Source organism: Schistocerca serialis, chromosome 6 (genome assembly GCF_023864345.2).
Source record: "Schistocerca serialis cubense isolate TAMUIC-IGC-003099 chromosome 6, iqSchSeri2.2, whole genome shotgun sequence".
In the NCBI taxonomy this organism is placed as follows: Eukaryota; Metazoa; Arthropoda; class Insecta; order Orthoptera; family Acrididae; genus Schistocerca; species Schistocerca serialis.
In genome coordinates this window covers 182,361,274-182,505,452 of record NC_064643.1, presented here as the reverse complement: position 1 = coordinate 182,505,452, position 144,179 = coordinate 182,361,274, and the positions used below count along the sequence as shown (strand labels likewise).

The following is a 144,179-nucleotide window of genomic DNA, read 5'->3' as shown; positions in this document are numbered from 1 at the left end:
ACTTTACTTATGTGTGACAACCATAAAACAAATGTATCTACAAAGCCAAGAGAAATGGTAAGGCACGGAAACATCACAGTTTTGATTGTGGCTCGTCATAGATCTTTCATTCTCCAGCCATTGGACTTAACTGTGGTGGAATCTGTAAAAAAGTCATGAGACATAAATCTCATTAAAAAATGTCAAAAACATCATAATGGCCAGAAAAGCATTTATTAAGATCTTACGTCTTGTGGTGAGTTTAGACCCATCTCTTATCCAGGTAGAATTTTATAAAGGAGGAATTTTCCCACTTGAGAAAGATGCGATTTCAGAGGAATTGTTCATTCCTATAGCTCTTCAATGTTGGAAAGCAGAGCACCCACAGACCGTTTCACAAGTATCATTCTCTTATTCTGTTGATGATCCAACATCCTGTGGGAATCCCTCAACATCTACCCAATCTGTTTTTTCTTTTAGCAATTGACTTAACATAAGCCAATCTTTAAGCGAAGGGCAAAGAAAAACATTTGAAGACTTACTTTTCGAAACGGTTCACTGTTGTAAATGCCTAATAGAGCAAAGAGGAAGAGAGTAGCTAAAGGATCAGAGATAATAACTTCAGATGAAATGCATAAGAGCTTATAGCCCGGCAAAAGGAAAATGAAGAAATTGAAAAGTTGAAACAAGATTGAAAAATTCTGAAATTAGTAAAAAGTTAGACTAATAGCATGACAAGTAATAAGATGGCTGGTTCTCACAGATGAACCTCTAAAAAGAGACAGGTTGTGGAAAGTCATCGAAATCAGACAACGATGAGTACAGCATCAGAAATTATGATGAAGGGTACTGCAATGATCGTTTGGATGAAAGTGTGGTACAAGAGGAAACAGTAACACAGGAAGCTGTGAAGAAAGAAGTAGAATGACAAATGTAGAGGTGTTCAGTACTGGTGACTGGGGTACTGAAGTATGCTGGTGAAACCCAGGTAAGATGCTATATGGGGGTGATGTTGGGAGTTTGATGCAGATAATCTTGTTTGTATTTTTTGAGAAAATATTCAGTGCTCAGCGGTCAAGCCACATTCAAGATTCTTCCTAAAGAAGGCATTTGCATAGAAAAGAGTGATAAATATTCTTCCACACTCCAGAGAAGGAAAATGGAGGTATGTGACCTTTAATGCAGAATTCTTTAATTATAATTTGTAGTAATGTGTGTTTTGGTATATTTGGTTGTCATTTATTATTTTGTAAAACTACTGCTAGTTTGTTCATCATTGTAGAGTGAAGAGATTTGCTATCACTTGTAATTTCCCCCTTTATTGTAAGCTGTATTATGTGTAAAGATGTGCGTCTCTGCCCTTTTTCAACCCTTTATGCTGACGAAGAAAGAATTTTCTCTGTGAAAAATCATTAAAAAATTCTTTAGTATTATTTAGTATTTTAATATTGATGTGCATTTTCTTGGGGCTCACAAACATCTTGACACATTAGGGCACAAAGTTGAGAACTCAGAAAGTTTTAATCAAACTTTGGAGTTTCAGCCATGAAAATAAATGTCAGAATACGTACTATTGGACACTTGCACCCATATTACTGTCAACTAGAAAGAGAATTCTCACAGGCTATTTATGTACTTCCCCACTTTAGAAGGGTAAGTGCACAACTAGGCTTTTTAAACAACTTTTCTATAATCAACAGTAAGTGCTTAGTGAAACCACTATTGAATATCTGGTACTGAGTTTTGAATCTGCACCAGATGGCACGGAACTCGATGACCACTAGAGGTCTCTGCAGCAGTCGCTCTGTACACTGTGGGTGCGTGCGCTCCTGGCCCCGAGTCTAATGTGTGCCTACAGATAATGGTGTGCTATTTGTTGAAACACCAATTTCTAAATTTAAGGTTTAGGTTAATTTGTAATTTGCATTAGTACTGTAATACAGAAAGATAATGTCATTTCATTTAAACATGTATGTTTACGTCCTTCCACATTCCAGAGACCACTCTCTGTAGGATCTGTTTAATATGACTAATGTAATGAAGTCTCTTCCTATACCCTCCAGGAGGTCAACATAATCAGAGTAGTCTGTGCAGGAAACAGCTTCAGAACATCCCTGGAATTTTATACTGTTGCAGGAGAGGACATTGCCCGTAATAAGACGGGAAATAGTGTCCACAGTAGTGGCAATTTGTGCCTGTCCCACTAACTGTACTAGGCCTCCTGTGTGCCTACAGATAATGGTGTGCTATTTGTTGAAACACCAATTTCAGAGATAGAGCAGCTTCATAAACAGCAAAGACACAGTATATAAATATATGGTCCTCCACTGACAATGGAAAAGGCTCACCTTGACTGATGCAGGGACACAATATGCTGCTGCAGTTGGTCACTGCTGGTTGTTTTGGGTCAACCTGCAGATGCAACTAGCAATATTAATTGCTGACCAGCAGTGCCACAGGTTTCCACTTTCAAATGGTTGTGGATTGAGGTAATCTGCTGCAGTGTGCCTGTTTAGCAAATAGTGATGCTTGTTAGTTTCTTGGAATTATTATTGGAACTGCTTATTGTTTTGAAGATAGATAAACTTAGAATTCTGTGATTTTCTAGGTGAGAAAAGATGTTTGGAGCTGAATTTGCAACTATGTAAAAAAAATATGGATGGCAGGCAAATTTAAACCTACATATGTGAGCTGCGTTAGTTTGGGAATGAAACCCAAGTTGTACTAGTTTTCTCAGTGCATTATTAGCTTTTCTAAATTTCCACTGCTTTATCCATAAACATGTCAGTAGTATGTCAGTATGGGTGTGATCTTGTTACAGTGTGCACCTAAGGTGCCCATTCTCCGTTATATCACCAACGCATTTAATTTTTGACGATGTGAGTCTGTTGATCTAATTGTTTTACTACTTGAATGTGTAACGAACTGTAGGCTTATCTGTCTCCTTCCCCATTATATAGATCATATTCATTAAAGTTATCGGAAGCTGCATAAAAATGAATTTTAATGAGCTAAAGTTAACAAACTGGCTACAGACTTGTGTACTGCACATTAGACTTTTTGCAGGTCATATACAAAATTAGAGTAGAGCATCAAGTATGAAATTTCACTTTACTTGGGATTCACAGAGTCTGAGAAAGCCTTTGCCTCAATTTCAACAAAAGCTGTGCCAGTAGCCCATGATAAACAGACCACGTATTCCATCTGTGTTAGTGTAACTCAGGAATATTTTCATCACAGTAATAAAATCTGTTACATTTCATGAGGATTCAGAACTGAAAGTGAGTACAGACATAGCAATCCACTTTTACCAAAGCTATTTCATACTCCTGTGGAGGAAGTTTTCATATACCTAAACACAGAAAAGAGATAATACAGAACTTAACTGCTTTCAGTTACATGATGTTATTTGTTTTCCTCTAATGCAAAAAACTTCAGCAAGTGGAAGAAGTTTGTAAAACAGAGTCGAAAATAAGCTCAAATATTGTGATTCTTCAGTTTCTCCTGGCATGTTTGTTGATTGAACAATCCATGGGTGTACTGCCAATTCATAGTGTCCAATAGGCACAATATTTTGGTGATCAGGCATGTCCCCATTATCAGGTATGCTTATGAAGTGAGCTCCAGAGTACGCACAAATAACTTACATCCCCTCCCTGTATGAGCCACCCCCTTCGCTGTCCGCACCCCATGCATCGGTGGTTGCGGAGATGCTAGCATTGGTTTCTGTGTTAACTTTGATGTAGGTGCTCATCTGCCTTGGTCACTCGTTTGCTGAGAGTCTTCTTAATTAAACTTAGTGCTGGTTCCCAACACATGCTGAGATTATAGCCACAGTCTCAGTTGATGAGATTGTCCCTGGTGCAAATTTCTACGGCCTCTCGAACTGTCGCTGTCCCAGTATTTGGAAGTCTGTACCAAAATCCTGATACGTTCGTATTCTGTTGCATGATTCTCAGACAAATGATACTCTGCGGCCCCTGACTTTGTGAGATATATCAGTTGAGTGTGCCACTGGTGTTGTTGGCAACAATCTTCAACAGTGTGTACTGTTTGTTCAATATATGTCTTTCCACATTGACACGGAGTCTGGTATACACCAGCCTTCCACAAACTGAGATCATCTTTGATGCTTCCCAGTAATTATTGGGCAAGCAAAAGACAGTGTTTACTCTGTGCTTCTTAAATATGCATCTGATTTTTCCTGGTAGTGTGCCAGTGTTTGGTATAAAGGCAGTGTTGTCTCTTCCTTTGTGACTTCTTCTGTCTCCTCAGATTGTACTGTTGTGGTGGGGCAGAGACTGCACCTACTCTGCCATTCCAGGGAATATAGTTCTGAGGTGTTTTAGCTCCTGGGTCAGACACTCTGCATTTGAGATGGTGTGTGCCCTGTGTACTAGTGTTTTTAGTACACATTCATTTGCAAAGGAGGTAGCAATTGTCTGCATGCAAATACAGTCAGTGTGTCTATTCTTCCAAAACACACTGTGGTCCAGGGTGCCATCAGCTCTTCTTTGGACTGTGATGTCCAGGAATGGTAATTGTCTTTAACCTGTGGAGACGGAAGAAGTCATGGAGGAAGAGGCAGTCATGCCCTTTATACCGTACATTGGTGCAAGTTCACGAAAAATCGGATACATATTGAAGAAGATAATCTTAGCAAGCACTGAGTTTAATTAAGAAGATTCTCAGCAAACAAAAAAATCTGATGACCTGGACAGACAAAGCACCTACATCAGCATTACTACAGATGTCAACACTAGCACCTCTGTGACCACCAACGTGTGGGTATGGACCGGGAAGGGTATAAGTCCGCCGCACACCCTCAGGAGCTCAGATTCTCAGTGCACCTGACGATGGCGACCTGTCTGATCACCGAAATATTTTGCCTATTGGACACTTTGAAACAGCAGTAGACCAGTGGACTGTTCAATCAACAAATACGCTGAGAGAAACTGAAGAATTCACATTATATAACTTTATGAGGAGTAAGTGTATCTCAGTATGAAGAAATTTGACAAGCTGCACTACCAAAGACACCATTTGTTGAGTGCTCTTTCATTTTTGAAGAGATGTCAAGCCCAGCATGTTGTGCCGAACTTTTCTAAGGTCATGCATCACATCAATTCAGGAGTATTAAAAAGCAGGGCCAGCCTTGCCTTGCCTTGGCTTGCCTTGCCTTGATACTTGGGAGGATGTGCTTCACCTGCCAGAGCCTTGAGTACACCTCCAAAGAACTATTTAGACTTCATTTACACCTGTCCAATCATTTTAATTCCTGCACATGGGATTTACCTGGGTGGCAGCTGATTCCACCTATAGGAAGGCTACAGGACATCAAATATAAAAATTCTCACGCCTCTCTCTCGGAAAATCCAACACTGGATGCCCCATGCAAGATGGTCATTGACATGATGATGAGTTGATGCGGTTTCAGTTCTGGAGAAGGCACGTAACTTTGCTGCCATCTCTAAGTTCACACTGATCATGGACATCGTCAATGCAGTTGAAGTGGTTGTGGCATGACTACTGCGTGAACCTGCTGTAGAAGTACGCCGTGAAACCTGCTGTGCTCTGATGAGAACAAAGCCCATGAAGTAGAACATTACCAGCAGAGAGAGGGCTGCTATTCGGGACCTGAGAGAGTGCCCTGACATGTTGCCTCATGCGCTGACAAAGTGATTGCTACTGTTGCTTTTTCCCACAAGGTCTACATTAAGGAGATGCAGAGCCTCCTAGATGATGACTCCTGCCGGAAAATCAATGCTGACCTCACAAAGAAGGTGGAGAACGAGAACAGGGCTTATCTTAAGGAAGCAGATTTCCCAGAGGAGTTACCAAGAAACTATTACCTCAAGGACCTGTTCCAACAAGACTCTATGAACTTCCTAAAGTCCACAAAGAAGGGGTGCCGTTGTGCCCCATTACTAGCAACATTAGGGCACCTACCAGTTTGCTGGCAAAATAGCTGATAGAACTACTAAACCCTTATGTGGGTGTATCCCCACATAATATCCACAATTCTGTAGATTTTGTAAAACCCCTTGACAACTTCAGTGTGTATGACTCGGATATCCTGGTGAGTTTCCATGTTATTTTGTTATTCACCAGTGTGCCTCTGTGAAAGACAGAAATTTGATGAGAAGGCCACCAATGTTTTCTGGCATGCCCTGACCTCCACTGATTTTCTGTTTAGTGGAGAATACTGTGGACAAACGGAAGGAGTTGCAATGGTCAGCCCTCTCTGACCTGTGGTCGTGAATTTGTACATGAAGTAGTTTGTGGAGCAAACTCTGGCATCATCCAAATGGAGACCCACATATTTTTTCCATTATGTGGATGACACATTTGTCATCTGCAAACTCCTTGACTTACTTACACATTTAAACTCTATACATGCCAACATCAAATTCACGATGGAGACCAAAGCAGAAAGAAAATTTTAAATGCGAAAAATTTTAGGTTAGGCTTTACCGTGACTGTTACTGACATTAAATGAAACAACAAGTTTACTGTTACCAGTCACCGTTTTATTTTTTCCATGACACGTTTCGAAGGTTTAAACCTCCATCATCGGGTGGATTTACATTAGTTAATATTACATATGTGTGTATGTTGTGTTACGACATTTGGAGGAACTTGTGGCACTGCCTAGTGGAGAAACAAGACACTATTTCAGAATATGGTTTTGGATAACTTTTGACAAAAAATTAAACTGATATTTAATGGTAAACTTTAATAAGTAAACTAGAGTACCTCCAGTGGTCACAGGTTCCTTTTTCTGTCGTAACACTTCACATGTATACTGCCACATTTGTAAACAAATATGGTGTCTGGAATCAGCTGGGTGCAAGGTTCGTACAGCAGAAGAGAAGACATAATCGCAAAGTGCAAAGAATATACATTGTAACAACATGATTACAGAATAATCGATTAAACCATTTGGAGGTGTTTGTTTTGAGGTGTCAAATATATGTGTGTGTACTTCAGGTGGTATATAAATCCAATTTCAAAAGGTTAAAACAGCTAAACATTAGTACTCGTTTATGCAATCAGGTGAAATGTTAAAATGGCTTAAACTTCATACTTGCTAATAACAATTAGGTAAAATGTTACAGGCTTGAATTACAATGATCATATTGGCTACAGCAGTAAAATCATACATAGATGACACTCTTTGAAGAGAGAGAGAGAGAGAGAGAGAGAGAGAGAGAGAGAGAGAGGAAGGAGTGATTATATGAGAGCAAACATTTACATGGCAAGGAGTCTTAAGATTACATGTTGCATATATTAGCTGCCTAAAGGTTGGGGTAATACACTGGTTAATGTTATAAAATATGCAGACAGATATACATTTGTGCCAGTAGTTGATGTACATACTGTTTTAAGCTGACAGGGGGGGGGGGGTGTTTTTTTTTGTTTTGTTTTAAGAGTGTAGGCAGTTGCTGAAAACAGAGATGATACTATTGTAAATATTGTCATTTTTGTCATTTAAGATGGATTCTGGTTGTTTCATTTGGTGTTTGTATATTTGGAGTGTTTCAAGGATGTCTAGTTTTCTGCCTTTTGGTTGGATGTGTAGGATGCTAATACTTGTGTTGTTAACATGGTGTTTTGTTTCATGTAGGTGGGTAGCTATTGCTGATGTGTGGTATTTTTTGTTTTTTAGTGCTGCCATGTGTTCCTTGAACCTAATCTCAAATGATCTGCCTGTCTGGCCTATGTAGAAGCAGTCACAGTCCAAACATTCAATTTTGTACACACCTGTGTGATGAAGTGGGTTTCGTGTGCTGATGTTGTGGGGTAACTTCTGTCCAATCTTGTTGTCTGTTGTAAAGGATATGCTTATGCCTTTCCGTTTGAAGACATTAGCAATCTGGTATGAAATGTTACCCAGAAAGGGGATTGTATGCAAGACAATTACAACAAGAAAATTACCATTCCTGGATGTCATGGTCAAGAGAAGATCTGATGGCAACCTGGGCCACTGTGTGTATTGGAAGAAAACACGCACTGACCTATATTTTCATGTAGACAGCTGATGCCACCCTTTGCGGAGGAAAGGAGTACTAAAGACACTAGTAAACACAGTGCACACCATCTCAGATGCAGAGAGTCTGCCCCAGGAGCTGGAACATTTCAGAACAAAAGTATTCCGAAAAAATGGGTGCCCAGGATGGCAGATTAGACACACTCTACACCCCAACACAACAGTACAATCTATGGAGATGGAAAAAGTCATGGAGGAAGAGGCAGCACTATCATTATACTATAACTGCCACACTTTTGGGAGAAATCAGATACATATTTAAGACGTACCAAGTAAAAGCTGTCTTTTGCCCACCCAATAAAACATAAGCATTACTGGGAAGCATCAAAGATGATCTCGGTTTGTGGAATACCACCATATACCAGATTCCGTGTCATTGTGGAAAGACAATTGGGCAAACAAGTTACAGTGTTGAAGATTGTTACCAAGAACACCAAAGTCACACTCGACTGACATATGCCAACAAGTAAGTGGTCGCAGAACACTGTTTGTCTGAGAATCACATGATGGAGTATGAACATACCAGGATTTTGGCACACACTTCCAAACACTAGTACAGAATCCTTAGAGAAGTCATAGAAATTCATGCCAGGGACCATCTCATCAACCAATATTATGGCTATAATCTCAGAAAGGCTTAGAAACCACCACATGGCCACAGGTGCTGACCGGCAGAGGGAACTGGTTGTGTGTGTGTGTGTGGGGGGGGGGGGGCAGTGCACTTGATGATGATGACATGTCTTTTTGCCAAAATATTGTGCCTGTTGGACACACTGAACCAGTAGTACACCTGCGGACTGTTTGATCAGGCGTAAATATCATTTAAATCGAGACTGAAGGTAGTGTATAATCAATGCATAAAAAATAAAACTGTACAGATTATGTTTTATATTTAGAGCAGTTGGAGATAGTTATTGGATAGACAACCAAGGAGTTGAAAGGGGCTGGTGTGTTGTTAGTGAACCAAATGAAGTTTTCAAAATGAAGAATGTATCTGAAATCGAAATTCCATGATCAGTGTATATAACTAGTATTAACTTAATAGAAGTAGCCAGACTTATCATACCCATATCATATGAAACCTGAAGGTGATCAATGAAGAAATGCATGTTGAGAATTATTAGGAGAGAGAGCAAAATAAATGTTGGATCTGGGGGTAGACTGGATTGTACAGTGCACATTTGACTAATTAAACTGGAGCATTAATTTGTTACTCACTCCTATTGTAGAACTGAGCCAAAATGGTTTGTAATTTATTTTTAGTTTTACTTCATCTCATATTGTAATATCTCTGTGGTCACTTATTTCATAAAGTTAACTGTCATCCAGACCAGCTAGTAAAAATCTGGATAACCATGCTTCTTTTCTTGTTAATGGACTTCTCCTTGCAGTGAGGCTAAAGGAAGGCTGGAATCCTTTATTTTGCATATCTACCAACAATATTTCTTCTTTGTACCTTGCATTACCTGCAAATAATAATAAATCATTTTTCCAACAATATACTGCCCAAAATTTAACTACTAATAAAAATGTTCATTGAATGTCATGATCATCATTCATTGTTTAGAAGGACTAAGATGCAACCCATCATGTTTCCTAAAATGATGTGTTATAAGTAAGGGTGTTGTAGGGTAGATTGTTATGAGAAATAATTGTTAAGAAAAAAATTCACTACATTGTGCTGTTTCTGAGTTACTTAGCATTGAAGTTAGGCAATCAAGTTGCACATGCAAATTCAAGTGGCTTTCCAGATACTATTAGTGTCAGCTGTTCTTATAGTGTAGATGATAACACATGAGACTGCTCAACCTTCGGCTTGGGTTTCATCCTTCCTACCGTCCCACGTCCAATTTTTGTATTGGTATTTTGTTCGGTTTTAGGAAACCAAACAAAGAAAACGTTTGGCAGCACTGTCTCTGGCAGACTATTTGAATCTGCATTCACAGCTGCCCGATTGGATAACTTCAATGCTAATTAACTCAGAAACAGTGTAACATACTGAATTTTTCCTTAACAATTATATATCATCACAATCTACCCTCAAACACTCTTGCAAGCTAAGTGTAGGTATGTGTTTGAAAGTTTTATTATTCTTTGACTAATACACCTGAAAGTATTATCACCTGCTTGAACAGTTGATATGAAAGACAATGTAAGTTCGCTCACTTGATATTCTGCACTTGGTAGCTGCTCTCACCCTCAGTGTTGAAAGTCTTGCTATCATGTCTTATTAACATATCGAAAATAATGCATATGACAGTGCAATAATTAATTTTCAATTGTCGTTTTTATTTATTACCAATGTCATCGGTGATCAGCTTTGCCACAAGCAATAGTTCCAAAATGTAAGCCAGCTATTTAATTAAATTAGTAGGCACTATATGACAAAGTTTACTAGTGGTAGCTTAATACACAGATACACACTATTTAGATAAGAAATGTACATTTTTTTGTGCTAAATCACACAGCAGGTACTATTTTTATAGTTAATCATGAACCATATGACTGATGATGCATATAAATGAACTGTCTGATTGCGTGATATTGCTGGGCCACAAATAACTGTACATTTTGAGCGATGGCAACTGAGATACGTATAAAGTTACTGTCTTATCTCAGACTAAATTTGATGTTGGATTTTGGATTGGATTGTTTGAGGGAAGAGACCAAACAGCGAGGTCATCAGTCTCATCGTATTAGGGAAGGACACGGAGGGAAGTCGGCCGTGCCCTTTCAAAGGAACCAACCCGGCATTTGCCTGGAGCGATTTAGGGAAATCGCGGAAAGCCTAGATCAGGATGGCCGGATGCAGGATTGAACCGTCATCCTCCCGAATGCGAGTCCAGTGTGCTAACCACTGTGCTGCCTCGCTCGGTTTGATGTTGGCAACATGATTTTAATGACTTAGCTATTGCTCACTGCCCCACTAAAGCAGTGACCTGCACACCTACTTACAGGTGTGTGTAAGGTTAAAAATCAGACTTGGTTATCACATTAAATATTAACTCAAAATTTAGCAAAATCAGAAGACACAAAATCACAATAAGCAGAAAAGCAAGTCTGTTTAACTTAGCTATATAGCTAGAAAAAATACAAAATTGTAATCACTCTTTTATGGAAATGATTTCTACTTCTGCGTGGATTCCCAAAGTGTGACAGAAGTTGCTAAAAATGAAATTTTCCAAATTGAACAATTAACAAACTAATAGGTTATTTGAGAGAAAAGAAGAATGTGGACTACAAAATTACGCTACTGAATTTTGAAATTAATCTCTGTTTAAGAGTCAAACTTTCTGAAATGTGTAATTTTTAAATATTAATAACTATTTAAATAGGATTTTTTTACAAAAGGTAAAATGTTGGTTAAAAATAGGAGTTGAGGGCTTTTAAATGAGATATAAATTTAGAAATGAGCAGCTGTCTGCTCACTAAGTATTCTTACTACAATTTTTTTTGTTTAATTTAAATTATGTACTTTCCATTAGAAAAAATATATCCAGGTGAACTAACTACAATATTGAGAACTATTCAGTGAATAATGAAGTTTACTGAAATAAGGCACAAATAAGAAGTTAGCCATTTTGTGTAACTGTTAGAGCTTCACAAAAGGAGATGAAATAAAGAAAAAATATTTTGATGACAGAAGTAGTATAGGAAGAAGCAGGGTGGTTTCACCTTCCTGCATTACAAGATATATTCAGTGAATAATGAAGTTTACTGAAATAAGGCACAAATAAGAAGTTAGCCATTTTGTGTAACTGTTAGAGCTTCACAAAAGGAGATGAAATAAAGAAAAAATATTTTGATGACAGAAGTAGTATAGGAAGAAGCAGGGTGGTTTCACCTTCCTGCATTACAAGAGATATGGAGCAATACATTCCTGTAATCATGCCAAATTAATGACATGGTGGTGACACAAATGCACAAGCTTTCATTATTGGGTTAGTGCCTGCTAATGACACCAACAACTCACATACAAGAGAATGACAAGTTTTTTAAAGTGCATGGCTAGTTATGAAATTGAAATCCCCACAAACCCACAGTTTTAACCTTCCAACTATGTTTGCTTTGGTGCAAGATGGCTGGCGGCTCAGGGTTGTTGCAGGTCAGTGGTGGCCCATAGAAACATGGCTGTACACTTTATTTCTCTCAGACATTCACACTTTGCCCATACAGGGTAATAACCAAGGTCCTCTGAGCATCTGGTGATGGCGGCTTGGCCAGCGAGGTGATAGCCAGCATTCAGCTGTCTAGCTGTGACATGTACATCCAAAATTGATGACACCTCTGCCCGACTTGAAAGTGGTCAGAAATCTTGCAGTGCTACCCAGCCCCACGGTGAATAGTTGAGTCCTGGCGAACAAGGGCATTTGGTGCAGCTGCGCGTGCATCAGTGATAATGGAAGGCGACTGCTGTCCCTCGGACTTGACTCGCAATGTATGTTAGAAGCAGTAGAATCATTCTACAGTCAGCTTCAAATTCGTATTCTTTAAATTTTCTCAGTAGTGTTCCTCAAAAAGAATGTCACTAAGACATGCATGTTGTTTGAACCCACCAGTAACAAACCTAGCATCCCACATCTGAATTGAATTGCTGCAATGTGTTTCTTCAATCCAACCTGTTACGGGTCCCAAACACTCAAGCAGTTCTCAAGAATAGGTTGTACTAGTGTCCTATATGCTGTCTCCTTTACAGATGAACCACTCTTTCGTAGAATTCTCCCAACAAACCGAAGTCGACCATTCGTCTTCCCTATCACATTCCTCACATACTCATTCTGTTTTCTATTGCTTTGCAATGTTATGCCCAGATATTTAAACAACGTGACTTAGTCAAGCAGGACACTACTGATGCTGTGTAGAAACATTACAGATTTATTTTTCCTACTCAAATGCATTAACTTTCATTTTTCTACATTTAGAGCTAGCTGCCATTCATCATACCAACCAGAAATTTTCTTGTATCCTCCTACAGTTACTCAACTTTGACATCTTACCATACACCACATCATCATCAGCAAACAACTGCAGACTGCTGACCATCCAGTCTGCCAAATCATTTATGTATATAGAGAATAATAGCAGTCGTATCACACTTCCCTGAGGCACTTCTGACAATACCCTTGTCTCTGATAAACTCTCACCATTGAGGACAACATGTTGGGTTCTATAACTGAAGAAGTTTTTGAGCCACTGACATATCTGTGAAATTATTCCATATGCTCATACCTCCTTTAACAGTCTGCAATGGGGAACCATGTCAAATGCTCTCCAGAAATCAAGAAATATGGAATTTGCCTGTTGGCCTTCATCCATAGTTCACTGCATATCATATGAGAAAGGGGCAACCTGAGTTTCACATGAGCAATGCTTTCTAAAACCATGCTGATTTGTGGATATAAGATTCTCAGTTTCAAGAAAATTTATTATATTGAAACCAAGAATGTGTTCAAGGATTCTGCAGCAATATTGGTCTATAATTTTACCAGTCCATTCTTTTGTTCTTCTTATGCACAGAAGTCACCTGCACTTTTTTCCAGTCACTTGGGACTTTGCACTGAGCAAGAGATTCATAATAAATGCAAGATAGGTAAGTGGTCAAAGCTGTAGAATACTCTTTGAAAAACTGAATTGTGATTCCACCCAGACCTGAGTGTTATAGATACTGGATGTGTCAAGTACACTGAAATTGTACACAACTTTTGCAGAAGTAATTCCTTAAATTGCTATGTGAATTAAAAAGTTGTATAGTGCCAAAAATACTATTAGCTTTTAAAACTGTACACATTTCTCTTGCAGGCCTCTGGTCCTGCATTGGTACATTTAAGTTTGAAGTGTGTAGTACGAGAGGACCCACTACCCTTCCCTTATTTCCACTCCGTAACAGTGAGATGGAATACAACTTATTACATAAAAATACTTTATTGGGCAATATGATAAAAGGTGCCCCTGAGCTGCAGCCCTTGACTAGTTGAGTTAATACATCTATTCACTGCTGGGTCTCCATGCTACCTGAGGCATCCACTCTCAGTGGCTGCTCATCAGTACCTGTATGCACAAAAGACAAGGAAAGTCCAGTCCTGCACACATAGAGTTACAATGTTTCCCAACAGGCAACAAATTATACTGGACAGACTGACCTGTCCAGTTTGCAAAAAGCCACTAGTTATGGAACTCCACATACTCCCACTCTAAAACGAGTCTTTTGATTTTGTCCGCAGCTCATGGCCTCACGGTTGCTTTCTCTTTTCCCAAGCACAGGGTCCCGTGTTCGATTCCTGGCGGGGTCAGGGATTTTCACCTGCATTGAGATGACTGGGTGTTTGTGTTGTCCTCATCATTTCATCATCATTCATGAAAGTAGCGAGATTGGACTGCGGAAAGGTTGGGAATTTTTACGGACACTGATAACCACACAGTTGAGTGCCTCACAAATCAAACATCATCATCATCATCATCATCATCTTTTGATTTTGCAAAATAAAGATAAATTCAACAAGCAACAAAATGAGAACATAAATTACAAACAAGGAAAACAATAAAAATATAACTAAATACAATATTAGAATAAGTAAAAATGAAATACATTAACATTTAGGATATACAAAACCAACAAAATGTTACTGTCACATTGCTTGTGAAACAAATGGTACCACAGTTAGTACATAAAAAATAAGTATTACTGTCATACTGTGTAAGAGACATGAAAGATGCTAACATTTAAGACACAATAGCAACAAAAATATTACTGTCACACTGTGTATGAAACAGGAAATCAATACTGACAACAGTCAGCCCACAAGAAAACATTCACAGCTTCTTAAGCTTATATTACATTAAAATTGTGTTTCTGTAAACAGCAATTTGCCAATGGGCTTTCATCATGTACCACCACACATAATATGCGGAACATATTGCTGTGTCACTGGTTAGGGAGGGAACACAATTTTACTACAGGCCTTTTTTAATCTGGCCATTGGCAATTTTCACAATCATCTGTAAGTACACACTTATCAGAATGAAGAAACAGCTGCTCAACGACCCCGGCCTCCACATTAAGAGAGGTAAGTTGCCTCCCTTGACCAGCACATGATTGCTGATCTGGGGGTGCCATGCTGCTTCCTGTGTCCAAAACCACATTTCCACAGCTGATGCAAGTACTCAGTGGACCACATCTTCCAAAAGTACTAATACAGCTGTTGTACAAGTCTCCACCAGTGCAACTTGTTGTTGGGAACCTCAAGGATGGAGGGTTCAGAATGTATTGGTAAATGCTGTTTAGGCAAATGACATTTCTACTCCCTATTTATGACAGAGAGAGATGGTCATGACAAAATAGTGAAGTAGTATTAGGTAGGGAATAAGTTTCAAAACACGTACTGTGCACGGTCGTTTTGTTTCTCGTTTGTGCAGAACTGAATGGAATGGTGTACAGTTCAAGGAATTCGCAAGGTGTGATGGCAAGTACATGTTTCTACCTGCAATGGGTGGGGCCTTTTATGTTTCGACATTACAGCTTGGCGGTGCGTTAACTGTCAAGGAGCAGACACCCTCTCCAAGAACGTAAGCAGCAATGAACAAAGGAAGCTCTAAAATAAGTCACTTATATATGAGCTGCTTCTTGTCAAGCCTTCGAGGCAGATGTTATATTTTAAATAAATTGTACCTGCCCCAAGTTACAAAGTAATTGTGATCTGTGCACCCATTGAAATAAATACAAGACAGTCAATCACGAAATGTTGACATAATTTTGTAAATAGTAGATATTGTTTTCCCTTCCACCAATAACAGCTGCAAAGGAGAAGAGTTCGTCTTCCCAGGGCTATGCACATTTTTATGAAGGTACTGCTGTGCAGGACCTCCACCTAAAGGAGGTAATTAATGATGACCAGGTTACATTAAAGGTAAATTAACACGTGATACATCACGTGACAGATCAAGTATGAGTGTTCTGACTCAGCCCCAAACACATAAGAATAGGGTCATAAATGCTTCATTTTATTGACTGTGACAGGACACAGAGCATTGGTGAGAAGGGAGAAGGTAAAAAAGATGTGAAGTGCAACTTTTCAAGACTTTGAAGATTAATAAGTGATAGTTTACAGTGTTGGCAAGAGCAACAGTAAATAAATAAAGAAGATATAAGGGAATATAACTATATTGCCAGAAGCTATTTACAAAATAGTATAAAGAAAGTCAACCTATATATTCTAGACGAGTAATGAAATTTGAAGACAATACAATTCTACAGTTGTTGAATACAAATACATCATCTGATATGAGATTCATGTGTTCTGAAAATTATGTTAACACATGTATAAAAAAAAATTGTTTTTATTGTATTTTATTTTTTATTTATTTTTTCACATACAATGTAAACTATCCTGGGTGGGTTCAGAGATGAAGATTTCAAATCCTGACAATGGCAGTGATGCATTAGTGACTGAGCAACACTGCAGGGGTGTCACATTATGCCACATTTGAGTCTTCAAATAACTTCTTTTGAGACAACTGCTCCACCGGGCGGTACAACACATCCTGGTGCACTCCATTGTACACTCTGTTGCATCTATTTACAGCACATGGAAAGCATCTGAATAAAAGGGGCAAATCATTACTAAGTCAGAGAATTAAAGTGTTCCTGGAAAGTGTTCATTGTCGAAATGAGAACTGTGACAGTTTCACTGCCATCAGAAGAAAAGGCATGCAAAGTATCGTACACAGCCAAGGCCATCATAGACCTGCAGAATCCTTCTTTACCAGCTGATCCAGAGGATGACGAAGCTGTCACTGCATATCCATCTGTGTTCAAAGCAGCAGCAGCAACAACAACAACAATGACAGTAGCAGCAGTAGTGCACACTGAAGCACCACCAGCAGAAGAAGAGCAAACAACTGCAAGTGAAAGGTGTAGTATAACAAGCAGGTGAAAAATAGTGCCACTACCCCATCTGAAGGGTTTTTTAATGTCAGGCATGAAAAGGAGGAAACCACTATGATAAGTAGAACTAAATGTTTAACAGTATTTCATCAAAATATATAATCTATAAAGTTCAGCAACTAGAATTAGAATTGCAAACACTGTACAGTAACATTGTATGTACCACTGAACATTGGTGTAAAGAAAATGAAATTGTATGTTTTGCTTTCACATCATATGACCTGGCCTCTTGCTGTAGTAGAAATTTCATGAAAGATTGGGGTTATTGTACTTATGTGGAGAAGGTATTACATTTAAAACCAGAAAGGGTCTTTTAGCATTAAGTGAAGACAAAAATTTTGAATTATCAGGAGTTGAAGTAACAGAAAGAAGCATGTCAAAAAGATTAATTGTATTTTGTTTGTATAGATCTCCTAGTGATAATATGGATATTTTTTTCTTAAAACTCAATCAGAGCTTGTACAAGGCATCTAGTCAAAAAATTTACATTCTCATATTTGGAAATTTATGTAGCAGCACAGTGACATCAGATGATAGTAGTACACACCTGAATATCCTCAGTTGCTACAGATTAATGTCGCTCATAAACTGTCCAATTAGAGTAGCTAAACAGTTTTCTCTCAATTATAGACCATGTGGCAACACATGTAGAAAGAAAGCATTGCAGATTACTGTTCAAAATCTAAGCTTATCTGATCATCTCTGTCACATATTAAATGAATTATTTATGCAGAAAAATGTGCTAAATTGAATCCATACAAAAGGGCCTACTCAGAATCAAACCTATGTCAGTTCTCATTCCAGCTACAACATGAAAGGTGAGAGGAAGTATATGCAGAAAAAATGTAAAGAAAATGTTTAATAAGTTCATGACAATATTTAAAGTAAAATTTGAGGAAGCATTTCTCAAAACACTACATTCCATTGGAGTTAAAAGAAAAAAAAAAAAAAAAAAAAAGGTAAGTATATGGGTGGCCAAAGATATCAAAAAAATTCATCTGATACTTGAAAGCATCTCACTTCCATCAGAAACAACCACTCACTTCCATAAAAAATAACCACACTGACCCAGCTTTTTCAGAATTTTACAAAAATTACAAGAGAATTTATAGAAATTTATTGGTAACTGCAAAAAATCTGCAAATAGTAAAACATTACCAAAGGCAGATTACAAAAGTAAAGCTATCTGGAACATAATCAAACAAGAGGCAGCAAATGTTGAACGGAGACACCTGATAACACAGATTAAAAGCAGAGATGTTCAAATCAGCAACCCAAAGGAACTAGGAAACTTTGTGAATAAATACTTCAGTGACATTGCTAAAAAAACTGCAAGAGAAATTTCCAGATACATATGTTCTACACCATTATGACCTCGGTGGTACTCTTTCCGACAACAGAGAGAGAGGTGGCGCAGGTAATACACTGATTAAACATTAAAAAATCCACAGGGTTAGATGCGATCCCAGTTAGTGTCCTTAAGAAATGTATAAATGAGATAAAAACCCTCAAAAATGATAATTAATGAATCTTTCAGATCTGGCTGCTTTCCTAAATACCTGAAACTAGCAATACCAATACTAAAAATTGGTGGTCCATAAAATGCAGTTAACCATAGACCAATTTCTTTATTAGCTTGCATTTCCAAAAGAATAGAAACCATAATGAAAAACAGACTAATAAAGTACTTAAATAAATACAACATTTTATGCAATGAACAATTTGGTTTCACTCCCACAAGAAGTAGACAGTCAGCTAGAGAACAGTTAACTAAAGTTTAACTCGAAGCACTGGACAAGGCCAAGAATCCAATAGGCATTTTTTGGATCTATCAAAGGCATCCAACACAGTTGACCACTGAATTTTACAACACAAATCAGAAATATTAGGAAAAAGGGGTACGGCACAGAATTGGTTTAAGTCATACTTCGAAAACCAGGTGCAAAGAGTTGAAATCTCACATATTTCTAAGAGACTAGTAGTAAAATATTTATCGGATCCAAAATATACTCATATAGGTGACCCCCATGGAAGCGTCTTGGTTCCAATCCTCTACCTGACCTATATAAATGATTTCCAACAGAGTGTCAGGTATGCAGAAAAAATGCTATTTGCTGATGACAGCACCATAGTGAATACAGACAAAAATTCAACTCAGTTAGCAGAAAAATCCAATGAAGCTCTCAAAGACGTGCACAACTGGTCATAAAGAATAGAGTAACTCAGGGGAAAAAAAACCTATGTAAATTTCTGACTAAATAAAAAACCCAATGATATTATTTTGAAAGTAGATAATGATGTACTAGATTGTGTAAGCAAATTCTTGAGGACGAATATAGATTGTCACCTACTTTGGATATGTGCATACAATCCTCACTTATGGTATGTTTCAAGGAATAAGTGCTGGGAACTAACAGACTATTTTCGAGATACTTTGGATATGTGCATACAATCCTCACTTATGGTATGTTTCAAGGAATAAGTGCTGGGAACTAACAGACTATTTTCAAGATACAGAAAATAACAAATAGTTGTATCAATGTACACTGTAAAGAATTATTCAAAATGCTAGAAATTCTGACAGTTCTATGTGAATAAATCTATCACAACATAATGGATATAAGAAGAAAATCTCAATCTGTACACCACAAACAGCAAAATACATGACCATGGAACCAAATCCAGACTGTTTACTTCTAAATGGAAGAAACAAATCAAAAACTCAAAATAGTGTATGATACTATGGAATAAAATTGTACCACTGACTTCCACAAGAGATAAAAGTTAAAGTTCCAAATGACCCCACTGTCAGCCAAAGCCTAAAAAAATATTTGCTAAATAACAGCTACTATCCTGTAAATGAATATTTACAATAATTATAGATTTTAACTTAATGTTCAGTAAGATTGTACGATCTAACAATTTCGTGATATGATTTGAAAAGTAGAACTAAGTATAGGAGCTATAAAAACTGTAGGAGGAATGTTTATTTTAATAAGAAATATTGTACATACATTTGATGACATCCGTACAATGTATATTGTTCTACAGATGAATCAATCAATCAATCAGCTATGCAATTCCAGGGTGTATTTCGACAGAAAGGGTGACTTGTTAAAATTCAAATCTGTGAAAGATTTTGTGTGGATAGCGTGATAGTTTTTTTGTGTTATTGGGTTAGTGTAAACTGAGTGAGGTGGTAATTTACGTATCTGAGTAGAAGATTAACTAAAGAAAAGGGAATATTTGCGTTATATGCCAGTACTCACCTGCAACAAGGCTGCAGACTCTCCTGACTGGCTGCAAGCCCTGATGCAGAAAATTAAGGATGTACACACAAAGTTAGAGTCCACTAAGGTAGGATTCCCTAATACAGTAGAAGCTAAATTAACGAGTTTAGAAAGTACTTTGGTAAAGTACCTAAGAAGCTGAAGGATGAAATGAACAACCAGTGCAATTTAGCTTGAGAGGATGTCAAAGAGCAGTTTCAAGAATTAGATGGCAAGATTAACAATGTAGGTCAGTTTGCTGTTAAAAAATTCAGGCGGGTTAAGGATTAAATCTCAGAGACAAAAGAATGTGTTATGATATTAGAAAAATGCAAAGAATTCAGGAAAATAACTTGAATGCCCAAGGCTTTGTGTAATTTGGAGGAATGATTACAGGAATTTGTAGGTAAGAGAAAGTATAATTAACTCATTCCAAGGAAGATGTTGCAGAACAACAAAAGGAACTAATAAAACTATGGGAGGCTTTAGAGAGTACCAAGCAGGAAATTATGAAGAAGGCAGCTGTAAACAGCAGTGGTTTATTGGATAATTTACTAAAGCAGTCCCTATTAGGAAATAATATGAATTTATTGAAGCAATTCACAAAATTCAAACGAGATGGAGAAGTTCACCTGACCTATTTCTTGAGAGTATTTTCTTGGTCATTGCCAAAAAACTGGGAAGATAGTAAAAAGATAGATTTTGCCTTAAGTTACTTAATGAGAGATACAGGAGAATGGGGAACTCCTCATTCTAAAGAGTTTACATTTTAGGAGGAATTTAAGGAAAAACTTAAGAGAAAGTACTGGTCTGCTAGCACGGAGCAGAAATTGACACTGGAGTTACTAGAGATACAGGAGAATAGGGAACTCCTCATTCTAAAGAGTTTACATTTTAGGAGGAATTTAAGGAAAAACTTAAGAGAAAGTACTGGTCTGCTAGCACGGAGCAGAAATTGACACTGGAGTTACTAGACCCGGCTCTTTGGGAAGTTATAAGAAGTACATAGAATGGCACTTGAGCTGTTCTAAATATTTAAATAATCCAATAAAAGAATTGCATTCAGTAAAGATATTGGTACAAAGATTACCACATTAAACAACAGAAAATGCAGGATGGAATATTGACAATACTATGATAGTATAGTTGCTACTCACCATATAGCAGAGATCCTGAGTCGCAGATGGTCAATAAAGACTGTCAAACAAGTAAACTTTCAGCCAAAAAGGCCTTCATCAGAATTAGACAAAGGGCACACACTCACGTAAATGCAACTTGGGCCTCGGCAGCCAGAGACAGTGGTCATGTGTCCAGCTAAATTATGCACTTGGCAGTTGACAGCCAGACAGCGGTCATGTGTGTGAGAGTTGCATTTGCATGAGTGATTGTATCCCTGTTTTCTAATTCTGATGTAGGTCTTTTTGGCTGAAAGTTTACTTGTTTGACAGTCTTTTTGTTGTGCCTATATGTGACTCAGTACGACTATATGGTGAGTAGCAACTACCTTTTCATAATATTGTTACATTTTAACCTGGATTTTTCATTGTTTCATAAAGAAGTATTTTCTGACAACCAAGGAATTATCAGTGATTGCATATGTAAATTTAAGAAAAAGTATTCAAACCCTTTCTTTTGTAAAACATACCCAGTGCCTATAAGTTTAAGAACAGCAGTCTAAGAAGAAATTAACAAAATGATATACACAAATCAAAAAAAGTTTTGCATCACCTCGGTTCTGAGAGTTCTGGAACGTGTACAGAAAATAGGAATAGAGATCAACATAAACATCATTTCGGCCCTTTTCATTGCTCGTGCATACCATACGTTGCATGTTGTAGCACCATATATGAAACCCTCAGAGGTGGTGGTCCAGATTGCTGTACACACCAGTATCTCTAATAGCCAGTAGTACGTCATCTTGCGTTGATGCATGCCTGTATTCGGTGTGGAATACTATCCACAAGTTCACCAAGGTACTGACCACCAGCGGCATACGTCGGCCCCACATAATGTCACCCCAAAACAGCAGGGAACCTCCACCTTGCTGCAGTCGCTGGACAGTGTGTCTAAGGCATTCAGCCTGATCGGTTTTCCTCCAGACACGTCTCCACAGATTGACTGGTTGAGACCATATACAACACTCATCAGTGAATAGAATGTGATGCCAATCCTGAGTGGTCCATTTGGCATGTTGTTGGGCTCATCTGTACAACACTGCATGTTGTCTTGGTTGCAAAGATGGACCTCACCATGGATGTCGGGTGTCAAGTTGCACATCATGCAGCCTATTGTGCACAGTGTGAGTCGTAACACGACATCTTGTGGCTGCATGAAAAGCAGTATTCAACATGGTGGCATTGCTGTCAGTGTTCCTCCGAGCCATAATCTGTAGGTAGCGGACATCCACTGCAGTAGTAGCCCTCAGGTGGCCTGAGCTTGGCGTGTCATCAACAGTTTCTGTCTCTCTGTTTCTCCTCCAAGTCCGAGCAACATCACTTTGGTTCACTCTGAGACACCTGGACATTTCCTTTGTTGAGAGCAGTTCCTGACACAATGCAGATGGGATTGAACCGTGATATTGACCGTCTAGGTATGGTTGAACTACAGAGAACAAGAGCCATGTACCTCCTTCCTGGTGGTGGAATGAATGGAACTGATCAGCTGTTGGGCCCCCTCCCTGTAATAGGAGCTGCTCATGCATGGTTGTTTACACCTTTGGGTGGGTTTAGTGACATCTCTGAACAGTCAAAGGGACTGTGTCTGTGATACAATACCCACAATCAACATCTATCTTCAGGAGTTCTGGGAACTGAGGTGATGCAAAACTTTTTTTTTTTTTATGTGGGTATAAGCAAGCTATTGAGCGAAGCCCAAGAGTATGTAACAACCCACTACTTTTTGTGAAAAAAGCTACAGTAGGGGTACACTTGGTGTTAGATGCTTGTACATTAAATAAAAATACTGAAACAGAAAGAGACTGACCCATATGTACTGAAGAACTACTAGCCAGACTCAAATAGGCCAAATACTTTGCCTCAGTGGATCTGACAGTTGGTTACTGTCAAGTAAAGTTACATGAAGACTCCAAAAAATATACTGTGTTTCTATTTGATGCAAAATCATACCAATATTGAATGTTGCATTTTGGGTTTAACATTTTTTTGTCAGTTTTGATACAAGTGATTAATGAAATGTTAGTTAATGAACTGTTACAAGAACTGTCTATGCAGATGGGATACTTGTACAACTGAAAACTTGGGAAGAAAGTTGTAATTTACTAATGAAAACTTTAAAAAAAAAAAGATTCTATGTAAAGAGGATAACAATCAAACTCTTAAAATTGCATTTTGCAAGGGAAGAACTAAAAGTATTAGGACATTTAGTTGAGTTGAATGGTGTGAAATCAGACCCAGAGAGAATAATAGCTCCCAAAAAGTGTGTGGAACCTCAGAATGTAAAACAGTAGCATTTGTTATTAATATTAGCATGATTCTACTGTCAGTATGGTCAAGGGCAATCCTTGAATGATCCACAGTTACTAAATCTTTTAAAATGATGGTCTGTGTGGTCATGGGATGAAGGTACAGCTGAGGTATTTTCAAATATTAAACGGGTGCGAGTAGATTCACCCATTTTAAAGCATCCTGTATTGAATGAGCGCCTGGTAACAGATGCATTGGAATGCAGAGTGACTGCAGAATTGTTCCAAGAGGAATGGAATCCCAAAGTAGGGGAACATAGGATAATAGCTTTCACTACTAGAAGCTTAATGAAGCACAGAATGAATTACATGACCACAAAAAAAGAACTGTTCGCAATTGTATTGTATTGTATGGGGTTCACAGATTATTATCTATACAGACCATCAAGCATTGCCATTTTTGATAGAAAGTCAGTATCATTGGCTCATGCATTGGACTGTATTCTTACAGGAATACAACACAGAAATTAATTATATAAAGAGATCACAGAATGTAGAGCCCAATGCATTATCATAATTACCTCTAAGTATGAGTAAAGCAAAATGAACTGAAGGATTGGGAGTGAGGTTTGCAATAAAGTTTTTGGGTTTCAACTACACCAAAAATGATTTAAAGAATTTAGCTTTAGCTTGTTTTTACAATATGTGAGGGCGGATCATTATTTTAGTGATAAGTGTAACAGATGTAAGCAACTATTATTACCTCAGACAGAGCAATCTCAGTGGCTGATAATCAAGGATATATTATTTGGAGAGCACACTCACATCATATGAGATGTTATTGTTGTTGTGGTCTTCAGTCCTGAGACTGGTTTGATGCAGCTCTCCATGCTACTCTATCCTGTGCAAGCTTCTTCATCTCCCAGTACCTACTGCAGCCTACATCCTTCTGAATCTGCTTAGTGTATTCATCTCTTGGTCTTCCTCTACAATTTTTACCCTCCACACTGCCCTCCAATACTAAATTGGTGATCCTTTGATGTCTCAGAACATATCCTATCAACCAATCCCTTCTTCTAGTCAAGTTGTGCCACAAGCTCCTCTTCTCCCCAATTCTGTTCAATACCTCCTCATTAGTTATGTGATCTACCCATCTAATCTTCAGCATTCTTCTGTAGCACCACATTTCGAAAGCTTCTATTCTCTTCTTGTCTAAACTATTTATTGTCCACGTTTCCATTCCATACATGGCTACACTCCATACAAATACTTTCAGAAACGACTTCCTAACACTTAAATCTATACTCGATGTTAACAAATTTCTCTTCTTCAGAAATGCTTTCCTTGCCATTGCCAGTCTACATTTAATATCCTCTCTACTTCAACCATCATCAGTTATTTTTCTCCCCAAATAGCAAAACTCCTTTACTACTTTAAGTCTCTCATTTCCTAATCTAATTCCCTCAGCATCACCCGACTTAATTCAACTATGTTAATGTTCATCTTATACCCTCCCTTCAAGACACTGTCCATTCTGTTCAACTGCTCTTCCATGTCCTTTTTCTGTCTCTGACAGAATTACAATGTCATCGATGAACCTCAAAGTTTTTATTTCTTCTCCATGGACTTTAATACCTACTCCAAACTTTTCTCTTGTTTCCTTTATTGCTTGCTCAATATACAGATTGAATAACATCGGGAATAGGCTACAACCCTGTCTCACTCCCTTCCCAACCACTGCTTCCCTTTCATACCCCTTGACTCATAACTGCCATCTGGTTTCTGTACAAATTGTAAATAGCCTTTTGCTCCCTGTATTTTACCCCTGCCACGTTCAGAATTTGAAAGAGAGTATTCCAATCAACATTGTCAAAAGCTTTCTCCGAGTCTACAAATGCTAGAAATGTAGGTTTGCCTTTCCTTAATCTTTCTTCTAAGATAAGTCGTAGGGTCAGTATTGCCTCACATGTTCCAACATTTCTGCGGAATCCAAACTGATCTTCCCCGAGGTCAGCTTCTATCAGTTTTTCCATTCGTCTGCAAAGAATTCATGTTAGTATTTTGCAGCTGTGACTTATTAAACTGATAGATCAGTAATTTTCACATCTGTCAACACCTGCTTTCTTTGGGATTGGAATTATTATATTCTTCTTGAAGTCAGAGGGTATTTTGCCTGTCTCATACATCTTGCTCAGCAGATGGTAGAGTTTTGTCAGGACTGGCTCTCCCAAGTCTGTCAGTAGTTCTAATGGAATGTTGTCTACTCCGGGGGCCTTGTTTTGACTCAGGTCTTTCAGTGCTCTGTCAAACTCTTCATGCATTATCGTATCCCCCATTTCATCTTCATCCACATCCTCTTCCATTTCCATAATATTGTCCTCTAGGACATCGCCCTTGTATAGACCCTCTATATACTCCTTCCACCTTTCTGCTTTCCCTTCTTTGCTTAGAACTGGGTTTCCATCAAAGCTCTTCATATTCATGCAAGTGGTTCTCCTTTCTCCAAAGGTCTCTTTAATTTTCCTGTAGGCAGTATCTATCCTACTCCTAGTGAGATAAGCCTCTACATCCTTACATTTGTCCTCTAGCCATCCCTGCTTAGCAATTTTGCACTGCCTGTCGATATTATTTTTGAGACGTTTGTATTCCTTTTTGCCTGCTTCATTTACTGCATTTATATATTTTCTCCTTTCATCAATTAAATTCAATATATCTTCTGTTACCCAAGGGTTTCTACTAGCCCTTGTCGTTTTACCTATTTGATCCTCTGCTGCCTTCACTATTTCATCCCTCAAAGCTACCCATTCTTCTTCTACTGTATTTCCTTCCCCCATTCCTGTCAATTGTTCCCTTATGCTCTCCCTGAAACTCTGTACAACCTCTGGTTTAGTCAGTTTATCCAGGTCCCATCTCCTTAAATTCCAACCTTTTTGCAGTTTCTTCAGTTTTAATCTACAGTTCATAACCAATAGATTGTGATCAGAGTCCACCTCTGCCCCTGGAAATGTCTTACAATTTAAATGCTGGTTCCTAAATCTCTGTCTTACCATTATATAATCTATCTGATACCTTTTAGTATCTCCTGGGTTCTTCCATGTATACAACCTTCTTTTATGATTCTTAAACCAAGTGTAAGCTATGATAAAGTTATGCTCTGCGCAAAATTCTACCAGGCGGCTTCCTCTTTCATTTCCTAGCCCCAATCCATATTCACCTACTATGTTTCCTTCTCTCCCTTTTCATACTCTTGAATTCCAGTCACCCATGACTATTAAATTTTCGTCTCCCTTCACTACCTGAATAATTTCTTTTATCTCATCATACGTTTCATCAATTTCTTCATCATCTGCAGAGCGAGTTGGCATATAAACTTGTAATACTGTAGTAGGCATGGGCTTCATGTCCATCTTGGCCACAATAATGCATTCACTATTCTCTTTGTAGTAGCTTACCCATACTCCTATTTTTTTATTCATTATTAAACCTACTCCTGCATTACCCCTATTTGATTTTGTTTTTATAACCCTGTATTCACCTGACCAAAAGTCTCGTTCCTCCTCCCACCAAACTTCACTAATTCCCACTATATCTAACTTTAACCTATCCATTTCCCTTTTTAAATTTTCTAACCTACCTGTCCGATTAAGGGATCTGACATTCCACACTCCGTTCCGTAGAACGCCAGTTTTCTTTCTCCTGATAACAACGTCCTCTTGAGTAGTTCCTGCCCGGACATCTGAATGGGGGACTATTTTACCTCAGGAATATTTTACTCAAGAGGACGCCATCATCATTTAATCATACAGTAAAGCTGCATGCCCTTGGGAAAAATTAGGCTGTAGTTTCCCCTTGCTTTCAGCCATTCGCAGTGCCAGAACAGCAAGGCCATTTTGGTTAGTGTTACAAGGCCAGATCAATCAATCATCCAGACTGTTGCCCCTGCAACTACTTAAAAGGCTGCTGCCCCTCTTCAGCAATCACACGTTTGTCTGGCCTCTCAACAGATACCCCTCTGTTGTGGTTGCACCTACGGTACGGCTATCTGTATCGTTGATGCACATAAGCCTCCCTCCCCACCAATGGCAAGGTCCATGGTTCATGGGAGGATCATGTGAGGTGGAAACTATGTATTCCACATAGTGTAGAAACCAATATGGTTCATACACAAAGGATATGGACACTTTTGAATTAGAAAGTGTAAATTTTACAATTTTAAAAATATGAGTTGGAAAATAGTTATTGTGTTGAGGTCATGTACAATGTGTCAACTCATCAAAGAGGATAACAGTCATATGTACTGATTGATTGATTTCTTTATTAATCCATGTAACAATTTACATTGTGTAGATTTTGCCAGCAAAATCATATACAATACAATATACTTAAAAGTTATACACAAAAATTAATATTTACACACATTTTTAAGGTATCTTACCTTAGTTTTATATCCTTATGTAATTTTTTTTATAGTACTGAACAATTCTGGATTTCATATTATAATTTTTTCCTTGTGTATTACAATGCAGGCCACTTTAATTACACTACGTGTTTTAACTCAGATAGTCCATTAATGTGTAATGACTTTTATTTAATAAAAATTTTAGTTTTGTTTTGAACTTTCCAATTGTGTCAATATCTTTTATATTTTGGGGTAACTTATTATATAATTTAACGGCAATGTGCAACAAGCTCTGCTGAGTTTTAACTTTATTTTTCCTCTCTAGGTGCAGATTGTATTGGTTTCTAGTTTCATAGCTGTGTACTAAAGAATATTTAACATAGCAGTCAATGTTTTTTTTACATACATAATACTTTGAAAAATGTATTCACAGAGGACAGTTAGGATTTCCAGCTTTTGGAAATGTTCAAAGCAGTGAGCCCTACTGCCACTCTTGGTTATTATACGAATTGCTCTTTTCTGTAATTTGAAAACTACTTGAATATTTTTACAGTTGACTCCCCAAAATATTATTCCATAGGTAATAACAGAGTGGATATAAGAAAAATATACAGCTCTGACACATGTAGTATCACACACTGCAGTCAGAATTCTAAGAACATAGCATGCAGTAGCCATTCTGTTACTAAGTATTTTAATATGTTCTTCCCACTTTAACTGACTGTCAAATGCATACCAAGAAATTTTGTGTAGTCTACACATTCTATAGTTTCATATCCCATAATACCTAAAGGATTGCATGATGTAACTGCTGCATGTTTCTTTGGCCGTTTTCCCACAGTTAGGTGAAGAGTTATTTACGTATTACTGTTAGTCAAACATCGATCAAAATATGTTTAACTTGATACCATTCAACAAGTGAAATCTAATACAGTAATGCATTGTTTACAACACTATTATCAAGATGTACCACAGTACCTACTAATTGATAATGGCGCACAATTTACCAGTCATAATTTTAAGGAATTCTTGGAATGGGAAGAGATAAGACACGTAAAATATCTGGGAGTATGCGTACAGAACGATTTGAAGTGGAATGATCATATAAAATTAATTGTTGGTAAGGCGGGTGCCAGGTTGAGATTCATTGAGAGAGTCCCTAGAAAATGTAGTCCATCAACAAAGGAGGTGGCTTACAAAACACTCATTCGACCTATACTTGAGTATTGCTCATCAGTGTGGGATCTGTACCAGGTCGTGTTGACAGAGGAGATAGAGAAGATCCAAAGAAGAGCAGCGCGTTTCATCACAGGGTTATTTGGTAACCGTGATAGCGTTATGGAGAGGTTTATCAAACTCAAATGGCAGTCTCTGCAAGAGAGGCGCTCTGCATCACGGTGTAGCTTGCTGTCCAGGTTTTGAGAGGGTGCATTTCTGGATGAGGTATTGAATATATTGCTTCCCCCTACTTATACCTCCTGAGGAGATCATGAATGTAAAATTAGAGAGATTCAAGCATGCACTGAGGCTTTCCGGCAGTCGTTCTTCCCGCGAACCATACGCAACTGGAACAGGAAAGGGAGGCAATGACAGTGGCACATAAAGTGCCCTCCGCCACACACCGTTGGGTGGCTTGCGGAGTATGAATGTAGATGTAGATGTAATTAAATCAAAATATAATCCACAAACCAACCCATACAAATGCGTTATGAAGGAATTAGGACAACTGTGTAGGACTTGCTGTTCTACAAAACAAACTACATGGGCACAACAAGCGCTGGAATTTCAGGTAATCCTAAATGAAATAGTGCATATGTCAACAGGATTAACCCCAGTAGAGATTATGAAGAAAACATTTATAGGACAATCATTGTTGAAAATAGTTAGCTTGCCATTATCGCCAGAGACTGATTTAGAAAAATTGCAAGGGTAGGTGCAGGGGAATCTGCATACACAGGCAGAGAAAAGTATCAAGTCTTTTAATGATAAAGCTATTACATCTAGCTTTGAAACAGATGACTGAGCTATGATTGTCATCATAGCTCAAATGTAAAGAAGGTAAAGAAGGAGACAAAAAATTTTTCCTCATCACAGGGACCATTCAAAGTGCAAGACATACCACATCCAAAAGCCATATAGATGGTAGACCCTGACACGGGACAAAATAAAAGACTGTACAATATAGATATGCTTAAAAGATTCAAGGCTTCAGTAGAGTTCATGTCGTTTGTGAATTCATTGGACTGACAATCACCAGCTCTCACAGTTAAATTATATCATTATTTGTCTTTTTAGTTTTCTGGAAGACAGTTTCGTTTTTCTTTGACTATCCCGCTATCTTTTAATAAAGTAATATCTTCCAGAAGCACTTCTTCAATAAACAGATCTCTAAGAAAACAAAAGGGGACTGAGCTTGTAGTGAAAATGGACAGGTATGTCCCTACGTCTATAGCAGCTGGATGTGTAGCATCTAGTGTTTGTTTTGTAACTGTTGAACTGCTACATTAAGATAACAGACAATCAGTTTGTCCATAACTTAACTTTACTATAGATTTTAGAATATATGACCATTAATATTTCCATGTCATTTATTTAATTCCATGTTACCACGAACATTTGGTATATGAGAAACTAAGAATAAGAATGATTTTAATTTTATTCTCATATGGTAGTACTAGGAGTTGGAGGATATATAGTACTATAAAATGCATACTAAAGTGAAATAACAATGACAATAAAACATGAATGTAGTAAAATGAGTAGGATTTATGTGTAAAATGTTATGAGTTTTATAAAGTTTATAAAACTGAATAAAGAAGAATACTATATTTGGGTTTTTTATATATATATATATATATATATATATATATATATATATATATATATATATATATTTTTTTTTTTTTTTTTTGTGGGGGGTGAGATCAATCATGTCCCTGTGTGGGGCAGGGAGGTGGGGGGAAAAAAGGAACAAACAATGAAAGGAATGGGGAAAGACAGATGGATGTGTTGGCAGAGGGCTGCAAATAAACAGGGTGGAAGGCAAGAATGGGGAGGAGTGATAGGACATAGTAGGTGGAAACTGTTGGGTGAAGGGTTTGGGGACAGTATGTTACAATAGGTTGAGGTCAGTGACAGATGTTTAGTGCATTTTGACCCTGACAAGACAGTAGTTTTGCAAGTTGACTCTTCTTACAGAATCTATGCTGTACTTACCCACAGAACTGGTGCACAAGAGAGACCTGTTATTTTTGCCTCAAAGTTGCTAACTCAGCCTCAGTCCAATTACACTCAAATTCAAAAAGAAGCTCTTGATATTGTGTATGGTGTGACAAAATTCCATCACTATTTGTATGATTGCAAGTTCTATTTAGTGACAGATCACAAGGGTTTGAGAGTCCTTGTTTCATCTGTCAAAGCCAGTTCCTACATGCACTGCTCAAAAACTGCAATGCTGGGCTTTGTTGCTTTGGCAGTATCAGTACGAAATTGTGTACATACTTATGGCAAAGCATGGCACTGCAGATGCCTTATTTCGCCTTCCAATTGGCCCAGACTCTGATTTTGATGCACCTGCCGTGTCTTGTTGCCAAATCGATGTGCAGGGCTCTGAATTAATGGAATCTTTTCCCTTGCACTACAGAAAAATACCACAGGCCATGGAAGCAGAACCAGACCTCAAGATTTTGTTGCATTATATTCACACATCTTGGCCTTGTTCATTGAATAGTATCCAGAACTCAGATGTGGACCAATATTTTGCACATGGGCATAGCCTTTCAGTTCAACAAGGTGTGGTTCTAGTTCAGCATGACAGTGGACAATCACGTGTGCTTATTGCCAAAGTTTTGCAAAAGGATATGTTATGATTACTCCATCAAGGACATTGGGGAATTGTTCTCACTAAACAGTTAGTGCACTGGCACTGTACTTGGCAGGGCATGGACGCCCACATTGAACAGATGATGTCGCAGTGTCATGCATGCACAGAGAACCAATCTGCTCCACCACAGACATTCTCAGCTTGGCCTAAGACTCCATCATCATGGCAATGACTGCACATAGACTTTGCAGGACTATTTTGGAACACTCGTTGGCTGATAGTGGTAGACTCTTTTAGCAACTTCTCATTTCTGGTGCCTGTGAACTCTACCACATCACATAGTACCATTCAAGTATTGTCCTCAATATTTTGTATAGAAGGTTTTGCTAGAAGTACTTGTGTTGGACAACAGGCCACAGTTCTCTTCACATGACTTTGAACAGTTTTGTGAACGCAACAGCATTCGTCATCTAACAAGTGCTTCCGCAGTCCAACAGAGAATCAGAATGTTCTGTATGCACTTTCAAGCAGCAGATGGCCAGGCTTCACATCACCCACACATGGGAACAAGTGCTGCAACTCTTTCTCACCTATCACTCCCACTCACGAGACAGATCACCACCGGTAGAACTTCTGCATGGCCTCGATCATCAGACACCACTCCACTTGCTACACCCAACACAGCATCTGGCACATAGGATACTGTTCTTTTCAGGGTTTACAGCAACTGTGGGTGCTGGGGAAGAGGCTTTATCCAGGAGCACATTGGCTCATATATGTACTTAATTGCAGATCCTGACTGTGTGCAGCACTCCCACCAGAACCCAATTCACGCACATCATTTGCCCTGTGATTCTGCTGCTTTTCTTCCCCAAGATTCATGGCATCATAGGAGTGTGGGGCCTTTGCAGCTGCCCACAGGTGCCACCAGGGCACCCCAGAAGGAGCAGATGGACAATGCGACCTCGCCCCCACCATCCCCACTCGTCAAGGACCTGGACCTGCCATAACTGTCATTGTCACCTTCATCGCCCCAGCAAACGCCCTCAGGCCTGGACGTGTGCCCTGGCAGCAGTTTTCTGGAGGACATTCTGGTTGCCTCACAAGGCAGATGGCAGGGTAAAGTTAGGAGTGTGCCGTCCTCCACAGTAACGCCTCCAGGCCCATCATGACATCCAGCGTCCTGCCTTCTTCCCCGTTGTCTTTCACAGCCTCACTACACGACAATGGTGTAGCATTTGAGAATCGATAGAGATGAATGACAAGACTTGCTGGAAATGTAATGCCAATGCCGTCTCAGCCACCGATATTTAAGATTGCCGCTGCAGACCAGAGGGCCAATTAGTTCAGGCCCGTTACACCGAGCTAGTCAGTCAGTTAGTTCATTCCAGTTAATTTGAGTTCATATGCTATGGAGTTCCATCGTGTCACCGACACAGACAGGCAGCACATAGCAATGTTATAGTAAACATAGCGGACACCTACTTCAACAGCATTGAGGCTATGTGGACAATACAGAAAAGAGCTTGTACCACAGCACATGGACACTTAAGTAGCTCTTTGCTTATGAATAAAGAACCCAGTTATTAACTGCATGCAGTTTGTGTTATAGAATGAGGATACTGGCCACCAACCAACATCCTCCCCGTGCTTCCTATGGTACAGCTCTACAGAGACAACAATATGACATAAAAGCAGCTACCGAGGATGCAACACTTGGTTAGTAGGATCCTTACTGATTTTGCAATACATTGAGTCACACAATAAGACATTGATCTTATTAATGTAGTTACCTTGTGGCATAAGCACAGGAGCATTACAGCTTATTCATATATTATGGAGGGTTGGCTTCTCCACAGGCAAAATGTTGCCTTTCGGTGCTGCAACCATCAGCTCATGGCAAGATTCCCAACAATTTCTTCTGCTGCATCTGTTGTAAGATGGCATATGGCCTTTTTGATAGAAGTTACAAAGTCCATTAGTGGTGGTGAAACAGATGTAAAAGCAAAAATAAGACCTCTTACCAACACAGACATAGTTACATCATCTATTGATTTCCTCAAAAGTCAATAATGGGTCATTGAGCGGTCACTTCCTGCCACAACTGAGTCAAAAGTTTATCAATAATTCCAGTCTGCCTCATCATAGTCTTATTGTGGAGCCAGTTCACCTTAGCCCATGTCACACCATCCACCTGGTTTCATGGCAATGAAGACAGTCTTGCTGCCAATTCTAAATGCAGATAATACATGTTCTTGGACACAGAATCCAAATCTATAAATGATGCAGTCTCCCAAAGGAACTCATTAATAGACTGAGACCAAATAATTCAGTTCCATCTAGGCTATGTGGACTATTCAAGATCCACAAAGAAGGACCTTTCTGTTCTGTTGTGAGCAATACTGGAGCAGCCACCTGCCACCTATGATTTGTCCAAGTAACTGGTATCTTTACTCAAACCCACTGTAGGTAAGTGTCCATATCATATAAGAAATTCTACTGATTTTACTAGCACACTTCAGCCACTTAAGTTGAAACCAGTGACTTGTTTTGATGCTGTTTCACTTTTTACAAATGTGCCTCTGGTAAACTCACTAAATCTGATTGCTAATAGGTTTGAGGCTGACCTTGCAGCATTGGGTGAGCTATTCTGCCCTTGGCACAGAGAGAGAGAGAGAGAGAGAGAGAGAGAGAGAGAGAGAGAGAGAGAGAGATATGAATTCAGGTCCAAGTATTTCTGCAAAAAGTCTCACATACTTCCACCACCTCTATATTAGTGTTACTGAGTGGAAACAATTTTTCTTTGATAATTTACTGTCTTTCATGTGATCAGTACTTCTGGTAAAATGCCCCCTCAAACTCGGTGTGTTATGTACTGATTAGCCACATGGTGGGCTGAAATGTGTGTGCCAAAACTCATCTGACAAAGGCAACAGTCAAGTTTTTCATCTTTCGATTGTGCACAAGTTAAATCAACTTTGAATTCTTCCATAAGATCTATGGGAATGAGATGCTAGGTAGGATCAGATACTTTTAATTGACCCTTCCTATTTATATTAGCAGGAACAACTAAAACAGTGTTTACTACCTTTTGAGCTCTGGCTCTTTTTATAGCAGAAAGTACACGTTCTCTCTCTTTCTCTCTCTCTTTGTGAAAAAATTGAACTGGCTTGATCACAAACCAAATTTTTATCTATTGGCAGATTAAGACTATACTTCCCCTTTATAGCTTCATCCATTTAATTGACTTTAGTTTCATGATGTTTTTAAACACCTGAAAGTAACTTCACTGCGGAATTCATATTTTCTTCCCATGTGGTCTCCTTATTAATAATATCACCTTTAATTTGATTTGTTTGATATTGTAGGTTGTGAATATCCTGTTCTTTTATACTCAAATTGAGTTTTTTCTCAGTTACATCAATATGAATTTGTTGGAACTGTTCCTCAATCTCCTGGATCTCGGCACTTAATATTTGATTATCAGTCTTCGTCTCTTTATTTATTTTTTAAGTTAAATTCTGATTCTTTGTCCTTATACTTTTCAGCAATTTAATTAATAGATCTTCATGACTTTCTACATGATTCGATGTCTGATTATTCCATACTACGTCTTACATTTACAGGGTGGAATATACACTGAAATTTCCAATTTTCCTAGAATTAGAAAGTTGTTATTCTCAGTCCCTATTTCAAGGTTTCACGCAGCTCTGAGAATGTCCTGAACTAGACTGTCCCCCTCAACAGTTGCATTCTGATTACCAGTATCAGTGTTAATTTAAAATGTGCTCATGCAATCAAAAATTAAATATAATTTGCAATAACGAACGTTCACTGTTCATTTCCTATTCAGCATTAAACAATTTGGACCTTTTAAATTTGTATTTTTGAGATGCTTTACAATAATATTTCATTAACTTTCCCAGCAAGTCAACAGTGGTAACCTACGTTAAGCGCACTCTTTTTGCAAGTAAACAGTTCCCATCGACATATTTTTAAGAATAAAATTTTGGAGAGAATTTGTCATTTTAAAAGTATGTTGTTCCTCTAGAAATATTTGAAAACAATGACTTACCTGAACTTAAGAAAAATCATAATGGATGTACTTGAAATATCTTATGAGATTTTAGTGAAACTTTCTTGCACAATTTTTCAAAACAACCAACTTTTCCTTTACCATTGTCTACAGCCAAGGTCTTTACATATAAAAAGTGGTCATACTAGCCTAGGTTTTGATATTATTTGTTCCTCCCTAGGGGAGGAGAGAGCAATACATTAGGGAAGGTTAAAAAGAAAGGGAAGGTCACTCAGACCCTAGGATGAGAAGGACCCACACTCTCATTCTTGGGTCTGAGTCACCTCAACTGGATTTTCCTTTGACATTATTTATTTTGAACCACACCTGGCCACTAGTTTGTTATATCTCGAGGCAGTTCAAGCTCAAATACTTGTCTCCGATAATACTCAATGTGATACAAATTTGATACTGCACAGCATTTAGAAAATTAAGAACTAAGAAACATTCACAGAAATGCACATAGCATTATTTCAGTACTTAAATACTACTTTGGGGGAGGAAACAGGGTGGCTACTCCAACTTGGAAAAAAAATTCCCCGAGAATTCCAGATGTGACAAGGAAAATGGTGTCTAGAGTCAAGAAGCTTAACAGTGAGCACGGGTTGCGTTGTGGTGGTGGTGGGAGGATCAGCATATCACAATAATGACTTCTTTCCTCTCAACTGTGCAATATACCAGCCATAATCACTAGCTTAACTGAAGTTTGTAAACATCAATAATTTATATGAAACAATATTGATATAATTAACACACTTTAAGACATTAAGTATTTTAAAATTTGTGATTTATAAAACTCAATAAAATTCAGTTTCAATGCTATGTTAAAAATGCAGAATTCCTTGAGATTTTACTAAATTCCTGAAATTCCCTGAGAATTCCAGGTTTTCTGGAAGAATTGCCACTCTGGGAATTTCTTTATAAAAATTATTTCTCATCACTTTGTTATTTGTCTTCACACTGACAGTCCACCTTGTTGTCTATTATACACTGTTGTAATGTTTGTAGAAACTACAGACAGCATTTTGTAACAACAGATATTAGCCAATTAAACACAATAACCTGGTCCATTTGGGGGTTGTGCATTTATACCACGTCTTCGCAGTCGACAGTAGTGTTCTTCAATTCGTGTAGCTGCTTCATCTATATCTGTAACATTCATTGGTGACCACAACCTTTCAGCCACTGCTGAAGCACGAGGCCATACTCTTGATTCCACATTGCTTTCATCTACAAACTGTGAAGAGGAAAAAATAAGTAAGATCATGATAGTGAGTACATACACAACTTTCTCTTTCACTACTTGCTCCTTACTCAGAAACTACTAGTATATAACAGAACTGTAATACAATAAGATATTGCTGTTTTTTAATAAATGTATTTTTCGCTGTAATACATATTTCTCTGTAAATGTGTAGCATGTCACCACGTATAAAAATTTTAGAACATATTTGCTATTACTTGTTATAACTTATTATTCATTATGTACTACTGCTAGTTATTTTAAAAATTTATTTATTTTAGAAATGTTAAATAACCTTTAGCATATTTCATTACACAGCAGCGTCGGACACTTCCAGCTGTTTGAAAAGTTTTATACTTCCTAAATTTCCTTCTTGAGAATACAAAACAGTGGGAAGTCCAGGATGGAATAACAACAATATTAAAAGGATAGATAGCTACTCATCACACAGAAAAGCCATTCAGTCGCAGACAGGCATAATGAAAAAGGCTGCTAAATATTTTAAGCTTCCAGACACTGTCTCTGAGAGATGGGGAGCTGGAAACAGTGACCACGTGTCTGTGTGAATTCTGCTTGTGTGAACATGTGTGCATTTTCTATTTCGGAAGCAGGACTTTTTTGTTAGAAATCTTACAATGTTTAGCAGTCTATTTCACTGTGCCTGTCGGCACCTCAACATCCCTGCTTGTGGAGATAGTTTTCCTTAGTTCTGATACTGTGTACATTGTAGCTCTGAGAACAGAGTAGTGTGTAGGGCATAATTGTTCATATTTTCACTTGCTTGTACAGTTATTATTGTTAAGTATAAATATCATGAAAGTGCATCTAGCTTTGCTTTGTATTCTGTGTTGAGCTATGTATTTCATCAGAGAAGTTATTGTTATTACTTTTAAAGCATAACCTTCTTCCAAGCATAAACTAACAATTATCTATGCATAAAAATCCATATGCTTACAGGAGAATGAACAACACAGTATTTTATTAACTGTGTCTCTGAATGTCAGAATTAGAGAAAATATTAACTTTGTTCATGTAGTCATAAGGCCACAGACCAAGTTAAGAAAATACTAAACTTCTCATTATTTGTGTAACTGTTGACTACAGCACATGCAAAAATTCAACTAATATCAGCTGTAGAACTATTTTACTTAAAAAGTGGCCACAGTTAGTAAAATTTTTATCAATTCATTTGTATTTATACCGAAAATATCATGAAAAATGGTTCAGAATTGAAACAATCTGTCACTATGGGTAGTTATTTATGAAGTAATCCAGAAAATTGTAGGGATGTTCTAACAAAACAGACGGCTAATTGTTGATGAATTTAATGCCCGTAACTGTTATGAACAGTTGTTGATAAACAGTTACTGATACAAAGGGTTGTCAGAAACACTGTTCAAACATTGCAGTTGGTGAAAGTAATGAATGATCAAAAACAAAATCAACTGACTACTGCACAGATATTTTTATAGTCATGAAGAATAAGGAAACAATTGCCTGGACTGTACTTTTACAGGTGATAGAGTTCTGCAACTTACCACACACTTAGTAATAAATGACATCAGTGGAAAAATGTCCCACAAACTCACCAACAAAGAAGACAATGAGAAATATCACCTAGAACAAATTTATTTACTGTGTAGCAATGGCCATGTACACAGTGTGCATGACACATGCAGATGGTTGCAGTTGTTACCGTAGGAAGTTTTGGATAATCCATAACTTGGTCTACATTTCACACCAAGTGAATCATTTATTTCCATAGATGGAGGAACACCTCTATTAAGATGGAATAAAACAGCTCTTGCCTACATACAGTTTCAAGTACTGCCAGTAGACACAAATGAAAGTACAAAAAACAATCGTAACTTTTAGAACTTTTAGTTCCTGCCTCAGGAAGGAAAGAGGAACAGGTTGCAGAAGGCTAGAAAGAAGTGAGATCCTGCCAAACACTGGATAAGAGATTGGATTGGACTGATTTGGGGGAAGAGAACAAACAGCGAGATCATCGGTCTCCTTAGATTAGGGAAGGATGGGGAAGGAAGTCAGCTGCGCCCTGTCAAAGGAACCATCCCAGCATTTGCCTGAAGTGATTTAGGGGAATCACGGAAAACCTAAACCAAGATGGTCAGACACAGGATTGATCCGTTGGCCTCCCTGATGAGAGACCTCCACCTGTTGTGAGCAAAAGGGATTTTGTCTTCTTTCCTTTGGTTCAAACAACTGTTCATGATAAAATACGTACAAAATTGCATAAGCACTCATCACTGTCATTCACATGATACTGCTGTAAAACAGCTGAAATAATTAAAATTGAACAAAGCTCCAGGCCCTGATGCAATCCCTGTCAGATTCTATACTGAATTTGTGGCTGAGTTAGCCCCTCTCCTAATCATAAATTATCGTAGAGTGTTCAAGCCAAAAACTGTGCTCAGTTCTTGTAAAAAGGCACAGGATACACCTGATACCAGAAGGTTAGTAGAAGTGACCCATAAAACTACCACCCAGTATCCATGACACTGATTTGTTGTAGAATCTTAGAACATATTCTGACCTCAAACATAATGAAGTACCTCGAACAGAATGACCTCCTCCAATGCCAGCTAGCACAGATTTTGAAAATATTAATCATATGAAACACAACTCGCACTTTTCTCACATGACTTACTGAAAGCTTTGGATGAAGGCAACCAGGTAGATGCAGTGTTTCTTCATTTGACTCAGTATCACACCTATGCTTATTGTCAAAAATATGATCATATGGGATATCAAGTGAAATTTGTGATTGGATTGAGGACTTTTTGGTAGGGAGGACATAGCATGTTATCTTGAATAGTGTGTCACTGTCAGATGAAGGAACATCAGGTGTGCCCCAGGGATGTGTGTTGGCATCCTTGCTGTTCATGTTGCATATTAATGACCTTGTAGACAATATTGATAGTAAAATCAGGCATTTTGCAGATGATGAAATTATCTATACTGAAGTACAATCTGAGAGATGCTGCATAAATATTGAGTCAGATCTTGATAAGATTTCAATGTGGTGCAGAGAATGTGCAACTTCCTCTAAATGTTCAGAAATGTAAAATTTTGCACTTGACAAAATGAAAAAACATAGTATCTTATGACTATAATATCAATGAGACACTGTTGGACCCTGCCAACTCATACAAATACCTGGGTGTAACACTTTGTTAGGATATGAAATCGAATGATCACAAAGGTTCAGTTGTGGATAAAGCAGTTGGTAGACTTCAGTTTGGAAGGTAGGAGATGAGATACTGGCAGAAGTAAAGCTGTGAGTACCAGGTGTGAGCCATGCTTCAGTAGCTCAAATGGTAGAGCACTTGCCCACAAAAGGCAAAGGTCCTGAGGTCGAGTCTCGGTCGGGCACACAGTTTTAATCTGCTAGGAAGTTTCATATCAGCACACACTCCGCTGCAGAGTGAAAATCTCATTCTGGAAACATCCCCCAGGCTGTGGCTAAGCCATGTCTCCGCAATATCCTTTCTTTCAGGAGTGCTAGTTCTGCAAGGTTCGCAGGAGAGCTTCTGTAAAGTTTGGTAGGTAGCAGATGAGATACTGGCAGAAGTAAAGCTGTGAGTACCGGGTGTGAGTCATGCTTTGGTAGCTCAGATGGTAGAGCACTTGCCCGCGAAAGGCAAAGGTCCCGAGTTCGAGTCTCGGTCGGACACACAGTTTTAATCTGCTAGGAAGTTTCATATCAGCACACACTCCGCTGCAGAGTGAAAATCTCATTCTGGAAACATCCCCCAGGCTGTGGCTAAGCCTTGTCTCCGCAAAATCCCTTCTTTCAGGAGTGCTAGATCTGCAAGGTTCGGCTCAAATGGCTCTGAGCACTAAGGGATGCAAGGTTCGCAGGAGAGCTTCTGTAAAGTTTGGAAGGTAGGAGACGAGATACTGGCAGAAGTAAAGCCATGAGTACCGGGCGTGAGTCGTGCTTCGGTAGCTCAGATGGTAGAGCACTTGCCCGCAAAAGGCAAAGGTCCTGAGTTCGAGTCTCGGTCGGGCACACAGTTTTTATCTGCCAGGAAGTTTCATATCAGCTCACACTCCGCTGCAGAGTGAAAATCTCATTCTGGAAGTTAAGGTTGTTTCCACGGCTGTTCCCTTTCAGGTCTCGGACGATCTGTACTCCACATTTGCATCGTTGTTTGCACCGGATCTCAGATGTGCTTCTGGCTTTCAGGTGCACATCACCCTCCGACCGGATGAAGAGCCTCACTTTTTCCAGGCCCGGCCCCTTCCGGTGGCCTTATGGCCAGCGGTCAAGCAGGAACTTGATCGGCTCCCAGCCCCTGGTATGCTGGAACCTGTAACTTACAGTGCATGGGCAACACCACTGGTGGTTATATGGAAACCCAATGGGTCCCTCTGGCTGTATGGGGACTTCAGCACTACAGTCAATGCTCAGTCCCTCATTGACACTTACCCCACTCCCCAACAGGAAGATCTGCCAAGCTTGCCGGGGGAGAGTATTTTTCGAAGATCAACCTGGCTGAGGCATACCACCAGTTGCCCTTGGATGCCGAATCTCAGAACATCATGGTTACCAACACGCCTTTCGGATTGTATAAGTACAAGTGCCTTCCCTTTGGTGTCTCTTCAGCACTGGCCATTTTCCAGTGATTCCTGGAGCAGCTTACCCAGCCTATCCCTGCATGTGTAAATTATCTGGATGACATCTTGGTCACCAGGCATTTGCAAAACCTCAGTGCCTTATTTCACGCTCTGCAGTCTGATGGTCTACGCTGTCGGCTGGACAAGTGTTGTTTTTTTTCAACCAGAAGTGGAATACTTGGGCCACTGGCTTAGCAAAGATGGCATTGGCCCTTCAGGTCATAATGTCACAGCCATTGAGGCCCTTCCTCGTCCCAAGGACTTATCGGAACTGTAGGTGTTTCTGGGCAAGGTTACTTATTACTTAAAGTTCTTGCTCAGGCTGCCTCCGTTGCTCAACCCCTCAATCACTTACGTTGCAAAGGGGTACCTTTTGTTTGGACTCCTGCCTTTGACCAGGCTTTTCTCTATTTAAAGGCGATGCTGAAGTCCGCCCCTTGCCTTACTCCCTTCTCTCCGGACCGCCCCTTGGTTGTGGCAGCTGATGCGTCAGCATACGGCATTGGGACCATCCTCGCGCACCAGGATGCCGATGGCTCTGAACAGCCCATCACTTATGCCTCTAAGACGTTGACCCCAGCACAACGGAACTACTCCCAAATTGAGAAGGAGGCCCTAGCGATCATGTTTGCCGTCCAAAACTTTCATTCCTATCTCTTTGGGGCAAAGTTCACCCTCCTGACGGACCATAAACCCTTGGTTACACTTTTCGGACCCCACTCTTACCTTCCTGAGCAGGCGGCTCAATGTCTCCAGCGCTGGGCATTATTTTTATGTAATTACGCTTACACCATCCGGTATAAGCCCACCACCCACTATGCTAATGCGGACACTTTGTCATGTCTCCCAGCGGGCCCCGATCCTGCCTGACCAACAGGAGGTCCTCTGCTTTCACACTGATTCTGCCTGCCGGGATGCGCTGGGCGGTCTTCCTCTTATGGCTGCTGACGTTGCTGCGGCTACCCGCCGCGACCCTGTCTTGCGGCAGGTTCTCAACTACATGGTCCATTGGTGGCCATCCTATGTTACTCATCGGATGCAGTCCGATTTCAGCCCCTGGCATCACCTGTCCCACAGGCTCTCTGTGCTCGATGATGTCCTTCTGTTGGCCACGGAGTCAGATGCCCACCGGGTGGTCATCCCTCTGGAATTGCGGCTTTGGGTGCTCAGTTTGTTACACCGCAGGCACTGGTATATGTTCCGTATGAAAGTTTTGGCTGACCAGCATCTGTATTGGCCTGGCATTGATGGCTATATTGAGCACCTGGGCCGTGGCTGTACTGTCTGTATGCATCACTAGGTAAGCCCCCCTCAGTTGTTTGCACCCTGGCCTGTGCCTCGCCGGCCCTGGGATCACATCCATGTCAATTTTGCGGGCCCGTTTTTGGGGTCCATGTGGTTACTCATCATTGATGCCTACTCCAAACACCCATATGTTGTCCGAATGGCATCCACCACCATGGAGGCTACACTCATGGCCCTGGCCCAGGTTCTAGCCATTGAGGGCCTGCCCCACACATTGGTCTCTGATAATGGTCCCCAATTCACAGCATCCTGCTTCCACGACTTCTGTCAGGTTAACGGTATCAAGCATATCCGTAGCCCCCAATTCCACCCTTCGTCCAATGGTGCAGTGGAGAGGCTTGTCTGCACTTTTAAACAACAGTTGACGAAGGCGGTCAACACATCTCCCACCACATTGGCCCTCACCCTGTTTTTGAGCACCTATCGCACTACGCCAATTGACGGTCACAGTCTGGCAGAGCTACTTCATGGGTGACAGCCTTGGACCCTGCTCCATTTGCTGATGCCGTCCTCCTCCTGCCCCCACTCCCAGCCCTCACAGCAGTATGCCCCTGGCACGGCCATGTGGGCCTGCGAGTACGGCCGAAGGTGGGTTGGACACCCGCCACAGTTGTCGTGGCCCATGGGCGGCGTGTTACATCAGTGCAGACGTCTAAAGGGTTGGAGCGCCGCCATCATAACCAGCTCCGCCCTCGTGCTGCCACAGGACTCGCGCCGCCGCCTCTTTCCCTACCTCCTTCGAGTACGGACGTGGTGCTCTAGTCACCGCCTCAGCCCCCGGTTGCCATCTCCCTGTGGGCCTGCCGCTGGCCCTCTCCACCTCCGGGTGGATCGGCGGCTCCCTCCCCTGCCCTGGACTCTGGATGGACTCTGGATCGGCTGTCATGAATACCTGGGGCGTCCCTTCCTCCCCGCCACTAGCGGTTGATATGTCCAGTTCCTCTTCCCACTGCCACCCACCTTGGCACCGTCCGGGGCATTTCCGCTCCTATGTGCAAGTTTCAGGGGGGAGGGATCTGGTACCGCGTGCCGCGGAATTTGAAACCGCGCCAGACGTCATGGACGTCGGAGACCCATAGAGGTCTCTGCAACATCGCGCCTTCAGCTGTGGCGGCAAGTGCCTCCTGGCCCGCTTTTAGTGTGGGGGTGCCACAGTGGAACACGTGGTCCCAGCGGCCAATAGCGGTGCCCCTGATAGCGTACTTAAATGCCGGCCACTCACTCAGCTAGTCAGTCTAATCTCGCTTATGTCGGTTTACACCTCGCCTTGCACTAGACTGCTTACTTCCTGGTTCGTGTACAAGTTTGTTTCCTTGTGACTCTGTTATTCGGGTTTGTTGTATTCATTCCGTCCTACGTTGGTCGTGTCCATCCTCTTCCGTTGTGTTGTTGTTCACGGGCCTCTCCGCAGGTCCCACCACACCTTCTGTCGTTGCTGTCCTGCAACTGTCCTGGTTGCAGTTACCACAGGTTCCATAACTCTCGGAACCTAGGTGATTCAAAACTTATTTTGATGTGTGTATATGTACAGGTCAATGCTTCCTTCAGTCTGTGGCAGTTATTCATAATGTAAACATCATGTAATCAGCTGCATGTCAAAACCAGTGAGTTTGGGTTAAGTAATCAACTGGTTCACATTTTATAGCCACTCCCAACTGAAAAATGTATTGTAGGTCAGCTAAATGATTCCAGCTAAATGTATTATTACGTTGTGTTCACACTGTTATGAATTACCAATTTGCAAATGTGATACAAATTGTTCATATGAACATTTACTATATAACCTAATTTCATAATGAAATTGTTCAGTAATTGTGTAATGTAGGTGCTGATCTGTGATATGTGGACTATATAAATTCGTAAGTAAAAGCTTATCATTCTAATAAATGTGGAAATATTTCAAGTGTTATGGTGCTGTGTTCATCATTTAACAATCATGTTACTAAACAAGAATAATTACATGAAAATTGACATTAAGAAGAGGAACTACCAAGTGCAGTAAAAAACACATTAGTAAGCAGCTAGGAAACCATGTCACTATCGCCCCACAATCACACACAAGAATGATCACAACAAATACTGTAAAATTGAAATTTTTAGTTCCGTCAAGAAATCTTCTTCAATGGCTCAGACAGAAAATTGAGTATATGCAAAGATAAGGGTGGAAGTCCTGGTTCAAGCACATGCTTAATGTGCCAGGAAGTTTCAATGGACATCATACTTTTGAAAAATTTGCTGCACTTCATGCAATGGTTTCATTCAACATCATTCATCATCAATTATTTACCAAAATGTGAAAAAACAATGTATGGATGATATGTTTTACATTGTGGGTGTGAAACTGGCAGAACAATAATAGTAGTAGTAGCAGTAGTAGTAGTAGTAGTAGTAATAGTAGTAACAATAATAATATGCTTTAGTGAAGACAGTTGTGTGTTCACTCAAGTGCACAATAGAAACACTTTAATATTTTCCTTAGATAAATAGGAAGACAATTAGAAAATAACGGGTCTGACTAAATGTGAAAGAGTTTTCCTGAAGTCAGAGTTATGGCTTACTTACTTCTGACCACATTGCAGCCTCCCCACCAATCACCAAATCATACTGGGATACATTGTCTGCTGAGAAATCCAGTGGCTCACAGTTGTAAAATTTATGCCAGTCTCCTCCAAAATATCTGAAGCGGTCCAGATAGTAGCACTGCGACAGCAATGTGTAGTGACCAGCAGCAGTTACCTAAAAAAAGTTTTTAACAGTTACATAAAAAGACTATATAATGTGAGTCATCAGAATAACTCAATTTTATGTCATCCCCTGCTTTAAATTCATATACAAGTTTTTTAAAAAAGGAGAGAGAGAGAGAGAGAGAGAGAGAGAGAGAGAGAGAGAGAGAGAGAGAGAGAGAGAGAGAGAGTAAATTTGCCATGATAAATGTTTTATGGATAAAGTGTTTTCAAGATGACCTAAGTAAATTGGTATGACTGGAAGATGAGGCAGAGAAAGATATAAGATACTGTTAAGATAAATTTGTGTGTAAATGTATGTGAATTTTGTATAAGCACGAAGCTACTGAAATACATGAAGTGAGGAAAATAATGCACCTACAGTGAATGAAATAGTCCTGATATTGATCTCAGAAGACAAGTAACACAGCTAGGAGTCATAGAAGCAATACCTACATGTTCAAATTCTTTTAGGTAAATAATATTTAAGTTCCTTTGCAACTAAAAAACTGTTAGCATAGTCACTCTTACACATGCACTGAGGTGACAAAAGTCATGGGATAGCAATATGCACATATACAGATGGCAGTTGAATCACGTATGCAAGGTAGAAAAGGGCAGTGGATTGGCAGAGCTGTCATTTGTAGTCAGTTGATTCAAGCAAAAAGGTTTCCAAGGTGATTATGGCCATATGATGGGAATTCACAGACTTTGAACACGGAATGGTAGTTAGAGTTAGATGCAAGGGGCATTCCATTTCAGAAATTGTTAGGAAATTCAACATTCCAATATCCACAGCATGAAGAGTGTCCTGAGAACATTAAATTTCAGGCATTGTTGTGCACCACAGACAACACAGTTACCAACGGCCTTCAATTAGTGACCAAGAGCAGCAGCATTTGCATAGAGTTGTCAGTGCTAACAGAAAAGCAATACTGCATGAAATAACCACAGAATTCAATGTGGGCATGCGACTAACATATCCGTTATGACAGTGTGGCTAAATTTGGCATTAATGGGCTTTGTCAGCAGTTAACCGATGCAAATGCCTTTGCTAACAGCATGACATTGCCCTCAGTGCCTCTCCTGGACTTGTGACCATACTGATTCATCCCTAGAAGACTGGAAACACATAGCCTAGTCAGATGAGTTCCAATTTCATTTGGCAAGGGCTGATGATACAGTTTGAGTGTGGCACACACCCCACAAAGCCATGGACAGAAGTTGTCAACAAAGCACTGTGCAACCTGGTGGTGGCTTCATAATGGTGTGGGTTGTGTTTGCATGCAATGGACTGGGTCCTCCGGATTAACTGAACTGATCATTGGCTGTAAATGGTTATGTTGAGCTACCTGGAGACCACTTGCAGTGATTCATGGACTACATGTCCCCAAACAATGATGGAATTTTTATGGACGATAATCCACTATGTCACTGGGCCACAATAGTTTTGATTGGTTTGTAGAACATTCTGGACGATTTGAACGATGATTAGACCTCTGAAATCGCCCAACATGAATCTCATCAAACATTTATGGAACATAATGAACATGTCAGTTTGTGCACAAAAGCCTGCACCAGCAGCAGTTTCACAAGTACGGACAGCTACAGAGGCAATGTGACTCAGTATTTCTGCAGGTGACTTCCAACAACTTGTTTAGTCCATGCCGTATTGAGTTGTTGCACTATTCTGGGCAAAAGGAGGTCAAATGTGAAATTAGGAGGTGCCCCATGGCTTTTGTGACCTCAGTGTAAGTATAATTCACTAAAAATGCTACCTAACAACCAATCCATTCTTCTTGTCAGGACATGCCACAAATTTATTTTCTCCTGTATTCTGTTCAGTACCTCCTCATTAGTTACTTGATCTACCTATTCTTCATTAGCACCACATTTCAAATCTTCTGTTTTCTTCTCTAAACTGTTTATCATCAATGTTTCCCTTCCATACATGGCTACACTCCATGAAAATACTTTGAGAAAAGTCTTCCAGACACTTAAATCTATACTCTGTGTTAACAAATTTGTCTTCTTTAGAAATGCTTTTCTCACTATTGCCAGACTACATTTTATATCCTCTCTACTTCAACCATCATCAGTTATTTTGTTCCCCAAATAGCAAACCTCATCTACTACTTCAAGTGTCTCATTTCCTAATCTAATTCCCTCACCATCACCTGATTTAATTTGACTACATTCCATTATCCTCATTTTGCTTTTGTTGATGTCCATCTTACATCTCCTTTCAAGATACTGTCCATTCCATTCCACTGCTCTTCGAAGTCCTTTGCTGTGTCTGACTGAATTACAACGTCATTGGCAAAGCTCAAAAGTTTTATTTTTCTGCCAGAACTTTAATTCCTACTCAAAATGTTTCTTATTTTTGCTTTACTGCTTGCCCAATATACGGATTGAATAACATCAGGGATAGGATACAGCCCTGTCTCACTCCCTTCTCAACCACGGCTTTCCGTTCACACCCCTTGACTTTTATAATTACCATCTGGTTTCTGTACATATTCTAAACAGCCATTCGCTTCCTATATTTTACCCCTGCCACCTTTAGGATTTGACAGAGTGTTCCATTCAACATTGTCAAAATCTTTCTGTAAGTCTACAAAAGCTATAAATGTAAGTTTGCCTTTTTGTATCTTATCTTCTATAAGAAGTCATAGTGTGCCTCACGTCGTAGTTGCCTCACGTGTTCCTACATTTCTCCAGAATACAAACTGATCTCCAAGGTTGGCTTCTACAAATTTTTCCATTCTTCTTTAAAGAATTCACGTTAGTATTTTCAAGCCTGAGGATATTTCACCTGTCTGATACATCTTGCTCACCAGATGCGAGAGTTTTTTGCGGCTGGCTCTCCCAAGGCTATTAGTATTTCTATCAGAATGGTGTCTACTCCCAGGCCCTAGTTTCAACATAGGTCTTTCAGTGCTCTGTCAGATTCTTCACACAGTATCGTAACTCCCATCTCATCTTCATCTATGTCTTCTTCCATTTCAGTAATACTGCCCTCAAGTGCATGTCCCTTGCGTAGACCCTATATATACTCCTTCCACCTTTCTGCTTTCCCTTCTTTGCTTAGGACTGGTGTTGCATCTGAGCTCTTAAAATTCATACAGATGGTTCTCTTTTCTCCAAAGGTCTCTCTAATTTTCCTGGAGGCAGCATCTACCATTCCCCTAGTAATATATGCTTCTAAATTCTCAAATTTTCCCTCTAGCCATTACTGCTTAGCCATTTTGCACTTCCTGTCAATCTCATTTTTTATACTTTTGTATTCCCTTTTGCCTGTTTCGTTTACTGCATTTTTATATTTCCTCCTTTCAACAATAAAATCCAATATCTCTTGTGTTACCCAATGATTTCTACCAGCCCTTGTTTTTTTACCTACTTGATCCTCAACTGCTTCACTCCTTAATTTATCCATGTATTCCATGAACTATTCCAAGGAAGTGAAATGAGTTAAGGTGTAAGTTATGAAAAATCATATTTTCATTATTTTATTATGGTTTGTGGATCCTTCAGTGAAGTGAAATAAGTGAAACTATACATTGCCTCAAAATGTGCAAAGTATAGACAGTAAACTGTGTGAACTGGAGGTCATTTTAAATGGTAATCACAGGGAAGTTTCTGTGTTGTGTATTAATGAGTACTGAGTATGGAACACACAGGTTCCTGCAGCTGCTTCACTACCTGAGCCATCTGGATCCTTCCCTCCACCACCAGCTTTTCCGAAGTGCACAGAGGGGAGTTATCCTTACAACTCTTTCTTCATTCCCATAATTATTCTGGCCTCAACCTACAGTAACATACTGTCCCCATACCCTACAGCCACCAGTTTCCACCCCCTCAGTCGTATAATCTCCTACCCATTCTCATCTCCAACCACATTTATTGGTAGCCCTCTGCCAATGCATCTGGCTGTCTTTACCCATTCCTCCCCTTTTTTGTTCCTTTTTCCCCCACCTCCCTGCACCACAGCCTCCTGATGCTGTGCAAGTTGGCAGTCTAGTCCCTGCACACTTCACCACTTCACCAGACAGCGTTCATCTCTCTCCCCGCCTGTACAATACTACCCCTTCCTCTTCCCCATACCCTCCAAACTGCTGCTTGCATCCCACATGATGTTGCATTCCGGCCCAAGATGCTGGAGTTCATAGTCGTGTGCATGTGTGAGGGGTGCTTGCTTTGTGTGTGTGTGGTGTGTGTGTGTGTGTGTGGGGGGGGGGGCGGGGGAGGTCCTCTCTCTCTCTCTCTCTCTCTCTCTCTCTCTCTCTTACAAATACTGTGCTATGCTACATGTGAGTCTCTTCTAACCATGCCTGTCTGCAATTTGTCATATCTTGTTTACAGTAAGTAGCATTCTATCCTTTCCTACATTGTTGATCAACCTACATAAATTCATAGAAAATTTAGTAAATAATTTTAAGAAGTAATTATATGTTAAATTATAATTTCATAATTCCAAATTATTAAAAATATTGTTACTGCACTTTCAAAGTTAAAATGTTATTCTCCTGAATAGCCAATGTGCTTTTCTTATGTATTGTGTACACCATGGCATGACATTTGATCTGTAATCAATTTCAGTAATTGTAACTTTACTAAAATTGTAATATCAAAAACATGTACTGGCTTTGATTGTTAAAAATGTAATTATAGATTGGCATCTCTTAATCTAGAGCAAACAGGCAATTCATTTGACATAGCACAATGTGGTTTTAGTTCAGATTATTTGGAAAAGTTGATAGTTTTTATTTAAAAGTTTCTATCAAAACTAAAAGACATGTGTCCACGAATTTATTTAGAATGTCACCATTATGACCCATATATTTAATAACCAGGTAAATGGAGACTGCTGCTAAGAGATCATAGCCCCCATTGTGAATTTTTACTGTGGTACTGTTTATTGAAAATGTAATAACAGATGTTTATCAACAAACAGGACTATGAGTACAATATTGAATTAACAAATACTAGTTTTCTGACCATATGGCATAAAGAATGGTAATAAAGATTGACAACAATGAGAAAAGTGCAATTGTTGAAAAATATGTATAGATAAGATTTGTTAATGACAACAACACAAGTATTTTTAATACTATACTAGAATGGATGCATTGGCACAGAGACCAAAATGATGATGTAGAATGTGGCATTCCCATTAAAAATAATTAAAATCACTGAAAAATCAAACACATGGGATAAAAACTCAGCAGTTATCCTTAGAAACCATAGCAGACAAGTCAAAATGAACGCTATAAAAACACATCTTAGAAAATACTGAGGTGTCTATCGAAAAGCTTTGCTGATAGCACAAAGTCTGAAAAATGATTCATACAACAGCAGGGGAAGCAACAAAACAGAATCAATGTGGAAGGTTATAGGTAATAACATGAAAATTGTAAAACTAAGACCCATTATCTCACAATTAAAAGTAAAGGGAAAGAAATAGATGATACTCAACAGATTGCCAGTATATTAAATGAGAATTACACAAATATAGCACAAACCCAATTAAAAATGTGTGCAATTCAAATGATAAAAGGTAGAAGTAGCACTCAGTGAAAAGACAATGTTTCTGTACCCAGTAAAAGAGTGTGGAGTAAGAAATGCTATCCTGACATCACTAATAACAATTTCAGTATAGTGGTGTTTCCGTCACAGCTTAAACTATCTGTAATAAATCCATTCCATAAAAAGAATAGTTCATCAGACATAAATAATCATAAACCACTGGCACTATTGAAAAGTATTTTTGGAGGCAACCATAACAGTAATGTATGAAAGATTAGCTGATTTACTGAATAAAAATAAAATACTGACTAAAGCTCAGAGTGGATTACAAAAAATGATCAACAGCAACATTCATGAGAATGGTCCTAACTGCCTCTGATAGGAATCAATTAAGCTGTGGGATATTCTTAGATTAATCCAAGGTATGTGATGTCATCAGCAATGCTTACTGATTATGAAACTAGGTTTTTATGAGGTCTGGGGATTGGCCTAGGATTGATTGAAGCCCTATCTCTCTGACTGACTTCATAGAGTACAAATGTGTCATAAAGGTAAGGAACAACTTTCAGGTTACACAAAAAAAAGAAAAAAAGTTATGGAGTTCCTCAGCATTTCATGTTAGAATATCTGTTATTCCTGGTATAAATAAATGATTTGCCACACCATTTGATGACAGCAGATGCAGTTATGTTTGCTGACGATATGAGCATTTCAATAAAAGGATGCACCGAGGATGATCTACAGCAGAAAGTATCTTGAGACAATAAATGAGGCAAGTAAACAGTTTACAGATAATACTTTGGTCACAAATAAGGAAAAATGGTATGACAACAATATGGAAAGTACAGATTGCTAAGCACAATATAGAGGAGGAACTGAGTCAAATCCAGGCACACTGAAAAACACTGCAAGAATATTAAAGCTTTCTGATGAACTCCATATTCTACAGAAGAAAACAAACATGCACGTGGCCACTGTCTCAGGGCACTAGACTGTGACAGTTGTGTTTTCTATGGCAAAATGACTTAGCCCAAAAGCTTTAATATTTAGCAGTCTTTGTGTGTGTGTGTGTGTGGGGGGGGGGGGGGGGGGGGGGAGTGACTCAGCATCTCCACTATAAGGTAAATAGCAATATATCCTTTCCTTTCCATATTGCTGTTATTTCATCCTGGACAAGTCTATACACTTTGCTTTACTTCCTTTTGTCTCTCTTCTTTTCTTTGTTTTATTGTTGCCTTCACTGCACATGTTCTGACTTCTGGGCCAATCAGTATTCAAGCACTGACCTCACCTACTGTCCCCACTCTTCTGAACAGAAAACTAAGTAAATGTTACGTGCTAAGAATGATGCAGCAGTGAATCACTGTTATGCAACTGCTATGCATATATTAACAGCTTTCTCAGATATGGTGTAACCTTCTGGGGAAACAAGTATGGCAAAACATACTTGAACAAAAGAGCTATTAGAATTATGATAGTCTCCCTCATAGAATTCCATGCAGGAAAATCTTTAAAGAATTTGAAATAATGACACTTTTCACTTACAAATTTGTGAACGTGTGTGCTTTCTAAAATCCCACCAAGAATTTTCAACATTGAGCAATCAGGTTCATAACTATGAAAGGAGGAGTGGAGACTACTTTCACAGAGACATGATATGTTTTATTTACTTTAACTCAATTAAAAAACTGACACAATCATGTAAATCATCAGGACATTGCCATATTTTTCAATGAGAAACTGTAATGTAAGTGTAATAATGACTCCTTTGATATCATAGCAAGAGACTGCAATTTTGACCCATGGAATATAAAAATAACTAAACTAAATTATATCAGACCATATTTCCATAGGAAAACACGGAGTGAAAGTATGCAAAATACGATCTTTGTGCCTTGGATTACTGATGCTCTACAGAAGCTTGAAGTGATTTTTATCAAGGCAGCCCAACATATCATTTACTAAATACTCTACCATGGCTAAAATAATTATAAATGTTTAGTTGTTTGATAAATTTGTGGTCTGTGCACGCATTGTATGTTTCAAACTAGTGTCTAATAGAGCGAATAGAATGTGGAATATTGTTAATCAATAGTTGCTGTGTTTTCTCCCACACTTAAGAAAATCACTTACATTGACAACCAACAATTTCAACATCAGGAACTTCAGAGTGTTTAAAAAGTCAAAATTGGCTGTGTAGTAAGATTTATTTGAAATTAATTATGATGAACTGTTATCATGCTTCATTTCGAAAACATGTATGAACCTAAATAACACTCTGGAATTATTAATTTTTAAATAAATTGCTAATATGTAACCAGTGTCAACATTTTAGTCATCATAAACTTCCTAAAATTCATGGGAGCTATGGAGAACTATTTGTATACAACATTTATACCAATTTCAGTGTGTTATCATTCCTGCTACAGTTACTCTTTGGAACCTAAATGTTTTTCATGTTGCTGTTTTTATGTGTTTATTGTTTACTAATTATCCTATTTTATCAGTAAAATTAATGCATTTTAATTTTTGTTGCACACACACACACACACACACACACACACACACACACACACACACACACAGATCCACGATCTGACCACCAAGGGCAGACTGTGAGCAAATGTTCATGATGGGAGAAGCAACCTGTGTAGTGGTGGTAGTGGTGGTGGTGGTGGTGGTGGTGGGGTGGGGGGTGGGGGGGGGGGCTACTAAGCAGGCCAGGGTGGGGAGGAAGAGGGTTAGCACAGTAGGTGTGGGGGACAGAAGACTGCTGCTTGCGGAAGCATACAGGGACCACACAGGCACATGGTGGGGAAGCGGTAGGACAGCTTCGTGCATTCAGGAGGGGGAAAGGTGGGGGGAAATGGAGCAGGAAAGAAGAGAAGTAAAATGTCTGTGGGAGTGTTGGTGGAATAGAAGGCTGTGTAATGCTGGAGTGGGAGCAGATAAGGAGGTGGTGAGTGAAGGACAGTGACTAATAAAGGTTGTGGCCAGGTGGGTTACGAGAATGTAGGATATGTTGTAGGGAGAGTTTTCTCCTACACAGTTCAGAAAAGGTGGTCTTGGAAGGAAGCATCCAGATGGCATAGGCTGTGAAGTAGTCATTGAAGTTAAGAATAATGTGTGGGGCAGAGTGGTCAGCAACTGGATGGTCCAGCTGTCTGTTGGCCCTAGCTTTTCAGTGGCCATTCATGTGGACAGACAGCATGTTGGTTGTAATACCCAAATAGTACTCAGCACTGTGGCTGGAGCTTATTTCTAGATCACATAAAAACTGTCACATGTAACCCGACCTTTGATGGGTAGGTGATGCTTGTGTCTGGACTGGAATACATGGTGGAGGGAGAATGTGTAGGTCAAGTCTTGTATCTGGGTCTATTACGTGGATAAGAACCATGAGGCAAGGGGTTGGGAGCTGGGAGCAGGGGTGGAGTAATGACAGACAAGGATATTGTGTAAGTTCAGTGGGGAATGGAATACCACTGTTGGAGGGGTGGGAAGTATAACAGGTTGAACAGTCCTCATTTTGGAGTACAACAAGAGGTAGTAAAAATGTTGGTGGAAAATATGATTTGCCTGCTCCTGTCCTGAGTGATACTGCATCATGACAGAAATGCTCCTTTGTGGTCAGACAGTGGACTTTGGGAAGTAGTGGTTGACTGGAGGGATAAGGCATGGGAGCTCTGTTTCTGTACAATTGGGAGGGTAATTTCAGGCTGTGAATGCCCCAGTGAGACCCTTGTTATATTTGGAGAGGAACTGCTCATCATTACAGATGCAGTGGCCACAGTTGGCTAGGCTGTATGGAAGGGACTTCTTGGTATGGAATGAGTGGCAGCTTTTGAAGTGGAGGTATTACTGGTGATGGTGGCATTGTTCATAATGTGGTTAAATATGTTACATCCTGACCTCTGCATCAGACAAATCTCTCCTTTCTTGGCACTAGGCACTTGAATCTAGGACCTATTCATCTTTTCTCCATATTTGTGTTTCATTTAACTCTAATCTGTTTATAAGGGAAAAACAATTAAAATGGTGTTTGTACTATCTATTATTATACACATCAAGTTAGCAGATGAGAGTTTTATCAATGTTCTCACATACCATGCAGTAAGTATTGATATAAAATTGTGAATATCAAAACTAAAACAATTTAAAATCCAGGATTGAGTGACAACAGAATAATGAAAAAACACACACACACACACACACACACACACACACGCATGTGCGCGCACTCACACACACTTGTGATCACAGTCTCTGACAGCCAGGGACTGTCGCCATGTGTGTATGAGTTCTGTTTGCTTGATGGTGTTTGTGTATGTTGTCTAATTCTGATGAAGACCCGTCAGGCCGAAAGCTTTGTTTGGCACTCTTTTTATTGTGCGTATCTGTGACTCAGCATCTCCGCCATATGGTGAATAGCAACTGTCCTTTTCATAATATTGTCAAATATCAAAACTAACAAAGACTGAAATACAAAGACCATTTTTAGAGCTATAGCAAAGAATTCACAGCTGAGAACAGTGACAAAATAATGGGCTCCAGTGTATGATATAACACATTCAGTTCTGAGTCTTAATTTGTCCCCCCTTACCCCACTTCTTGTCCCTCCCCCCCCCCCCCCCCCCCCCCCCCTCCCCCTGCACCCCTCCTGCCTTTCCACAATTTATGTTTTCCTACTGTTACAGGTGTGGATGCCAATGGATACATTAGTGAAATGATAGTTTATAATGAATTCCATTTGTAACAGCCCCATACCTTTTTTATGAATGTCATTGTTCATACCACATTCCTGAGGTTTGTCCTTGTTGAGACCTATAGAACAGACTTGGTGACTGAATAAATCAATGAGGGAGAACTGCTTGTTCCTGCCAATCATATGTTCAGTTGTAGTTTATATGAAGATTCATGTACAAATAATTATAGGCATCATTCCTCTTTCTTGTCTATTTCACTTTTCTTTGACAGCAATACAAAACTGAGGATTCAAAATCAAATCACTCCTCAGTTGTTTTTCTTATTTTATTTTGACAATAACATGCATGTCAATTGTGTTTTATTCACTATAAGTAGTTCTTTACACATACACACTTGTATGTTACTAGCTTCATGCAAACTGAAATGTTGCTTGGTGTTAAAAATGAGACCATTCTCTTATTTTTGTCTGTTTGAAAAAAAAAAAAAAAAAAAGTTGAACAGAAATACACAGCTTACTCCTTAATTTACTGCAGGTAGCTCTTCTGGAGACAATGAATAGGGAGCTTAATAGTGTCTAATTGATCTGTTTTAAATTGCAATGTAAAACAGTTCACATTTGTATTTAATGTTTAAATAAATTCTAGCTGCTATTGAAAATCACATGTAAGATGAAAAATTTCTTACAGCATTCAGTTCTTTTCTTCGGCCAAATTTCCAAATTTGGACAATAGTGTCAGCACTAAGTTCAACTCCATTGTCAAAGACCTCCTGCCACACTATGGACTTAGCATTGAGATCTGATGCAATGCCAAGAATCCTTTGTATATAATAACTTTCAAGATATTTGCTTTCTGTAATATTATGCTGATCCATAAAGTCTAAAACATCTTGGTTGCTTTCCCTGAAACATTTTACAGAAATGATGAATTTTGACTAGCATTATTGTACAAAATGTCAATGGAACATATTGAAAATATTAATAATAGACAATAATAATCTTGTACATTCTCCAATATTTATATAAATAAAGTGTAAATATTGATGACTACGAGTTTTCATCACTATATACATTTAGCATATTTGATTCATATTTCAATTCATATTTAAATATACTAATACTACAGTTTAAAGGAAACACATTAAATGAAAATTACCAACTATGAAAAATGTTGTATCTGTCAACAACAACATCAAAATAAATTCTTAGACTACAATGTTTATCAGATCATGCCACCACAATGTGCTGCTACTGCAGTGGCTTACAGCAAGAGTGGCAGTACAGTCAGTGACACACTCCTGGTTCTAAGTAAAGTTATTTGGTACTAAATAGTGGTTTCCACAGTGGTGTAAATAGGCCCATACTGCAAAGCACAACCAGATTCATGTGCTTGCTAGCTAGATAATACATCACTATGCTGCGGCTGCTTCATTGATGACAACTTTTGCATATTCCACAGACTCACCACAGATTATTGTGTTGGCTAGACTCTTGCTTGCTGTTTACCAAGGACTACATCTGAACTTGGTCCTGTGCAGCTGGACTTACATTTTGTGTAATCCATTATTGTGCTTGGTATTCAATAAACATGACATGCACCATATCACAACAGCGGTAACAATACTGTACATTCATTCATTCACTCATTGTGTTTGAATCCACAGTGCTACAAGATGAACCCCACAACTCTAGAACTGCTGAAGTTCCTCGAGGAGCAACACCATCAACATATAATCATGCAATACCAACAAATCCCCCCCCCCCTCCATGAATCATGGACCTTGCTGTTGGTGGGGAGGCTTGCGTGCCTTTGCGTGCCTCAATGATACAGATAGCCGTACTGTAGGTACAACCGCAACAGAGGGGTATCTGTTGAGAGGCCAGACAAACGTGTGGTTCCTGAAGAGGGGCAGCGGCCTTTTCAGTAGTTGCAGGGGCAACAGTCTGGATGATTGGCTGATCTGGCCCTGTAACACTAACCAAAATGGTCTTGCTGTTTTGGTACTGCGAACGGCTGAAAGCAAGGGGAAACTACAGCCGTAATTTTTCCCGAGGGCATACAGCTTTACCGTATGATTAAATGATGATGGTATCCTCTTGGGTAAAATATTCCAGAGGTAAAATAGTCCCCCATTCGGATCTCCGGGCGGGGACTACGCCAGAGGACATCGTTATCAGGAGAAATAAAACTGGCATTCTAGGGATCGGAGCATGGAATGTCCGATCCCTTAATCGGGCAGGTAGGTTAGAAAATTTAAAAAGGGAAATGGATAGGCTAAAGTTAGATATAGTGGGAATTAGTGAAGTTCGGTAGCAGGAGGAACAAGACTTTTGGTCAGCTGAATACAGGGTTACAAATACAAAATCAAATAGGGGTAATGCAGGAGTAGGTTTAATAATGAATAAAAAAGTAGGAGTGTGGGTAAGCTACTACAGATGATGAAGAAGTTGACGAAATGTATGATGAAATAAAAGAAATTATTCAGGTAGTGAAGGGAGATGAAAATTTAATAGTCATGGGTGACTGGAATTCGACAGTAGGAAAAGGAAGAGAAGGAAATGTAGTAGGTGAATATGGATTGGGGCTAAGAAATGAGAGAGGAAGCCGCCTGGTAGAATTTTGCACAGAGCATAACTTAATTATAGCTAACACTTGGTTCAAGAATCACGAAAGAAGGTTATATACATGGAGGAAGCCTGGAGATACTAAAAGGTTTAAGATAGATTATATAATGGTAAGACAGAGATTTAGGAACCATATTTTAAATTGTAAGACATTTCCAGGGGCAGATGTGGACTCTGACCACAATCTATTGGTTGTGAACTGTAGATTAAAACTGAAGAAACTGCAAAAAGGTGGGAATTTAAGGAGATGGGGCCTGGATAAACTGACTAAACTAGAGGTTGTACTGAGTTTCAGGGAGAGCAGAAGGGAACAATTGACAGGAATGGGGAAAAGAAATACAGTAGAAGAAGAATGGGTAGCTTTGAGGAATGAAATAGTGAAGGCAGCAGAGGATCAAGTAGGTAAAAAGACGAAGGCTAGTAGAAATCCTTGGGTAACAGAAGAGATATTGAATTTAATTGATGAAAGGAGAAAATACAAAAATGCAGCAAGTGAAGCAGGCAAAAAGGAATACAAACGTCTCAAAAATGAGATCAACAGGAAGTGCAAAATGGCTAAGCAGGGATGGCTAGAGGACAAATGTAAGGATGTAGAGGCTTATCTCACTAGGGGTAAGATAGATACTGCCTACAGGAAAATTAAAGAGACCTTTGGAGAAAAGAGAACCACATGCATGAATATCAAGAGCTCAGATGGAAACCAAGTTCTAAGCAAAGAAGGCAAAGCAGAAAGGTGGAAGGAGTATATAGAGGGTCTATACAGGGGCGAAGTTATGAAGACAATATTATGGAAATGGAAAAGGAGGTAGATGAAGATTAAAAGGGAGATATGATACTGCGTGAAGAGTTTGACAAAGCACTGAAAGATCTAAGTCGAAACAAGGCCCCGGGAGTAAACAACATTCCATTAGCACTACTGACAGCCTTGGGAGAGCCAGTCCTGCAAAACTCTACCGTCTGGTGAGCAAGATGTATAAGACAGGCGAAATTCCCTCAGACTTCAAGAAGAGTATAATATTCCAATCCCAAAGAAAGCAGGTGTTGACAGATGTGAAAATTACTGAACTATCAGTTTAATAAGTCATAGCTGCAAAATACTAATGTGAATTCTTTACAGGCGAATGGAAAAACTGGTAGAAGCCGACCTCGGGGAAGATCAGTTTGGATTCCGTAGAAATGTTGGAACACGTGAGGCAATACTGACCCTACGACTTATCTTAGAAGCTAGATTAAGGAAAGGCAAACCTATGTTTCTAGCATTTGTAGACTTAGAGAAAGCTTTTGACAATGTTGACTGGAATACTCTCAAATTCTGAAGGTAGCAGGGGTAAAATACAGGGAGCGATGAGCTATTTACAATTTGTACAGAAAGCAGATGGCAGTTATAAGAGTTTAGGGACATTAAAGGGAAGCAGTGGTTGGGAAGGGAGTGAGACAGGGTTGTAGCCTCTCCCCGATGCTATGCAATCTGTATATTGAGCAAGCAGTGAAGGAAACAAAAGAAAAGTTTGGAGTAGGTATTAAGGTCCATGGAGAAGAAATAAAAACTTTGAGGTTTGCCAAAGACAGCAAAGGACTTGGAAGAGCAGTTGAACGGAATGGACAGTGTCTTGAAAGGAGGATATAATATGAACACCAACAAAAGCAAACGAGAATAATGGAATGTAGTCGAATTAAGTCAGGTGATGCTGCGGGAATCAGATCAGGAAATGAGACACTTAAAGTAGTAAAGGAGTTTTGCTATTTGGGGAGCAAAATAACTGATGATGGTTGAAGGATATAAAATGTAGACTGGCAATGGCAAGGAAAGAGTTTCTGAAGAAGAGAAATTTGTTAACATCGAGTATTGATTTAAGTGTCAGGAAGTCGTTTTTGAAAGTATTTGTATGGAGTGTAGCCATGTATGGAAGTGAAACATGGACGATAAATAGTTTGGACAAGAAGAGAATAGAAGCTTTCGAATGCTGAAGATTAGATGGGTAGATCACATAAGTAATGAGGAGGTATTGAATAGAATTGGGGAGAAGCGGAGTTTGTGGCACAACTTGACTAGAAGAAGGGATCGGTTGGTAGGACACATTCTGAGGCATCAAGGGATTACCAATTTAGTACTGGAGGGCAGCATGGAGGGTAAAAATCGTAGAGGGAGACCAACAGATGAATACACTAAGCAGATTCAGAAGGATGTAGGCTGCACTAGGTACTGGGAGATGAAGAGGCTTGCACAGGATAGAGTAGCATGGAGAGCTGCATCAAACCAGTCTCAGGACTGAAGACCACTACGAACGAACCAACAAATGGCATCACTTCTGCAACAGATAGCAGCCATGGCTGCTACATCCTCAGCAATATCATTTGGCTATTTTCAAAGTAAATATTCCTAATCATCACATGATGCACCATGTCATATCAGAAAATTAGATACTCATGATGATCCCATCATGGTGTCATTCTCCAGGATTTGTGAAATGCTTACAGAGTGTTATAGTTGCAAATGAGATATATTGTTTTACAGATTAGGATTATCATTGTCAGAAGTTGCCATCCGAATTATATCATGACTGGGTATCAGATGTTAAAGGTTTGATTCATCTTTTTTGTGTGTGCAAATGAACAATACAAATCCTGATTCCATAAAATCATGGAGCAGGTTATTTGCTAGACATTTGACAATGGAGTGCCTACCTCAAACTTTCAAGTTTTTGCTCCATCTTGGGATGAAATTCTCAGAAATGCAATAAAGTTTCAGCACTGCACATGGCTACATGAGATGACCAACTGGCTCAGCCAGCAAGGAAGCAGGCTACAGTTACAGACAGCAGCTGTAAACAACAGATGTCGTGGAAGTACTCCACTGTGGAACAAAATAGATAAATGAGTTCTCCATATTGTAGTTCGATTTCAGAAATCAACCTCTGCCAATTCTAATCACTGTACAGCATCACATACTCACTGCACTGAGTATTATTACCATCTCATACAAAACATATTGTACCACAGCCACACCATGATTAAAAATCTGTTTCTATTGTGCAAAATGTGGTCACATTAGCAGTGCTCATAATTCCCGTGCTTCTCTTAAGGGTAAGAAGCTGGACAATGGTGATTCAGTACATAAAATTCTACCTTTAGTCAATCCAGAAATGGGTGATCCACAAAACTTGCTAGACAAAGCAATAGTATTTTAAGTGGGCATAGGAGCTTCTACATCAGTTAACAATTGGAATAAGCATTTAGCTCTTGGATCATCTTTCTTTTTCAAGAAAATTGTGATATACAGTGGATATAATTTACAGGTATGATGAACCTTTCAGGTTGAAGTTTCATATAAGAGTGTTAATGGATTTTCCTTTTTGGTCATTAGTTGGTGGAATACCAACAACATTTTTGGCCTGGATGCTTTCAGTTTATTTCATTCACTTACACATCATGTTGCATAAATTTTGCCATGAAAAAAAAAAAAAAACACACACCTATAATTAAGGGAATTACTTCTATCTTGTATGGATCTCATTGTGCTATCTGAATGCTTGTGTAGATTTTTCTACATAGTGCTTCACAGTTATACATGAGCAATCCCAAAAGAAAGGTCTCAAACACATTTGGGATGCAGAGAAACTGTTTGTACAGCTGTTGGCTACTCTTTTGTGATTGGTCTTTCCATTATTCCCAAATAAGAACACACATGTCTTGGTTGGATGCTCAGTCTTGGCTTGGCATCCATTCAAAATGGAGTTTCTGTTCAAAGCTACCACCAAGTATGAAGTTCATGCAGTTATTTAGTTTTTGAAAGCAAAAGGCATTAAGCCAGTTGAAATTAATTGCCAATTGATGGAAGTGTGTGGGCAGTCATGCATGGGTGTAAAAAATGTTCGCAAATGGTGTAGAGAGTTTACAGCCACTTGCACTGAAATTTACAACAAAGAAAGGAGCAGCATGCTCTCAATTTCCAAAGAGAGAGTTACAAATGTTGAGGGCTCATGCATGAAGTTCAGAGGATTAATCTGGATGGTCTCTGCATTTTGGTTCCTGAGGTTTCCAAAGGCATCATTTTAATGTGAAAGTTGCAACATCAGAAAGTGTGCACAAGATGGCTACCTCATGTGCTGACAGATGACTGCAAACGGCAATGTCCGATTCTTCCCATGTATTTCTTCACCACTACACAGACAGACAGGACAACTTATTGGACTCAATTGTTGTTGGTGGTGAAATCTGGGCATAGCACTTTACACCTGAGAAAAAATAGCAGTCATGTGAGTGGTGGCATCTCTTTTTGCTGAACCCATGAGAATTCAACTCAGACACAGCCTGCCAGTAAAGTCACAGTAACTGTGTTTTGGTACCAAAAAGATGTACATTTGGTTGACTTTCTCCCTGATGAGACAACAGTAAATGCTGACAGACACTGTAAAACACTGAAAAAACTCAGAATGGCAATTCAGAACCAGAGAGAGGACCATTGAGTTAGGGCACTAGGGTTCTCTATGACAATGTCCACCCACACATCACCCGTCAAACTGTCTATCTCTGGCAAAAGTTTGGTTGGAATGTCATCATCCACCATACAATCTGGATTTGGCACCAAGGGACTACTACCTGTTCCCTAAGTCAAAGGGATATTTGGCTGGATGGTGGTTCTGCTCCAACAATGAGATGAAAGATGAGGTTCAGTGCTTCCTGAAGGTGATGCTGATGAACTGGTATGATATGGACATTGTTAAACTGCCACAGAATATACAAAAAAATGTGTCAACTGAATATTTATGGCATGAATATTTATTTTAATATGCAAATGTTTTTGTAAATTACTTCAAAAGCCTAGTGTTAACCACATAAATTAAAAGCATCTTAGTTTGTATCTACTGAGGTGTAACTTTCCTTTCACCTTAATTTTAAAGTGATGTTTATATTTACAGGTATTGTTCAGAGGTATTTCTTACTTTATGCTTTGTCTATTAATGTTGCCACTCATTCTATTCATGGGTAGAACATGTGAAGAATGACTTCTTGCAGAGCTCTGTACAAAATGTTCCTTGAACAATATCTAAAAAAATGTGATTGACAAGAAGTGCAAGGTGACTAAGCAGGAATGGCTACAGAACAAATGTATGGATTCAGATAGATACTGCCAACAGGAAAATTAAAGATGACTTTGGAGAAAAGAGAAGACTCTGTATGAATATCAAGGGCTCAGATGGAAAACCTCTCCTATGCAAAGAAGGGAAAACTGAAAGGTGAAAGAAGTATATAAAAGGAATGAAATGGGAGGTATGATACTATGAGAAGAATTGGAGAGAGCACGAAAGAGCTCAGTCAAAACAAGGATAGCCGACATTCTGTCAGAATTACTGACAGCCTTGGGACAGCCAGCCATGACAAAACTCTTCCATATGGTGTGCAACATGTATGAGACAGCTGAAATGCCCTCAGACTTAAAAAATAATGTACTGGCCCCAATTCCAAAGAAAGCAGGTGCTGACAGGTGTGAATATTACTGAACTATCAGTTTAATAAGTCATTGTTGTGAAATGCTAACAAGAATTGGAAAAACATAGAAGCCAACCTCAGGAAACATCATTTTGAATTCCCAAGAAAAGAATGCGTGAGGCAATACTGACCCTATGACTTTTCTTAGAAGACAGATTAAGGAAAGGCAAACCTATGTTTATAGCATTTGTAAACTTAGAGAAGGCATTTGATGATGTTGAATGGAATATTCTCCTTGAAATTCTGAAGGCAGCATGGGTAAAACACAGGGAGCAAAAGGTTATTTACAACTTGTACAGAAACCAGATGACAGTTATAAGAGACCAGGGACATGAAAGGGATGCAATGATTGAGAATGGAGTGAGATAGGGTTGTAGCCTGTCACTGATATTATTCAATCTGTACATTGAGCAAGCAGTAAAGGAACAACAAGAAAAATTTAGAGTAGGAATTAAAATCATTGGGGGTTGCTAATGATATTGTAATGCTGTCAGAAACTGCAAAAGACTTGGAAGAGCAGTTGAACAGAGTGAACAGTGTCTCAGAAGCATAGTACGAGATGAATATCAACAAAATCAAAACCAGGATAATGGTATGTAGTCGAATTAAATCAGGTGATGCTGAGGGAATTAGATTAGGAAATGAGACATTTAAAGTAGTAAATGAGCTTTGCTATTTGGCCAGCAAAATAACAGATGATTGCCAAGGTAGAGAGGATATAAAATGTAGACTGACAATGACAAGAAAAGTGTTTCTAAAGAAGACAAATTTTTTAACATCGATTATACATTTAAATGTCAGGAAGTGTTTTCTGAAAGTATTTGTTGGAGTGTAGCTGCCATGTACAGAAGTGAAACATTGCTGATAAACAATTTAGACAAGAAGAGAATAGAAGCTTTAGAAATGTGGTGTTCCAGAAGAATGCTGAAAATTAGATGGGTGGATCATGTAACTAATGAGGAGAACTGGGAAGAAAAGAAATTTGTGGGACAACCTGGCTAGAGAAAGGGATTTTTTGGTAGGACACATTCTGAGACATCAACAGATCACCAATTTAGTACTGGAGGGAAGCATGGCAGATAAAAATCAGAGAAGAAGACCAAAAGATGAACACAGTAAGCACATTCAGTTAAACCTGAGAAACTGTGAGGACAGACCTACATTGAAACTGGAGGATAAAACTGAGCTATCCTAAGATGAGAGATATGCTATATTGGAATTCAAAATTTAAAGCCGAACATGTATATACAGAGATTTAAATAAAGGACCAACGTGCATGAGCTCATTTTCATACGATGTCACAGTCGAGAGCACAGCAGATTATTCAGTGTCTAGCACATAATGGTACTTCTCAAAGTCATCCTCATTAATGACCTTATCTTTAATATAGCTAGGTATTCTTAATTTCAACAACCTGATTATGTCTCAGCTTGTAATTGTTTCATCCCAATACCTTGTTTTGTTGCTATACTTTTCAAAGTACTTTCATAGGCTTCCTTCCTTGGAATTATATACTTCTGGGCTGTAAACCTCAGAATACAGGCATTCCTGAATGCAGGGCAACCAGTGTTGAGCAAAAATGCCCTTTTCAACTATTTGATAGTATGATATCTGCCTATCATGTTGTTGGGCCACATTCTGGCATCTCCTTGGGCATGAGAAACAATAAATTGCACTTTTTGCTTTTGTGTCCAGGTACTGGGTGGAGTATTGTGAAAGCTTTTAACAAAAATGACCAGGAAAACGTATCATTTTTCAGTGCTAAATGCCTGAAACTGTTTATGTTTGATAGGACTTTCTACTACCATAACACTCAACACAGACAGAGCTGCCCCCATAACATTAGCTGGTGTGGGTAGTTCTCTTTGTGGGCTGTAGTTCCCAGTACAGTAATCATACAGGTGTCCATAAGTACCCAAAATGCTTGGTGCATTACTATGTGTTAATTCGATGTACTGTGTTGCCTCCTACTGTCTTATTACTTGACATTTCTCATTCCAAATCAGAAATGCACATTGCTATGTATGTTTTCAGTGTGATAGCTCAACTTTTAGTTTTTCATCTATCTGGTCTGGTTTGTTTTAATCACTTCAGCATCCTGATTGTTACTCAAATCTGTGCTGTTGCTCACTTGCTGGATTGCATCTTTTACCTTCGTATTAATGTGATCCTCAGTCACATTGTCCTTCACCTCTAGCCAGTCACTGAACTCTTTCTTGACTTTCGTAGCCTGGTCAGCTAATTGTTGATCACTGTTTTCTTTAGACACTATTGCAAGGTTCTCTATTCACCTATTCAGTTTTTGCACATCATCTTTCAACACTGTATATGAAGACTGTAAAGTTTTTATTTGAGTAGCAGGATTGCTAACTCAATCTGGAAGATTCTGATAAGTCTGTTTCATTTTGGATATTTCGAACTGTACCTTTTTGTACTGATCGTATATTTGTAACATTAGTTCATGTCACACTTGCCTAGCTTCTGTTCAGATGGTCTTTTGCATTCCTCATCGCATTTGAAATTTCTATTCTAGTTGTCTGTACCTTTCTCTGTCATGTTCAGCTAATTTCTGTTCTAATTGCCTGTCCCTTTCTTTACCATGTTTGGCTAATTTCTGGTTTAATTGCCTGTTTATTTCTTTATCTCATTCTTCAAGTATTTGTAATTGTCCAGCAAAAGGATAAGGCAGCAGTGAACATATCATTTCCATTACTGTTCTGTCTGCTTGCAGCCAACTATCCACTAGAGTATGTGCTGTCTGAACCACTACTTCTATACTCTTACTAGCAGTAGGTTAAATGGGTTCTGTTTGCCTATTGTGACCTGCCCTCAGCCTAGTACATGCTGTAGCAGTGACTAACTATCACTTTAGGCACTACTTTGACTCAGGTATATTTTCATGTGTCACTAAATCTGAAATGAGCCCTGAAAATATTCTACATCCAAATTTTATGATATCTGATCACAGTATACATCTTCACTATAAATAGAATAGCACAAAGTGACATACACAGTTAATAGTTTAAAATATGTCACAGTATCTGAACTTGAATGGTTTACAAAGATAAAATATTCCTTTCTTTCACTTAATGGTTCTCTGTTTCATTAATAACAGGTACAGGATGATATGAAAACAAGTAAAGATCATGGAAACAACCAAGCATCTCTGGGCAAGCATGAAAGAAAAAAACTTTAATCCTAACCATAACAATGGCAATGGAAAAAGATTTGAGCATCAGCAAGGTAATGGGCGGCCACTGAATGGAAATGTCACCCATGATTTAACTGTAAATGATATTATGATAGATTTAATGCCACGAATAACAACACCCTACAGTGGTGCAGTAGTCGAAACCAATGGCACAATAGCTATGCACCACAGTAGAACACAAATGTAAAGTCATCATGTGACAATAACAATGCATAGCAAAATGATGAAAGGAATTCAGGGCAGAATGTGCATAAAAATCAACCACAATTGCCTGAATCAAACCAGAATGTGCAAATAGTGGAGGTGATGGATAAAAACCATCTGGGCCCCTCATGGCTAACAAACTAAATTCAACCGCAATATTCTACCCACTGTTGGTCGATGGATGGAGAGGGGCACACCTCCTTGCAGGCATGAAAACATAGACATGCTGTTCTACAACAATGGCATTGCTACGCAGAAACAACTGCTAACAGAACAACGCAAGCACAAAAGCACTGAAGCTGAGTTGTTACAAACAATTATAAAAGTAAAAATAGGTAGCATTCCTGTGGATGAGTACATAGATACAGGAGAGACAGCCAGTGTCCTAAGTTATAATGTGTTCAAAGCAATAAGTTGGGCACAGAAACTGTCTACATATTCAGTACAAAACTGTAAGGTGCCTGGAGCCACTGGCTCACAGTCTCAAATTATTAAGCAGCTGATGCAGGTGGAGATGAGAATGAGAGGAGAAGCCACAAAATGCTCTTTTCTCATGGTAAAAGAATTGTCAGTGGCCTGCATTCTGGCATGTGATTTCCTTCATGAGAAAAAGGCTTGATTTGATCTTCTGAATGAGGAATTTGCTATAGAATACAGAGGGAGGAGAATTGCACTGGATATGGTATGAAATGGAGCAATATGTGGCAAATAATGTGAGAGTATCCAGATAAAGTGCAAGGGGCTGCAAACACTACAGATCAGTACCAACTTATCAGACAAAGATTATTATTATTCAGAAACTGAAGAAAAGGATAAGCTTGGTAGACTGAAATTAATTAGCTCCAAGGTGAAGGAATCTGATTACTCAAATAGCACACAAACAGTATTATCTAACTCAGCTATTAATGGAATACCTAGAAATCTTTTCTGAAAGGCCAGGTTCAATTAAAGTATGTACCTTGAGGTTTTGCTCCATGAAACATTTTCTCACACCACATACTCCATCCCGAGGACTGAGAAAGAAGTTGTTAGTAAGGAAATGTGGAAAATGGTATAATGGGGAATCAAAGAGAAACGTGCATAAACTGTAAATTGCCAATTATGGACCCAGTGTTGCTAAAAAGCATCCTAAGTCATCAATGCTTAAATAAAAGGAACAAGAAGTGGCAAATGATTTATTCAGATCCTTATAAGATAGTTGACATACCACACAATTGTAGCTATTTTTTGGCAGATTTGGAAGCTAATAAGATAAATAGACTGTACCATTACATAGATTTTAAGATGTGTATTCATTAATACATACAGGTCATCATCACCATCATCATCAGTGTTCTGCCAAAAGGCAGGTTTTCACATGGTAGTTCTCCAGGCTGTCTGGTCTTCTGCCATCCTCTCCAGGTCCGCTTAATTTCCTCTTCCCTTTATGTTGTCTATCATCTTGTATCTCCTTCTACCTCTCAGTCTTCTCCCACAAACCAATCCTTCCAAAGCATCTGCTAGCAAGCACTGCCTTCTCAATGAATGTCCCAACCAGTTCTTTCTCCTTTCTCTTACAACCTTCAGCAGACATCTTCTCTCACCAACCCTTTCTAATACTCTTTCATTACTCACTCTTTCCATCCACCTTATTCTCTCCATTCTCCTCCACATCCACATCTCAAATGCTTCTAACCTTTTTTTATCCTCTCGTCTCAGCGTCCATGTTTCTGCCCCACACAGTGCCACACTCCAGATAAAACATTTGCCAAGCCTTTTCCTTAGACCTTCATCTAATTTGCCATATAAGAGTCTCCCCTTTCTGTGGAATTCCTCCTTCACTATGGCAATTTGAGTTTTCACCTCCTGATGACATCTCAAATTTTCAATTATTGTGCTTCCAAGATATTTAAATGCACTTCCTTGGCTAATGGTAGATTGTCCTATTTTAATATTCTCTTTGCTTTTGCTGTGTTTATTTGCATCCCATATTCCACGTCCACTCACTTTCTGCCAGTAATACCATGTCATCAGCAAATCTTATACATTCTATTCTCTTTCCACCAATACACATTCCTCTTTTCCCATCTAAGCCTTTCGCAATAATCTCTACAAGGTATGCGTTAAACAACAGTGAGGAAAGGCAACAGCCTTGCCTAACACCTCGTTCAATGCTGCTTCCTTCTGATATTTCATTTCCAATACTTATACTTACTTTCTGGTGTAAATATAGATTCTGTATCAGTTGTCTCTCTTTCCAATCTACTCCTTTCCTCTTCAAAATATCCATCAGCTTGTTCCACTGAACTCTGTCAAAAGCCTTTTCTAAATCTATAAAAACAGCAAAGATTTCTCTACCTTTTTCCATATATCTTTCCCCTATAGTTCTTAACAGGCTAACAGCATCTCTTGTTCCTTTTCCTCTTCTAAATCCAAACTGCTCCTCTGCGATCCCTCTATCCAGCCTGCCATATAGCCATCTATTCAACACACCCAGCAAGACTTAGCTGAATGAGAAATTAGGCTGATGGTCCGATGCTCTTCACAGATACAGTAGACACAGAATTTTCCTTGCTTTGTTATGTCATGTTTGTGTTTAGTATGTAAGTGTTTGAAGAATTTTCATTTTTATAGTAGTTGCAAATGACTAGTAGTAACTTCATTGCTCATGAATTACCTAGCAAGAACGCAAAATGCATCTCTGCAAATAAGTTTGTACTTGACAGAGGATTAAATGCTTCAAGAATATCAACAGAAAGTAACTTCATATTTCTGTTGTGAGATAATGGACTGAAGTAAAAGGAAAGAAGTTAAACAATGAAGGAGACCGTAAATAGAATTTTTCATTTATCTTTCATTTTTGGTTTAGCAGTCATCACTTAAAAGAATAGGTGTACAAGCATTTTAGAACACTTTATATGTTATGTGTTATCCAGTTATGCTAACTGTACAAGAATAAAGGCTCAGAGAGAATTATGGAGAAGGAAGATCATGTGTGTGGCATATTAGTACCTTAAAAGCACCATGAGTCATCTCTGATGATATTGGGATTTCAAGTGTAAAAGAGATATCAGATTTAGATGAAGTCATGCCATTTGAGTGCATGCTTTTGCATAATTGTGGAACTATCTCAATTTAACTTTGTTGTAGGAACTGTGGCTCACTTTTTATTTTTTATTTTTTTATAAATGAAGAACATGTGCAGTGGTGCTATAGGTTAATGACAGCAGTAAATTAGAGCATGATATTTTAATTAACAAATATTAGAGAGAATTATTGTAAAGTTAGATCAGAGTCTGGATACCAGTCCTGTGGATCAACTGATCAGAAAAACTTGACATGTGGTGCTAAGAAGTCAAAGGAAATATAAATAAATGCATACACTGATATTCACACTGTATCAAAATATGAACTATTTCATGTGAATGAAACTGACATTGAAAAAAATGGTGAAAATGATTAATTTGTGTGAACATGGATTTTACTTGCAAAATGTGTTAGTGACAGCAATCAGAATGAATGGTTTTGAGCTAACTGTAACTGTAAATTAACAGTAGTTAGTGGTAGAACAAAGTGTAGTTTTGAACATTAGCCAGTACAATGTGCAAACTGTGGTGAGATGTCGGTATACAAGCAGAAAGTGTTCAGGAAAAGACAATGGAGATTGGAAATAATGTGTCCATTGATGCTTCAATCTATCCTGATAATGCAAAGTGTAATTGTGTAAACTGTAGTGAGAGTGCTACACAAAAACAGTGTTACTTTATTACAGTCAAAATCTAAGAGCCAATGTGTTTGGAATGGATGGAACTTATTCAGTAACAACAATGTGCAGTCCTGCCTTACACTGGATGCTGAATGAATGAATGATGCACATCTGCAGCATAAATGTTTCTGAGAGAGTGTTAATGCTCATACAGTCACTGTAGCCGGATGCTTATGTACTGCCTACTCTGTGACAAATGCTGTGTTTTACAAAGGCTAATGAGGGCATCAATCCTTAACAAACTATTTGTGGATTTGTTATTGAATGAAACAAGCAAAGCAACCGTGTTACAGACTGTAAGATGAACTGTAGTGCTGAACACTGGAGTGGAGGACAGTGCCTACATGACCTGGCTGACAGAGCTCCACCCTTGCAGCTGTGAGACTGTGGGTCCGGGTTTCGAGACCTGACAGTGTGTTCATGCTGGGCATTACATCAACATACAGCAACAGGTTCAAGCTGCTACACTTCCACCCTACAGTAACTTCCAACAGTGTTTGATGAAATCTTATGACACTTCGAGATGACAGTAGTTGGTTAAAATTAATAATTTGAACACGATTTTATAACTCTATGTGGAAATTTTTTGAAACCTAAATGATCAAAAGACTGAAATATAAAGCCTTTAAATTGATGAAATTCTGTTGTTTTCAAAGTTGTCCACCGTAAGGAATGTTTGTACTAATATTAATTGTAAAAGCTTCATTTTTTTAACCTTATTCAAATTTTGTTCTAGAATCTAAAATAGGTGGAGAATGAGGACCATATGTCTGCTCTGCTGGGTTTTCTTGTCCAAAGGGAGGAGCATAAAACTCAAATAGTTCCCAGAATACCATAATATGCAGGCTGCCCCAGCACTGTAAGGAATTGTACAGAACCTGTGAACAACTGTAAAATTTTGTACTGATACAGTGTTAATGAACTGTATTATAAAACTGGAGATGACGAAAGTGTTATGAAAAGGTGGTCAAGTATATCTATGTATAAACACTGTTCTAAGTGAAAGAGACACTTAGGTGGAATGCTAGGCACAGACATTTGACTAGTAAACTGCATTCGAGGGGTCATTATAGCATCCCCAAATGAAAGGAAAGGATATGTGAATATGAATCCCAGTGGGATAATTTATTTACAGTTTTTCATGATTTTTTTTTTTTTTCGCCTTTTAAGAAACATTTCATGGCAAAGTGAAATCTGAAAAAAAACTGAATCACAGTCAAATGCAGGTAAACGATATGTGCACTGAACACTATAACTATGAAGAATTATACTTGGGAAGGGTATTATGTAACATTATCTTTTTTCTTTTTGCTATAAAGAAGTGAGATCAGTAGCCACCATCTCTCTCTCATGTTTTGTTTCATGCCCAATGCAATCACTGTATCTGATGAAGTGAGCCTGAAGTGTAAATTTGTATACTTAAGGGTTAATATATGTATCAGACATTAATTCAGTTACCATTTATAGAAACCTTGCATCCTCCATGTCATGATTTTAACTATTACAACATTTCTAGCATTTTCTAACTGCAGCACCACCAGTTAACAGAGTGGTGGTGACAATACTCCGCCGTTATGCAGCAAATTCAAGTTTATTGAAATCTTACTTTTAGACTTTTTTGATAACAGCAGAAAACTATCTAAAATTATTTCACTTAAGTGTGTCTATCAGAGCTTCAAGATATTTTTCAGGTTTTCCATGTCCTTACAGTTTTTCATATCCAAGTTACAAACAGCATCTTTGGCCTACACTGTTGATAGTGATTTAAATACCTGTAATATAAATTATGTTCAGCCATTAATGGTGGAAATGATTTTAACTAATGTTTGAAAATAATATTCAGAATTATATTCACTTTTAAAATTCTTATTACGCTCTTGTGTAATGGAAGCCAGACCACAGTAGAAAGTTATTTTTCTCAAACATTAGGTAGGCTTGTAGTCAGATTAATATTAAACAAACCCATATGATGAAAGAGGAAATAGAGGGCAGGTTGTGTGCTGTGCCCAAAGAGCCCAGTGGGTACAGGCAATATTTTCAGATTCAAGTCTTGTTGTGTCATACAATTTTGATCTACCAGGAAGTTTTAAATCAGCAAACACTCTGCTCAAGAGTGAAAAATCATTATAGGTACATGAAGTTTATTTTTAGAATTTACAGTTTGTTTGTATTGGGTCACTCAAAATCTTCAGATATGTCTTAGCTGGGCTGTTCCATACTATCTCATAAGAGAACAAGAAATGAAATAATACATTATATCCAACCATTGTCTTTGCAATAAAAAAGAAGTCCAAAAAACCATTTGATAATTCTCCAAAAAATATTATTTATGATAACCTTTCTCTGCAGACTATAAATGTATAGTTTTACTTGTTGAATATTACATAGAATATCTGCATTTATGAATTCTGCACTACATAACATTTTCCCTATTTACAGCAAGTGTAGCTACTGTTGACAGCACACTGCTCATAACTCTAATCCAATAGTCCATGCGGGTGTAGCAACTGTTGATATAGTGATCTCTTTATAAGATATTTGTCACAGAATGCAGCAATCACATCACTATCAACTCTGATTCTCAATTAGCAAGAAAATCCACATAGCGTGCATGGATATTTTGTTTTAAGTAGTTGATGAATTATGCAAAAAAATTCTCAGACCCTTCATTTTCTGTGTTAGGTTGTGCAAAAAACATATGGGCCAGATTCACATTAAGCTGAATGCTTTTCCCAGCTATGCCCAATCTCGACCCATACCCCAAATTCTGCATAACAGAGTTAAGATGGAATCTGACTGCTTACAGGAATGAAACATCATTATGTAAATCTCACCCAGCTCCTGCATGGAGGACTTCAGGGCAGTAAACTCTTTAAGCTGTTGAGGAACCCAACATGGTTTCTTTTCGAAATATAATGAGTTGAATGCTACACCAAGATCAATCCATTTGACACATAGTTACAATCCCCATTCCATCCACAGTCTCAACAGGTTTTAAACACAACATTATGTTTACATCAATTACAAAGGTTCCCATTTGGGATTTACAGGACACCTACCACCTTTCAGCACTATGTAGAACATCTTATCAGCAGTATTCCTGTATGTTTCAATTATCCTGACTAAATAATTGTCATGTGTGCTAACACATGCACACATCTGCAGAATGCATGCATGCTGTTCACTACATTGCAAAATGTAGGTCTGAAATGCAATGTACCGTAAATAAAATTCACTTTTTCTAACACTCTGTGGGATATCTAAGTTGCATAATTGGCAACAAGATTATTCTTGCTAACTGACAGCATATACAAGCCAATGAAAGCATGCCTTCACCTTGTAATCTGAAGGAACTAAATCATCCATGGGATAAGTAAACTATTCCAGTACATTAATTGCCAATGCAGCACAGATCTCACACCCAACCAACGTATTTTGGAAGAAAGTTGCAATGTTTGTGTGGTCACTGGAATTTGACAAAACATTTCAGTCCAGCAAACAAGCATGAAAACCTGCAGATTGTCAAGTCCCATACTCTGCAGGCTCTGGGCAGTTTTGTCACACAGTGAACAAGACAGCTATGAGCACACCAATGTGTACGCATTCAAGATTTTGAACTTAGCTTGGCAGAATTATGAGCAAATAGGAAAAAAAGGGCCTGGTGATTATTTATTTACCTCTGTGGTATCAAGTTTCACCTAGAGGTAGACCAGAAGGCTCTGTTGGCACTGTTTGCTCCTAGATCTTCATTTTCAGATAATACAGCTCAGCACTTACACTGATTGGCTCTGATCTTATAAATCTATGGCTCTTACTTTGAGTACAAGCCTACCAGCCACCATGCCAATCTGCAAGAAGATCCTTGCTCATTATTTTGTCTATTGTACAGACTGTATGACCCATAGTAAGCTATTCCCCTGGATATTTTACCTCCATGGCCCCGAACATCCCACACTTGGAAACTGGTTGACATTGACTTCAAAGACCCCATTTTTAACACATTGTGGCTTTCAGTCATGGACTAATTTTCAAAATTCCCACATATTCTACAACAACAGAGGCCACTATTAAGCACTGACTTAAGTCATAACCATCGAGGGTCAGGTCAGTAGTAATGGGTAGTGCTTCCCACTTCATGCCTGCCTCCTTCAAAATGTTTTGTGAACAACATATCATCCACTACATCTTTGCTGTCCTTTCCCATCCACAACCCATGGGAATACAGAGTGGCTGGTGGCATTTTTAAGGACAGAATGAAGACAACAATCCAGTTGATATCAACTGAGGGTATCCTAATAATATTTTTAAGCACATTGAACCACATACAGGGTGAAATGAAGGTGCTGTCAAAACCATCTTCCACATAAAAAGCACTTGTCGGGGCTTCCTGGTTCTTACAGCCCTCAACCCAGACCTCAAGTGTGTCATCTTCTAGCACCACCAGATCGCCCCTCAGCAGCAGCAGTGTGGCAGCAACAACCTCATAATTACAGGATTTCATGGTCTGTATTTGAATTTTTGGAGATATTTGTTTTATGGTCATTAGACCATGGTCCAAGGCATATTTCTCTGCCTAATATTTCATCTGCCAATTCTGGAGACATTACCATAGGCCACAAAGATTCAGCAAGTAGTTAAAGCGGCTATATAAAAAAAAAAAAAAAGTTACAATCTGAAATAAGCTCAGTAAGCCAAACTGTTTATACGTATCCAGGTAATGGTGTGTTATGTCATCAGATCATTGCTTAAGATCATGGAGTCATGCTGGTCCCAGTTATGGCTCTTTATTTAGTACTGACACCCAGAAGTTGTCTAATTTCAATCCTCCTCCTTTTGTGTTAAAATTGCGTTTGTGATTATCAACTTTTATGGCTTCTCTGGTACATCTTACTACAGTAATGATACCTCTCGGTGAAACCATGGTATCAGAGAAATGAATTTTATAGTCCCCTGGTGTGGATGCATGTTCAGTTACTTCTGATTTCTCCATGTTGCCCAGGTAAAAATTATTCTTGGTGTTGCTTAAGACAGGTGTTAATGTTTCTTTTGTACCTCCTATGCATATGGCATGTGCAAATCCCTTGCAGATTCCACAGTTCTGTCCACTGGTCACAGGGATCATGGCTCCAACATTCAATCACTCCTGGCAGTGCCATCACTGTGCTGGGAGGCTGAATCACCTCAGTGACCTACCTCTCCTGTGAGGGGTGTTGAGATGGAGAAATCCCAACTCACAGAATCCAAGATAGTAATCCTTCCTCCATGTCAGAGACAGCACAAGTTGGCCCAAATCCACCACATGTGCTATCTCAGGAAAGTAGGGATGCTGTATCCATCAATGACAACGGCAGCAACTCAGACGTTGATGGCTTTCACATCTCACTACTGGTCATGTCCCTATTGTGCCGGACGAAAATACAGTCACAGGTACAATGGTTGATTCTTTGGTTTGGTCTGGGAGGAGATTGCATGGAAGTACAACATAAAAATATTAGTTCACTTTAATAAGTACAGGGTTATTACAAATGATTGAAGCGATTTCACAGCTCTACAATAACTTTATTATTTGAGATATTTTCACAATGCTTTGCACACACATACAAAAACTCAAAAAGTTTTTTTAGGCATTCACAAATGTTCAATATGTGCCCCTTTAGTGATTCGGCAGACATCAAGCCGATAATCAAGTTCCTCCCACACTCGGCGCAGCATGTCCCCATCAATGAGTTCGAAAGCATCGTTGATGCGAGCTCGCAGTTCTGGCACGTTTCTTGGTAGAGGAGGTTTAAACACTGAATCTTTCACATAACCCCACAGAAAGAAATCGCATGGGGTTAAGTCGGGAGAGCGTGGATGCCATGACATGAATTGCTGATCACGATCTCCACCACGACCAATCCATCGGTTTTCCAATCTCCTGTTTAAGAAATGCCGAACATCATGATTGAAGTGGGGTGGAGCACCATCCTGTTGAAAGATGAAAATAGCTCCCTGCTTGCTTTATTCATTGACTTCTGCGGGCTACGCGTGAAACTTGCCCACACGCGTTCAACCGTTTCTTCGCTCACTGCAGGCCAACCTGTTGATTTCCCCTTACAGAGGCATCCAGAAGCTTTAAACTGCGCATACCATCGCCGAATGGAGTTAGCAGTTGGTGGATCTTTGTGAACTTCATCCTGAAGTGTCGTTGCACTGTTATGACTGACTGATGTGAGTGCATTTCAAGCACGACATACGCTTTCTCGGCTCCTGTCGCCACTTTGTCTCACTGCGCTCTTGAGCGCTCTGGCGGCAGAAACCTGAAGTGCGGCTTCAGCCGAACAAAACTTTATGAGTTTTTCTACGTATCTGTAGTGTGTCGTGACCATATGTCAATGAATGGAGCTACAGTGAATTTATGAAATCGCTTCAATCATTTGTAATAGCCCTGTATAGGTATGACAGTTTACTTAAGTTGGTACAACGCATTTCCACAGGAATGTTCTGAATATTTATGACTGTCCCTGAATATTAAAGTATTAGACAAATTACAGTATCAGACAAATTTGCAAGACTCTTCACTTGAAGTATAACTGACATAATGTTCAAATTAGGTCCTGCCTAAGAATTTAGTACACTGGTGGCCTACCTAAGACAATCCTGTCACCTTGATCATTGACTGCGAACTGGGCTGAGTGTTCCTCTGCTCAGCTGCAGGTAGACCATCAATTGCAGTGGTATAGTGAAGCTCTATGAAGTTTGACTACACCAGAATTCTCATTCATCATTGTGGCATGCAGTGACTAATCCCTCTGTGGTTTCATTGCGAGGTGCCAACCTTGGTTTGCCATCCCATTCTTCGGATGACATTACTGCTCCACTCTGCCAGCTTACACAGAGATTGGTAATCCAAGCAGCAGATGTACCGACTGGTCGCTAGTGTGGTGATGAGATGGCAGCCAGTGGTTTATGGGTTGACATAAGAAGGGTTGCACAGCAAGGGACAAACAGTTTTGTGTGCTTTCTCACTAGATATTATTTTGTCACGCCCTTTACACATCACCAACAGGTATTCTTGCACATTCCACTGACTTGCTACAGCTTGCACATTCCACTGACTTGCTGCAGATGTTCATGTTGGTCAGATTCTTGCTTGCTGTTAAACCTGATTACTAAGTGTCAATTAATGACACAATGAAGAATAATGAAGATGTAGAGAGACAGGAATTTGGGAGTGAGGGTTCAGCTACTCTGCTGATTCCCTTTCACTGTAAGCAAGGGAACATGAAAATCACTTGGAGATTGGTAGGACACCCTTAGGTGTTACAAACAATATCATGAAAAGGAAAGTTGCTACTCACCATACAGTGGAGATGCTGAGTCACAGATAGCCACAACAAAAGCCTGTCACAAATAAAGCTTTCGGCCATAAAGGCCTTCATCAACAATTGACACACACACACACACACATACACAAACTCTCTCTCTCTCTCTCTCTCTCTCTCTCTCTCTCTCTATCTATCTATCTATCTATCTATCTATCCCCCCCTCTCACGCAAATACAATTCCAATGAGTGCAGTCTCAGGCAGAGTTGCATTTGCATGAATGTGTGTGTGTGTGTGTGTGTGTGTGTGTGTGTGTGTGTGTGTGTGTGTGTGTGTGTGTGTGTGTGTCTTGTTGATGACAAAGGCCTTTATGGCTGAAAGCTTTATTTGTGGCAGTCTTTTTGCTCTGGCTATCTGTGACTTAGCATCTCCACTATCTGATGAGTAGCAACTTTCCTTTTCATAATATTATTACATTCCATCCTGGATTTTCCATTGCTTGGTTCTACAAACTAAACCTTGTGAAAGCCCATAAGAGCTGTACTTTGCAGAAGCCATGTTTGCAAACCTTGCCACATGAAACTCACCAGCATTTCAAGACACAACATTAAGAATAGACTGTTCAAAGAAACAACTTGATATTGACTTTCCAAAGAAGCCAAATGCCATGATTTAAATCCACATGGGATACATTCCAAATGTTTCCTCATAATTTAAATTCTGTAACATATTACTGAAAAATATTTTTATGATATAGTTTGCAGTGCCTTAGAGCCTTTAACAATGAGCAGTACCTGGCACTTGGCCAATGGCACTGTTTCCTGGTAATATCTGATGCTCTCAAACCATTCAGCAATCTTTCACTTGATCCAACAATTATCCCTCATTATCAGATTTCACACCCTATTAGCAACAGCTACACTATATTTGGTTTATGGCCTCTCAGAATGCTTACTTTCTGCTCTGACATCCACCATATTTGAATCTGGTTGAACCATGCCTTTATTTTTCTTTCTCATGGCTTCATCTCTTAATAACTATCAAATCAAATTGATTTTCTTTGAGAATCATGAAAATTTTGATAAAACTTGATGTAGCACCTTTTCTGAACATGATCAGTCATCTGATGTGGACTCGAAATCCAATTAATGCATTCACAACTTCTGCCAACCAATGAATGTTGCAGCCAAGATGGAAAAAAAATCATGTTTCACCTCCTCCAATGAGGAAGGCCATTTCTAAAGCATGAGAAAATTTCAGATCATATACTTCTTAAAAATGTACATATTTTGTCTTTGACCTGAAGATCATTACCCTGATTCCTGTCTAATTTTATACAATTTTAAACATGGCTGTAAGACAGCAACTGTCCAAGAATTTGACAGGCATAAAACATCCAACCACTTGGAAAAGTATTTTACTTTTACCAGATTTAGACACTAGCTATATTTATTTGTGTTCATCAGAAAATTCATGATTGTTTATAGTAATTGTTGAATAAATCTGAGAGAAGAAATGCTCTCATCATATAAAATACTTCTTAATAGTTCACATTAAAACCATATAACATTAAAAACACTGTAACTCTGATAAAGCTGACGGCTGCCATGAATTATAGCTGCATGGAATAGCATGGTACATGCCATTTTGGACTGCAAAAGATAACAGTCACTGAAGGTGGCATCATATTCATGTGCACCTGCATGCAACTGGCAGTTACCACCTTTATGTCAGGTTCACTGTCTTTCATTTTGTGTAGTTTTAATACTAACTTCTTAATGAAGTACTTTATGTGATGAGAGCATTATTGCTCTTAAATTCATTCATCAGTTACTACATGTAACTGTGAATTTTTTGATGAAGACACACTTGGTCAGTATCGACACCTAGTAAAAGTAAAATTTTGATGCAACCAGTAGACTGTTTTAAACCTACCATTTTTTATTTTATACTTACCAACAGTCAAATCCTACTTCATCACCACCAATATGGAAATACTCGTCAGGGAATACATCCACAATTTCTTGAAACAATGTCTGAAGAAATTCATATGTGAAGTTCTTTGTGGGGTCAATTGGTCCATATGTTCCATCTGGAGACCCAGTTTCATTATTGTAACATGTTGTCAGCAGGTCAGGATAACTTTTTCCCCAGGATGTTGTGTGCCCTGAAGAATTATACATAAATAACATATATTTTATAATTAAATCTAGCCTGCACCTATACGATCAGCAACACAATAAAAGCTGGTTTCTTAAATGAAAAAAATCTGGTATAAGAACATTTTTTTAATATTAAAGGTAATGCAGTAAAACTCTGTCGAAAATCACAATAAGCTTATCCAGAAAACAAAACTTAATCAGTCTTTATATTAATCAGAACAAATTTACAAAGATATATTGGTACCCTAAGAGCCTGATGTGTGTTAAACCTGTTTAATGTAGATTAGATTCTAGGTATTTAAAATGTCACTGAGTGAGACTGTATCATGTGTTACTAGGCAGCCTTGTGGAGCAAACACTAAAGTCAAATGCTGCATTTCCACCCATTTTTCTAAGCAAAAGAGCCCAATTTTTAAGCTCTGTTGGGGAAAGAGGAAACAGACCCAAATATGGAACTTTAAAGAGCATGTGCTAGTTTACTTTTGAAGTGCATGAAATAAGATAATGTAGGATTCAGTATATATAGTGTGAAGTGTATTAATAATTGCATACAAGCAAATGGAGCATTTGCACTTTATGCTATGACTGAGTGCAAGAAGTTGAGCATTTTAGAATAATTATGCTAGTATAATACATTGTATACTAGTAGCATGTGATAAACATCATTTACACTCTCACAAAGAAATTTTACCTTGATAAAATATGTCCAACAGTGAAAATTTAATAACCAGTGCACAACAAAAGCAACAAGACGAAAATCCCCAATAATGTACAAGTACAAAATAAACACCCAGTCTTTGGAAGCAGTAACATCTGTCAAGACTATTCAAACTGATCTCAAATGTAATGATCAGATTACACAAGTAATGGGTAAGATCACCTCTAAATTGCAGTTTATTGGTAGAATCCTGAAGTGATGCAGTCCTTCAACAAAGGAAATAGTTTACAATACGTTAGTTCATCCAGTCTTAGAGTATTGTTCGTCTGTATGGGACCCTTACCGGTTGGGTCTGATTCAAGAGATTGAGAAAGTCCAAAGAAGAGTGGCAAGATTCATGACTGGTACATTTAGCCATTGTGAGAGCATTACAAATCTCATAGAAAGTTTGAAGTGGGACACACTTGCAGATAGACAGCGCGCTAAATAGAAGGGGCTGCTCACTAAATTGCAAAATCCAATCTTCACCAAGGATGTAGAGCATGTATTATTACCACCAACTTTTAAATCACGCAATGATCACCTTTCAGAGATAAGGGAAATTAGAGCTCATACTGAGATGTTCAGACAGTCGTTTTTCCCCTGCACAATCCGCAAGTTGCACAGAGGGGGGGAAATATGAGTTTGGCACGAACTGTGCCCTAGGCCACACACTGCTTGGTGGCTAGTGGAGTATATATGTAGATGTAGATGTAGATACTGCCACAAATTCTTTACAGACAAATGAACAAGCTGGTAGAAGCCAATATTGGGGAAGATCAGTTTGGATTCCGTAGAGATGTTGGAACATGTGAGGCAATACTGACCCTATGACTTATGTTAGAAGATAGATTAAGGAAAGGCAAACATATGTTTCTAGCATTTGTAGACTTAGAGAAAGCTTTTGACAATGTTGACTGGAATATTCTCTTTCAAATTCTGAAAGTGGCAGGGGTAAAATACAGGGAGCGAAGAGCTATTTACAATTTGTACAGAAACCAGATGGCAGTTATAAGAGTCAAGGGGCATGAAATGGAAGCAGTGGTTGGGAAGGGAGTGAGACAGGGTTGTAGCTTATCCCCGCTGTTATTCAATCTGTATATTGAGCAAGCAGTAAAGGAAACAAAAGAAAAGTTTGGAGTAGGAATTAAAATCCATGGAGAAGAAATAGAAACTCTGAGGTTTGCCAGTGACATTGTAATTCTGTCAGAGACAGCAAAGGATCTGGAAGAGCAGTTGAATGGAATGGACAGTGTCTTGAAAGGAGGACATAAGATGAACATCAACAAAAGCAAAACAAGGATAATGGAATGCAGTCTAATTACATCGAGTAATGCTGAGGGAACTACATTAGGAAATGAGATGCTTAAAGTAGTAGATGAGTTTTGTTATTTGGGGAGCAAAATAACTGACGATGGTTGAAGTAGATAGGATATAAAATGTAGTCTGGCAATGGTGAGAAAAGCATTTCTAAAGAAGAGAAATTTGTTAACATTGAGTATAGATTTAAGTGTCAGGAAGTCTTCTCTAAAAGTATTTGTATGGAGTACAGTCATGTATGGATGTGAAACTTTGATGATAAACAGTTTAGACAAGAAGAGAATAGAACCATTTGAAATGTGATGCAACAGAACAATGCCGAAGAATAGATGGGTAGATCATGTAACTAATGAGGAGGTACTGAATAGAATTGGGGAGAAGAGGAATTTGTGGCACAACTTGTCTAGAAGAAGTGACCGGTTGGTAGGACATGTTCAGAGGCATCAAGGGATCACCAATTTAGTATTGGAAGGCAGTGTGGAGGGTAAAAATTGTAGAGGGAGACCAAGAGATGAATACACTAAGCAGATTCAGAAGGATGTAGGTTGCAGTAGCTACTCGGAGATGAAGAGGCTTGTACAGGATAGAGTAGCCTGGAGAGGTGCATCAAACCAGTCTCAGGACTGAAGACCACAACAACTACAACAAAATAAAACATTAAAATATAAGCTCAGAGACTGCATAATTAAACTCAGAAGAGATACAGAAGATGTTATGGTATTATAAATATTATTTTAGTAAATGATTTATGAAAGAGGAAAATGAGTTGTTTATTACATACCAGGAGAATCAAATTCTGGAACAACTCTTATTCCTCTTTGATGAGCATACTCAATTACTTCAGCAACGTCACCAGGACTATATACATATTTCCTTTTGTCATAAGAACCCTTTTCACTGAAAGAGACAAAGTGATTACATTTGTAATTGAAATCATTTAAAGAATAATTAGCAGTGAGTTGAAACTCAAACAGAAGGAAATGATAAGATGAACTCCAGTCACTTGAGCAAAAGTATAAATGGGACACTGAATCACATTAGATTATTATACTTATTATTGCTTGTAATTCTTTCTTCTTAGCAATGTACTTACTGCAATATTTAACTATGACAGCACAAATTTTTATCTAGATCAAAGTGACAAATGCTCTCCATGCATATGCCCATACCTGGAAGGTTGCCTTTCTTGTCACAGTTCATGCCTTATATTAATCACTGGTATAATCTGAATTAGATTTTTTCAGTGTGAGCTTTTACCATTGAGGCATCACATTCAAGAAAATGTGCTACTGCTCCATAAGAACTATGTGTTTGACATAAACCAATGCTTTGCTCCTGGCAGGTGTGGAAATACTTATCCTTGTTTGGTACCAGTTTCTGTCATGTAAAATTAATTATCAGAATACTGAAACTCTGGCACCATCGATTTCTCAGTAACCAGCAGACCTAAATGAGCTATTTTAGACCAGTCATCATTTCTCTCTTGGAGCAAAAGGTGCACTGCTAAATATCATCCACTACCTAAAATAAACCCAGTTCACAATATGAATTATTATTTAAAAATTCCTTTCTTCTAACTACTCATTTTGTGCAATATCCACCTCCTTCTCAACTACAAACTATCAATCTTTAATAACATGCTGCAACGAGGCAAACTGGGATAATTTTACTTCCCCTCTTGTTTTGCCATCTGCCTCCTTAAATTCATTTAGTTGCTTTTAAATATTTACCATTAGCACACACGAATTTAATGTGCATTTTCATATAAGAGAAAGGTTGGCCCTTAGTTTTAAAGAATTTAACACCAGATCTAATTTTGTTCTTAGTTTTACATATTTAATTGATTTTCTAATTTTCTTTTGACTATTCCTAGTGAGTATCTTTCATTATAGGGTGAAATCAGTAATTGTTCCATAACATAAATTCTATTGTCGACATACAAACAAATATAAATTCTGTAATAATTGTAAACATTTGGAAGACGAAATACTAGTAATCTCAAAGTGTCTATTTGGTTCTCTTCAGAAACATGTTACCAAAGCCAGCCCTTAATTAATTCCAATATAACTAACAGTTTTGTCAAAAGTATTGTTTACATAACTGTGTATGTTAATTTCATGATTTAAACAAATTATTCGGCCTTACTCTTGTAGTAGAAGAAACTGTTAAAAAGACATAATTTTTTGATGTATTCATTTAATTTAATGAGTTAAGTTTTAATTGTAATTTCTGTAAATTTAACTTCAAACAATGTGTAGTTTCAGTAACCACTATTGTGATGATATATAAGGGCCCGATTTTTGGTCACAAGACAGTCAGTCCACGGCAGAGTTTCAGACGAGGAACCTGTATTGGTTAGAATGACAACAATGCATCACCTTAACAGTGACATAAGTGTTACACCAACAGGCCATGTGTTGAAGCAATGACAGTGTCTGTTCAGTTTATCTGAAAGACTGTGAACGGTGTGGTTAGGCTTTTACTGCTCATAGATGTTCAACAGTAAACTATTGTAGCAGTATGTGGATGTTCGCCTGCTAACTATTAGTGGGGCTTATGGGAAGTTAGAACACTAGTGCACAAGCCATATTAAATGTGTATATAGGGGCAACTTCCCCCCATGAACCATGAACCTTGATGTTGGAGGGGGCGTCTTGCGTGTCTCAGCGATACGGATAGCCGTACCGTAGGTGCAACCACAACAGAGGGGTATCTGTCTAGAGGCCAGACAAATGTGTGGTTCCTGAAGAGGGGCAGCAGCCTTTTCAGTAGTTGCAGGGGGACCAGTCTGGATGATTGACTGACTGATCTGGCCTTGTAACACTAGCCAAAATGGCCTTGCTGTGTTGGTAATACGAACGGCTGAAAGCAAGGGTAAACTACAGCCATAATTTTTATTGAGGGCATGCACCTTTACTGTATGGTTAAATGATGATGGTGTCCTCTTGGGTAAAATATTCCGGGGGTAAAATAGTCTCCCATTCAGATCTCCGGGAGGGGACTACTCAGGAGGACGTCGTTATCTGGGGAAAGAAAACTGGCTTTCTATGGATCGGGGCATGGAATGTCAGATCCCTTAATCAGGCAGGTAGGTTAGAAAATTTAAAATGGGAAATGGGTGGGTTAAAGTTGGATATGGTGGTAATTAGTGAAGTTCAGTGGCAAGAGGAACAAGACTTCTGGTCAGGTGAATACAGGGTTATAAATACAAAATCAAATAGGGGTAATGCAGGAGTAGGCTTAATAATGAATAAAAAAAATAGGAATGCGGGTTAGCTACTATAAACAGCATAGTGAACACATTATTGTAGCAAAGTTAGATATGAAGCCCACACCTACCACAGTGGTACAAGTTTATATGCCAACTAGCTCTGCAGATGATGAAGAAATTGATGAAATATATGATGAGATAAAAGAAATTATTCAGGTAGTGAAGGGAGATGAAAATTTAATACTCATGGGTGACTGGAACTCAATAGTAGGAAAAGGGAGAGAAGGAAACATAGTAGGTGAATATGGATTGGGGCTAAGAAATGAGAGAGGAAGCTGCCTGGTAGAATTTTACACACATCACAACTTAATCATAGTTAACACTTGGTTTAAGAATCATGAAAGAACGTTGCATACATTGAAGAAGCCTGGAGATACTAGAAGTTATCAGATAGATTATATAATGGTAAGACAGAGATTTAGGAACCAGGTTTTAAATTGTAAGACATTTCCAGGGGCAGAGGTGGACTCTGATAACAATCTATTGGTTACGAACTGTAGATTAAAACTGAAGAAACTGCAAAAAGGTGGGAATTTAAGGAGATGGGACCTGGATAAACTGACTAAACCAGAGGTTGTACAGAGTTTCAGGGAGAGCATTAGGGAACGATTGACAGGATTGGGGGCAAGAAATACAGTAGAAGAAGAATAGGTAGCTTTGAGAGATGAAATAGTGAAGGCAACAGAGGATCAAGTAGGTTAAAAGATAAGGGCTAATAAAAATCCTTGGGTAACAGAAGATATATTGAATTTAATTGATGAAAGGAGAAAAATGCAGTAAATGCAGCAGGCAAAAAGGAATACAAATGTTTCAAAAATGAGATTGACAGGAAGTGCAAAATGGCTAAGCAGGGACGGCTAGAGGACAAATGTAAGGATGTAGAGGCATATATCACTAGGGGTAAGATGAAGATTAAGGGGTAAGATGAAGATGAAATGGGAGATATGATACTGTGTGAAGAGTTTGACAAAGCACTGAAAGACCTAAGTCGAAACAAAGCCCCTGTAGTAGACAACATTCCATTAAAACTACTGATAGCCTTGGGAGAGCCAGCCCTGACAAAACTCTACCATCTGGTAAGCAAGACATATGAGACAGGCAAAATACCCTCAGACTTCAAGAAGAATATAATAATTCCAATCCCAAAGAAAGCAGGTTTTGACAGATGTTAAAATTACCAAACTATCAGTTTAATAAGTCACAGCTGCAAAATACTAAATGAATTCTTTACAGATGAATGGAAAAACTGGTAGAAGCTGACCTCGGGGAAGATCAGTTTGGATTCTGTAGAAATGTTGGAACACGGGAGGCAATACTGACCCTACGACTTATCTTAGAAGCAACATTAAGGAAAGGCAAACCTACATTTCTAGCATTTGTAGACTTAGAGAAAGCTTTTGACAATGTTGACTGGAATACTCTCTTTCAAACTCTAAAGGTGGCAGGGGCAAAATACAGAGAGCGGCAGGCTATTTACAATTTGTACAGAAACCAGATGGCAGTTATAAGAGTCGAGGGACATGAAAGGGAAGCTGTGGTTGGGAAGGGAGTAAGACAGGGTTGTAGTCTCTCCCCGATGTTATTCAATCTGTATATTGAGCAAGCAGTAAAGGAAACAAAAGAAAAATTCAGAGTAGGTATTAAAATCCATGGAGAAGAAATAAAAACTTTGAGGTTCGCCGATGACATCGTAATTCTGTCAGAGACAGCAAAGGACTTGGAAGAGCAGTTGAACGGAATGACAGTGTCTTGAAAGGAGGGTATAAGATGAACATCAACAAAAGCAAAACGAGGATAATGGGATATAGTCGAATTAAGTCGGGTGATGCTGAGGGAATTAGATTAGGAAATGAGACACTTAAAGTAGTAAAGGAGTTTTGCTATTTGGGGAGCAAATAACTGATGATGGTTGAAGTAGAGAGGATATAAAATGTAGACTGGCAATGGTGAGAAAAGCATTTCTAAAGAAGAGAAATTTGTTAACATAGAGTATAGATTTAAGTGTCAGGAAGTCTTCTCTAAAAGTATTTGTATGGAGTATAGTCATGTGTGGATGTGAAACTTTGATGATTAACAGTTTAGACAAGAAGAGAATAGAACCATTTGAAATGTGATGCAACAGAAGAATGCTGAAGAATAGATGGGTGGATCATGTAACTAATGAGGAGGTACTGAATAGAATTGGGGAGAAGAAGAATTTGTGGCACAACTTATCTAGAAGAAGTGACCGGTTGGTATGGCATGTTCAGAGGGATCAAGGGATCACCAATTTAGTATTGGAAGGCAGTGTGGAAGGTAAAAATTGTAGAGGGAGACCAAGAGATGAATACACTAAGCAGATTCAGAAGGATGTAGGTTGCAGTAGCTACTCGGAGATGAAGAAGCTTGCACAGATAGAGTAGCATGGAGAGCTGCATCAAACCAGTCTCAGGACTGAAGACCATAACAACAACAACAATAATTATATTCTGAGAAAAAAATGTGGGGCTTTACTTATTGAATGACACTCATACATTCAGAGTACAATGCAATGTCTGAAGTGGAATTTAAATTTATGTCTTATATGTAAGGAGAACCATTTGAAGGTACATGTGTTTTGGAGCACATTGTTCACAAGACATTGTGAACATGAGGCTCTGTAGCAGGTGAGTCCTACATGCTCCCATGTTGACTCAGTGACATCATCCATTATGACTGCAGTGGGTGTGGGATAATCAAGATTGGATCAACAGATATGGGTTGTCTGTTCAGATGAACTACTAGGTTGATGATTGTGTCTGTATATTCCAGCATACAGGGGCTGTTAGAAACAGGCACTGCACCACGGATGCACATCACTGGAGGTGGTATTATTCTATGGGTTAACTTACCAATTTTTTTTTTGTTTTGTTTGTTTGTTGCCACCCAGGCTATACGCTACTACCACTCCTTTCTGGTCCAACCCATGACATATTTTTGAAATTATCTAAAAGTCTTAACAGTTTACTGAAACTTTATTTATTCAGTTGTACTTTGCACCAGAGACGACTTTTTTCAGAAATTACTTTTTTGTTTTAATTACACCATAAAACTCACAAAAACAGACTTCTGACTTAATTTTAACATTTAGCAGATGTTTAATGGCAGGTAATGAAAGTCTACCCCTTTCTGCAGACCAAATGTTCCCTGCAATTCAAAAAACTCTCTCAACTGGAGCAGATATCCCAGGCAAAGATATTGTGAACTCAAGTTTTTTAGAAATATTGCAGTATGAAATATCAGTCTTTTGAAACACCTTATAAATTTTCCCCTAAAATTTCAACCAAACTGCCAGATATCTATAACCTTAAAAATTGCTTTCCACTTATCTCCAATACTACCTTGTACTTTTTCAGAATTTAAATCACAACCTACTTTTTGGCATTGAATTACCTGCTTCAACAATGTATGTTCATCAAATATGCTATCAATATTTATGAACTCTTTTATAATTTAACTATCAACTTGTACACTCTCTTCTAAATCAGACCAGGCAATTTCAGTTCCTAAAATTTTACTGAAATTGGTTCTCTATAACTTTAAGTTTTAAGTACTAGAATTGTAAAAACTGTCCACAGCTGAAAAGAATTTCTGTTCCTGTATGTCTTTCAGAGTGCACAGCAATTCCTTGGCAAAAGATGGTATAAATTTTTCTGTCCTTCTTTGCTGAAATTGACAAATTAATTCTGAATATGTCTGATATACTTCTACAACATTATGAAAAGCACAGATTGCTACTACAATATAGATGACATGTTTAGTTGCAGACAGACACAATGAAAAGACTGCTACACATTGAGTTTTTGACCACGGCTTTCTCCAAAAAATATAAGAAAACATACACATGTTCACACATGCAAGCATACCTTGTGCACACGACTGCTGTCTCGTAACTCTGGACAGGACGCAATGGTGTTTCGTCAAACACAATCAGCAATCCAGAGTGGAGCAGGAAAGAGGTAGGAATAGCAGGGTACTGGTAGGGGGAAAGGAGTCAGTGTTACTTGGAGGAGCATGCAGGGCTAATGGTAGCCAGACAAGGTTGCCATGCACAGAGCTGTCTGGGAGGGGGAAGAGGGAATGGTGAGTGGTAAAGGAGAGGAGCAAAGGAGCAGGGATAATTTCTGGAGCAGAGAATGTGTTGTAAGGATAATGTCCACACATGCACTCCAGAAAAGCTGGTGGTGAAAGTCCAGGTTGTGAAGCAACCATTGAAATCAACCTTGTTTTGTTTAGCTGCATGTCATGCCATAGGGTGGTCCATTTTGCTCTTGGCCACAGTTTGGCAGTGGCCATTCATCCCGGTGGACAGCTGGCTGGTAGTCAGACCACTATAAAAAGCCATGCAATGATTGGAGCAGGGTCGGTATATGACGTGTCTGCTTTCACAGGTGGCCTGGCCTTTGATAGTGTAGGATAAGACTGTGACAGGCCTGGAATAGAAAGTGCTGGGTGGGTGGATTGGACAGGTCTTGCACCTGGGTCTTCCACAGGGATATGATCACTGTGGCAAAGTGTTGGGATTGGAATTGGCATAAGGACGGACTAGGATGTTGTGAAGGTTGAGTGATCAGTGGAACACTACTTTAGGAAGGATATTTGGAAAGATGTTGCTCATTTCAGAGCATTGTGACAGACAATAATCAAAGCCCTGAAGAAGGATTTGGTTCAGTCATTCCAGTCCAGTGTGGTGATGGGTGACAAATGGGGTAATCCTCTGTAGTTGCCTCTCCCAGTTCATGCCACCATAATCCTCCCCATCTCCCACCTAATCACCTCCTGGTTACCTTCCAGGTCTTCCTTACCTCCAACATGGCTTCACTAAACAAAACAGGTATAAACAGTCTCAAAATGGATCATATCCTAACCAACGTACCTTCAGACAAAGATTCCCCCACTGTTGTTATGAATTGCAGGCAGCTAACAATTGTCTGTCTCCTCCACCTATAAACTCTGCCATAGTAATCCCATCCCAGGTGTCTGATATAACCTCTAGTGCTTGCTCGAAGCCTTAGGCCCTTCCCAGAACCTCTCACCCGAATACATTTCCCTCCTCTCCCCTATGATAGACCTGCACACCCATCTTCTACATGCTCTCCAAACACACAGACCCAACAATCTTGGATGCCTCATTCTACCTGATTATTGTGTTCCCACTGAAAGAATCTCAACCCTCATTATCGGACTTCTGTGATGGGGTCATTATGGCAGAGTTTGTACCAGGAGGAGTCAGACAAATGGCAGAGGCCTTCCACTAGGTAGTCACTGTGATTCATAATGACAATGGTGAAATGTTTGTCTGCAGATAGAATTATCCACTCAGATTTTCTTTTGAGGCTGTGTGTGGCTGTTTTTTATTTTTCTGAAAATCTGGTGTTCTTAGGAAGGGGCCTGGGGAAGGATGGTGAGACCATTTTGAGGTAAGTAATTCCAAAAAGGTGAAAGGGGGTAATTAGTTGGGGTGGGGGGGGGGGGGGGACACTATTGGATAGTTGTATGAACTGGGAAAGACAGCTACAAGGGAGTTTCTCCTTCGTCAACCAAAACCATGCCGGGCTGGAACAACTAAACCACATCCTTCATTAGGGCTTTAATTATCTCTTATCATGCCCTGAAATATGAGACATCCTACCCAAGATCCTTCCCAGTCCTGCTAAAGTGGTGCTCCATTGCCCACCCAATCTCCACATCATTCTAGTCCATCCCCATGCCACTCCCAACTCCAATTCTTTGCCACAAGAATCACATCCTTTGTCAGGACTTTGATTATTTAGTTTCATATCCTGAAATGAGGGGCATTCTACCTAAGATTCTTCCCACATTTCCTTAGATGGTGTGTCATTGTCCACCCAACCTCCACAGCATCCTAGTCCATCCTTATGCCACTCCCAATCCCAACCCCTTGCCACAGGTATCATATCCCTGTGGAAGACCCAGGTGCAAGACCTGTCCAGTCTACCTACCCAGCACTTCCTATTCCAGGCCTGTCACAGGCTTATCCTACACTATCAGAGGCCAGGCCACCTGTGGAAGCAGACATGCCTTATACCAGCTCTGCTCCAATCAACACACGCCTTTTTGGTGGTATGACTACCAATCAGCCGTAATCCAGGATGAAGGGCCACCATCAATCTGTGACAAAGAGCAAAATGGACCACCCTGTGGCACAACATTCAGCTGAACATAACATAGTTGATTTCAATAGCTGCTTCACAACCTGGATCCTCTGGATCCAACCCCTTCACCACCAGCTGAACTGCACATTTGGAAGTTATCCAAACAACAGCCTCTCTGCTCCCAAAATTATCCCTGCCTCAACCTACAATAACTTTCCAAACTACATTATTAAATATCTGTAGAGCATCAAATATGTCTGATATACTTCTCTTGCTGTGATAGAATTAGCTTCCAGTTTCAGATCTGTATTATTAAATAACTGTAGAGTAACATATAGCAATTTTGTAAACAGTTCATATTCCAGTCTTTTTTCTTTTAATAAAAAACCTCAAATAATAATTTTAGATATTTGTCACAAACAAAGAAGTACGATTTTAGGCCATCAAAAATATTATGTGCAACAGAAAATTCTGTGCAATAAACACATTCATTGTTAATGTCATTATGTAGTTTCGAAAATTGTATTCCTGTTGCAGGTTAACATTAAACACACACTTTGTTCTGTCCACTGATAAACGATGAGACAAAAAAATGAATAGAGATAAAATGATCAAAAATGTGTGGATGAGTTACTTCACAAACACATATACAACATAAACAAATAGCCCCTGCTGTGTTGCCAAATGAGTAAGCGAGAAGTTGTGATGGAACTCATAGCCACGCCTACCCACCAACATTGGTGCTTGCTCCAAGGTTAGCTGAGAGAGTCCTGCCTGTCAGATCTCCAGTCAGTAAATTCTCAAACCCCAGACATTTTTGCAAGTCCTGACAGCACTAAAAAACTGGGACTGTCTAGGCTAATCCCAGATATATGAAATGCCTAACTAGTGGTGAAATTCACTGTGATTTCCATGGGACCTATAGTAGTAATCAAAGGTACCATGCCAGCTGTTGACTAAGTCAACACTGTTGTGACTGCCTGCATCCCTCCATGCTTAATGACTTTCCTTATGGTGATGACATCATCCAGCAGGATGATTATCCATGTCACAATGCCAGCCAATTCATTCAGCTAGTCATCAGGTTGAGATGTTAGTTGTTTGTGCTGCCACTTGTAAAATTTTTTAAGAACATTTGTAGACTATGTGAGTTGCTAACCTGTGCAGTATTAGTTGTTAAGATTACTACTGAAAAGCTGACATCACATTTTTAAAGCAATAAATTTAAATGAACTAAAATATTAACCCTACAGTGTTGTGATGAACAACTATTAACCATTTAAGGTATGCCAATAAACACTTAAAAATATTGATACATATAAACATCTGAGAGACTCTAGAGCCATCTAAAACAGGTCGGTAACTTTATACAATCATAGGTGTAACAAAAAAGATTATTTTCATCGAGGGGAGCTTTACTCAAAAAAATTTTAAAAGCTGACTATTAAAAGATACTCAAGAAACAACTATTTCCTCAAACATACACCTCACACTATGACCACAATACTAAAATCTAAAAATTTATTCCTCATACTGAAGGTTACCAGCAGTATCTCTCCCTATATAACCATCTGTGAAAAATAGCGCGGGAAAAGGACAATGGTGCACTGTGTACCCTCTGCCACACACCATATGACAGCTTATGAAATACAGAGGTAGATGTATAGATATCTAACACTCAGCCATAGAGCCACATATCAGTGTAATTATGATCATCTCAAAGCTGACATTACTGAGCGCTCACCGATAATGTGGTAGAAGTGAGCCTATTTCTATGCACATCTTGGAAGTTTCCTTTTCTCAGCACTATTCCACCATAATAAAATGTATGACGTTCTTGCCATCCTAGTCAGTGTTTTCCAAAATTTTCTTCAATCACATTAGACAAATGACTGTTCTTCCTTAATCAACTCTCAAGTGGGTGTAACGATTTCCTAATATAAGCGGACGCATGGCACACTTCATAGAAGTGTGAAGGATGGTTGTTTTTATGTTACCAGGGTAAATATGTATGAGCAAAATCACAGTTTAATCTCAGTTTAATGAAAAAAAAAAGAAGGATAAAATGAACTTACATAACATGACTTAAACCACTGTCTAATTACACAATAATAAAATAAATTCATTATATCACTCAGTTGCCATGGACAATTGTTCCCACAGTAATGACCCATTTGAAGCACTAAACATCACAGCACAGTTGCATCAGATCCCAACCAATCGCTTATTCAATTACTAATTATCCTATAGACACTGGTCTCATTGTAGGATTGTGCAACTAGCTCATAATTTGAGTCATTTTCTTGCATGGATTGTAAATTTTTTCTCACCTAGCTTCCTGTTTATTTTATTTTGCTGCTGGTCATTTGAACATATGACAGCACAATATATAAATGTATTAGCTGAAGCAATAATGAAGGAATAGGTATGGGCTTGCAACAGTGAAACAAGAATTGAACACTGCAAAACAATTTTATTTGTGGTTGGTGCAGTTTATACACAGGTGTGTCTGCTTGACAGTTAAGTCAATGGCCAATTCCCCCTTCCATCTTTTACAAACTGAATTAGAGTTATATCCAAGATCCTCTCTCTTTATGTGTTCATTGCATTAAAAAATAACGAAACATGGACAATATTCAGCTTTTTCTTTAGCATGAAGACTATGACCATGTCCATTTATTCTTGTAAACAAAGACAGGTGACATACCGGGTGATCAAAAAGTCAGTATACATTTGAAAACTGAATAAATCACAGAATAATGCAGATAGAGAGGTACAAATTGCCACACATGCTTGGAATGACATGGGGTTTTATTAGAACAGAAAAAAATGGTCTAGAAATGTCCGACAGATGGCGCTTCATCTGACCAGAATAGCAATAATTAGCATAACAAAGTAAGACAAAGCAAAGATGATGCTCAATATTATCTGTCTCAACAATAGCTGTAGCTGGGGAATAATGTTGTGAACAGCACTGTAAAGCATGTCTGGAGTTATGGTGAGGCATTGGTGTCGAATGTTGTCTTTCCGCATCCCTAGAGATGGTGGTCAATCATGATACACTTGCGACTTCAGGTAACCCCAAAGCCAATAATCGCATGGACTAAGGTCTGGGGACCTGGGAGGCCAAGCATGACGAAAGTGGTGGCTGAGCACACGATCATCACCAAACAAAGCGTGCAAGAGATCTTTCACACATCTAGCAATATGGGGTGTGTGTGTGTGTGTGTGTGTGTGTGTGTGTGTGTGTGGGTTTTTTTTTTTTTTTTTTTTTTTTGTTCTAATAAAACCCCATGTCATTCCAAGCATGTGTGTCAATTTTTACCTCTCTATCTACATTATTCCGTGGTTTATTAACTTTTCAAATTTATACTGACTTTTTGATCACACGGTATATTAGTGTTACACAGTATTTTGCAATAGGTGTCTCACGAATTGCAGTACCTAGAACACAAATCTTGTTATCTAAATTGTAGACCTGTCTGTCTTCTTTCTGTCACAAACTTAACCTCTCTTCCCCTCCCAGTTTACTTCTGCCATTCTATCACATCTTATGCTTGTCTAAACATTATTTCCTTTCTATCATTCATTGACTTTTTTTTGCTTCAGTTCTCATCCAACTTCAATAGTTTGCACATTTCAACTTGTGCACTTACAGTTAAATTTGATTTTGTGCTGTCCCACTGTACCTTCCTTATTTAAAAACTTTACCTCCTACCAACAAGCTGCCCTTTTACCTTCCTTTTGTCCTTCCATCTTCAGACAGAAGAGCCCAGGTTTTGATAGCTTAAAAATCATTTTTCTTTGATGTGTAACTGGAGGCCTGCCAGGTACTTCAACTGTCACTAATTGTTTACATGTTTTACAGTAGCTCCTCATTCTGACACCACATAATACTCATTGCAAATGTGTAAGGGTAAATATACCTGACTCATTAATTTTAGCTACAATGCCTATGAGACACCACCAAATTTGGATTTATTGCAAATAAATTGCCTTTGAACTAGTCTGCCACAAATCCACTTGGCCAGTGCAGTGCTTTCAGTACTCCATATGCATTTCGAATAGATACATGATTTTTATTGCACTTCTTCAGCAGCATTTTAAGAAACAAAAAGTATATAAATCTAAATAATAAACCTTCAAATGGTGATTTTAAACAACATATTCATAGTAATCTACCCTCCTACATAAATACACTGACCATTTCTTCTACCAACTCTCCACAATTCCTGTTCACCACTCTCGATGTCACCTTCCTCTACACTAGCCTCTCCAGCGCCCATGGTCTTGCTGCCACTGATCCCTACCTTTCCTGACACCTGACTGCCTTCAAACTCATAATTGCCTTCCTGATCACCATTATCAAGGAAATACTCCCCCACAATTACATGTTCTCTGGAGATATCACCTACAAACAAATCCTTAGTACAGCCACATGCTCCTGCATGGCACCAACCTAAGCCAACCTACTCATGGGCCATCTACAGGACTCTTTGTGGCCACTCAAACTCACAAACCTCCTCACCTGATTCATATTCATTGATAACATCTTCATGGTATGGACCAAAGTGAGGATATCATATCCACATTCCTCCAGAAGTCCAACAACTTCTTCCCAATTCACTTCACCTGTTCATGCCCAAACCAAAAGTCCACCTTCCTCAACACTGACCTCCATCTTAAGGATTCTTACATGAGTACCTCTCTTCACATCAAACCTACCATGGATATCTCTTTTCAGCAACAGTCACCCATTCCACACCAAGAAGTCCCTACCAAACAGCCCAGCCACCTGTGGTTGTCATATCTGTAATTTCAATCAGTCCATCTCCAAATATGCCAAAAGTCTCACTGAGGGATTCACAGACCAAAACTGCCCTCCCCATCCTGTCCAGAAACATATTGTCTTCCCAGTCACCTACCATCCCCCATCTACCCACTGACTAGTCACAAAGAAGCATCCCTTCATGACTCAGTACCCACTCAGAACTGGAGAAACTGAGTCACATTTCCACAACAGTTTGAACTCCTTTGACCATGCCCTGAACCGAGAAATAATCTCTCCACCATCCTCCATCCTCCCCCCCCCCCCTCCCCACCCCCCCAAATAAATCCTTCAGTGACATTCTGTCACACATCCAATGTACACAGTGTCCTTGTTTGTCTGTATTCCAACCCTCCTCTCAACTCCTCACCTTATGGCTCATTTACCTGTAATAGATCTAGATGCAAGACATTCCCTATACATTCTTCCATTGCCATATACTGCAGTCCTGTCACAGGCAGCTCCTACTTATTGAAAACAGAGCCACATGTGAGAGCAATCTTGTAGCTTGCCAACTTGGCTGCAAGGACTTTGCAGCATTCTATGAGACATATTCAGAAAGTAAGTGTACTGTGACTCTAACAGGCTGTGTTTTTTTTTTGTTTTTGAGGGTTGGCAACACTGAGTGGTAGTGGGGTTCCCCTGACTAGAACAAGCATCACAGGAACACGATACCATGTAAACTCATGTTGCAGTATCCTCTTGCATGAAAGATGTCTGTAAAAAATCACACCAAGTACGAGCCACATCATGTGAGCTGCTTTCTACTCACAGAAGGAATAACTGAAAATGGTTTAGAATGAAGTTGTTTTAAACAGAACAAGTAAGTTTAAGTGGTAGGGATTTTTGTGGAAGTAGTACAAACGTTTATGATGAACAGAGTTGTGGAATAACTACCACTTTGATTGATGAGTTGGTGTAAAAAACTGAAGAAACTGCCCATGAAGACTGCCAATTGACAGTGGATGAAATTTCTGTGATGTTTCCACAACTCTCAGAAACTGTGCGCAACATGGGTCCCAAACTAGGTGAAAGAGCAGCACAAGAAAAATCATATCAGTAGCACCTGTGAGTTTCTTGAGTGACTTGAATCGGAAGATGAAGATTTTCTGTGCCCTGTTATGACTGGAAGTGAAACATGGGTGGCTCATTACATGCCTGAGACTAAAAGACGGTTGTCACTGTGGTGTCACACAAATTCCCCATATCCTCAATATTTAAAACCACAATTTCAGGTGAAAAATCGTGGCCTCCATGTTTTGGGACCAAAAAGGCATCATTTTGGCCAATTTTCTGCCTCAGAGGAGATCACTAATGCACAATGAGATTATGAAACCCCAAAAAACTCAAAGAAGCATTCAAAACAAAATCAGTAGAATGCAGATGAGAAGAGTGTGCTTTTTGCATTGCAACACCCATCCTCAAACAACCTTAGCCACCAAGGTGCTCCTGGACTTGTTTGGTTGGGATGTTCTGAGCCAATTCCCAGAATCCCCTGAGTTGTCATCTTCAGATTATCATCTTTTCACCTCCCTGAAGTCATATGTGAGTGGTATTTAACCCTCATTTAAAAAGCTTCATATTCTTCCATTACCATGCCTATATATCCTAGAAACAATAATGTTTATAAGGAAAATCATAGATGAAAATAGCAAGATTGCTCCAAAAAACCAAAATATCCATTCATACAACACAAGGAATAATCAAGATTTACATATGCAGTTTTCACATACAACACTAAAACAAAAATGACCTTTGCAAGCAGGAAAAAAACTGTATAACAAACTACCTAAAGAAATTAAGGCAATAACTGGCATGCATAAATTCAAAATTGCAGTGAGTGACTACTTGCTACAGAATTGCTACTATAGTGTTGATAAATTTTTATCTACAATGTAAATATGTGAAAAATTTAGTTTATACAATTGATGCCAAAACAAGAAATGTGTACATGTAGATTTATCAGTGTATTATATGTGGTCTATTACATATATGTGTGTGTCTGTATAATCAAGGCCAAAAGTATGACATGTATGCATGTAAAATTTATTTGTGTATATGTGAAATGTTATTCCCATATGTTATATTGCTATATACTGAAAACCATACAACAGTTTTTTCTGTTACACTTTATTGCAAATTATTTGACTTGTCCTATATCATTATGTACCCCTTTACAGTGTATGATTCACAGGACCAATAAATATACAATACAATACAGTATTAAATTTTTTTCTGATAAACAGTTGCAGACAGAGGTTCTGAAGTTGGGGTAGGAGCTGGCAAGAGAGGTCTTTGAGGGCACGAAGAAGCTTGTACCATGGCTCACCACACACATTGAATGGAATGGTGATTATATGAAGCAAAAAAAAAAAAAAAAATAAATAAATAAAAAATAAAATAAAATAAAAATCAAGAAGTGTGCTAACAATAACGTGTAATTTCTTTCAAATATAAAATCTAGTACACTTACTTTCTGAACATGCCTCAAATGTGTGCACAACCACAAACAAGCTCTCCATCTCCATGAATGGCCACCACCTGACTGATCAAGAGACAATTAGACCATCCAGTTACCAACTGTGCTGCCCAACACTATGTGCTTGACTTCACCAATTGCTTCATAGCCTGTGCCATCTGGATTCTTTCCAAGGACACCAGCCTTTCTAAATTGTGCAGGTGTGAACTCACCCTGTGACATATCCTTTGTTCCAGCATCACACACACTTTTTTGCCCTTCCATCATATCAGCATATAGTTCTTTCCCCTTCACTACTTCTCTCTCCTCCCATTTGCCTTGCCCCTCCTCCCCTTTTCCTCAGCACAGTCACCCGATGCTGTACCTAGCAGCTGATCATCCTACATCGTATTCCTGCACACTCCTACAGCCAGCACTGAAGCATCTTCACCACTCCTATTCTGCTATTCCTTCCCCTTCCCATCTCACGTTCTTTCTGCGTCCCAACTACCCACTCCAACTGAGAATGGTGCAAGCCATATTTGGGCTTTAATGCCCAGAGATGACAGTGACAATGTGTATGAGAGTTGTGGATGTATGAATGTGTGTTTCTCTATCTGGGGAAAGACTTTGTTCAACAGCTTGGTCTCCTTTTAAATGTATGTTAAAAGCGCCTGTCTGCCACTCATCACCTCTACTGTGTGATGAGTAGCAATCTATCCCAATTCATGTTGTCAATGTTCAGAGGATTAGTATTTTGCTTTTCTTTGGACTAAGGATGTATGATCCTTCAAAGTTTTGTTTGAGGCTTCAGTCAGATAGATTATCTTGTCACTAACAATGATTTTTTACTCAAAAACTACAGGTACTGACATTGCTACAAGAACACACATGATTTGCAGAAATTTTGCCACAAATGTGATGAGATGTTTGTCAGTTGGATCCACACACAGCAAAGTAACCAAGTGATTTGTGTCGCTGACAGCAGTTAAATGTCTGATATAACTGACAGTTACTTGTAGCTTCTGTAACCTAGAGGATTTTGTAGCTCTTTGTACTATTTAGAAACCGTAAACTGCTAACAATATTATTTATTCAGTCTATTTTGGAATTATTGTGTATGTCATCCAGAAAAAGAGAGTTTGGACAGCTTTTTGGAAGAATGTAGGAATCTCTGTCACTCAAAGAGAGCAAAAGTTGCATCCAGTTCACCAAAGATACCACCAGTACATCCAATGTTAGGTCATGCAGGCTTTCTTAGTGGACAATGTGTCAATCCCACTGAGCCACGTGAAGTTATTTGTTCTATGATACAGCAGTACCATTGCCGCTACTACCTGCAATGTGCAGTGTGTGTGTGTGTGTGTGTGTGTGTGTGTGTGTGTGTGTGTGTGTTTGGTAAAGAGGGTGGGGTTCTGCACACATACTGGTGTTTGTGTTTTCCATGTAGCTGACAAATAAAGAAAGGCATAAAACTCTTCCTCAGCTTTGAGATCATAGCTCTGTGCACTACACCTTGTAGTTATATGTGATATATGTCTGTCTAATGTTAAACAGAAAAAAAGGAAGCCTGCCAACTAACCTTAGAAGAGGAAAAGCAGCACTCTGGTATGGAAAACTTGAATCATCAACAATATGCCAATGAAAGACATTCATCTTATTGTAGGCCATTGCATCCAAAGTCTTCTTTATGTAGCTCATTGGAATGAAATGGCGGGCTGTGTCGAGAAGCAGACCTCTGTGGCTAAAACGAGGTGCATCAACTATCAGTAGATTATCTGCTACCAGCTGAAACAAGAAAGACAATACATTGTATAACAATAATGGAAATTCCTGGATGAAACAGTAAATAAGATAAAAGAAAAGGAACCACACAGACACCCAAACACACACTATCGTGGCCATGTTTCTTTTGTTTTATATAAAGACATAACATCATTACCTGAACATATACACAGTTAAAATTCTTACATTAATATGATAATAGAAAATCCTGGGAAGAGTACAACCAGTGTTCAGGTAAAGATAACTGCTTACTGAATAGAGAAAGCACTGAGCAGTACATAGGCTTACAAAGAAGTTTACTTTTATAGATAAGCTGTCAGTCTTCAGGGTATGCATGTATGCTATGCCACACAGCTGCAATATACAGACGTTTTGTTGAGGGAAAATTTGAGTGGTGAGTGTGTCTTTATCATTAGATTTTCGCATGGTCAGCTGTATGTTGCCTTTACACAAACTGGTAGTAAGAACACCAGTTCATATTCTCACCACATAGTATCCAAAAAATGAAAAATGTTGTATATTCTTTATTTTTCTAAATTTTATTGTTACAATTTTTTTGAAAAATTTTCAAAAACAATAAAAATCAAAATTATAAAGGAGTCTTTTTCATTCATATTCTACATTATTTATTATGATTTTGGGTTCCATACCTTCATCAAGAATGAGACTGCAATGAGGAGTCCAAATCTGCATCCTGACAATTTCCAGGGATACCCAAGATTAAGATGTATATCCAATTCCCATACACATTTAGCAATTGTGAAGCATTGCTGGGTTTTCTACGTGTATAAAAGAATAATGGAAGTGAAAATCATGAGTGGCTAGTGCCTCCCGTTGGGTAGACCATTCGCCTGGTGCAAGTCTGAATCAAAATAAAGGTATCAGATTCTGAAAAGACATCTTCGGCGACTTGCATGTCAATGAGGATGAAATGATGATAAGGACAATACAACACCCAGTCCCTGAGTGGAGAAAATCTCCAAGCCTGCTGGGAATTGAACCCAGACCATTAGGCATGACATTCCATTGCACTGACCACTCGGCTACCAGGGGAAGACAAAAGAATAAAGAAAAATTCAGAATGGATTAACAATATGGATTAGGATGCATAGCTACTCACCACATAAAGGATGGCCTGAGTGGCACATTGAAGAAAGGTTGCTAAATATTAGCAACTATCAGAGTAAGGCCTTTGTCAGGTATAGACAAATCACACAAATATTCACACATGTGTAATTCACACACCCGTGGCCACTGTCATATCTGGGTGCTAATGCCCAACTGTGACTGCCTTGTGTATATTATGGACATCATACACCGGGATTTATCAGGATTAAAAGTGAGATTATTGGATCCGGTCAATTCAAGGCAGAGTTAACAATCTGTTTATAATCATACATTAGCACAAGGAATCTGAGATGCAAACAAGTGCCTATTAAGGAATATTTTGTAAGGTATTTTTTAATGTTCCATGCAAGCTCTGCACAGAATGTATCGTATGGGTGCTCTCCCCCCTGATCTGTAAAGAAGCAAAAGTCATCACTGTGCTGAAACCAGAAAGACTGGAGATAACCCAAAGAACTACAGACCAATATCCCTGCTACATACCTCCTATAAATTATTCGAGAGATTATCACTGACTAGATTAACTCCATACATTGACAGCAACCTTCCAACATACCAAGCCAGTTTTTGAGCAAGCAGAAATTGTTGCAATCAAGTACTGTTCCTTACAACCTAGATAGAGAAAGGCTTTCAAAACAAGATGAAAACTGGACTGGTTCTCACACATCTTACATCAGCTTACAATACAGTGTGGATCGAAGGGATATTGTTCAAGCTAACTAGAATCACAAAATGCAGACAAACCTACACCCTACTCAAGAACATGTTAACAGGCAGAAAAATCAAAGTCTCACTTCATGGCATGAACAGCAAGAGTTTGGTTCTGAATAATGGTCTACCACAGGGCTCAGTACTAGCACCTGTTCTCTTCAAACTGTATGTATCTGACATGCCAGAAATCAAATCACGTAAATTTGTATACACTGATGACCTGACCATCGCATACCAAAGTGAAATTTCAATGATCTTGACAAAAGAATGAATGCAGACCTTGAAGTCCTGAACACATGTTGCTCCAAGTGCCAGCTACACCCAAACCCCAACAAAACAACCAGCACAATAATGCACCTTAACAACAGAGAAGGACATAAAGAATTACAGCTTTCTAAGAGTGGACAGCAGATCAAACATGAGAACAAGCCTAAATTCTTGTAACGTGCTTGATCTGCAAGGTCCCTGATTGCTGGTTAAGTAAAGTAAGTTTGTACTGGCGTGTAAGTGTAAGAATTCCCAGGTCCCTGAAGCGGATACTGGATGTTGCGCTGGGTGGTGTAGTGTAAACTGTACAGTATTTACATGAGCCAGCTGCTCATCACCTTCAGATGCTACTGACACAGTGCTGTTGTGGCTCACTGATTTATGCACTGGTTCACTAGAAAAGTGCAGGTGCAAATGGGCAAGGCTATAACACTATCACAGACAAATTGTATAGGATGTTTACATCCAAAGCCATCTGCCAGAGAAACAGGCCATGGTCTTCACATGCACAGTACAGGAAAAGCATAACTGCATGCTGGAGATCCAGCATTCATATGCAGGTCAGATGTTGGTGCCTGGCCTAACTGTCCTGACTTTGATTCTCCATCTGTGTCTATGTATAGCATGCATTTGTCTGCAGCCAATGATGCCTTAGTACTGCAAATGCTGTTTCCATGGTTTGCTGAGTCGAAATTCCATGACTCTGTTAAGTATTACTTATATGTATTTCAACTGCTTCTTTAATGATGGTGTCTCAGTACATGGAGTGCATGAGAGGATGTTGGACACACTATAATTCATGCTGTGCCTCATGTTAAGACTCAAGATACTGTTTATCAACAGTAGATTTCTGTGGCTGAACTAATTTGGTGTGACTTGTATGTTCATGGCATCTGTGTCACATGTCTAACAAATGTAAAATTGCCCACACTGGCATGGTATTTTATATATTCCTGATCTTCTTAGACCTAGGACGTCTTTAACAGAATGCAAGATTGTTTACACTCATATCAGAAGTCAGAAGACACACTTCATTTATGTTTCTTGAATAACCTGCTGATATTAAAGAACATGCCACTAATGCTAGACAGAAAATTCGTCCTTGTGGTGATCTCTGTTTCTTCTGGCCACTCTTGAGGTTTAGTGCATGCTGTTCAAAATGTACTGCAAATCTACTTATCAAAGTATTGGACAAACACAGAGTGGAAATGGTTAAGCTATGATGCCAAGCTCTCTGGATCCGAAATACGCATGACACTATAGAGAATAATCAACAATACTCTGTTGCATTTGGACGGATGATACAAGTTAGTAGCTCATAGTTAACATAGGTATACATGAGGGTTGGAACTTAAATAGTGGCAACTATTTATTCACAACTGATACAAAAGAGTTACATGTTTGCACTTGTTATTGTCCTTCAAAGTAGTCACCAGTGTTGTGTAGAACCTGCTGCCAATGATGTAGAAGGCATAGTATACCATTACCAGAGCCTGTTCTGTTGATGGTGTGAATGGAGTGATCTACTGCCTGTCGAATCACTGGAACAGTTCTGAAACGAATGTCATGAAGTGGTTCCTTCATTTTCGGAATCAAATCAAAGTCACAAGGACTTAAGTCAGGGGAGTATGGTAGGTGGTACTCAATACAGATAAAACCCTTTATATGAGATTCCATAATCCACAAAGAAATCTTGAAGAAATTAACATTAAGTGTAGACATCACAAAATACAAAAAGTTGAGGTTACAAAATTCCTGGGTGCTTATATAGACAGCAAATGTAATTGGTCAACACACATTCTTCATCTTTACAAAACACTTAGCTCAGCAATATTTACATTACGGGTTATTGCTTCAGTGGCTGACGTAGATACCATTAAGGCTTCTTACTTCGGCTATTTTCATTCATTAATGTCATATGCTATTATATTCTGGGGGAACCAACCTCTCGCAAAGAAAATTTTCACTGCACAAATCCCGAGGGGATGGGGTGGCAGCAGGAAGGGCATCCGGTCACCCCTTAAAATTAACCTTGCCAAATCCGATTCTAGCCATGCTGACCCTGTGAAACCATGGGACAAGGCACCAACAACAGAAGAAGAAGAAGAAGAAGAAGAAGAAGAAGAAGAAGAAGAAGTCAGCTTCTGTGGATGCCCATGGTGGGATGGAGCTGTGTATCATTTACAAGTATCTTGTAGGCTTTTGTATCTCTGATGAATTTATGAACATATCACTGATACTTACGGCATCTGCAGTCTTCACCCTTGTAGCAACTTGAGAAAATGTTTCAAGACCTCGCAGGATACCCCACACTGAAGCAGAACTTAAAACTATTGCATCTGGGAGGTCTGGACTGTTAATTCTCAGTTCATCTGCAAGAGAAAGTTTGTGTCATACACAGAAAATAAACAGGTTAGTAATATTAAATTTTAGTTTTTAATCAATATTTTCCAATTAACTCTTACACAAATAGCAAGAATGTCAGTTTCTTTTATTTAATGAAACAAGCAGGTTCACTAAACGTTAACATATAGCATCATATACAAAAACCATAGCTGAACCTGTGCCTTCATAATATAATTTGGGGTGGGGGGGGGGGGGGGCAGGGGAGGGGGGGGGGGGCGGGTGAGGAAACATGTTTTATCTTAATAGCCTCAACCTATCTTCTTGTTGCAAGTAACTATGAAGCCTGGCATGAGAGCCCTCACTGGGAATACTCATACTGCATTATCAGATTTCAGCCATCCTACCTGTTAACTTTAACACATTTTTCAGACAGTTTTATGAAATCTTTTGCCACCAACCATGTAAGTTTTAAATCACTGTATTTGTCTTTTCAAGACTCTGAATACCTTTACAGAGTACACATTTTCAATAAAAATATTTGCATTAATATATCAGATTGTACAAGAATTATGAGAGTTAGGCATGTAACAAAATTATGTTCCTCACTTTATACTCCCTGCCCGCCACATATCTTGTTTTGATATCTTGAGCTGTTCAGTAACTGAGAAAAGACTTTTGCATTTTACATGTCTCACATCATGGATAAAAGTAATTTACATCTACATGACTACTCTAAAATTTCCATTTAAGTGCTTTGCAGATGGTACAACAAATCTTTTCCTGACTATTTCTTGACTGTTCCACTCTCAAATAGTACCTGTCAGAAACGAACACCAAGATCTTTCTAGGAGATTTGATTTCTATAATTTTATTACTGTGGGCATTTCTGTCTGTGTAGATGGGTGGCAACAAAATATTTTTCATATTTGGAGGAGAAAGTTTGTGATTGAAATTTTGCGAAAATATCTTGCTGCAATGAAATATGTCTTCATTTAAATGACTGCCAACCCAGCTTATGGATCACATCCATGACACTCTCTCCTCTGTTTAATGATGATACAAAATAAGCATCCCTTCTTTGAATATTTTTGATGTCCTCTGTGAAGCCTATCCAGTAAGGGAATCATACTACACAGAAGCATCCCTTCTGTGAATATTTTTTATGTCCTCTGTGAGTCCTATCCAGTAAGGGTATCATACTATGCAGAAGTCTCCAGAAGCGGATGGACAAGTGTAGCATATGCAGTCTCCAAGGCATATTTGTTGCACATCACAAGAGTTCCATCAATACAAATCACAGTCTTTGGTTCACATTCTCCATAATATTTTATGTGATTATTTCAATTAAAGTTGTTCATAACTATAATCCCTAATTATTTAGTTCAGTCAAAAACCTTCATATTTTATGGATTTTCTTTTTGTTTCATGTGGAAGACCTAACACATTTTACTGTTTGCAACTTGCACAATACATAATCTGCAATCTAAAAGAGCTGCACAGACTTTCTCCTAAATTGTTATATAGTTTAGGAACAGCAGAGGGGCCATAAAACTTCCTTGGAGAACAACAGATATCACTTCGGTTTCATTTGAATACCTCCAGTCAATTACTACCAACTGAGACAGGAAATCACGAATGCCATCACACAACTCAGATGATACTCAATAGGCATTCAACATGATTAGAAACAGCTTGTCAGGAACAGTGTCAAAAGCTTTCTGGAAACATAGTACTATGGAATCAACTTAAGACCCCTTGTCGATAGTATTAACTACTTCATGTGAATAAAGAGTCAATAGTGTTTCAAAGAACATTTCTTGAAACAGTGATTGTTATGCATCACTAAATTGTTTTCTTTGAGGTATGTTATTATGTGGATTATTCTGTTTCAGTTTCTGTGTATTGGTGTGACATGTGGAACTATACAGTCTTTAGATACAGATATTTTGTTAATGGAGCAGCTGTGTATGATTGCTAAAATTTGAGCCATTTCTCAGTATGCTCTGAAAGGAACACAACTCATGTACAATCTTCATTGAAAGACTTGCCTTTATTAAATGATTTGAATTGGTTCGTTACCCCTGTTTCTTATTTGAATCCTGAATTATTTACTGAATCTTCTCTGGCAAAGGAGTTTTGGAAAAACATATTTAATAACTCTGCTTTAGTGGTACTGTTATCAGGAACTTTATCTTAGCTATCATGCAATGAACGTATTGGTCACCACTAGCGTACTTTACATACGATCAGAATCCCTTCAGATTTTCAGCCAGATTTTAAGAGAGAGTTTTGTGGTCAAAACAGTGGGAAGCATCAGTTTTGGATTAAGATGCAAAGTGTATTTTATCAAATAATGGAAAAATCCAGGAAGGAATAAGTACATTATTATGAAAAGGATAGATTGCTACTCACGATTTAGTGGAGATGCTGAGTCACAGATAGACATAACAAAAAGACTGTCAAACAACTAAGCTTTTGGCCAAAAAGGACTTCTTCCAAATCTCACACACACACACACACACACACACACACACACACACACACACACACACAGGCCAGAGATAGGGGCCACATGTCTGAAATGCATTTGCGTGTGTGTGTGTGTGTGTGTGTGTGTGTGTGTGTGTGTGTGTGTGTGTGTGTGTTTCGTCTCTGCTACATGACAATAAAGTGTATTTTATTTGTTCTTTGGTTTACAGACACAGCTTATCACTGTTATGCTTACTTTTTATTTTTATGTTTGAAGGTTCCTTGTTTACTCATGTTTTTGTGAAGTCTCATTTACTTAACTTGTAAAATAAAACAGTTATGTCAAATATCACTGACTTGTTCAATCAGCATTATCAAATAATGGAATGCAACTACAAAGTGGTGACCCCTGGGATACTGAAGAGTGCAGAGACCCCAGAAAATGTGTAAAGCAGAACAGTGATAACGATTCGACAGTCACACCTGTAAGAAGATCTGCAAAAGGCAAATAAATGACATTCAAGCTCAAATCAGAACACAAAAAACATATAATTATCCTTGCAAATGGCAAGACAGATTGATAACATGACAGTTTACTTAACGTGTCTAACACAGTTTCTCACACTTGAATGAAAGTGCAGATTCCTCAGTTTCTGCCAGAAAATTGAGAGCTGTGGTTCACAATGCTGTAACTGACATTTATGCAAAACAATGACACCAGTGGCTGCATGTGGTTTGCCATAGCAGTCAACAGTTTGGATGCCTGGACAGTACCAATGATCTTTGAAATTGTATTGAAGCCACCCTCAGAGCAACAATATCTCCATGTTAGGGAAATGATAGTCTGCTGAATGTGCAAATCATTAGAACAATTCTAGTAACAGATATTAAAGGGTGAGCATATCAGGGACAGAATGCCATCAAGGATTTGGCATCACCTGAGGAGCATCAATGGAGAAGAGGGAATATCTAACACAGTGCTATGTCATGTATGGTTGAGGCAGTTATCACTACAAGTAAAAAGAGCTGTGGCACCATGCAAGAGATGCAACATGAACTCTGTACTTGCAGTAGTGGAGAAAGTGTATGCAATGATAGAGCAAGCAAGCTGTTCAGTAGTGATGCAGGTAGCTAAGCACAACAGCTCAGAGGCAGCTGCTGTACAAGACAACAGCAAGTCAAGCAATTATTTAGGGACCTGGTTTATTTCAAAGGACCTAGTCAAGTCTTTACAAGTTTTCTCCCGGAGTAACTTTGGCTGTGCCTACATAACCCAAGTTTCCTGCTTTTCAGAGCCAAGGCAGTTCTGGTCCTGTGCTCCATGACTAGCCACCAGCAGAACCTTACATGAGCCCCACCTCCCCCATTCTCCACTTCTTTGGTTTGTTTGATCTCCCAGACTGATCTCCACCTGGTAGCTTCCTGCTATAGCCCTATGCGTTCTTTGTGCTATTCCTTATTTGATCAAATTTCCTGATCTCATTTAACACCAGCCCTGAACACCCACTCCCAGGCTGTAGGCCTTCAGATGCCAAATGGTCAAAAAGTGATTAGCATTTGCAGCTGTTCAGTTCACTTGAATGTTGCTTCACCTACTTCACCGTAAAATGAAACAATGAAAACTCCAGGTAGGAATACTAAAAATGTAGGAAAAGGTAGATTGCTACTTACTGTATAGATAACACACTAAGTTGCAGATGGGAACAACTAAAAGACACTTACACATAAGCTTTTGGGCTGACCGTTCATCATAAAAAGAGAAGCACACACGATGTACTCACACAAGCAAGCTTGCCTCAGCACACACAAGACCGCCAACTCTGTCAGCTTGGACCAGGATGCAACTATCACGTGGGATGGAAGTAGCAGCCTGGATGGGGTGGGCAAGGTGAAGAGGAAGGGATAGCAGAGTATGGGTGGTAGAAGAAAGAAGCACTGTCTGGCAATGCGTGCATGGACTAGAACACCAGCACACTCTGCATCAGGACGTTGTTGGTAGGAAGATGGGGTAGGAAGATGGGATAAAATGAAGTGTAAAGGAGAGGAGTAGGGAAATATGGGTGGATACATTGACAGGAGAGTGGAAAACAATGAGGGTGGAAGGACAGAGGGGGTGGAAACTGTTGGGTGAAGGATGTGGGGTCAGCATGTTACCGTAAGTTGAGGTTGCAACAATTATGGGAGCAGAGAATGGGTTGTAAGGACAGTTTGGAAGACCTGGTGGAGGAAGGGAGCATCCATATGGCTCACTTAGTGCGGCAGCCATTGAAATCAATCATGTTATGTTCAGCTGTATGTCTTGTCACGTGGTGGTCTACTCTGCTCTTGGCCACAGTTTGGCAGTGGCCACACATCCTGGTGGACAGCTGATTGGTAGTCATATCAATACGAAAAGCTGTGCAATGATTGCAGCAGAGTTGGTGCATGACATGAGTGCTTTTACAGGTGGTCTGGCCCTGATGGAGTAGGATAAACCTGTGATAGGACTAGAATAGGAAATGCTGGGTTCCTTTGTGGCTGATTCTTGGGGGAGGGGGAAGGATTGGGTTTGTAAGGGGAAATGGCATGGGAGATCTGTTTGCCGACTAGGTCAGGGGGTAGGGCCTGTGTGGGAAGGCCTTGGTGAGACCCTCAGCATACTGGGCAAAGGAGTTCTTCTCACTGCAGATATGCCATTCCTGAGTGGCCAGTCTGTATGGAAGGGATCTTTTGGTGTGAAAGGGTTTATGCAGACTACCCTGTGGCACAACTTGCAGCTGAACAAAAGATGATTGATTTCAATGGCTTCCTCACTACCCAAGCCATCTGGAACTTCCCTCCATCACCAGCTTTTCTGAAATGCACTGATGGGAGTTATCCTTACAACATATTCTCTGCTCCTGTAGTTATCCTGGCCTCAACCTGTGGTAACATACTATCTCCACACCCTCCACTCAACAGTTTCCACTCTCTCTGTCCTGTCACCTCCTCCCCACTGTCGTCCCTCTTTGTTTGCCACTCTCTGCCAACACACCAACTTTTCTTTCTCCACTCCTTTCCTTTTTTGCACCATTTTTCTCCATGTCCCTGCCCCACAACCCACTGATGCTGTGCCTGTTAGCATTCTAGTCCCTGCACACTCTGCCAGACTGCTGGCTGGTGTGGCCGAGCGATTCTAGGCGCTTCAGTCTGGAAGCATGCGACCGCTACAGTTGCAGGTTCGAATCCTGCCTCCTTAGGTTGGTTAGGTTTAAGTAGTTCTAAGTTCTAGGGGACTGATGACCTCAGATGTTAAGTCCCATAGTGCTCAGAACCAATTGAACCATCTGCCAGACTGTGCTCCTCTCTTCACCACACTTTCACTGCTATCTTCCCTTTTCCTTTCTGTTTTCCGGCCACTCCAGATTGCTGCTTCCATCCCATGTGTTGCATTCTGGTCCAAGTTGCTGGAGTTGGCAGTTGTGAGGTAAGGTGTCCTTACATGTGTGAATGAATGGTGCATATTTCTCTTTTTCTGATGAAGGCTGAGGCCTAAAGGGTATGTGTAAGTGTCTTTTAATTATTCCTGTCTGTAACTTAGCATGTTATCTTTATGGTAAGTAGCAATCTATCTTTTCCTACAGTGTTGATTGTAAAATAAGAGGATTTGACTTTCTCTGCTTTCTCTTTTTTTTTGCATTCTTCTTCTCACTTTGTAGCCTTTCTCTGTCCATGCTTTTTTTAGTAAGTGGCAGTACAATGTATTAAGTGATATAATGTGGGATACTTGTTGTTGTTGTTGTGGTCTTCAGTCCTGAGACTGGTTTGATGCAGCTCTCCATGCTACTCTATCCTGTGCAAGCCCCTTCATCTCCCAGTACCTACTGCAACCTACATCCTTCTGGATCTGCTTAGTGTATTCATTTCTTGGTCTCCCTCTACGATTTTTACCCTCCACGCTGCCCTCCAATACTAAATTGGTGATCCCTTGATGCCTCAGAACATGTCCTACCAACCGATTCCTTCTTCTGGTCAAGTTGTGCCACAAACTTCTCTTCTTCCCAATCCTATTCAATACTTCCTCATTAGTTATGTGATCTACCCATCTATTCTTCAGCATTCTTCTGTAGCACCACATTTCGAAAGCTTCTATTCTCTTCTTGTCTAAACTATTTATCGTCCATGTTTCACTTCCATACATGGCTACACTCCATACAAATACTTTCAGAAATGACTTCCTGACACTTAAATCTATACTCGATGTTAACAAATTTCTCTTCTTCAGAAACGCTTTCCTTGCCATTGCCAGTCTACATTTTATATCCTCTCTACTTTGACCATCATCAGTTATTTTGCTCCCCAAATAGCAAAACTCCTTTACTACTTTAAGTGTCTCATTTCCTAATCTAATTCCCTCAGCATCACCTGACTTAATTCGACTACATTCCATTATCCTCGTTTTGCTTTTGTTGATGTTCATCTTATATCCTCCTTTCAAGACACTGTCCATTCCATTCAACTGCTCTTCCAAGTCCTTTGCTGTCTCTGACAGAATTACAATGTCATCGGCGAACCTCAAAGTTTTTATTTCTTCTCCATGGATTTTAATACCTACTCCGAATTTTTCTTTTGTTTCCTTTACTGCTTGCTCAATATACAGATTGAATAACATCGGGGAGAGACTACAACCCTGTCTTACTCCCTTCCCAACTACTGCTTCCCTTTCATGTCCCTCGACTCTTATAACTGCCATCTGGTTTCTGTACAAATTGTAAATAGCCTGCCGCTCTCTGTATTTTGCCCCTGCCACCTTTAGAGTTTGAAAGAGAGTATTCCAGTCAACATTGTCAAAAGCTTTCTCTAAGTCTACAAATGCTAGAAACGTAGGTTTGCCTTTCCTTAATCTTTCTTCTAAGATAAGTCGTAAGGTCAGTATTGCCTCACGTGTTCCAGTATTTCTACGGAATCCAAACTGATCTTCCCCGAGGTCGGATTATACTAGTTTTTCCATTCGTCTGTAAAGAATTCATGTTAGTATTTTGCAGCTGTGGCTTATTAAACTGATTGTTCGGTAATTTTCACATCTGTCAACACCTGCTTTCTTTGGGATTGGAATTATTATATTCTTCTTGAAGTCTGAGGGTATTTCGCCTGTTTCATACATCTTGCTCACCATATGGTAGAGTTTTGTCTGGACTGGCTCTCCCAAGGCTGTCAGTAGTTCCAATGGAATGTTGTCTACTCCCGGGGCCTTGTTTCGACTCAGGTCTTTCAGAGCTCTGTCAAACCCTTCACGCAGTATTGTATCTCCCATTTGATCTTCATCTACATCCTCTTCCATTTCCATAATATTGTCCTCAAGTACATCGCCCTTGTATAGACCCTCTATATACTCCTTCCACCTTTCTGCTTTACCTTCTTTGCTTAGAACTGGGTTTCCATATGAGCTCTTGATATTCATACAAGTCGTTCTCTTATCTCCAAAGGTCTCTTTAATTTTCCTGTAGGCAGTATCTATCTTACCCCTAGTGAGATAAGTCTCTACATCCTTACATTTGTCCGCCAGCCATCCCTGCTTAGCCATTTTGCACTTCCTGTCGATCTCATTTTTGAGACGTTTGTATTCCTTTTTGCCTGCTTCATTTACTGCATTTTTGTATTTTCTCCTTTCATCAATTAAATTCAATATTTCTTCTGTTACCCAAGGATTTCTACTAGTCCTCGTCTTTTTACCTACTTGATCCTCTGCTGCCTTCACTACTTCATCCCTCTAAGCTACCCATTCTTCTTCTACTGTATTTCTTTCCCCCATTCCTGTCAATTGTTCCCTTATGCTCTCCCTGAAACTCTGTACAACCTCTGGTTCTTTCAGTTTATCCAGGTCCCATCTCCTTAAATTCCCACCTTTTTGCAGTTTCTTCAGTTTTAATCTACAGGTCATAACCAATAGATTGTGGTCAGAGTCCACATCTGCCCCTGGAAATGTCTTACAATTTAAAACCTGGTTCCTAAATCTCTGTCTTACCATTATATAATCTATCTGATACCTTTTAGTATCTCCAGGGTTCTTCCATATATACAACCTTCTTTCATGGTTCTTAAACCAAGTGTTAGCTATGATTATGTTGTGCTCTGTGCAAAATTCTACCAGGCGGCTTCCTCTTTCATTTCTTAGCCCCAATCCATATTCACCTACTACGTTTCCTTCTCTCCCTTTTCCTACACTCGAATTCCAGTCACCCATGACTATTAAATTTTTGTCTCCCTTCACTATCTGAATAATTTCTTTTATTTCATCATACATTTCTTCAATTTCTTCATCATCTGCAGAGCTAGTTGGCATATAAACTTGTACTACTGTAGTAGGTGTGGGCTTCGTATCTAACTTGGCCACAGTAATGCGTTCACTATGCTGTTTGTAGTAGCTTACCCGCATTCCTATTTTCCTATTCATTATTAAACCTACTCCTGCATTACCCCTATTTGATTTTGTGTTTATAACCCTGTAGTCACCTGACCAGAAGTCTTGTTCCTCCTGCCACCAAACTTCACTGATTCCCACTATATCTAACTTTAACCTATCCATTTCCCTTTTTAAATTTTCTAACCTACCTGCCCGATTAAGGGATCTGACATTCCACGCTCCGATCCGTAGAATGCCAGTTTTCTTTCTCCTGATAACGACATCCTCTTGAGTAGTCCCCGCCTGGATACTTAACAGTCTGTAATATGATCTATGATGTACAATGAGAAGAGATTAATTGCACCACTGCATTAGAGTATACCATTTTATGTCAGTCAAGTAACAAAACCAATTATTTTGGGTTACTTTACTTTCAGCTATTATCCCCCTACAGACAGTGAAGTTATGTTGAATAGTTATGTATTATGATAGCCAGGAGAGAAAGTGGTGACACAGAGCAGTATAATTAATGAAGATACCTTTCCATTATTGTGAAGATGGCCAAGTGGTGTTAAATAGTCTATTTTATGCTGCCACCCTTAGAGATCAGAGTAGAACTACAACTATGTCTCACTTTACCATGCATTGAGTTTGCAGTTGAGGCAGCAATGTGATTTTAGAGTTATTTAAGCTGGAGCCCCTGTCACCTGTGAACACTTGCTATAAGCAGAGACTGAAGAATGCAAATATGTGGTCACCTAAGCCAGCCAGGTGCAGACACACTACCACTACTCTTTCCCTTCTTCATTTCTTCATCTTGTCTGCCATAATAAGTCCAGTTTTCATGTGAGGGACCAATACGTAAGTATGATATTGCAGGCTTTTAAGCTCATTTGTTGTCTAGGTGTTTAAAGAATTTAATTTTGGGGAAACTAATCCATTTTCTTTTGAGAGAGCTTTTGTTTACTGTAGGTGTTTTAAGTCTTTGCTTTTCTCTAACTAAGAATTTATGTGAGGCAATGTACTCGTTTGGTTGACTACCACATTTTGCATAGGTTTTATATGGTCATGGACATTGAGGATCTTTGGAGAAAGAGTCCAGATTTATTTTTTACGAAACTGCACACAAGTGTGAAAGTGCAGTAATTGAGGTGTTAAAAGATACCACAACACATTTATAATGCAAGTGAATGGTAAGAACCTGTATGACAAAGTGCACTTTTATTATTTTAAGCAGTGTACATTATTCAGTTTTGTTTTAGAATTTTGATGTTGTGCTGTATTTTCCTTGGAGACGCTAGGTCATGGAAGTCCTACCATTGTTGATAAGGATTTCGTTATGTCTATTCCGGGATTTCTTTTGAAATAATACATTCTGTTTAACTTGCTACTTAAGTTTTTCTACAGTACTATACTTTACAGTCTGCTTTGTTAAGCATTTCATTTGTTTTCAATTCTAGGACGTGCAGCCCCTCTCTGTAGTGTCTATTCTGTTTGTATTATATTGCTCAATGGACCATTATACTTCAAGTTTTCACCTAATTTTTTTAAACTAATGTTCCACTGCTCTGCATATGGACAAAGTCAACAGCCAGTTTAGAAGTGTTAGTTTTGTTATTTTCTTTCAAGGCACCACTCACAAGGATTGCACATTTTTAATTATTATGTCTCCTGAGCTGACTATTTCCTTTCAGTCCCTCTTCATAACCTGTGTCCCATGAACTTAATATGCACTCTTTTCTTACCTACTTGTTATTCATGGTATCTGAAGTCTGAATAGCAGTATTTCTTATTGCACACCAGTATCAAATTCTGGTACCCTTCCATATCAAAATTTTCACCATCTTGAAGTGACTCTGTTGTGGGTTTTTATGTAGCCAACAAATCCCTAAAATAGATGGCCAACATTTTTTAACTCTCCCTCCCTGCCTCTTGCAACACTGCTGCATTTCCCCTGATCTTCTGCATTACTGCACTTCATTCCATCCTCCCCCCCCCCCCTTCCACTTCCCTTCACACCTTCAGTAACAGCCCACCATTCGTCTTCCTCTACCTGTCTTCCTCTCTTCCTATACATCCCCCCCCGCCCCCTTCCACGCCCATAACAAACAGTGACTCTTCTGTCTTGCAGTTTTCTGTTACTCTGAATGGGGATGGGCTATGTAATATAATTAAAGATTTTGTACTTCTTTATTTTAACATGAATCAAGTTACACTGTTGTATTTTAACATGGGCTGATACAGCTAACATTTGGGTTATGTGTTTTATGATACATCATCCCTTTGACTTGCTAATTGAATTCTGCACTGTATTCAAATTGTGTTAGCATTCTGTAGCCTGTGGAACTTTGTGCAACTACTAGCTGTAACTAATAGATGGAGGTTGTAGCAAGATTTTACGTGTGTTATTACTCTTTCTCAAATATACTTAATGCTGTTCTAATCCAAGTCAGGTATTAATGTTTTGCTCTGATTTATTATGTTTGTCACCCATATACATTGATTATCATGTAATTAAATACTGTGTTATGTTGACAATGAATTTTATATTTTTGGGAATTGGTTCCACTACGTAGCAATTAGATTAGTATTTGCCAGACAAGATAAACAATTAACCATGTCTAGGGGCACCTGTAAACCATTAAAAAATCAGTGCTGATTCAATCCAACCAGTACCTACTCTCATATTAGCAGATGTACTGCATAAGCAGTAGTTGGCACTGAAAGTCAGTAAGCAGACCTGCACCAAGAAGATGAAGACAGATATCCATCACTTCAGAAGAAGGAAACAGACAGTTAGCAAGTGAAGAAACACAATCTGGTATGTTGGTAGCACCTGTGTTTTGGTTATTGGACTACCAGATACACATCCTCATGTGTGTACCCATATGGCTTCAGTGACCTGTAGTACATGCAGCAAGCCACAAAATTCCACCAATTTACAAGTAAATGCACAGTGTTCAATATTAATCTACTGATTAATGACACTGATCATACATGCAGAGAACTGATCATGCTTGCTCATGTTATCACACTGGTTACATGTAGGGGCCAAAAAAGCAAGCCATTGCTGTCTGATCGACTCATGTTCTGAAGTAAGTAAGCTACCAGTTCGCCAGGATGAGAATGGATCTTTAGCCATGTCTACCTATTCTATGGTAGGCAACCATTTGTCTATAACAATATATGATGCATGTGAGGTGGAAGTTAAACTGGGTTTCAGCAGGAAGTTCATGCTCACAAATGAGGTAAAACTGATATTAGGGGTGGAATTTGTTAGTCAACAAAGGCTGGAGATTAAACTCAGTACAGTGCAGATTACGATTGATGGTGGAGACATTACTAGTACTATAGGCAATGGTGCTACAAATACAATCTCCTCACCATGCACCTCAATTCTGAAAGATGCTAGAGAAAATTTTTATTGCCAAATAGATGATGAATACCGTGGTGCACCATATCAAAATGGCAACTGGCCAAACAGACTCGCAACAGTGAAGGAGATTAGCACTCAACTGTTTTGCTGCAGTGAAAGTAGAGTTTGAAGAGATGTTGCAATCTGGTATTACGTGCAGATCAGGCAGCCTGTGCACATCACCACTGTATTTGATAAAGAGGAAGGTAGTGCCTGATGCCCTGTGGAAATTGCCACACATTAAATGCATGTACCATCCCGAATCACTATTTAGTCCCTAACATAAGACATTTGACAAATATGTTAACCAGAACTACAGCCATGAGGATGGTTGATTGTAAGAAGGCTTACAGTCGGGTACTGGTAGCAGAAGAGTACATTCCCAAGATTGCACTAATAATACTATTTTTCCTTTTGAATACCTTAATATGCCATTCGGTGTAAAAAATGTTGCCAAGATGTGGCTGCACTTTATAGATGAGGAGTTATGGGAGCTGAATTTCTCTGTTTAAATTATCTTGATGATGTCATAGCATTTTACCAAATGGCATCATTGCATAAGGAGCTGAGCAGTGTCCAGTTGGATAAGCAGACATGGAGCATAATTTATTCTGTGCCAGAGCTGGTAACATACAATTTCAGCAGCTGGTGTTTGTCCATTAAAGAAGAAAACTGCAGTGAGCAGTTAAGAAGACATCTGGAAACTGAACTTCTATCGACAACACGTATTGAAAGTGACAAAGATTCTGACACTGCTGACAGCAGCACTGTCAGGCAGTTACACAACAGGCTGATGTCACCTGCAATGTACACCAGGGATGCAGCACACCTTCAAAAGTGTACAAGCAAACTTACAGACAATGTCACACTGTCCCACCCACTCCGTGATGCGCCATTATCTATAGCAGTAGATGCTAACCAGTGCACTATAGACACAAGTCTCCACCATTGTGTCAGATGGATTTGGAAGCCCTTGGATTTTTTGCCCTATAAGCTCACAAAGGCTCAAACCAAGTAGAGTGCATATGACCAACAGCTGTTAGTTGTATATGAAGCTGTGCAGCACTTCCACACACATGTCAAGGGTAGATGATTCATAATTTATACGGACCACAAACCAACCATGTCACTTTTAGAAAGATCAAGGATAGCTATTATCCAGCACAGGTTTGCCAGCTAGAATTTATCAGACAGTTTAAAACAGACATAAGTCACATAAAAGGGGCAGGAAACATCATTTACATAACTGTGTATAATAAAACATTTAAAACGAGTTTTGGTGACTCACTGAATAGTATTATTGAATAATGAAACATAACTACAAAACTATTATTAGCACGTCACACTGAAACCTGCAGAAAGTTTTAAGCCTTTGCCAGTTAAGGCATGGTTTGACCCATTATACACCTCTAATGGATCTATTTCATACCAGGATCTATATAACATGATGTGTCAACAAATGAAAGAGTGAATGCATGAATAAAATCATTCAGGATATGAAAATGTGAAATATGGCGTCCCTCAAGGATCAGTATTAGGACCCATTCTGTTTCTCCTCTATGTCAATGATCTTATGTACAACAAGTATTGCCAAACTACCCTCCAATTTACAGACAATACAAGCTTCCTTATTATTGGTAAAACAGAAGAAAAACTAAAAGACTCCGCTATCCAAACAATGACAGTGTAGAACAGTGGTCCAGCTACAACAAGCTAATTATAAACAAAGAAAAGAAAGTAGCACTGAACTTCTATAATGTAAAAGGAAGACAACATCCAAACATAGAAATAGAACTTAGGGACAGAGTTCTTGAAAGTGTTGACAGCACTAAATTTCTGGGACTCTGGCTCCAGAACAACACAAAATGGGAGGTACACATTGAATATTTGCAAAGAAAACTAAGCAAATCCTGTTACATGATACGGATCTTAAAAACTTGTTGCAGCAAAGCCAGCCTGTTAAATGTATACTACTCCTATGTGCATTCTGTAATTAAATATGGCATAATCTTCTGGGGCAATACAACAAAAAATATTAAACTTTTCAGGATGCAAAAGAGAATACTAAGAACTATTGAAGGGGTAAACAATACGAAATCATGCATACCCATATTCGAAAAACTGTCAGTTCTTCCTCTTCCTTGCATTTTTATCTACGAAACATCAGTTTTCATCAAACAATATATCAATAGACACCCAGATATCTTATTAAAAATGAAGATATACATGCACACAATACAAGGCAAAAGTCTGACCTTCATATGAAACAGGTGAGAACATCATTGTGCCAAAAAGGCACACTACATACTAGGATAAAGATTTTCAATAATCTACCTAAACATATTAAATCAATAGGTAAACTCTGTAGTTTCAAGGCTGAAGTAAAGGCATATTTAATTGATCATTGTTTTTACAGTCTGACAGAATATATAAAAGCCAAACAACAAAATTAAAGATGCATTATTAATACTCTACTTTGTATGTTGCCTGTAATATTTGTTGTATTTATGAATCTTTGCTATATTACTTCAATATCTAGTCCATAGGATTGCAATACAAACTGTATTTTATCTTGTAAATACCTAACCATGTCCAATATCCTTGTATATATTCTATACATATAGGACTTGAAGGACTAAATAAATAAATAAATAAATAAATAAATAAATAAATAATGACTAAACTAAGTAAAAAAGTGTTATAAACTGATAGCAAGACATTAGCAATTTTGCTTCCACAATTATCTGTTTATGAAACGATTTAATCAAAATTGTCACATACCTTCAATGTTACATGTATTATATGTTAGATAAGAGGCAATTACTTCAATATCTAGTCCATAGGGTTGCAATACAAACTGCATTTTATCTTGTAAATACCTAACCATGTTCAATATCCTTGTATATATTCTATACATATAGGATTTGAAGGACTAAATAAATAAATAAATAATGACTAAACTAAGTGAAAAAGTGTTATAAACTGATAGCAAGACATTAGCAATTTTGCTTCCACAATTATCTATTAATGAAACGATTTAATCAAAATTGTCACATACCTTCAATGTTACATGTATTATATGTTAGGTAAGAGGCAATTACGGGCTCAAAAAATTGTAAATAGTAACCTGCTCCTATTGTTTGAACAGAGATAAAATGCATATAATTACACACAAGGAAGAAGGAGAGTAATGCTGCCATAAAACGTATGAGTAACATTGAGGAATTCAGTTTTGTTATACTTGCTCCCATTAATGTGACACAGTTGCTAACTTTATAAAGCATGACTGTCAGGAAGTAACAGTCATTTTGTTGTTCTTATCTGTGACTCGGCATCTTTGCTATATGGTGAGTAGCAACTATCCTTTTCGTAATATTGTTACATTTAATCCTTGATTTTCCATTGTTCAACAAAAAAAATGTGTGTGTTAGTGTGTGTACTTAAACTGAAAAACAGAGGTAGTCTGGAAGCTTTGCTATTATGTGTGTCTACCACCCCACCTGTTAATCAACCTCAGATGGATGTGTGTGTTTCTTGCATCACATCAGTGTTTGAAAGTTCAGGTTTAATTCTCTGTTGATCTCTACAAATAAATGTCAAAATCATCTAAAGATAGGTGAGCTGACCAGTACTGATGTATAAGAAACCCATAATGCACTCAGTGCAGACTGTGCACTCACAGGACTCATTCATTCCAAAGAACGGTCGATCGCCACACTCGCCATCGAGGTGGACCTGCATCACAGTCATCTGAATGGAGGCCTCACTAGCATCACGTGGGCCCTCAGTTGATGCATCTTCCCTGATGATTGCTTCATAGCGTGACAGGGCTTCTGACAGTATGGCACACTCTGGCCCTAGTGTCTGCAGACAGAAAGTACCAAATGTCGCACTGTAGCAGTTTTTCCACCACCTTACATTGTCAAACATAATGAAATTTGTATTATATATATCACATTTTTCTTTGCTATTAAGTTAGAAATTTTTACAGGAGTGCAAGAAGAAACCTGCTACGGCATCTACGAGTGGAGGAAGGAAACTGTAGGGGAGCAGACAACATATTAGAGACAATGATGGGGGAAGTGATTTCACAGAGATACAAATGCAAGATAGGACTAGGTGGAGGACAAGATGAAATTTATTTTCATTTTTTATTTATTTTACTATAAATTAGGTTGTTACAGTGAGCAAGGGAAGTGCTAGGAAATGGAACACGTCAACCTTTACCAAGTAATTTTCTACAAGTAATTAAATTAGTAGTATATTTAAAATGGTGTAATTACAGTGATTCTACCACAACATACAATGACAAAATCTTTCTCTTATTAATATAGATATCTTATAACTGAATATCAGAACTTGTAATACAGTTCAACATTTGCACTACTATGACACTTCTGTAATAAATGGACACTCTAGTTTTAAGTAATTTACAACAGATTTCACTAAATGAGTAAAGAAAATTCTAGAGGATATTACTTCAATCAGCTCCTCTGTTATAAAGTTACACTGTGCAACTGTTTCTGATGTCCATTGCGAAAGCATTGAAGATTTGTGCGCTTCAGTAATATACTCCTTTAGGCTAAAGACTGGTTTTGACCTTGTGTTATTTTCATGGTACTGTACTGCCCTCTTGTAGGTAGAGTAATAAAGCACACATGAGAAAAAATGTCAGTGTGACTATCTTTAATTTTCAAAATGGATTCCTGCATGGATGGCTTTCACTCATAATTTATTGAGAAACAAGGCTTTATTTGACCAGCAACTGATTTGTCCACCCCACTCCCACTCCCTCCACAAAAAATTATGCAGTAAGACAATAATGAACGAAAATATCCTCAGTTTGCAGCTTTAATAGCATCTTTAACTGCAGTTACATGTACAGCAAAAGTTACTGAGCTAAAGCAGTACAACCAGTCAATAATTTGGAGAACTTGTCTAGTCTGATGTCAATGTGTATCCCTAACACATTTTGAATATTTATTTTCTTTATCTGCTGACTGCTGTATTTCAAAGTCATGTCTTTGACTTTCTGTGACAATTGGAAAGGTATGTACTACATCTCTTTTTTTAATATTTCAAGTGAGTCTAAAATTTAAAGTGCATCCAATCCAGCTGATCCGTTTTTTTCAATATTCAAGAAAATGATGCCAGATCTCACAAGTCTGATGTGTGGTATTCTGTCAACTATGCTCAAAACCTCCTCACAGTTCTTCTACAGACTGAAAGACTGTTTACTAATATAAGAAACAGCAAATGACCCAGTACAAAGCCTTGTGGTTTTCCAATGTTTACTGTGCTCCACTCTGATGAAGATGGTGTTTCATGTTCATTCACTGACTGATATTGTCCTGTTTTCTGTCTGTTAGATAAGACTAAAACCACATCCCTACTTCCCCACTTTGACCACAAGCCCCTTTTTTCCATGAAATAAGTGTCACATCCATTTTCATAAGATCTACTGCCTTTACTGTTCATGCCAGCCTTTTACTGTATACTGGAATTTGATTGGATCTGATGTGACTTTTATTCCATCTTATTAAATAATTAATTATGTAAAGGAAAAAGTCATACCTTCAGTGATATTGCACTTGTAGCCACTGAATAGGCCAACTGTGTTGTCTACCGAGGGTAAGGTCAAGTTGATGTACATCTATATGAAGGAAACAAACTTGAAAACAGTATTTAGAAAGAAGATGAAAGAGAAGATATGGTATTTTGAGAACAATCTAACAGACCATTGAAAGACCAAAGTAGAAACAAGGCATCTGGAGTAAATGACATTCTCTCATAATTATCATTGTATTATAACCATATGCCTTGAGGAGAGTGACGAACGCTGTCTGGTGGAGTGTGCGGTGACTAGACTGCAGACAGAAGGTTGTGGGACAAAGAGATGGGGGAAAAAGGGGAGGACCTGGGAAAGCTGGGTGGATGCATTGGTAGAGAGATGCAATTGAACAGTGTGGGAGACAAGAATGGGGAGGAAATAATAGGACAAAAAGCGTGGAAAGTGTTGGGTGGAGGGTGTTGGGACAGTATGTTACCATAGATTGAGGCTGGGATAATTACAGGAGTGGAGAATGTGTTGTAAGGATAACTCCTATCTGCGCAGTTCAGAAATGCTGGTGGTCGAGGAAAGGATCCAGATGGCTTGGGTAGTAAAGCAGCCATTGAAATGAAGTGTGTTATGTTCAGCTACATGTTGTGCCACAGAGTGGTCTAATTTGCTCTTGACCACAGTTTAGCAGTGGCCATTCATCCTGGTGGACAGCTGGTTGGTAGTCATACCAATATAAAAAGTTGTGCAGTGATTGCAGCAGAGTTTGTAAATGACGTGGCTGCTTTCACAGGCAGCCTGGCCCCCAGTGGGATAGGATAAATCTGTGACAGGACTGGAGTGAGTGGGTAGACTGGGCAGGTTTTGTACCTGGGTCTTCCACAGCAATATGATCCCTATGCCACTTCCAATCCCACCCTCTTACCAAAAGGATCATATCCTTGTGGAAGACGCAAGTAAAAAACCTTCCCTACCCACCCACCAAGCACTTCCTATTCCAGTTCTGTCACAGGTTTATCCTACCCCATCAGGGGCTGGGCCACCTGTGGAAGCAGCCATGTCACTTATCAGCTCTGCTGCAATCATTGCACAGCTTTTCATATTGGTATGATTACCAACCAGATGTCCACCAGGATGAACGGCCACTGCCAAACTGTGGCCAAGAGCAAAGTAGACCACGCTGTGGCACAACAAGCAGCTGAACAAGACACACTTTATTTCAATGGGCATCTGAATCCTTCCCTGCACCACCAGCCTTTTTTAACTGCACAGATGGGAGTTATCCTTACAACACATTCTCCGCTCCCCTAATTATCTCAGCCTCAACCTACTGTAACACAATATCTTCACACCCTCTGCTCAACAGTTTCCACCCCTCCTGCTTTATCATCTCCTCCTCATTCTTGTTTCCCATCCTGTTTATTTGAAACCCTCTGCCAACGCATCTGCCTGTCTTTCCCCACTCCTCTCCTTTTCTGTTCCTTTTTTCCCTCACCTTCCTGTCCCACAACCTTCTGCTGCATCTGTCAGCACTTAAGTCCATACACACTCCACCAGACAGCATTCATCTCTCTCCCCACCTGTACTCTACCTTCTCTTCCCCTACCCCTTCCCCACCCCCTTCAGATTGCTGCTTGCATTCCACGTGGTGTTGCATTCTGGCCCGAGGTGCTTGCGAGCAAGCAAGCGAGCCAGTGAGACAGAGAGAGAGAGAGAGAGAGAGAGAGAGAGAGAGAGAGAGAGAGAGAGTGGATAAGTGAGTAAGTGAGTACCGGGATGTGTCCTCTTTACTGACGAAGTCTGTAACCGAAAGCTATGAGTGAGTGTCTTGTAATCGTGCCTGTCTGCAACTTGATGTGCCTTCTTTATGGTAAGCAATCTGTCTTTTCCTACATTGTGGATATTCCTACTTTGAGTTTCCATTGTTTGATTCTATCTGGTATGCTATTTGTATGAGACAGGCAAAGTGCCTTCAGACTTAAAGAACACTGTAATAATTCCTATTCCAAAGAAGGTGTATGCTGTCAGGTATGAATATTACCAAACCATCAGTTGAATACCATGGTTGCAAAATACTAACACCAATTATTTACAGAACAGTGAAAATACCGGTAGGAGGTAACCTCAGGGAAGATCAGTTTGAGTTCTGGAGAAATGTGGGAACGCACCAAACAGTACTGAACCTATGATTTATATTAGAAAGCAAAATTACATTTATAGCACTTGTTGATTTAGAGAAATCTTTTGACAGCGTTGACCGGAAAATACTCTGTGAAATTCTGAAGGTAGCAGACAAAAAATATGGGGAGTGTAAGATTATTTACAGTTGTACAGGAACCAGACTGCACTGGTGAGAATCAAAGGAAATGAAATGTGTCATAAATTGTTTCCAGTATTATACAATCTGAATGCTGAACAAGCAGTAAAGGAAACAAGGGATAAATTTGGAAAGGTAATTAGAGTTCAGGAAAAAAATTAAAATGCTGAGGTTAGCCAACAACATTTTGTCAGACATGGAAAAGGACTTGGAAGATCAGTTGGAAAGAATGAATAAAGATTTGAAAAGAGGTTATAAGTTGAACATCAACAAAAGCAAAACAAGGATAATGGAATGCAGGCAATATTTTGTGAATAAAACTGTCCAGATTGCCTATTAAAATTTCTTTATATTTTATTATGATGGTTCAACTACTGTCATCAACAGATATCAAAAAGCTTTTAACAGATAAAATATGGCTCTGTCAGCACTAAAACCTATGTTTCAGTAGCCAACACATCACAGCAAATAAAGAAATTTCAATATGTGGTCTAGACGGTGTTATTCTTTTAATAACATCAAAAGTAAATTTAAATGTAAGGAAGTCTCTTCTGAAGATATAAAGTGCGGCATTATATGGAAGTGAACCACAGATGATAAACAATTATGATAATAAGAGAATGGAAGTTTTTCAAATGTGAAGCTGCAGGCATTTTCCTGTTTCTGTGCCAGCCTCATTGTTTTTCATCCCCTGAGGAACCGTGTCCATCAATGCACAATGTCACCACGTTCTTTTGTTTTCAACCTTTCTCCACATGAAACCAATGGACTTCAACACTTTTCTCAGGATGGTACTATTCCATCTCCACCCAGTCATCAAGATTGTTCAAGAATTTGCACGAGTTTTCGAACATTGGGCACTGCCTTTTGCGTACTGTACAACTCTTCTTTGTGTCCCTGATGATACATTTGTTGAATTCATCAACAACTTCTTTGATTTCCTCCTCCTCCTCCTCCTAAGTTGGAGAGAATTAACTGTTTTTATACAAACTGAAATATTTTCAGGTATGGGTTAACATGTATTATTACTACATTCATCTTTCTTTCTACAGATAGTGCTCTGCCAGTAATAGAATATGAGTACACATTTTACAATAATTGGCACTAAATGCGGAGCTGTTTTGAGTTACCCTCTAACAGCAGTACAATTGAAACTGCACAACCTCTTTTTGCTGAATGTTCCTGGGGATACTTTCGTGTGATTCCTTGGCAAACTATATAATTCTAGCAATGGTATACTGCCTCTTTCCAGTGTACATCACAGCTCTAAGGGAAGATTATGTAATCAGATGTAACAGTTCTTTTTGAGTTCCCTCAGCATCACAGCACTTCACCACATTCAACATCATTTTCCAGCACTTGCTTTCTTTTTCAAACTGGAGTCAAAGCCAACCCCTATACTGGGCTAGAAACTGCATCCTCACTCATTTTTGAAAAACAGTGAGAAAAGAGTAAGAAAACACAGGTAAGACATGTCTTTGGCTTGGAATCTCATTCACTGGAGTAGAATTGTCTTCAATGATGAGCCCCCTTCAAACTGAGCCCCGATGACCATCAAAGACGTGTCTGGAGCTGGACAGTGGTGGTGTGATACCAGCCTGACTGTCAATCAACATATGACCCATCAACTCTGAGTGATGGTCTGGGGTGCCATTTCTTTTTATATCAGAACCTGTTTGGCTGTCATCCCTTACAGCACAGTAGTATGTCGACAATATTCTACACCCAATTTTGTTGCCCTTCATGGCAAGCCATCCTCGGCTTACATTTCAGCAAGAAAATGCCAGCCTGCACACAGTAAGTATTTCTATCACTTGTATTCATGCTTTCCAAAGGTTGCCTTGGCTACCAAGGTTGCCAGATCTCTCCCCAATTGAGAATGTTTGGAGTATTATGGGCAGGGCCAACCAGCTCAGGATTTCAATTGGACAAAATTTGGCATGGTATCTTTCAGGAGGCCACCCAACAACTTTGTCAATCAATGCAAAGTTGAATAACTGCTTGCTAAAGAGCCAGAGGTGATCAACACATTACTGACTTTTTTAATTTATGAACCTCTTTCTCTTGTAAAAAATCATCCAACTTTTCTGGAATTGTAATCATTTGTTTGTCTATATATATACACAATCAAATCTATCGATTTCTATTCCATTCAGATAATTCCTTCTGTCTCTAACTCTCTCTCTCTCTCTCTCTCTCTCTCTCTCTCTCTCTCTCTCTCTCTCTCTTTCTCTCTGTGTGTTCTGCTGGCTAGCTTGCACAGGAGCCATTACCACAATTTTACTCCAATGGGATGCTTTAGAGATTCACTTAAAATTATACTTTTACCTAAACCTAATGTATTAAGTCCTCGATTTTTGAAACACACACCAAAAATAATCAGTGAATGTAATTGCATGTTTCAGGCTAAAAATGTTGAGCCTCTTCAGCATACTATCAGGTCTACATAATTCGCTGCTGAAATATCTGTCAATTTTAGTTCCCACAGAGCAATTAAATAATGCAGAGGAGCAAGATTTCACAGGGTTCAGTTTCATAGATTATGTGATGAGAATTGAATGTAGAAGCTTAGGATTTTGTTTCAATGAAACAACAGGTGGTATTGAGTGAAATGATTTAAGTACCATTTATCTATGACTTGTGCCAAGAAATTCAAAAACTAAGCCCAAAAATCCGGAAGTCTTTAGAAAAAAATTCCCGTTTCTCACCCGACCTGACATGGGGGGCATAATGGCCAATTTTAAAGAATTGCTTGGAGCCAGCAATGCTGACAGTGCTTTGGATGAATGACGAATTATCACATTTCAGTAATGGAACAAAGTTAATTCAACAGCAGAGGCAACTGGGGGCAAAGTGGCAGCTTTTGAAGATGCTGCTAGAGAGTGGAAATCCTCGACATCAGCTACTTGGAGACAGGTGTTTTGAGCCTGCCATTCTCAAATGCTAGTATGGACAAAGCATTCTTCATAATGAATGTGCTGAAAACATACTGAGAAACAGTATGCACAGAAGCATAGCAGATCACGTAATTAGAGCGCAGTACAGTTTGAAAAATGAAGGATGTATGCCTCCTAAATTCGAGCCAAGCACTAAACTTTATACCAAATCCAAGTCAGAGTTGCATGTAAAAATCATACTGATGTCGATGTCATGTCCCCATAGTAAATGTGGTTATACTAATTTTATTGTTGTTTTATTCCAACATAAATGATGATAAAGTACTGAAATTATTGCAATAGTTATTGTATATGTCACATAATTTCAATCATTGTACCATGTAACGTAATAACTTTGTGACACTAAATCAATCTAGTATAATTTTTATCACTTACTATGCCATGTAATAACTGTCTTATCTATTTCTGAAGTTGCTATACCATCTAATGGTATGTCAACAGAACAATGCCAGAACCATTAGAAAAGCAAATGTGGCGTCCCTAGACAAAGTTTTCTATTTTCCTGGTCCAGCTATGTATTCTTATTTACAAATTAAAAATTACAGTGTTCATTATTATTTTTTGATGTGTACAATAATTTTACAGCCCTGAACACACAGTTCCATCTCTTCAACCATCCACCACCATCAATAATAATTTAAAGGAACAGGTAGATTTCAGATATTTGGGAAAAAGTTACCAAAATGGTATAATTTTGGGGAAATGATTTATATTTTAGGAAAACCAATCCAGTAGTAGCTATATTTTACTAAAATCGTTATGTACAAGCTTTTGAGATATTTTACGTGATACGATAATGCCACGTTAATGTAATAATTTGCGCTCAATTTATGTATACTCTGGTCTATGTCATTACATGTTTTAAATGTTTTGTATTGCATTTATAGACGGATACTTCAAAAACAGTCAGGCTTTTGCCTAAAACATGTTGGAAATCGCGTATAAAAAATAAGAAAATGGCTGACGAGTATATAAAAAAGTCGTTAATCCGATTCGTGGATTCAGTTCCTCTGTGCCTCGGTTGCCTGTCTCGCAAACTAGCTGTTACAGAATGTATTGAGTTCTTCGAAAATAGGGCAGTGGAAGAATCATAAACGAGGTAGGAGGTCAGTTTGAAATGTCTGCTTTTCCTGACAAATAACTACTGGAGGGGAGTCACTGTTTGGAACTACAATTTCGGAATCTCTACAACACGACAGCGCAAGCAGAGAAACCAGTTTAACACGTTGCTAAACCATCCCCTTGAAGCCAGCATTTATTTCAGTGTGCCCAGAAATGCAGTATTCGTGTGTGTTTATCCGTAAACCAAGTCGGAAGATCTCACAGTCAAGCTGTGCTTCCACAGGAGTAACCAGTACCTGCGTTAACAGTATACTAAGGCTATATGCGACCTGCATACTGTGAAAGCCACCAACAGTGTGTCAAATTTTGAGAGGGGAAGGGGGAAATGATGCACAGTTTTGCCTCCCCTTGCCTCGCCTCGTAAATTTATCTCGAGATGTACATGATCTACAGGCACAGCCAGAGATAAAAGTTATACTTTACACCAACAATTATGCAATCAGCAGCCGGCCGCTGTGGCCGAGCGGTTCTGGGCGCTTCGGTCTGGAACCGCGCTGCTGCTATGGTCGCAGGATCGAATCCTGCCTCGAGCATGGATGTGTGTGTTGTCCTTAGGTTAGATAGGTTTAAGTAGTTCTAAGTCTAGGGGACTGATGACCTCAGATGTTAAGTCCCGTAGTACTTAGAGCAATTTTTTATACAATTAGTATATTGGTTGGCAATGTCTTATAAGGAGCCTGCCTACATAGAAAACAAAGCGAGGTTCAAAAATCTGCGTCTGTGATTTTGAACGAAAGGCCTGAACGCTGATTGGCCTCACTGAACTTGTGGGACTGATTTAGAAAATGGTAGTGCATGTTCCGCGATATGCTCCCAAGCTGGCCAGAAGATTGAGAAGGAATTCTTGTGATGGGACCTTCCATTCATTCAGCTAAGTGGTTGGAAACTACTGGAAGGTAGTTCGTGGACGTGCTGTAATGCACCTCTCCAACCCATTCCACAATTGCTCGCTGGGATGCAAGTCAGGGAAATTGGCAGGCAGGTCCACTCACTGAATATCCTAAGAGTTTCTCCACCTGCGCGGTTCGACACGACCACGCATTGTCACCCATAAGAATGATGTCAGGGCCAAGTGCACCCCTGAAAAGACGCACACCAGAGACACACATAGTGAAGGAGTACAGTGTGACCGGGGAATGTACCACGCACAAAGATTTGCAGGTCAGTACATTTACAGAACATTATGCATTACCGAGCAAAGTGGTGCGGTGGTTAGACACTGGACTCGCATTCGGGAGGACGACGGTTCAATCTCGCGTCCGGTCATCCTGATTTAGGTTTTCCTTGATTTCCCTAAATCACTCCAGGCAAATGCCGGGATGGTTCCTCGGAAAGGGCACGGCCAACTTCCTTCCCCATCCTTCCCTAATCCGATGAGACCGATGACCACACTGTCTGGTCTCCTTCCCCAAAACAACCAACCATTACGCATTCTGACCCCATAATACCTGCGCCGCCAAAACGATCATGTTCGACACTGTTTCTGGGTGCATTAAGTGTTCCCACATCTCACCATAGGAGGGTAAGCAAGTATTGTTGAACATGATCGTTTCGGTGATCCAGGTGCTATGGTGCACGGGTTACTGACCTCTAAATCTTCGAACCGGTCAATGTTACTGTGACATTGTATTTCTTCTCCATATGCCTCTTTTCAGGAGTGTATTCGGCTATGACTTCATTTTTGTGGAAGATAATGCGCGATCGCATCGTACAACAGAGACGGAAGAGCTCTTTGGACCAGAGGATATTCGGTGAATGGGCAGACCTGCCCGTTGTCCCAACATAAATCCCACGTGACACGTGTGGGATGCATTGGGCGGACGTATTGCAGTACGTTCACATGCACTAAAGACCGCCCAGCAGCTGTCAAACATCCGGTGGAGGAATGTAACGCCCTACCACAATGATTCCTTACGAATCTTGTGGTCACCATGGGAGCACATTGTAGAGCATGCACTGCTGCCCGTGGTCGCCATACACCCTATTAACAACCATGTCCTGCCTGTTATAATGTCCAGAGGACCCTTCATATATCGCGGTGACTTCGGTGTAATTATTGTATTTGAATAAAAGTGTCATTTCTGTTCGTCTCACTGCGTGTTTCTTTCCTTTACCTCCTGTATTATACTGTGGCAATTATTTCTATGTATGGTCCAAGTTTCATCGATAGTTGGCAGTGACATTGCGCGAAAGTTAGTTTAGTTCTCAAGTTTTGCAACACCAGTGTATTTGAAATCATTTCAATATACCTTGATTTCTTAAATGAGGTCCAGATATTAGCTGCATAAACAACCTGCATAACAATAAGCTTCCAGCAAGGAAAGCCACAACAGATGTACAAAGTGCCAATATTAAAAGTCAAGTAGAGGATTCTATATTATGAGAGGATTGTCATAAGGAGTGTGACTAAAATATAGTTTAAAAAATTAAATGGAACTAAAATGGTGGCGCCCTAGTCACAGTATATAATTTTTTTCTTTAAAAAGAAAAGCTTACATTACCGGCTTCGATGAACTACCTCGTCGTTTTCAACTGTAAAAACATCAGTTGGAGAGTATATAATGGGAGTTATAACCATACATCTGTAATTTTTGTCAGATGTATTCACTATTGCAGTGTCAAATAGACTTATAGAAGAAGAATTAAAAGAATTGAGAAATGGGATACTATCTACGCAGAAAGTTCCAAGGTAGCAGAAAATGCTGGAATATCCATGACTTGAATGTAACGACTCGCAGCACAAAGAAACGTAAAGGGGGGAAAAAAGCGCTTTGTAGATGAAACACGAAAAGAAGTAGGCAACATGTTTTTTATCGAACTACATCAGCCTTGACGATTCTGCACTATCAGAGCGTGTAGAAAACAGGACATCTTTGTACAGCATAGACATAAGGAGGATTTGAAAGAAGAAATTTTGCAGTTGGAAAAGATTCATGAAGCTTAGTTTCGTATCTGAGCCTGTTCTCGATCTGCCCCTTTCCGACGCTCTTTATAAGCGCAATATAACGTTGGCCTTTCGGATTTTCTGCACTTTGCCTGTTATTGTTGCCCAAGCAAAGAACATTCCCCGTTCTTGCAAGAGTTATGAACTGTTTGAGAACTGAAGGGCGGGTGGAAAAGAGTGGCTTGTCGAATTAGCTACGAGCGCAATACAGTCACATTTAGCCTGTTCATTAGATTATACTGGGTTAACGAAAGAGTTCTATCTAAAAGAGGTAGAAAGAAAGTATAATCTTGTGAAGTATCGAATTTATCTAAACTGTGAGTATTAAAAAGTTTCTTAAAGAGGCGGTTTGATTTTTTGCATTAAAATTTAATGACTTTAAGCAAAAACTCAAAGTTCACAATAAAAAAATTTTGGGGATGGGCCTTAGAATGCTTACCCAGTGCCCGAAAATCAATGTGCCGGCCCTGCGTATCTGTGGTTACATTTCGAAGAAAAAGAGGCTGTGTTCTCTTCTATGACTTCATTAAGTCTACCCACACAGTGAGCAATGGAAGACCACAGAAAGAAACGGCTTTTCTTAAGAGAAGTTTCTGTGACTGACAAAAGCTAGAGGGCAGTTCAAAACACATGAGAGAGGAGTCTGTTTCATAGAGAGTCTGTCGCACTTACTCAGCAACGTGAGACTTTGATCGACCAACTGGCGCGGCATCTCCTGGCCTATCACGAGAATCACGAGAACCGTTGTATCAGTTCACTCCGGTTCCTCGATCGAACATGAAACGCACTGAGCAGTCACGAAACGATCACACTTCTCGATTAGAGGAAGAACGATTTATCAGAAATGAAGTTCTGATTGGCGCCAGCAATGCAAAACGAAATTCTAGAAATCATGGCTCAAATTGTTTAGCGAGATATTGCCCACAGAAAATTCTCGAGTGTACCCAATTATGGCAGAGTCAACGACAGGCGTTACCGGCCGGAAGCATATCATTCTTTACATACTCTGCGTCGCTATTGAGACGTTCGAAGTAAAAGAACTTTCCGGGGTTCCACTGGACTCCAGGGCACAAACGCTATTAACTGTCATTAAATACATCCTTCTAAAACCGTCAATAGAAACTCGCTTCTATGCGCCCATTGTTTCGATGGTACAGAAAACATACCAGGGTCACTCGAAACGAAATTTTTTTTTTTAAATCCATCTTTTATTCTACATGTTTGAAAGATTTACAGTGTGTAGATACATCCTTTAGGAACAATATTTTCATTTCTCCACATAATTTCCAACCCTCTCAACTGCATTAACGCCATCTTGGAACCAGCACCTGTACACCCGCACGGTAAAATTCTGGACCACCCTGTTGGAGCCATTGTTTGGCAGCGTACACAAGGGAGTCATCATATTGAAACCTTGTTCCACGAAGAGAGTCTTTCAGTTTCTCAAAGAGATGATAGTCACATGAAGCCAGGTCAGGACTGTAAGGCGGGTGTTTCAGTGTTGTCCATCCGAGTTTTGTGATCGCTTCCATGGTTTTTTGACTGACGTGTGGCCGTGCATTGTCGTGCAACAGCAAAACATCCTGCTTTTGCTGATGTGATCGAACACGACTCAGTCGAGCTTGAAGTTTCTTCAGTGTTGTCACATATGCATGAGAATTTATGGTGGTTCCACGTGGCATGATGTCCACAAGCAAGAGTCCTTCGGAATCGAAAAACACCATAGCCATAAGTTTTCCAGCAGAAGGTGTGGTTTTGAATTTTTTCCTCTTGGGTGAATTTGCATGATGCCACTCCATTGATTGCCTCTTCGTCTCTGGTGAAAAATGATGGAGCCATGTTTCATCACCTGTCACAATTCTTCCAAGAAATTCATCTCCACCATTCTCGTACTGTTCCAAAAGTTTGCTGCATACCGTTTTTCTTGTTTCTTTGTGAGCCACTGTCAACATCCTGGGAATCCACCTGGCAAAAACCTTTTTAACGCCAACACTTTCAGTATTCTGCAAATACTGCCTTCCCCTATCCCAACATAGCGTGATTATTCATTCACTGTGATGCATCTGTCAGCAGTCACCTATTCGTTAACACTCTGCACACTGTCTGGAGTGTTTGCAGTACGAGGCCTGCCACTGCGAGGACAATCCTCAATATTGCTGTGCCAGCTTTCATCACATAACCGGCTTGCCCACCGACTAACTGTACTGCGATCGATAGCAGCATCTCCATACACCTTTTTCAACCTCTTGTGGATGTTTCCCACTGTCTCGTTTCCGCAGCACAGGAATTCTACGGCAGCACGTTGCTTCTGACGAACGTCAAGTGTAGCAGCCATCTTGAAGACATGCTATAACGGCGCCACTCACGGGAACAGGTTGAACTAAGTTTGAAAACAAGCGGGAAGGATGTATCTACACACTGTAAAACTTTCACACATGCAGAATGAAAACTGTATTTTTACAAAAATAGTGTGCATTTCTTTTGGAGTGACCCTCGTATCTGACTGGAAGAAGGGCATGAAGGAAATCATCCTTCCAAGACCAGCCAAGGAGCTGTTGCATCCACTGCAGTAACCATTGTTTGAGCCTTGCACTACAGGAAGAGTCAACAAACTCGTGCACAAGACTCGGAAAGCACTAGACACCGGCGCCCAGGTGGAGACCGCACAGGGAAAGGTGGCCGATGTGCTGTGACCAATTTTCGTCCAAAGCGCTGGGCGAGTTCATTCACAGTTCAGAAGGGAAGGCCGACACTGCAATCTCTCGGCTTGCCGGCGATGACAGAATCGAGGGGCACGCTCTGCAATCTTTCTCATACAATTTTACAGAAACTATTAGGTAAACAATGTATTTTTGCTTTACTTGCAGCTTTTTAAGTCAGGTTCTTGAAGATGTGCCCATAATTCCGTTAGTGGTCATAGTTACTGTGATATTTACGTGGAAATCAGACACTGCCCGAAATTCGAAAAAGTTTGCAATGAAAAATGGGGGTCGCTATGATTTTGTGTTTGGTGCATATTAAATAATATGTTACTGTGTATGAAATTTAGCTAACATATTGAATTTTTCTTTAGACTTGGGTGGAGGTCTATCTGCCACCAATGTTGAGAAAGTTGATCTGACGCAGCACACCAGCATTGAAGCCGGAGTGAAATATCCACAACATTCCTCATATTTCACAAACGGTTTGAGATATCGAAATGAGATTTCGGTAAATCATAGCACACAAAGAGGACAGTATTTTGTCATAGGTCATCATGCAAACCTTTATTATCCACCACGTCGTTCCACCAACTACAGAGTTTCTCGATGAAAGAATCTAATTTTTAATGGCCATTAATAGCTGGTGGAACGAGAATTGCTATGGGATATTGGAGCAACAAAAGTGAAGACATTACACGTCTATTTTGCACCGAGGACACACTATCATAAGCAGTTCCTCACTCGATAAACCGCTGTTTCAGAATTTTCTGTCAACTGCGCCTGCACAGCATGTTAGGGCGGTGACACTGTAAACTCCGGTGTGTTTAGGCAAAAGCAGCAAATTTTAACAAGACAACAAGAGAAATGTGTAGGTTTTATTCAAAATTCGGCAATCATGACAGTTCTCTGAAAGTTACAGTTAACAGGCCAAACGAAAACAAATCGTTGCATCTTCGGTGGAATTCTTTTTGGATACTAACCAAAGTAGAAGTGACAGGTTTTTTTGAATGGTCATTGTTGGGTCTTGCCCACTCATCTCGTATAGGGCGCCTAAGGGATGCTGCATTCTCTGAATGCTATACAACAGTTCGAGCAAATAACATTAGTAGTTTTACTTCTACAAAGCAGATTGACAATACTTAATTTGAATGTACAAAATGTCGCAATCGATGGGCGACATGCAATATAATTCAGAGTTCTTGGCTATATGCAATGTTACTGCAAGTTGACACACAGTTCGTGGATCACTACTATCAGATATCGTAGCACTCTCTGCTAGGCCGTGCTAATGCTGTCCACTAATGTCCAGCCTAGGCTGGCAGGAACGTTGCTTATATTCACTTCTTGTCGAGGTCGCCCCAGGCGCGGCATGGTCCTTGACAGCAGGCTATTGGCTGACATTTCCTCGCCGCCTTCTGTGGTGTTACATTCTTCCTCTTCTCTCTGGTACTTGTGGTTATGGCAGAACAGTCATCGTGCAAGTGTTGGCATTGAAGGGCCCCACTTAACATTTACAACAAATGTGGGTGTAGGCTGCAGTTTAGAGTGGCACTTCCCCTCCAGTGCTCGGCATTTCCCCTACAGCGCCTGCTGGCAGCCCCTACCACTGCTGCTCTTCCCATGCATGCCCTGATGTCTGCAGTTCTACTGGCCACTGTATTCTGCACGGACTGTAGATGCTGTGTTTCTTGACTTCCGTAAGGCGTTTGATACAATTATGCATTGCCACCTAATGAACAAAACGCAAGCCTACAGAATGTCAGATCAGCTGTGTGATTGGATTGATGAGTGTCTAGTACACAGAACACAGAAAGTCATTCTCAATGGAGACAAGTCTTCAGACCTAAATGTAACTTCAGATGCACTGCAAGGTCCAGTAATTTTCACAGTACAAATAAATTACTTCCATCAGTCTCTTCACAGATGCTGCTGCTGTATACAGAGAAGTCACAACGCTAGAAAACTGTAGCAAAATTCAGGAATACCTGCAGAGGATCGAGGCTTGCTGTAGGCAGCGGCAACTGACCCTCAACATAAGCAAATGTAATACATTGCATGCACACAAACAGGAAGATGCATTATGGTGTCATTATACAACTGCAGAACAAATCACTGCGAGCATTACTTCCCTAAAATATACTCAAGCTCCAAAGAAACTGGTATAGGCATGTGTATTCAAATACAGAGATATGTAAACAGGCAGAACACAGCGCTGCAGTCGGTAACGCTTATATCCAACGGAGAGCAGCGTGCTTCGTTACAGGATCATTTAGTAATCGCGAAAGCGTTACGGAGATGATAGATAAACTCCAGTGGAAGACTCTGCAGGAGAGACGCTCAGTAGCTCGGTATGGGCTTTTGTTAAAGTTTCGAGAACATACCTTCACCGAAGAGTCAAGCAGTATATTGCTCCCTCCAACGTACGAGGGTTATTCCAAAAGTAAGGTCCGATCGGTCGCGAAATGGAAACGACTATGAAAATCCGATAAAGCTTTGCACAGATGTGTTGGGTAGTGTCTCTAGTATAACCCCAGTTAGCATCACGTCGCTCTTCTCATTTCTGAGCTCGCAGTGAGTGCGTAAAGATGTCTAGAAAATAGTGTCTGCCGCCAAGTACGAGGGCCTGGTGAGAAATTTCGCCTGAAGCTATGCAGCCAACATTACATAACTGTCGTGCTGTTTCGTCTTCACGACAATTCTCAGCCGCATTCTGCAGGGGCAATGAAGATGCTCCTGCATCGTTTTCAAATGGAAATGTTAGATTACCCACAATACAGTCCGCAATTGTCTCCCCCTGAGTTTCATCTCTGGTCACATGAACCGCTGTCTTTGAAGACAACATTTTGACAGAGACAACAAGGTGTAGGCCAGCATGGAGAATTGGCGGAAAGCACTGGCGGCTGCCTTCTATGATGAGGCTATTGAAAAGTTGGTACAACGCTATGACAAAAGTCTACGTCAGAACGGCGACTACGTAGAGAAGTAGCTGAAAGGTGTAGCTAATTGTTACAAGTAAAACATTTCTGAAGTTCACTGTGGTTTCAATTTGGCAATCAATCGGACCTTACTTTTGGAATAACCCTCGTATATCTCGCGAAGAGACCATGAGGATAAAATCAGAGAGATTAGAGCCCACACAGAAGCATACCGACAAACCTTCTTTCCACGAACAATACGAGACTGGAATAGAAGGGAGAACCGATAGAGGTACTCAGGGTACCCTTCGCCACGCACCGTGAGGTTGCTTGCAGAGTATGTATGTAGATGTAGATGTAAGGGAACAAGTGTCTGGCGCAGTTGTTAGATTTCTGCTGCAACAATGGCAAGTTATCACGATTTAAGTGAGCTTGAAAGTGCTGTTATAGTGGTGCACGAGCAATGGGGGACAGCATCTCCGAGGTAGTGATGAAGAGGGGATTTTCCCGTATGACCATTTCATGAATGTACCATGAATATCAGGACTCCGGTAAAACATCAAATGTCTTACATTCCTGCGGCCAGAGAAAGATCCTGCAAGAACAGGACCAACGACGACTGAAGAGACTCGTTCAACGTGGCAGAAGTGCAACACTTCCACAAATGCTGCAGATTTCAGTGCTGGACCATCAACAAGTGTCAGCGGGCTAACCATTCGACGAAACATCATCGATATGAGCTTTCAGAGCCAAAGGCCCACTCCTGTACCCTTGATGACTGTACGACACAAAGCTTTACACCTCGCCTGGGCCCATCAAATGGACTGTTGATGACTGAAACATGTAGCCTGGTAAGACGATTCTGGTTTCAAACTGTATCGAGCAGATGGACATGTACGGGTATGGAGACAACCTCATGAATCCATGGACTCTACACGTCAGCAGGGGACTGCTCAAGCCAGTGGAAGCTCTGTAATGGTGTGGAGCAAGTGCAGTTGGAGTGATATGGGATCCCTGATACATTTAGATACGACTCTGCCAGGTGACATGTATGTAAGCATCTTGTCTGATCACCCGCATCCATTCATGTTCATTGTGCATTCCGACGGAATTGGGCAGTTCCAGCAGGACAATGCGACACCCCACACATCCAGAATTGCTACAGAGTGGCTCCAGGAACACTCTTCTGAGTTTAAACACTTCCACTGACCACCAAACTCCGCAGAAATGAACATTACTGAACATATGCGGGATCTACCCCGCTCATGGGCAGCCCTGCAGGATTCATGATGTCATTTCCCTCCAGCACGACTTCAGACATTATTCGAGTCCATGCCACATCGGGTTACAACCTTTCCGCATGCTCACGTGGGCCCTAACCGAAATTAGGCAGGTGTACCAGTTTCTTTGGCTCTTCGGTGTATCGAAGACTACACCTATGGAGCTATTTAAAGTGGATGCCAGACGGATTCATTGGAAGAATTCTCAGGAAATGTAATGAATCAACAAAGGAGGTACCGTACAAAACCCTAATTCGGCCAATACTTGAATACTGTTCATCAGTACATGATCCATGCCAAACAGGATTGATAGAATTAGAGAAGATCCAAAGAATAGCGGTGCGTTTCATTTACTAAGCACGAAAGCGTGACGGAGACGATCAACCAACTCGAGTGGCAGACGCTGCAAGAGAGGCATTCTGCGTCACTGAGTGGTTTACTGTTAACGTTCCGAGAGCACACGTTCCTAGATGAATCAACTAATATACTGCTTCCTCATATGTATGCCTCGCGAAAGGGCCGTGAAGACCAAATTAGAGCGATTCGAGCCCACACAGAGGCTTCCTGGCACTCGTTCTTCCCGCGAATCATTGGCGACTGGAACAGGAAAGGAGGGAAGTGACAGTAGTGCTCAAAGCACGCTGCGCCACATACCGCAAGGAGGCTTAAGGATGTCAGCTGTGATCCATTGTGCGATGTCTTGGTAACTCTGAAAGGCGTCTCAAATATATTTCTGAAATCTGGAAAAAGGAAAAAAGTGTACACAGATGATGCGATGCCACCTGATGTCGACAAGACGAATCCAAATCCAAAAGGTCAGGTTGATACCAGTGTGACTGACCCCATGACCTGAGAGACTAAAATCTTTTAAATATTTCAGGGAAACCTATGACCAGGTGCAGAAACCAGTGATTGAAGTATTGACAGTACAAATCTCAGAGACGAATAATGTTCAGTCCAACAGGGCTACGCAAATCGGCTCAAAAAGCTTGAGACTAAATGACAGTTCTACTAAAGTGTTAGGAGTATACGAAGCACTGGCCAGACCTCTGTAAAATCTAAATTTTTATGCAGCCATGGTGAAATGTCCTGTATAAAGGTACGTTCTAAAAGTAGCTTTTGTGAAGCTTAGGCCCGTGGAAGTGTTTCAACACAGCCACGGTGAAATGCTCTACATACTGGTAAGTTTTAAGAGCACTGAGGACTGTGGAAGCGTCTGATATGCGGTCAGAGAAAGCCAAAGATTATTCTGAAAACCTAAATCTGAAAGATCAAAATGTCTCAAAGAAGAAAAAAATGCCAGCGAGACTGAAACACAAAGAAACATCAACCCTTCCTGAAGAATTGTTTCATGAACGAAGATTTAACAATTATGTGTTTGACGCTCTTTATCTCTTCCTAAATAAGATGGATCAGAGATTCAACCAGGATCTAAAGCGACTGTCCCATCTTGAAGGAAGATGTCCCAGACAAATCCTCCATTTACCCAAGGTTTGGGAGAATTTCTTGAGTAAATATGGTAGACTTAAGTCTGGACAGGCTTCACACACAACTAGTCTGTAACGGAAAACAGCTTATTGCTGAACGTGATATGGTTAAATAAGCGTTTCGGGAAGTTTTTCGCCTGAGCATTCTGACTGTTCCTTGCATCGTCAGCATCCTTTTGAGAGATCCTCCACCGACGACTTGAAACTTGCCTCAGATCAACAATGACATAGGCGAGACTCTCCTATCTACTCGTCCTTCATCTTCTTCATGACAGGGCTGGGAAGGTTAATGTCGCGTATCTCATGAAAGAACCTTTTTTTTTTTCCAAATGGCTAAAAATGGTTCAAATGGCTCTGAGCACTATGGGACTTAACATCTGTGGTCGTCAGTCCCCTAGAACTTAGAACTACTTAAACCTAACTAACCTAAGGACATCACACACATCCATGCCCGAGGCAGGATTCGAACCTGCGACCGCAGCAGCCGCGGGGTTCCGGACTGAGCGCCTAGAACCGCTAGACCACCGCGGCCAGCTTTTTTTCCAAAATTGTGAAAATTATACGTAAAGTTCTGTCTCAGAAGCATACCTTCTTCTATTTGAAAGAAATTCGGGTTTTTCTTTTTTCCATTAAGACGCGATGCACAGTGTTCTGAAATAATAATAATAATCCACACATATTAGAAAAATGTGTGTGTGTGTTCGACATCTCCTCCTAAACCGCTGAAGCGATTTAAACCAAACTTGTTACACGTATCCTTTACTACCAGGCAACAGTCGCTGTGGGAGTAACAAACACCTACCTAAAATAGTTCAGGAGATACTCGTATGACGTCATAAACAATGAGATACGGGGAAAATTGAAGCGTTCTGTATGACGTCTAAATTTGTTGCTCCTTTTCTAGTAATTCTATTTTCATGACATTTTACAGATGGTATCCACATATGCTGCTTAGTGTACCTACAAAATTAAATCACTGTGTGTCACATACACCAGGAGATATGACATCATAAACATTGAGATGTGTGAAAATCTGCCACATCATGCTTGACGTTAAAATTTGTTACTCCTTTGCTACTAACTCTATTTGCAATATATTTCGCAGACAGTATGCTCGTCGCTGAATGTACTTACACAAATACATCATTGTACAGCATATTGTTCAAGAGATATGAGGTCATAAACACTAAGATGCGTGAAAAATTGTCACATCACGCGTGAAGTTTTAGTACATTTCTTCTTTACTACTAAGAGAGTTGTACAAATTAAAGAAATCCCTGACACCTGGCAGCGCTTTTGGCAGCTTTCAACTGCGAGGCTCAAACGGCTGTAGGTGCAAACAGCAGCCGTCTCAAGAGCCATAGAGAGACTTTGCCTTAGGGACATTTACAATATCGTGAGCTGTAGACTCGGGAAGCAGCAACATGAGGAGAGCTAGCGGTAGTTGTGTTAAAAATGGCTGTCTTCACTGGACCCAAACATGCTAGCTGTGAGTTTTGGTTTGAAGAATCTAGGTCTGCGACAACAGTTCAGCGTGATTTCCGTACCAAGTACGTTAAAGATCCTCCTACTAGGCCTACAGTTTATGAGTGGCATAGATATTTTGTAGAAACACGGTGCTTGGTAAGACATGGGAAATCATCAGGTCGTCCAAGCACATCTGACGACGTCGTTGAGCGAGTGAGACAACGTTTTGTCAACAGCCTTATGAAATCGATCCGGCGTGCATCTCGCAAACTGGAAATCCCACATACGACTGTTTGGCATGTGTTGAGAAAACGTTTGCATCTGAAACCGTACAGACTGACGGTTCAAGCAATAAAAGACACTGATAAAATTGCTGTTATATCGATTACATGAGGTTGAACATTTCTTGGACAAAATCATCTTTTGTGACGAGTCGACTTTTCACTTAAGTGCCAAGGCTAACGCACATAACTGTAGGTTTTGGGACGGTGAAAATCCACATCAAACATTGCAACATGTTCGTGATAGCCCTAAACTGAACGTGTTTTGTGCACTGAGCAAGAACAAAGTGTACGGTCCCTTTCTTTTACAACAATTTTTGATATCATAGATCGATGAGGATGACGAAGAGCGAAATGTTTACTTCTTGCAAGATGGTGCACCACCCCACTGCCTGGCTCACATCCGCGATTTTCTGAGTGACCGCTTTCCAGGTCAATGGATTGGCCGTGATGCGCCAATTGCATGGCCCCACATTCCCCAAACCTGACACCATTCGATTTTTTATGGGGATTTATCAAGATTATCGTGTTTGTACCTCCTGTGCCGGCTTCTCTACTTGAAATTAGAGCCAGAATTTACACCGCCACTGAGCAAATTACATCTGCAATGCTACAACGAGTTTGGGGACAAATTGACTTCCTATGGGAACTGAGCAGGGTAACAAACGGAAGCCACATACAACATCTTTAGTTTAAGGTAAAAAAACTTTATGTGTTTACCTACAAAATAACACTAAACTCAAAACTCTGTCTTCTTTCAATAAATTTATATCAATTTTTAAAGTTGTTAAGTCCTTTTTGAAACACCCTGTACAATGAGGTTAATAAGTGGCCGATTGTTGTAGCGCACTACAATAAATCTGAACAACTGATCGCAAGTGGTCTCAGAGGAAAGTAGAACAAATGTCTTCATTTTAAAAATTAAGGAACGCAATTGTTTCCAAGAAATACTCCTATAACAGTGAGCCCATATCTACGACTTTTAAGTATTATTTGTGCTCTTGGTGGTATTGGTGGAAGATGTACGTTTAATTTACATTAGATAAAATCAGTGAATGGATAGACTTGTCCTTTCCCCCAACCCCCTCCCCTCCCCCCCCCCCCCCCCAAAAAAAATC

At 39.4% G+C, this 144,179-nt stretch overlaps 1 protein-coding gene across 1 annotated transcript; it reads right to left on the bottom strand.

Annotated features, from left to right (window-relative positions):
• Positions 1 to 36,954: 36,954 nt before the first annotated feature.
• On the bottom strand, positions 36,955 to 121,773 carry LOC126484393 (beta-hexosaminidase subunit beta-like). The gene is made up of 8 exons (XM_050107890.1): positions 121,710 to 121,773; positions 105,683 to 105,810; positions 101,133 to 101,338; positions 83,641 to 83,756; positions 80,637 to 80,847; positions 56,787 to 57,003; positions 45,709 to 45,882; positions 36,955 to 37,194 (listed from the first exon to the last, which is right to left on the bottom strand). Exons 1-8 carry the CDS (start codon positions 121,768 to 121,770, stop codon positions 37,006 to 37,008), a joined length of 1,302 nt encoding a protein of 433 aa, XP_049963847.1. The 5' UTR covers positions 121,771 to 121,773; the 3' UTR covers positions 36,955 to 37,005.
• Between the last annotated feature and the right edge of the window lie 22,406 nt (positions 121,774 to 144,179).

Excerpts from the sequence above, each read along its gene's own strand:
- LOC126484393 (XM_050107890.1), bottom strand. The coding sequence starts at position 121,770 with ATGCAGGTCCACCTCGATGGCGAGTGTGGCGATCGACCGTTCTTTGGA. Across the intron at positions 83,757-101,132 it reads GCTGCTTTTCCTCTTCTAAG|TGAAAAGGGTTCTTATGACA; the intron begins GTTAGTTGGCAG and ends TGTCTCTTTCAG. Across the intron at positions 57,004-80,636 it reads GAAGTAGGATTTGACTGTTG|GGAAAGCAACCAAGATGTTT; the intron begins GTAAGTATAAAA and ends AAAATGTTTCAG.